The 143,276-nt window shown below is 52.1% G+C and overlaps 1 protein-coding gene across 1 annotated transcript; it reads left to right on the top strand.

Moving 5' to 3' along the window:
* Window positions 1-68,254: 68,254 nt before the first annotated feature.
* Window positions 68,255-132,012, top strand: CCDC60 (coiled-coil domain containing 60). Its single transcript, XM_045841050.1, has 14 exons — window positions 68,255-68,299; window positions 68,427-68,680; window positions 92,112-92,282; window positions 96,189-96,296; window positions 101,441-101,548; window positions 109,331-109,421; window positions 114,002-114,230; window positions 120,075-120,159; window positions 123,124-123,192; window positions 125,695-125,757; window positions 126,441-126,563; window positions 128,691-128,822; window positions 130,390-130,579; window positions 131,911-132,012. The coding sequence occupies exons 1-14, from the start codon at window positions 68,255-68,257 to the stop codon at window positions 132,010-132,012; spliced, it is 1,770 nt and encodes a 589-aa protein (XP_045697006.1).
* Window positions 132,013-143,276: the final 11,264 nt, after the last annotated feature.

Here is a 143,276-nt window from a genome sequence, read left to right as displayed (position 1 = left end):
TTGAGTCCTTTTTAGAAACAGGGGAAATTTGGACACTGACAGGCGTGCACACGGGGAGAACGCCATGGGAAGATAAGGCAACCATCGGGCGTGCGCATTTACAAGCCAAGGAACATCAAAGGTTGCCCGCAAACCAGCAGATGCTCGGAGAGAGGCATGAACGGATCCTCGCAGCCCTCAAAAGGAACACACGTTGCCAACACCTTGATCTTGGATGTCTAGCCTCCAGAACTGTGAAACAATAAACTTCTGTTGTTTAAGCTGCCCAATCCCTGCCACGTTGTTACTGTGGCCCTAGGAAATGAACACAAGTGTTAATTCCATTCAATCACTCACTCACTCGGGCAAATTCAACGCCTTTCACCTCAGGGCCCCTGCAGATCACCACTCCCTTCTCTTCCCCTCACTTTGTTTTCTGACGTTTACATTTTCTGTGAAGATGAAATAAATAATATACTCTAAATACGTCATAACTAGGAAATGCTGTTTGTCCTCTGTCGGTCGTTCCCGCGTGTCCCAGCAACCCTGTTCCGCGGGTTCGCCTCTCTCTCGGCAGGCCCTGCGTGGAGGCGTCCCCTCCAAACATCCGAGCTCCAGTCCCCTAAAGAGGCCAGAGCCCAGCTCCTCTCTCCCCAGGCCAGCTCCTTCCCCTGGCTTCCTGCGAGCCCCAGGCAGCCCCAAGGACTGGGGAGGGGCTCCCAGTGGCACTGGCTGTGGGAAGGCTGGGGGCAGGGCCTGGCAGAACAAGCCTTTGGGACCTTTCTGGGCTTGAAGGAAGCAGCAGAGGGAGCCATGTGGAGGGAGCACTGTTGAGCCACGGCGGGGGATTGTGCTCGGTCCAGGCTCTCATGCAAACGAGCTGTGTGACTTCAGGCAGGTCTCGGAACCTCTCTGGGCCTCAGTTGCCTCACTTATGCAACTCACATCTGCGGGGATCCTCTTTCCTTTGAAGTCCAGACGAGGCGGATTCAGGCACCTTTTGTACAAATTGTATAAGGCCTGGTGTCCCCACCCAAGATTTGCTCCCAGAGGGGCTTTCCTTTCGCCCTTAGTTCTGTTTACGGCTAGATGAATGTACAGCATAGTAACACAAGTAACATAGATTCCATATTAGGTATGCTTGCCTCTCAAAGTTATCTGTTTTGTTACCTCAGGCTCCACCTCCCTCGGCCACGTGGCTTACTGCTCCCCTCCAAATTCCTGTGTATTCCCTGGCTAGAGTGGTTCAGCTGCCCCCCACTGCAGCACCCCAACCCCCAACAAGTGGTTATAAAGATAGTTCCCCAAAGAAAATACTCCTCCTGCAGGGAGTGCTACCAGCTCTTGAGAAAATACAATTTTCACTCCTTTGCAGAGACAACGAAGAGGCCGGACAAGACCTCCTTCCTCCGTGACTCCTGCCACACGAAGGCTCCGGAGCTCACAACACAACGATAAAGCCATCAAAACTGTGGCCTCGGAGAATGTTTTTCAAAATGCAAGTCACAACCCATTAGTGGGCCTGGAAATCAATTTACTGAGTCATAACCAGCGTTTTTTAAAAAATGAAAGAGAACGAAACAGAAAATAACAGAGTCGATTATACATAATAGAAGTGAGCAGCGGTTCATGAAACTTTTATTTCAATTATAAATATAGAGGTACCCAACACATACTACCCTGGGTCACAGTTTAAAGCATATCTCTCACGGCGGTGCCAGGAGTGTGAAAGCTAAGGGCGCAAACCGCTACTTGCTGACAGGGCGAGGTGTCAATAAGTTACAAATCAGTATACTTACTGTGACCTAATTTTTGTAAAATCACAGAAGGGATAAGACAGAGCTGTGTTTGGAAAAATAGGAAATTGTGTATACCAAAAGGCTAAATTATTATCCTTGGGTGGAGAGATTACGGTGTTTTATTATTTTTTTTATTTTTGTGTGTATACGTTTTGCGTTATCTAATTTTAAAAAATAGATGTGTCACTTCTACAATCAAAATTTTCTTCTGGCTTACTTGGAAAGGTAAGTATGCCTCTACAAATACAGCTAAAAGAAATACATTCACTGGGCTGTTTTGGCTTGTTTTCATTTCCCAGTTCTTCAGGGAGAGAAAGAAGTTTGCAGACAAAACTTGGGGCATCAGAAAACATAGTCAGGAGCGAGGGGAGGTCAGGGCCTGGGCTAGGAGGGTATGCCCATTCTCCAAGTGAAGCTTCCACCCCGCTGAGTTCCCTTTCTTCTCTTAGCTGCTATCTTCCCGCAGTCTGAGCTCGTATCCAGCCATTATATATTCCACATGTCATACATCTCAACACCTTGTTTGAAAGAGCCTATGTGATGGAGAAAGAAGTGTCACCGAAGCTAAGAGAAAGGCCGTTTCTACCATCGTGGCAGGAGCCAGGGGACTGACAGACAAGCATCCGACGTGCGTTTCTGCAGCGGCCCTTGAAGAGCAGGCAGGCAGCTGCAGAGGACAAAGCCAAAGAGAGGAGGCAGAGAGAGTGTCTCCGAGGAAGATATTGTCAGGAAATTGAAAAATTGGGCCACCCCGTCCAGACTGTCTAAACCACGATGCCTGAAAGAAAGCAAGAGTGGGAAAATTGCCTTCCGAATGGTTCGTTGACTCGTGAGTTCAAAATTATCAGTTATACGGAGAAATTATAGGGGGAAAGAAGGGTGGGAGGGTTGGTAAGAGAGAAAGCGGGGAGAGAAAGAGGAAACTACAGCGGTAAATGCAATTCTTTGCTGTCATTTTTTCAGAAGAGCAGGGAGGAAGCGGGAGCGGGGAAGAGCCGTGTTTGGGGTCAGATAAACACAAATCGATGGGCATTTCAGCCTTGTCTAGGCAGTGACCACTGTGGCAGCCCCATCGAGAATGCCCGAGCTTTGAGCCAAGAAGATGATGCCATTTGTCCTGTTCTTTTCAGAAGATAACACTTTTCTCTCTGCTTCTGTGTGTACCATGGGGGGAAGCTGCCCCTTACTAGTATTTGTATATTTTTCAAGTAATACACACGCATGGGTTAGAAAATAATTGAAAGAGGGTGAAAGGCTATCCAGGGTGGAGGAAGTTGCACTTTATGCTGGATGCCCAGTTCCTTTTCTTCTCTTAGTTGCTGTCTTCTGCTCGCCCAGCCCCGCCCCCAACAACACTGTCTACCTCTATGGCACCCACGGGCTCCCAGGCCCTCGGGCTTGTAGGGGGTTGAGCCAATGGGAGGCACTGAGATCAGAGAAGAGAGTCTGTGTGTGTTAAGGCATCCTTCCTGCAAGGTCGCCTGGGACCGGCTGTGTCCCTCAACTACAAGTCACCGCTCCTCTGTCCTTTAAGGGCTGGTAACCGCTGCCTCCTCTTCCCCCCTTAGAAATGGTCGCAGCGTCATTGATTCTAGTCGCTGGTCACTGCACTTTCTCCTCTGTCCCACTGTGTCCACACCTGTGGTGTCGGTGGCCCCTTTGTCAATAAACCCTCCTCATAGGACCCTAATGTGAGTCCTGCTGGGCCCTGATTCACACCCCTTCCTGTTCCTAACTCCTCCCCAGGGCTACTGCTCCCCGCTCCAAGGTACCCACTGGTCTGTCTGTCTCTCTCTCTCTCTCCCCCTCCTTCCCTTTCTCTCTCTCTCTCTTTCCCTCCTTCTCTCTAATACAAAGTTAGCCCATGGTATACCTTGCTTTCCTCTTTTGGTTTTAAACCGAATACATCTTGAAGAGTGTGCTGGATGCTTGCTATGTGCACAATTTCTGTCCAGCCCATCCCCCACCCTCTTCCAGGTCCATGCTCAGTGCTCCTGGAGGGTGACCGGCAGGGACCGCACTGATGGGCTCCCTTGCCCGGGGCATCGGGTGGGGCCTTGCCCGTGGGATTGGAGGCACTCGTAGAAGAGAGGGCAGGAGGAAAGTGAGCCCTGGGCACTCATCCCTCAGCCCCCTCCAGGTCAGGTTGCTATGGTTGGTTGGTTGCTTGCTTGCTTGCTTGCTTTGTTCTCCGGCAGGGTACAGCTCAGTTGCTGGAAGAGCCCTCTTCACAGGCTCTTCTCATTCTGCTCACCACTCCCTCCCTTTGCCCCTGCAGGTCTACAGTTGGTAACAGCTCCCCCTGTTGCCGGCCTTGAAGCATCGCACAACCCCCTGCTAGACACTGCTAACTTTGCCTACACCTTTGTAAGCAACCCCTTAATTAAACGCCCCTCAATTACCCTCCTTTAACTGTGTCGCCGTGTTCTTCCCGGGACTCTGACATCTCACAGCAGTGCTTTTGAGTCACCTCATTCTTTTTTTTTAACAACTGAGAATGGAACATAGTTTATTTCCCTATTAATCAATATTTGAGTTGAAAAGAAGACTTATTTACAACCTGCCACGTGCCTGGCATGTTTTTATATGCATTGTCTCATCTGGCCCTCACATCTATCTGTTACATACATTTTTTGAGAAGAGGAAACTGGGATTTATAGAAGCAATGGTAAGACTCAAGGTTACATGTGTAATGAGTGTAGGCACAGGATTTAAACCTAGTATATTGGGTCCTGGTGTGAAGCTTAAGATCTGCCCTCCATCACAAATGTTGGAAATTTGTTTTATTGTTCTATTGTTAAATGAACTTATTTACTGAATATTGCATACATGGAGAAAAATATACAAATCATAATATACAGGATTCAATGTTTCCAAAGGGAACATGCTCACAGAATCACCACCCTGATCAAGAGGTAGAACAGCCCTGGCTGGTACAGCTCAGTGGACTGAGCACCGGCCTGTGAACTGAAAGGTCGCCAGTTCGATTCCCGGTCAGGGCACATGCCTGGGCTGCGGGCCAGACCCCCAGCTGAGACCGTGTGAGAGGCAACTGATCAGTGTATGTCTCATACATTGATGTTTCTCTCCCTCTCTTTCTCCCTCCCTCACCCTCTCTCTAAAAGTAAAATCTTTTTTTAAAAAAGAGCTAAAATATTACCACTAGCATTCCAGTTACCATTCCTCCCTCATCTACAAAGATGCTTTCTATTCTCTCTTCTTGGTCTGAAATGATGTTATTATATTTGTAGCCTACTTAACTGTAGCTGTTTCACTACGCAGTTATAGACTCCCTGGGCAGGGTGGAGTGGTAGGAACTGAGTACACCCTTCTGCCCCCAAACACAAATAATCAGACAATACATACAAAACAAGAGTTTTTAAAGACACTAGACATGAGGCAACAAAGAACAGTCATCCCTAAGAGACGGGAAACAAACAAAGTAGGCGAGTCCTGTGACTTCCTTGGCTGACTGGTGGAAAGTGTCCAGATGTCAGACAGCCCGGGGAAAGAAAGGACACGGCGGTCCCAGCACCGAGGAGATAAAGCTGGGAGTCCGGGGAGGGGAGGGCATTGGAAAGTCACAGGGAAGGGTCCTGCAGAGGAGGAGGTTGCCCTTGAGTGTCCAGCTGAGTACGGACCCACGTCTGCATGAGAGGAAACTCCCTGAGCCCATGAGAGAGCCATCCACAAGGACTCAAGGGGGCAACATCCACACCTCACGTGGGGCCGGGAGTCAGGCCTGCTCCCACGAGCCGGGCCGGAAAAGCTCATAACACACGGGGGGCATCCACCTGAGTACTCGGAAGGGGTTTCCTCAGTAAAAGGGCAAGGACGGCCCTAGGTTCAATCTGGGTAACGAGGTGTAAGCAAACACACATCTCGAAAGGATCAAACCCAACTGTGTTCCAGAACAAAGTTTTTCAGCATATATAGGAATAATACAAAAATAACCGGCACCCAGCAAGGTAAAATTCACAATGTCTCGCATGCAATTGAAAATCATCGGGCATACAAAAAAGTAGAACAATGTAATGCATAATCACATGAAAGTCAATCGGTTGAAACCAATTCAGATATAACACTTATTAGTAGTAGACAAGGACCTTAAAACAGACATTAAGTAGCTAGGGGAAAGACCGAGCATGTTAAGTAGAGACGTGGAAGAATTTTTAAAAGACCTCACTGAATCTCTCGAGACGAAACCTACAATGTCTGAGACGAAAAATACACGGCGTGGGATTAGTGAACACTGAAGAGGGAAAGATTAGCAAATGTAATGACACAGTAACATCTGTGCTTTAAATGCATTAGTCCTAGTGATTGTAAAGCGAGTGCCTGATAACTTGTAGCTGGATAACCTTTGGGTTTGCTTCTGTGGCTTCCTGTTTCTCCTGGTCTTTTGTTGTCTGAGCCTGTTTCCTAGCGGCGGGCAATTTTGTATTGATTGCCAATGGGCGTAACAAAGAACGCCAATATTTTGAGGCTCCGAGTAATATTACCATCCTTCAGAGAGGAATACTTTTGATTTCTGGCAGTTAGAAGAGGGAAGATCACCTTGATGTTGTCAGAGATTGAGTTAAGTTCAAACTGGTTTTTTCGTCTTTGCAAAGGCCGGTCTATTTCCTGTCTACCATCATTCTTAGAGGATAGCCCATCAGTGGATTCTAACTAGAAGGAAGGAGGGGATGCGGGAGGGAGGGATAAAGGAACAGAGGGAGGAAGGAAGGAAGGAAGGAAGGAAGGAAGGAAGGCCTTCCAGGAGGATAAAGAACTTGAGAGCTGATAATAGCTAACATTTATTTTGTACACATTACATGTTATGTTTCTTATTTAGCTTATGTATTAACATGTTTTATCTAATATATTAGATGACAGGGATAAATAGACAAAGATATAGATAATCACGTCATTTTTAACCCCCTAATGGCCCTTATAACTTTCACGATTTTAGTTTTCTTCTTTGTCATAGGAAAATGGAAGCTTACATAAGTTAAGAAACTGGCCTAGGCTCACACAGCTAAAACACAGCATTAGAAATTGGGATTTAAACTCAGTTCTGTCCAGCTCAAATCCCAGGTTTCCCGCCCCCTATTCTACGTTGCCGCTCGGTGGAACTCGCCCCCAGGTCCGGGTCTCAGGATGCCGCAGCCAAGATGGCCCGCCCCCCGTGTGAGAGGACACTTGGGGAGGCTGGGGCAGGGAATAAACCTTCTCGCAGACACGAGTTAAACTGGTCCACGCTTTGCAGTGCGGGTGACAAAAGACCAACTCAAATCAACGTACAGACAGTAACAACCACCACAGCCACAGCAACACACGGTTACTCGTGGACTCACATAAATGGAATGTTTGGGTGGTGCCAGCCTCACGCCCACCTGGACCCAGACACACAGGTCTCACCAGAATCCAGTCTCTCTCTTCGATCTGCTCCCCTGGGTGGGCCTCGTTTTCTTCTCTTACAGAAAGGCCTTTCCTTGTGGCACAAAAACGTACCCTCAAACAGAGCTCACCTCACGCCCTTCTGGCTCCATGACCTGAGAGGAAGTCCCCTTTCCTCGGAACAATTCTGATTGGCCCCGTTTGGTTGACATCCTTACCTCCGGCCCAGGCACTGTGGCCAGACGGAAATGGGGATCTCTGCTGGCCAGGCATGACGATACGCTTGCTGCCGTGACCCTCACGAAAATCCCACGATCCAGGTAGGGTAGGACTCATTCCCCGTTGGAAGTGCAGATTCTGGAGGGGCAACAGCAGCCACTGTCCACCACGTGACGTCTTGGCTGTGTCCTGGCACTAGGTCCCCCCAGTGAGGGGTGGGATAACCGGCTAAACGTGATCTCAGGTCACTGCAACCAACAGAAACAGCGCCCCACCCGCATGAAACTGCCTGGTTATGGATCTGAGATTAGAATAGACTGGTTCCTGCTTAAAACTAAGGAACTGTTTGGACAAACTGCCAGACAGCCACAACCTTGGGACTCCACCTCAGCAAGCGCTCACTTAAACACCATGTTTAAACACATGCATCCCTAGAAATGGAGGCTGTTTATACCTTGTTATGTGAACAAGGAGCTTGCGACCAGGATGTGTGGTGGGGGTTCCTTACCTGTGTGTTAGATTCACCTGGGAACTTTATTTAATTGAAAATTCACTGATGCCTAATGTTTAATTTTAAGCTGCCGATTCTGCAAAATTGTACCACGGTCTGCTCCTATTATCCCAGCCGGGGCGGAGAAGCAAATGAAGCTGGAGCAAGATGGGTGGTGTGTTTCTTTCCTGGGGCCGCTGTAACAAATTACCACCAACGGGGGAGATTAAAACAACAGGAATTTATTTCCTTACGGGTCTGGAGCTCGAAGTCCAAACTCACAGCACAGGCAAGGACACGCTCTCTCTGGAGAGCCTAGGGGAGGATCCCTCCCTGCCTCTCCCTGAGCTTCCAGTTGTCGCTGGCAACCCCTGGCATTCCTTGGCCTGTGGATGCGTCACCCCAGTCCCTGCCTCTGCCGTCCCGTGGCGTTCCCTTTGTGTGTCTTCCGTCTCTGTGTCCCAACTTTCAATCTTCTTTTAAGGACAGCAGCCATGGGATTAGGACACACCTCAATCCAGCATGACTTCATCCTAGCTTGGTTATATCATCTGCAAAGACTCTCCTCCCAAATAAGGTCATGTTCACAGGCACCAGGGTTTGGGACTTGAACGTGATCTTTTGCGGGATACGATTCTCCCTGGACCGGTGGGAAGCAGGCTACAGCAGGGCCTGAACAGGACATGACGAGCTACTTGAAAGTCCATGGCAGGGAAATTTCTTCCTACCTGAGATGGGGGTTTGAGATGTCTTATGTGGGTGTTAAAGGAAAGGCTCCTCCCAGAAGTCTAGAGGAGCTGAAGTCTTCCAGGTGGCCCGGAAATCTTCGTGGGGTTTGCAGAGACCACCCTGGGGCCATTCTGCTTAACTGAACACACACACACACACACACACACACACACACACACACACACATACCCCTTTGAGAGAGAGACCATCAAGGCAGTGTGACATAAGTCACTCACTTTGGAATCATGAAACCTGGGTTCTCAGGCAACCTCCACCACTATCAAAAGGCTATATCCCAAGGGCTGCAATGTCCACCTTTCTGAAAATGGGATTAATGATTCCACGATTCCAGTCTGTCCTGCACCCCGGCACTCTGGGAGATAAAGAGTGTGAAAACGGGAAACATCATCCATCAAAACCACTCGGGCCACACCCTAGGTTTCGGGTGGGGGACACGTACTCGGAATGTTCCTGGAAGCCCCCGTCCTTCCTGTGCCAAAGTAAAGAGAGGAAGAGGAGGGGCGGGAGGGTGATGTAACATTGTCGTCTTTGTGTTTACAAAGACCCAGCTTCACCTCCCCTTCTTGGGCTGTGGTTTGGAGGATGGGGTGGGAATGTGATACGGAACCACAGCGCCCCCAAGAGGCAAGGAGGCCAGGAGTGACCGTTCCATCTGGGGAGGTACGGAAGGTCTGTGGGGTGGTGCGAACGCAGGCTGCCCAGTGTGATTCATCCGGGCATTAATTCATCGACAGGCTGCCAGCCACCGGGTGTCGGGGGAACCCCAAGATTTCCTGTTGCCCTGGGCTCCACAATTTGTAAATCTGATGCTGACATTTCAGGGGAAATACCCAGAAGGCATTCTCTGGGTGCTAGATGCAACACAGAAAAGTATTTTAAAGATACTTTTAAAAATAATGACTTTTCCAATAGGTTTTTAATGCCAAGCATATGTATTATTGACTAAAACTCGTGTGTTGAGCAGATTTTGAGATTTCACTTAGCTACCCCAGCTGGTGTCCGACACATTCCAAAAATGTTCTTCTGCTTGATACATACATTTCTAATGCGTTCGGATGCCTCTCCTTTTGGCAAACAGGGAGGACAGAATGCCTGTCACTTCATGTCTTTCAGCCTACATTTTGCATACATCAACCGGGAATTAGGAATTAAACAATCACTTCCCGTCTCAGTTGTCAAATATTTCGCTGTTGGGGGAGTGTTTGCATATCTGAAAACACGTTGTCCTTTCAGGGTTTAAGGAATGTGGAGAGTGTCAAGAAACTCCTGGAGATATCCGAGACAGCAACGGGAAGGCAGCGAGGATGGGGCGGGGCAGTCGAAGATGGGAGGTGGCAAGTTCATGTAAGCAGGTGAGGGACGGGAAACGTCACAGCCTGCCTCCCGTCTGACCTCCCGAGTTACTCCAGTCGACACTGACCTAGCTTGGGCTCCCCAGAAGCAGGAAGAAGGGAGAAGATTCTGGAGTTAAGTGGTTTATTCGGGAGGCCATCCGGTCAGTACCAGAAGGGAGGTGGGGATGCAATAGGAAGAAGCCAGTACCGGGTCACTGATGAGCAGGCAACAGTGTTGCTTCGGAGTCGGTCCCGAAGGGGTCTCTGGGAAGTACAGAGCATGCTCCACAAGTGTCTTCCCTGAGGGGTGAAGGGGTGAGAAATCTGCCCACATGCTCCCATGAGTCTTTGCTCTCTGCCTACTCCCGTGGGCTTTAACTTCGTGCATGACCAGGCTGCTCAGCTCAAAGACAGAAAACATGCTTACAGCTCCATGGCCCCCAAACCATGCACCAAGGTACGCCACGATGCCACGGAAAATTCACGGGAGAAGGTAGGGATATTTTAAATCTGGGTACTGTGCCCTATACATTCATCATTTCACCAGTCCTCCCAGCTGCATACGGTGGGCATGACCATCATGGTTTACGCACATGGCGAAATTGAGGCTCGGAGAGGTGAGGTGACTCGACCAAGATCTCATTCCCAGTAAACGGCAGAGGCAGGATTCGTACACAGGTCTTTTTGATTCCAGAGCCCTTTCTACTCCCAGTTCTCACATGGCTCTGACAGGTGGGTATAAAATAAATGAATTGACATATACGGAGCACTTCCCTGCTCAATATATGAGATGGTATAACCCAACACCAACAGATTATCCATTCGGTTCTCATCACAGTCCTCTGGGATGATTGCTGAGGCTGCCCAGTGGTCAAGTGCGTCTGACTCCAGAGCTCGGGCCTTTGAAAAGAACGCTCTGCTGCGGGTTTCCTCATCCTGAGCCAAACCCTCTTCCTGTGCCCTGGGCTCACACAGAACTGGCTGAGTCCTTCTTCCCCAAGCCTGTCCCTCAAAGCCACGTGAATGCAGCTCGTTGGTCTGCTTGGGGCCAACCATGTCCCATTCTGTCTTGTTTTCCTGTCCCTTCGTCCCCCCAGCCCCATCTTCTGAACACAATCCAGTGCATCTGCATCCCTCTGAAAGCTCTTGCTGACCGCTAGTGCTGCCCACAAAGGAAGCAGGAAGGAGCAGAACTTCCTGTGAACGGGAAGGTCAGACTCGGCCTTCAGACGAAGGCAAGGAAATAATGACTTCCAAGCATCAGCGTCTGGAGCTGTGTCGGTAGGCATTTTGTATTCTGCGGAGGGTCATCTTGCCCCGGGGGCCTTCTAAAGAGAAGGTGAGCTCACCATGCAGCCATGATGACATCATAACCCTCAGCAGTTCGAGGTTTCGAGATAAAACATGAGTCAGATTGATCCGGCGTGAAATAACACCAAGGATAAAGCATGCAAATCAGAGCATGTGTAATAAATCTTCCGCAAGCTGGCGATCTACCCCCTCGGGGTTATTGGAAGGATTAAATTAATTAATGTGTGTAAAGTGCTTCGGCGAGCCCCTGGCACAGAGCGAGTGATCAATAAATATGAGTATTAATATCTGCTGTGAAATAAACACCGCGCTGTGAAAATGACGAATTCTTTCTGGGGACGGGATGTCAGGAAATCATGACAGTGGCCACTGAATTAGGACTCCTCGCGCACTCGGATTGTACACGCATGGTCTTTCTGAATCCGCGACGACCTAGGGTAACATTGTTCTCCCCGTTTGAAAGCTACGGCCGAGGCTCCGAGAAGTTAGTCATCTTGTTCGGAGTTGTGCAGCTAGGCGGTTAAGAGCTTGGGTTTTAGAAATCAGACAGGGCCGGCTTTGAACCCCCGCTCAGGCACTGTGTGTGTGACCTTAAGTATGTGACTCAATCTCTCCGCACCTCGGTTTCCTAGTCTGTAAAGTCGAGTGGTAAAATACCTTCCTTGACGACGTTTTATGAGGATGGAATTAATATAGGTAACACAGAGCAGTGACTAGCACCTTCTAAATGCTCAATAAATGTCTTACACACACGTGTGCGTGTGTAGGCTTTGAAGGATGGGTAGGAGTTTGTCGGTGGAAAAAGAAGAGAAATAGGCACCTCAGGGGGAGGTAGTGGGTTCGCGGCAGAGCAGAACAGAGTTGGAAAGGAACCAGTCGCTTGTGGTTAGACAGACGGAATGGGTCGAGGTCCTCAGGCCTAAGAGCAGAAACCAGAGTTTGGAGAATGTGGCTCCCTGACCAAACAGCCATCTGCTCCCAGCCATCCATCATCCCAGCGCCCCTCAGAGTTCGTAACCCCGCCCCCACTAATCCCAGCCAATGAGAAAGCCCTCTACCGCGTCTCGTTGCCAGGCAACCCATTCGGCCCAGGCTTGCAGTTTGCAGCCGTTTTCTCTCCCCTGTAGGGAGAACCTGAGCTGCAAACTGGAGCCGCCTTAAAACGGGGCTCCGGGGCCCCTCTATCGGGCCCCCCTCGGACTTTATCAGTGGAGTTTTATTTTTTTAGTTCATATTTTATTTTTGTTTATGAGAGAGAAAGATACCTCTTTTCAAAGAGAGGGACAGCTCATGAAAGTCTGTAACTTTCTGAAAAGTGAATAACTTCCGGCGTTCCTCATCCAGTCGGTCTGGACTTCCTCACCCCGTTGGTGGGAAACTTAGATGTGTTGTTTCCCATCGCTCCTGGGTCAGAAACCTCTTTGGAGTCTCCACTTGGCACTCAGGAGTCGGGGTACAATTGCTGGAGCTTCTCGCACCAGTGGCTACCGAGGTAGAAGATTCTGGAAACACTCTTCCCCTGTGGGCACAGGCTAAGCCTGAAGGATTGCCAAGATGACCAAAGCACTAGCCACCAAGAAGACACAGAACGCCCTCAACGCGGGGGCCCTCTGTCCCTTTTACACCTCAGAGCTGCCATCGCAGGTGAGTCTCTTCCCCTCTGCCCCAACCAAACCTGTCTTCGAGACCCAGTGAGAGAGGCAGGAGCCTCCAGACCCACCGGGGGTGGGGCGAGAGAGAAGAGCTGTGGGGCAACTAAAGTGCCCAGACACCTCCCTGTTGCCGCCAACGGCCGGTTTCCCATAAAGGATGGGAACGGCAGCCAGAATGGTCAGCCCGACCATCCTCTTAGCCAGCAATTCCAAAATGATGGGGTTAACCACCAGCGACACCACAGAACGTCAGAAAAAAATTAAGACGAATTGCAGGTTTGCTGTTGCGGAAATTGTTTTCAGAGATCCACGGGGCTCGAGGTAGCGGCACATCCTCCCTCTTGCGGAGGGAGTGCGGCGTGCCAGCCTTCGCGGGGTGAAGCCTGAGGTTGCCACTCAGCAGCGATCGACACTAGACGTGTTGCTGAGCATCCGCGAGCCTTTATGTCCGTGTTTGTGGGGCACAGCAACCGTGTGAGGACCGAGTGAGGAAAGATACGGAGATGGTTTAGCGTGATACCAACACTTGATACTGTGTGGAAGTGACGTGAGATACTGTTGTGGATTTAAGGACCGGAGTCAAGTGTTTCTATTTTTAGCACTTGAAAAAATGTTTATTGGTTTTAGAGAAAGAGGGAGAGAGGGAAGAAGAGGGAGGGAGGAAGGGAGAGAGAGGAACATCAATTGGTTGCTTCCCAATTGTGCCCTAACCAGGGATTGAACCCACAAGCTACGTATGTGCCCCAACTGGGAATTGAACCCCCACCATTTCCGTGTACGGGACGATGCTCCAACACTGACCAGGGCCAAGGGTTGTTGTTTTCAAATGATTATAACTGGGTAGGCCAGTTTTGTCTTTGTTAAGTGTGTCTGGTGTTGCACCCACAAACCCTGACGTCACCGCTGACCGACCAAGGTAGGTGATCGGTGGGGAAGAGGCCCCAAGGCCACGCTGGCCCACAGAGGTTCAGGAAGGGGCACCCGGGCAGAAGTCAGGGGCACAAACAAGAGCCTAAAATTCAGCCACGCTCGTGTGGAGTATACAGTGTTCCTGAGCTTCCGGTCTCTAAGGGTTAACACACCTTTATGCGCCACTCCCGGTGAGCTCACTCTGCGAGATGGCGTCTTCATGTGTCTCCTTTCGTCTCCAAATGCCACACAGAAGGAGTTCCATCCTGAGCAGCCCCCTCTGGGACTGACCTTTCTCTGCACAGCGGCGGCGGGAGGGGAGTGAGGGAGAGGATGAGGCGCAGGGCGGCCGCCTCAGAAGCAGGGGTGAGTGGGAGAGCAGGGGCAGGGGGCTCGGAGAACCCGAGTCTGAGCCTTGCATCTGCTTCTCAGCGGCCTGGGGGGCTTGGGTGGGCGGCGGCACTCCTCTATTTCACAGCCACCCTCCCTAAAACGGAGGTAGCCTAGCGCCTCCCGTGGGATTGCCGTGAGCACGCGGTGATGCGCCCAAAGCTCCTGGAACAGCTCCTGTCACGTCATAAGCACGCAGGGGTGTCCGACCTTTTGGCGTCTCTGGGCCACACGGGAAGAAGAGTTGTCTTGGGCCACACGTTAAGTACACTGTGATATGTAACCACCCAAAAATCTCATAATGTTTTTAAGTAAATTTACAATTTTGTGTTGGGTCGCCTTCATAGCCATCCTGAGCTGCATGCAGCCCACGGGCCGCTGCTTGGACGCCCCTGCTAGATGTTAGTTAAGTTGTGTTTTCATTCATTTGGCAAACATTGATTGAACCCTTGCCATGTGTTCTTGTACCAAGTGTGTTCTTGCCTTTCAGGATTTCATAATCTGTCGTGTGTGTGTCTGGGATGGGGAGTGAAAGAGGTAATGAGCAAATAATCACATGCAGGTTGATTAATGGTGTGCCAGGGACGTATCATTGGGTGTTGTGGGGACTCAGGGAAGGCCAGCTAGCTCAGGCTCGTGCGTGCGTGTGTGTGTCTGTGTGTGTGTGTGTCTGTGTGTGTGTACATGAGAGAGAGAGAGAGAATCTGAGGACGGAAGAAGCCATGTATTCACGTAAACGCGATAGAGTTTTCCACCTTGAGAAGGAGAGAGTAGAGGAAGACCCAGAGGTTGGAATGACATCCGTTTCTTGAGACGAGGGTAGGTGGGACTCAGGGACGTCAGGAGAAGGGGAGAAGGATCTGGGGAACTGTCAGATAAACTAACACCTCAGACACGAAAGGCTCATTGAAATCCCACTGCCCCGCACCACTTTCTGGGGAAATAATAAAGATCCTCCCAGGAGCCCTGGTGCAAGTCTGAAGGACCATGCCTTTAGAAATTTCAACTTTTTGAGCTATTATAAAGCATGGATCAACCAAAACCAGGCTAACTAGAAACTGACAGGCCACAGGAAAGGACGTGGAGATCAGGACTGACTTCCGGTGCGAATCAGACCAACCGCAGCTGCAGTGCTGGTAGGGACCGTGATGATGTTGGCATGTACTGAGTATGTACCACGTACCAGGTTCTGAGCCAAAGTCTTCAACTATGATACTGCAGGACCATCCACAGTACTTCACCGAGTCAACTGTCACCTCCTCACGAGAGAGACGGCAACACCAAGGCTCAGGGAGGACAGGCCCCTTACCCAAGGACACCCTGCCAGCAAGGAACACGCAGGGATTTGAACTCCACTCTGTCTGGCTCCAGAACTGGAGCCCTCCCTGCCTCTCATGCTAGTCATGCCGGTGATTGACAGCACACACCACCGGGGATACAAAAAGAAGGGATGAGGCACAATCGCTGGCTTCAAATGGTTTTTATGTTTGTTTATGGGGGTGACATATAAAAAGAGAATAACAAATGCCAGGCAGCTGGGTAACTGTCCAATGAGAATTGATCTGGGGAAAGATCTGGCTTCTCGGGGGAGGAACTGAGGCCACACCGGGCTGCGTGATAATGCCACTTACTAGAAGTCCACCATGAGTTAGCACGATAAATGAAAGCCCCCCGAAAGGGACCAGAAGCCCTCTGAAGCTAGTTACTTTCTTTTTCCAGAGATGGAAGCTGCGATATCATAACTAATGTTACAGTGGCACCCTGCCTGGGATAACACCTTTATGTCGTTTTTTCCAGTGGCAGGGATATGAGTAATTTATTCAAATGCTCTGCTGGAATGTCTTCTCCTGATGACACCTTCTGTGGGGCTCTGGCTCCCTAACCTGCTACACAGTCCCCTCTCCCTCTGTTTCCCAAAGAGGCAAAAACGGAGTCTGACCGGTCAGCACGGGGAGCGGGGGCACCGGGCTTGTGTAGATGCCATGAACCCACATTTTCTTCCTTGGAAAAGTAAAAGTAAAGGAAGGGCACTAAGAACATCCTATCCGTATTCTAGAATGAAAATGCAGACATGAGGTTTTGCAAAAACTGTACAAAAGGGCAGAATCCTTTATGCAAGCTCTGTCTCTTGCGTCTCTTGGTGCCCGAGGTTTCTACCTCACTGTCATTGAAAATCCAGATGGAAAAGGGGCCCCTCTGATTCGGGGCAGACCCTAAGGCAGCCAGGAGCCCTGCCGCCTGCTCTGCTCGTGTCCCGGCACAGTGGTTGGAAGGGCAGTCCTCGGCACTCTGCATGGGCCCCAACCCCAGCTCCGCCTTTTAACCGCACTCTGCGTGCGGCCTTGAAGGACTCAGCTCCTCCCGGTGCCTCAGTTTCCTCGTCTGTGAAATCGGCACGCCATCGTTTATCTAATCCGATACCATCTTCCATTGCAGGGTACATCACCACTGCTTTGTACCACTAAAAAAAAATATGCTAAAAATGTGCCCCAGGTTTAGAGATGTTAAAGTGTGGGAAGAAAGTGAGCGTCTTAGAATAGATGAAATACAGCTGAAAATCCTCCTCGCTCACAGGGTGTTGTGGGATCCGATGGGTTCATATGGGCAGAGCTCTCAGAACAGAGCCTGGCACAGAGCAAGTATATTATGATGTCGTATTTGAGCTTCTCATCCACCCTATGACAGAGATGTATTATTAACCCCCTTTTTCCCCTGGGCAGACTGAGGCTTAAAGAGCCCCCAGGGCTTGGTTCTCTGCTAAGAGGGGAGTTGGCAGGCTGGGGGAGATGGGAAGGAATCAGGCAGAATTCTAGGTACGGAGAAGACCTGGGTCTGAGCCTGTCTGGCCCCCACCCTGCAGTAGAAACGGCGATGCCCAGAGAAGCTCTCAGAAGGCCAGCCCGCTGTGCCCCCGGCAGGCTGCGGAGCATCAGAAAAGAACCTTCTGTGGCCTTAGAAAGACTTCCCCCAGAAGAACCTTCGACTCCCAGTACAGTGTGTTAGCGCAGCAAACGTGAAGTGACGTTTCTCCTTTTCCAGACGGGAGAAACTGTGGCCCACAGCGGCAAGTGGTGCCGGGTAATCTCTCTGGCCTCTCCTCACTGAGACCACGCCCCCTGCACTGAAGCACTGATCACCCTAAAAAAAAAAAAAAAAACAAAATCTAACCACCACGTGAAATTCAGTTCCAAAGAATGCCAGCCAGGTGCACTTTCAATTTTGTTTCACTCGTGACGTAGGCCATGACAATCGCAGCGAGTCCTTCTCTCTGTCCCAGGAGCTTTTCTGGCTCCGTCATTGCAGCGGGACACGACTGCAGGAGTGGATCTGAGGTTTCATCTCCTTCTCTAGCCCTGGTGCTCTGCACAGGTGAGGCTCACCTGGGCAGGTCTTGCTGTGTCCAACTGCAGGCCTGTTCCACAGCCAGGGCTCTCCACCGCAAGACATCAGGATGCAGACAGGCTCATGTTCATTACCTCCCGAGACAGAAGAGCGATGGGCACTTTCTTTATACTGGACAGAAGGAAGCAAGCTCTTTCTCTGCAAAGAGGCCACTGGTCCACCTGGGCACGTGAGGGTGGAGGAGGGGGGCGGAAGAAGAAACACACCCGAGTCCAGTTGATGTGATGTAAGGTGAGTGACTGAGCAGGAGCTCTGCCTTTGAACTCAGACAGAGTAGGGTTCAAAGACCCTCTTCGACACTCTCTAACGGTGGTTCTGTGAAGTCGGCTGAACGATACTAGGATCTCCTACTCAGATGTTTTGGAAGGATGGAATAAGATCATGCATGGGAAACACTGAGTGTGACCCTTGGCTCACTGCTGACCCACAACAAGGACTGATAGTGGTTATGATTATTACCTGTGCTCCTCTCTCCTCTCTGATTGGACGTCGGCGCCACCGTTCCCATCTCGAAGACATGGTCGTGCCCAGGTGTGAAGTCTGCCAGAAGCTGGCATGAACTGTCAAGTCACATAAGAGCGGGGTCCGGCATCACAGAGACCAATGCCATTTCAGCTGTTCCTGAAAGGCTGAAGGGAAGGCGCGGAAGCGGGTCTAGGGATGCTTTCTAGAACTAGTAGGAGAGCCCATTTGCAGGAAGGACGAGGTACCTTGCGGAAGAGGGTTCATCCTGATGGCAGAAACGCTTGACTCAGTTAAAAATCTTAGTTGTTGAAAGGGGGCTGCCCCTGAGCATGATTTGAGTCCTCTGGATTTAATTCTCAGTCCGGTTCCATTACTCCTGTTTGAATCCCATGGAGAACCAGAGGGAAGTGAAAAAAAAGGAACACCCTGTATATCCGTTAAGATCATTTTTGGCTGCAAGAGAAAAACTGAAAAGCAGTGACATAAACGAAATGAACTTCTTTTTCTCATATAAGAAGTCTGGAGACGGACATTGGCATTGGCTCAGGAGCTGGCTAAGACCAGGATTGGCAGGTCCTTGTCCCTCATGGTCACGGAATGGCTGCCCCATCTCCCGCCATCACAATCTCATTCCAGCAGAAAGAGGAAAAAGTGAAAAGTAAAAGCTGTGTTTGTTCCTTTTACGAAGCAAACAAAGGCTTTTGAGAAACCTTTGCAGCATGTTTTCTACTATGTCTCAAATGCCAGAGCAGTGTCACCTGCCTTTGCGAACTGTAAGAATGGCCAGGAAAGTGTATATCTCACATGACTGTGGAAAGCAGTGACAAAGGGGAGAAATGAACGCATGCAGGATGAGTGTCAGATTGACTCATCAGCAGTGGCTGGCACAAATGATTTCACCAAAATCCAGACACGGGGGGCCCCAAGCAATACACGGACAGAGAGTAACCTATAAAAGGGAGACATTCCCTACTCTACACAGCTTTTTAGGAATCTCAACAGTACTTATCCACCGCAGTAAGTTTAAAAAAAAACAGCACAATACCCATGAGAGGGCTGTGGGGGTCCGGGGAAGAATATCGAGGCCCCCAGTGGGAACAGCCATTCATTCAACTAATAGAGGGTGGAGCAAAAAGTAGGTTTCCAGTTGTTCCTATGGAAAACAACACAATAAGTAATGAATAACGATACAAGAATAAACTCCTTCACGACTCACAACCATAAACCTACTTTTGCACCGCCCCGTGTTCACCAAACTCCAAGGATGTGTCGAGTGTGATTCCAGGTGTTGGAGATCCTGAAGTGGACACAGACAATCACATGGAAACCCCGCTTCTGGGAAGTCTGAGAGATACATGAGTACATTTACAGGAAGTAACATGAAGAAAGAGCTGAGACCATGGGACGTGTACCGTCTTTATTCCTCTGACCTCCCTCTGTTTCCACTGCTTGAGGGGGTGGGGCTTGAAGAAACGCTGGTTAGACACGCTTTTGCTCAACTTATAGGAAGAGACCTGTTCTTGACCCCTTTCCGCATTTCCACAGGCTCCAAAGACTCAGCCGGCAGCTGTTATTGTAAATTCACGAGCTGCGGGATGCACGTGGGGTTCCGTGGCAAACAGCGCTTCCATAAAATCTGACGGGAGCCAATTAAACCCTTCTTGCACCGAATAAGCCGACATATTTTTCTCGGGGATCTTTCTGACAGCTAAATTCAAAACCATCATCGCTGGTAATGGGATACCTTCTATCACGAGATGGTGTCATTTTCCCTTCTAAATTCCTGTGGTTGTTTGTTGTTTTTTTTTTAAGACTCTGCTGAGGAAATTTCTTACGGGGCTCAGTTTTGATCGAATGTATGCCTGCCTAAATCGGAATGTATCCAGTCGGTAGTTTTATTGAATACCTTGAAAATTAGCCACGTCTCGTGGTCTGCAGGCCTGAAAGTGCCTGGGGGGTTCCTGGATTTTACAAAGTGGGAAGATCATGTAGCGGTGGTGGTCTCTGGAATGGGTTTGGGGTGGTCAGGGGGCTCGAGGGGTCCCTGGTGGATGGTAGCTCAGTGGTAGAAGTGACAGAAAATAATGCCCATTGCAGCATGATGTACATGGTCCGGGTCACCTTCTGAGGTCTATAACGGCCCTGCATCATAATCGCCCCGTTCTTTGTCTGACCCCACCACTAGGCTTGGGGCTTCCTGAGGGAGAGGACCATCATGGCGCGTTCGTGATTCTGCCCCCCAGAGCCCAGCACAGTGCCTGGCACTAGGTGGCAGTTCGATGTTCTCTGGTGGTTATTCTCAGGGCCAAGGACATGACAGATGTTGGGGGCACTGAGATGAACCAGACCCCGGGTCTTCTCCCGAGGAATGCACAAATCCGTTGGGAGAAAATTCATAAATAACCACGAATCGAGATGGCAAATAGGAAGTGGCACAAAGGAAGGCAAAGAATATGCAGGAGTTATAGAAGTTGTATTGTGTGTGTGTGTGTGTGTGTGTGTGTGTGTGTGTGTGTGTTAGAAAATACATGTTAGGTAAGTTCTACCACGGGAAGAAGCGTGCAGGAAAGCCGTCTGGCCTGAATCTTCAACGTTGGCTGCATGCAGGCTTGTCTCCCGTCCACTTCTAAACCGCAGTGGAAACGCATTTTCTAATACACCAGGGATGGGGGCTTATTACCATTCTCCCGCAAGAACCAGGTTCTTTCTTGGTTCCCTGACTGACAAAAGGCTCCCCCACGGAGCTCCAGCTCAATCCTTTAATACTCGTTCTCTCCGAGCACAAAGTCGGCTAAGCTCTTCTGTCCCACGGGGCTGTCACGTTAGGGAGGACTTTGCTCCGTGAATTCCCTCTAAAGTGTTCAATACCCAGAAGGGTCTGACGTGTCCCTTCCTCCAGAGCTTTGCATGTCAGCAGATAGGGCCTCTCTGCCTTAGCACTGTCGGCATTTGGGGCCAACAGACTGCCCCGTGCACTGCAGGGAGTGGAGCAGCAGCCCTGGCCTCTACCCACTAGATGCCAGTAGCATCTCCAGCTGGGACAAACTAAAACCGTGTCCCGGTGTGGCCAAGTGTCCCCTGGGGGCAAGATCCTCCCTGGAGGAGAGCCACAGCAGCAGGGGACCGCTGAAGTCCCAAATGCCTTCCCCTGGTTGAGTGCTCGTCTGACGGTGAAACGTTCCCCATGTAAATAAATAACGCTACCGTGGACCCACATGTTCATGCAGAAACCTGAACTCCCTCTTGACCTTGCCTTCTCCGTCACCCCCGATGTCCAATCAGCTGCCCCAGGGTAGCTGTTCTGTGGGCGCGGCCTCCTTCCCCCGGGGCCCCGTCATCTCTAGCCTGGACTATTCCACCTGCCCCCCAAATGCCCACTTCACCTTCAGTCTGACCTTCTTCCCACCCATTCTCTCTCAGTGCAAGTGTGGCACTGTCATTCCTCCGGTTAAAACGGTTAAATGACCCTGCGCTGCCCTCAAAATGAAGATTAATGCCTTTCACAAGGTTCAAAGGCCCTGCATGGTCGGGTCTCTGCCAACTCGCAAGCCTTGTCTCCCATTGCTCGGTCTACTCAGAAGCCAAACTGGTTTCTGAACATGCCGTGCCCTTCACCTGCTTTCTCCCAGAATGTCCTCATTCTCTCTGTCTGTCTCTCTGTCTGTCTGTCTGTCCCTTTCTCTCCCCTACCCCCATCTCCGTCTCCATCCCTCCTTTTCCATGACACGAAGTTCCCAGAGCTCCAAACGGTGGGGCAGGCACAGCCCTCGTCTGCCTAACCCCACGTCTCCCACTACCCATCTCTATGGCTCCGGACAAGCCACTTAACTTCTCAGGTTTCTCCATGTTCGTCTGCAGAGCCGGGGAGTCTAACCCGGCAACTGCGAGGCTCCCGCCTCACTCTGCGACGCTGGACACCCAATAACGGCTACCACTTACCAAGTGTCTATTGGGCCTCAGGTTTCACATATATTATCAAAGCCACCTCCTCGATCCTGTGGGGTGGGTGCTGTCATTACCCCTACTTACAGGGATGAGGAGGCGGAGTCTTGGGAGGGGTTCTTTACGTTGCCCAGAGAAACCCAGATGAGAAGCGGATGGAGAAGGGATTTGAATCCAGGCCCGACTAATCAGTCTGAGCCTTTCCAGGGGTGTCCAGACTTTTGGCGTCTCTGCACCATGCTGGAAGACAAAGGGTTATCTTGGGCCACACACGAAATACATCGTGACACATAGTTTACCCCCCAAAAAAATCTCATAATGCTTTCCATCAAGGTATGATTTTGTGTTGGGCCGCACTCACGGCCATCGGGGCTGCATGTGGGCCATGGGCCTCGCGTGGGACACCCTGCAAGCTCAGGGGCAGCCCAGTCACCTCCTGTGAGAAGGGGCAACACACCAGCCCGTGGGAGCGATTTTAAGGCGCCGATCTGAAAGTCTCTGGCAGAAAAGGGAAACTGGACGGTTTTAGCTGTCGGCGATGCGAATGGGGATGTGACTGTGCCCGTGACCTCAGACAAGGACGTCTGGATCTTCTTAAGCTCTCGGTAAAATATGCCCGTGAGCTCCTCTGGAAGAGAAATACAGCGAAGGATGGGGTGGGGGCGGGGAAACTCTGTGCGAGGCTCGGACTCATCTTTCTCCATTACGCTCATTTCAATGAAGATTTATAAGCCATTTCTAATCAAAGTCGCATTTCTGAGAAAGGCCCGTTTTGATGCTGGGTCAGTACGCTGCCGAGACCTGCTGGATAAAACAGAGAGGAAGACAGGCCCCGCTAATGAGGAATGAGCTTCTGGCTGAGATGTTGATAATTGTGAACAGCTTAATTGGGTTCAGTAATTTGGACAAATAGCTAGGTAAATGGGTTTCGTCTGAGTCCAGGCTCTGACCCACTGTACTTTTCATTTTCTTCAAAAAACAAAAATCCCTGCATCATAATTGTCCCATTCTTTGTCTGACCCCACCACTAGGCTTGGGGCTCCCTGAGGGAGAGGACCATCATGCCTCGCTCACGAGTCTGCCCCCAGAGCCTAGCACAGTGCCTGGCACTAGGTAGCAGTTCAGTGTTCCCTGGTGGTTATTCTCAGGGCCAAGGACAGCTCTGCACACAGAATGGGGCAACAGCGCACCCCTCCATTAACTGTAAATTCCATCTGGACAAGAGCCACACATGCTTTAATCGCAGATATATCCCCAGCACATGGTGGGCACTCCCTGGAAATGGACGCCACCCCCAAACCTACTAGGTATGTGACCTTGGGCAAGTTACTCTCTGCGCCTCAGTTTCCTCGGCTCCCACAGGGAAATAACGAGTTCCCCTTCCGAAGGGCTCTTGGGAGGATCATTGAGATAATGCCAGGAACAGCCCCTGGCACATAGCAAGTGCTCATTAAATGTTATCTCTTCCTATTTCCACTTAGGGAGGGAAGCCATTGGCGCCCAAATATCAAGATTACAACATTTACATGCTGACATTTCCAGAGATGATAACTCACATGCTGATCATTTTTATGCATTCAGGAGAAGGCAGCCAAAAGGGTAACATGATGAAAATGTTGCATTTCCAAGAGCCCTTGAAGAAAATGCCCATGAGGCAATTAGCACACGACTGTCGCCTCTGTTGCTGCTGCTTGCTAGCTGATCTTATCCTCTGCTAATCAGACTGCTTCTCTGGTATTTCCAGACCTTTTAAAAGAGGTCTTTCCACATGCAGGAAGCGATGTTTACGGACAGGTAGCAAAGGATTTGAGAGGATGTGAATCTGGGGTCCTCCCAGGGGAAGGAATAGGGCCGGGGTGGGGGCCGGGGGGCATGCTGCGTGGTGCACGGGAACCAGGGTGCACAGCCTGGATGGTTCTGTAACCCCAAAGAGCACCCCCACCCGCCTTTTCCCTTTTTGCCCTAAACCCGTAAGTATCCCTTTTCCTGCAACTCCAGGGCTTGGGATTTAAATTGTCTCAAGAAAAGAGAAGTCATTGAGTTTTCTGGGCTGACCAGACAAACTCATATCAGGGCTGACTCAGCACCTGGGCTGTGGGTCCCTCCAGGGTCCGGCTGCTGCTTCTCAGCCTCTCTGCCTTGCATTTTGGAGGCCGTTTTCTAGCCTGCAAATGAAGAAATCAAGATGATATCCAGAAAGACGAGGCTCAGAACAATCACTGAGGCTGATTTATGATGAGCGCGTTTCCGCCTTTTGGTATTTTAGGTGTATCCCCCATGTTCTGTCATGGGTAATGCCAACATTTTTTTTTGCTAAAAAAAAAAAGATGGTGTAATGTTGAGAAACATATCTATTTCCTTGTGAATCGTCATTCTTTCAAAGTCATCCTGGGGACAGCAAAGTGAAGGATGCTTTTGTGTCCTCCATGAGGTCAAAAAAGACGTGGCTGTTTTAAAGTTAACTAGATGGCACATTATACCTATACAAACGGCCCGTGATGATAATAAAATAACTGGTATTATTGGCTGAGTCCTTAGTGTATGCTGTGTGCCCTTATGGAAATCATCCAAAACCATTCACTCTACAATGCCAGGAGACAGGCACTATTAGCCCCATTTTGCAGGTGAGAAAACTGAGGCTGAGAGAGGTTGAATAACCTGATTGGAGTCCCACAGCTAGTTGCGGACCATCTGGCTTTGAATCCAAGCAGGGTCAACCTGTGAGGTCCCCATTTTCAAGCATGATGTATTACTTAGCAAAGCAAGCCCGACTCTCTCTGGGGCTGGCTGGCCTGAGGGACAATATACGCCCTGCTCCCAAAAGAAGAGCATGAGGAAGAACAACCACCGACTTTAAGGGGCTGTGGGGAGGAAAAGAAAAATCCTGACTCCATCCCAACGTCCACTCACTTCTGGCTTGTCCTCGCTCCCCAAGGTCAAAGTCCAAGGGGTGTTTCAAGGACACTCCACTCAGCCCGGAAGTCCCTGAGGTCAGAAACTGACAGACACTCCACTGGACCGTCGGTCCTCTGCAGCCCGCTGCCCAAGACCTCACGCAGCCTCCGTCCTATGGCCCGCAGTGTGCGCAGCCACAGAAGTAACCTGTCCAACGAACGAAGCCTGGGATCTGGCCAACATAAGAATTTACCTTGGCCTCTCACTGCTCCGTTCAAGTGTGTGCAGTGGGGGAACCTCTGCTCCGGCCCCTGCTGAGAAAAGCGGTGCCCAGTGCCTCTCCATGGGCGGCAGCTAGACTCACAGTCCAAGTCACAAGGCGGAGTCGTGACGCAGAAATGGGAAGCATTGATCCCAGATATTGTAATAGATGAAGCAACCCTTTGACCTTCCTCAAGGAGAAGGGTGTGCTCCCCCTCCTGCCTCTTAAGGATGGCTTCACGCTGGCCGCCTGCCCCAGGGGTGGGGCTGGGGGTGGGGCGTGTCCCCCTCCCCTCGGCTTCCTCACTGTTTGCCAGAAGGGACAATAAGGGGCACCGGCAGGCCCCTACCGGTACCGTCACACAACGCCTCTCTTCTCCCAGGACCGGCAGGTGTCTGAAGCCGGTTCTTTCTCCTGTCAGCCGTTTCCTTCTCTGTGAGGTCACCAGCCCTCCTTAAACACTGGTTTTATTCCTATCTTTAAGCATTTTCCAGTTGCACTGAGACGTAAGCGACAGGTGTCACCGTATGTGTTTAAGGTATGCAGCACCACGGTGTGACTCGTGAAGTGGTTGTGAACGTGGACCCCTCGGTCTGTACTGTCCCACCTGTTTGTCTATCTCCTTCTGAGCCGATTACTGAGGGTTCAGTGTACCAGGTGATGTACAGACACTACCTGGAGGCCTTACAACAACCCTGTGAGGAAGGTGTGGTCACCTTCACTTTGCAGATAAGAAAACCGAGGCTCAGAGACACAAAGTCTATTGCGATAAAGAAGCCGAGACTCAAGAGCAGGCCGGTCTGGCCCCAGAGACCCATTTTTCCCCTTCTGCGAGATCCCTCCCGCCGCTAACACTCGCCGGACGGAGACCTCTCGGCTTCACTCTCACGCACCCAAGTCCAGTGCCGGACCACGCTCTTACGGCTGGGTCCTCAGAAGCCTCAGGAGCATTCCGGGGGCGGATGTCACGCACCACCCGCAGAAATGGCACCAAATCAGCCACTTCACGGTTCCCGACAAGACAGAGTGGCCCTTTTCTTCCTCTTTGACATTGAACGTGGTCCCACTGCAAATCCACTTGAGAGGAAGCCAGACCCCTTTGTCCCTTGTCCACCCGTGAGGGAAGATGGCCCCTTAAAGGACCTGCATTTAATCCACGGGAGGGGCCTTAGTGAAGGGGCAGGGAGGGGGTCAGAGGTCAGGCACCCCGAGCAGCCAGCCCCGAGGCAGGAAAAATTAGAAACTCTTTCATTCTTCCCCTCTGCCTTCCTCTCTCTCCCCGCTCCTCCCCTCCTTCCCCTCCTGCCTCTTACTGTCCCTTCTCCTTCCTCCTCCTCCCTGTCTCTCTCCACCTCTTCCCCTTTGTATTATGGCACTGAATATTTGCTACCTCTTCCAACACTTCCTTTTAGCTTCTTTAACTATTGTAACAATTTCGTCTGTTTCAAAAGACAAAGCAAACCCTCTAGTCAGCCTTTCAGACCGACTGCTCGGCCAGCCGATCCCGAAGACTCATGGTATCGTCTATGTTCTTCCGTCTGCCCTGGATTATAACAGAGGCTGTTCTGTAATTTTGTACTTTGGGCAAACAGGTCGTTAGACAGGATTGGTAATGGAGTGGCCCGGGTCATGTTTTACACCCAAAGCAGACGAGCATGAGGGTGTCTCCACATGTAAATGACAGGACAGCAATTCACTCGGTTTCCTTTAAGGATGTGTCGGGGTTTTCCAGCATAAATTGCCATTTTTCTGAAGGCTTGCTTTTCTGCTCTAACAAAGAAAAGGGAGGCTTTCTTTCTAGCTATCCACACAGAATAAGGCTTCAGGCAAATGGGGGGGTTTGTCTTGATAATGAACTTGACATTGAGTTACAATTCAGTAATAGGGAGCAGGCAATGGCATTGCAGCGAACGACTTCATTTTGCAGAGCCTGGTTCTCAACAAAGCACAGTAGTGGCTTCAGATGAATAAAAAGTGAAACAGTAGATGCCACAAAGGCCCAGCGGGTTCAAGGCAGAGACGGCACAGCCGTGTGGGAAGCGTGGGTCTACCGGCGTGCTGTTGCTGCTGACTCAGCCGCGTCACGAGGCACCCAGACGTTGCCTCTGTTTTCACGCACGGGGAGACTCCAGGCCAAAGACTTCCTCTCCAGGGTTCAGGAGGCAGAACAATCCACACCAAGAGGTCCCCCAGTTCTGAGAAACTCTGGAGACGAGGGCCCGTCCCTTAGAGTCACGGAGACACCTGTGAATGGAATCCCACAGGATGAACTCTTCCTGTGCCTCTGGCTCCTCCCATTCAGCAGGCTTTTGCGGCGCATCCGTGGCGCTGGGCACACCGGCACTTGGGCCCCTGTTCTGCTGCATCGCGTTCCGCCGTGTGACTATGTCAGTGCTGATCCATTCACCCGTCGACGGACCCTTTGGGTTGGCTCCAGTTTTTCCGCTCTTTTTAATACTGGAACTGCTCTGAGACACCTGCTGGCGCGTCTTCCTGTTGAAATGCATCCCGGCGCACAGAGCAGGGTGTCCGCCCTCATGGAAGCCCTGGCGCGGGAGATCCGTGTCGGACGAGCGATTCCAAGCCGACGGGTGTTGCAGAAAGGCGAGCGCAGGCTGTCAGGGGAGCGAACAGCAGGCCCGTCTAGTTCAGTCCTGGGCTTCGGGGAACGCGCCCTGGAGGAGCTTTCGAGATGAGAATCAGGGACGCCCCAGGGGGAGCAAAGTGAGGATTGAGCCTGGGTCTCGGGTGCAGCAGAAAACTCGGTGGACGCGGAAGGCAGACACAAATTAGTACATGGTTGAAAACCGACACGGTGAGAGAGACGCGATAGGTGCTTTTAAAGACATATTATTTCACTTAATCCTCAGAACAGCTATGAGGAGTATGACACCTGCCATTTACCAATGCGGAGGCCGAGCTGCAGGGGGCTGAGGTTACTTGTCCCAGGTGACACCAGCAGGGGGTCCGTGCAGACCTGGACCCCGGGCTGCCTGCTCCCAAGCTCGTGCTTCCTCCCGACCCGAGGCCACCCTGGCTCGACTGATTTTGGGGGACACGGAGAGGAAGAGACAGACGAGAGAAGCATCGAACGACCCGTCTCTGGCACATAACGAACATGTTAAAATGCACACCTACTCATTCATGAATGAGACACTTTAGCACCTTGTTTGTGTCTCCTCAGTGGCTTAAAAATGTCCGTGAAGAGACTCCGCTTCCAGATCGATCAGATCCCACCCACTCTGCCCTCGCAACACCACATCGTACGAATGCAATGCGGACTGCGTGTGTGTGTGTTTTGCGGTTGGAGGCAAGAGCCAGAAGAAAGTGGGATGGGAGACGCACCAAGAGCTGTTTACACGGCGCAGGGCAAGGGGTCCATCCGTTCACCGACGCGAGGTAAACAGAAGGGCCAATTACCTCCCCGTCCTCCGACGCGGCGAGCAGAGCACGCTGCCCGAACCACGAGCGCGTCGCGGGGAGCTTTCATATCTGATGTTGTCTGCATGTAATTGGCTCCCCTTTACACGGAAATACATGGTGTTAACTGGGGGGATGTGATGAGAATGCCGGCGGAGCCTCGCTTTGATGGGAAACCCAGGCAGGCGCCGAGCCGCCGGCGGAGATCAGAGACCGTCGCTCTCCGGCAGACTCACGGATTGCAGGCACCCTCGTCTGCTTGCTGAGTGAAGGGCGCTGGGGCTGAGGTCACAATGTTTAAGAGACGCAGGCCTCCCACCGGGGGTCCTGGTCTGGCAGTAACAGTGACAGCTAAGAGGCGGATACTATGGGCCGATTACATTGAGGTCCGTCACAGAAGCTCACTCATTTCGTCCTCCAGCACACCCAGAAGGGAGGTGATCTCATTATCCCCATTGCAGGGATGGGAAAACCGAGGATAAAAAGGTTCAGTGACTTGGTCAAGGAAGCCCTTGATGTTGGCCTTTGCTCTGTCCTGCGTCCACACCTCGCAGGGCAGAGGGATCAGGGCAGTGACAAGGTGGGGCATATATATAGGACAAGCTCTCCCAGGCGGGGGGTCCTGAGAAACCCCACTCCCATGCAGACAGAGAAATGTGCTCTGGGGAGCGGGGATGTGGGGTGGGCATTCCACAAGGAACTGAGTCGTCGGAGAGAACCTAACATCCCCATAAAAGGGAATCACATCCAAATAGGAGCGCTCCCAGTGACGCTTTCACTGCCCAGGCAGCGTTCTCTGCTCTCCGCTTTGGAGAACAGGAGGTCAACGGCAGAGACTGTGGTCCGGAGCAAAGATGTGGGGCGGGAGGGTCTGCCTCTTAGACAAACAGAGTCTCCAGGGACCCACCTCCATGCACCTGTGGATCAAGGTAGGCCACCCCAGGAGACGGCCCCTCGGGAATAATAGAAGTGACAGCAAACTCTCCTGCCGTCCTCACTATGGGCCAGGTACCACTAGTCCACCCTCTTGTACGAAACATGAACTCATCTAGCCTCCAGACAACCCTCAAGGGTTAAAGACTCTTGCCATCTCTCTATTATACACGAGGAAACAGACACAGAGCAGTCAAGAAGCCTGAAGTAAGTCCGCCCCTCACCTTCTGCACAAGAGCCTCCTCCTCTCCAGAAAGAGCCCTCAAGTCTTTGTCTTCCTCTGGCTCCGCCGTGGTCACGCGTAGCTCTCTTTTCCTACACAATAATCCCACAGGTGCTACCCCTGGAGTCACCAACACTCTGTGTTTGCGGTATAGGAGCTGCACAGGTTTCCTCTGCAACACAGAACGAGAGATCCACTTTGGTATTTGTGAGCTAAGGAAGCAGACCTGGAGGTCTGAGTCCCAAGTTTGCCCTTAACTGTGACCTTCAGTAGAGGTCAACTGATGTAGGGGTCGACGCGTGGGCTCTGCCCAAGTGTCCCTCAGCTGACTGATGGATAAACAAGATGTGGCATATCCATGGGATGGAATATTACTTGACCGTGAAAAGAAATGAGGTCCCGATACACGCTACAACATGGATGAACTTTGAAAACAATCTGCTCACTGAAAGAAGCCAGACACAAAAGGACACATTTTGTAGCATTCTGCTTATAGGAGATGTCCAGAATCGGCAAATCTATAGAGACAGAAAGATTGGTGGATGCCAAAGGCTGGGAGACTATAGGATAATGGGCTGATATCTAAGGAGTTTCTTTCTGAGCTAGTGAAAATGCCCTAAAATTGACTATGGTGATGGGTGCACGTATCTGTGAATATACTAAAAACCACCGAATTGTACACTGTAATGGATGCATCATGGTACGTGAATCGTACGGCATATCACAATAAAGATGCTGAAGAGGGAGGAGGAAGTGGAGGAGTGGGGGGAGAGGGAGGGAGGAAGAGAAGAAAGAGCTCAGCAGGACTGCCTGGGTTCAAACCCCAAACCTGCCACTTCATTTATTTTTTTAAAAGACTTTATTTATTTATTTTAGGGAGAAGGGAAGGGAGGGAGAAGGACAGCGATCTCTCATTTGTACCTGACCTGAGGCAAAGCCACAACCCAAGCATATGCCCTGGCTGGGAATCGAACTGGTCGACCTTTTGCTTTGCAGGACAATGCCCAACCGAGCCACCAGTCAGGGCATCAGAACTGCCACTTTATGAAGCTGTACAGCCTGGAGCTAATTACCTGAGCCTCCCTTTTCCATTCTAGTAATAGCTGAGGGTGAGTGAAGGATAGTAAGATGTTTGGCAATCACTAGGCAGGGACTCCGGACTAGCTGTTAACTCTCTTGCTGCTGGATCATGTGGAGGTCCAGGGGGCTGCTGGGACGGACTGGGTGGGGGAGAGGGTGATGCACAGCGCCTAACTCTCTGCCAACCAATAAAGAATTATGCCTTCAGACTCCTGCACTTCGGAGCTGGCACCCATGAGAGAAGCCACCGGAAATTCGGTTTGTCATCAGCGGTGGCTGAAGCCTTGACGTGCGGGAGTCCATCGGGGCAGCGCAAGCCCGGTTTTCCGGTGCGGAGATTTCCATGTCATGAACACAAGTTCATACGTGTGCCCACCTTGGGTCTCCATGGAGACTGCCTGTGCTTAACTAACCTGGCCGGGGCTCCACCTGTTCCTCCGTCCTGGCTAACCCGACTTCCTTGCCTTTTTCTCTTTCATATCCCAAATCTGACCTGCGCTAATTCTTCCTCCCCCTCTACCGCTGTTACCCTGATCGCTGGGCCACTTTTTTTCCTCTTTCTTCTTCTTTCTTGCTTTTCGTAATTAATAGCTGAGAGGAGAAAGAAAAAAAGAAGATGGAGAAAATGACAAAACCTGTTCTCTTTGGGGAGAGAGAAAGAGCCAGGGAAGGATGAATTGGCAGCTCCCAGCACACCCCGACTTCTCGGCCGACAGAACTGGCCACGGCTGCAGGATTAGGGAATCGGGAGGTACAGCCAGGCCGGCAGGCTCGTACAAGGGTATGAAAACCACACAGCCGTGACCTTATATGGGTCCTTTCTTGCCTCTGCTGGAGGAGCAGACGCTCAATCCAGGCCTGAGAAGTCGCCATATTTGGAGAGATACCGGGGAAAGCGTGAAAAAGATTTACAGTGCACAGCCGAGAATGCTCTTTAAGTCCAGAAAGGGGTGAACGCGACAAACAGAGGGCTGACAAAGGGCATTCCTCGGTGGGCGGGAGGGGCGGTCCATGTCTCCTGGGTTAACACGCCCGTGCATCACACTGAGTTTCTCAGAGCTGCAGAGCAGGTGAGAGTCAGAGGACAGCAGGAGTTGAGAGCCAGACGGATCCTTGGAAGCTTATGTAAGCTCCCCGCAAATCAGTCTAGCCCGAGAAAAGTGACGTGGGCTGGGTAAGGACACGGCCTCATGGGCTGTGCCGCTACAGGCAAGTTACCTCGCTTCTCTGAGCCTCGGCATCGCCAACCATGGAAGGGGGACCATGCTAGTGCTTAACTTGAGGGCCTCGTTATGAGGATAAATGGGTCAGCATTGAAGCGAGTAGTCACCGCCGCTGAGTGTTAATCACTATGGTCCTATCTCTCACTGGCACCCAGCACCAGGGCACAGAGGAAGGGCCAGTAAATGGTTGTTGAGTGAATGACTGTGAGGAAATGGGCATCCGGAGGCCAGCCAAGGGCATCGGTAAGTGCCTCCGCTGTGCAGACGCTGGTCTCCTAATCCACTTCCTGAAAACGGGGATTTCAGATTTAAATGCCCTCAAGGTCCAGGCAGGAAATACAAAAGAGTCGAGTCCACTTGGGGATGAGGACACAGCCCTCCCTACCAGGCAAGCCCAGGCCAGACCCAGCCCTGGGACCGGGTCGGAAGCCGTGGCCACTCACCCTGTCCGAAACCACCTGAAGCCGCTGAAACGTGCCCGACGTCTGCCTCCGTCCCACGCCCCAACCCTGCACTTAGATCGTTTCAGACAACGCAGTCTCCGCTTTTAAAGTTCAGTTTCTCTCCAACCCACACCATCCGTAGTGCATTAAGGAAAGCATATCGAGTATAAGTGTGCGTTGTTGTCAAGTTCTCGGTCAAGTTGCCAAACATCAGGCAGCCGTCACACCCATGGTGCGCCCCACGTCCGGGACCACGGCCTACGTTGTCACAGTAATGAATGGCCATGGCCACTTAGGCTTGGGCATGGAGCCAGGTATCACACTTGGTTGAGAAAACAAGTCTGTCACACAGGTGACACCTTGTGCCTCATTTACAGGGCAACGAACCCGAACACACTCACGGTTGGATGGGTGACAGAGGGTTCACTCGGACACAGCTCTTTAAAACTGCACTGGAGGGTTCTGAAATCTAGGTGAAGGGGTCTTGTGGGCGGAGCATTCTGCTCCTCTCTGCCCATCTCGGCGACGTCTAGCTCTGACGTCCCACTGCCAGCCTGGGACGTGAAGGGTCGGGGGCAGTAGGTCATGATAACGTGAGCCTGGACGTGGTGAGGGCATTGGCCCAAACACTCGCTGTCCAGGTGGCTTCAAGTATGTGGGCAGCTTTTAACCAGCCGGAGCCCTAGCACCTAGAGGTTGGGCGCTTTGACCCTCCCTACCCGATTCCATGTCTTGAAACTTCCTCATATTTCTTCATTCAGAAGAAATGTCACTGGGGAATTGATTCCCTCTCTAGGAAAGCAAGATTGTGAGGTTGTGTCTACATCAGCAAAATAAATACTTGTGATCATTAACAAACAAATGCAGGACTGCCCCCCCCCCCCACTCTGCCACCAAGGGATGTCTGTGTTCGGTAGGAGCAGGGGGTGGAGAGGCTTACGTCAAGAAGGCCCAGACAGAGCAGTGGCTCAATAAACAGTCGTGGAGTGAAGGAAGGAAGGGCCTACGTGTCAGGAAAACAACTGCCTTTGTGGTCAGACCTGCGTTAGAATCCCAGGTCTGCTACTTACAAGCTATAACATCTTGGTCAAGGTACTTGACTTCATGGAGCCTCGGTTTGCCCACTGTCAGGCCTCAGCAGCTCTCTTAAGCTGCCACTTTAATTTTCTAAAACAAACTCCAGCATCCCCCAAGGTCATTCATCCATCTCTTCAGGAGTGCATTTGCCTCTAGACCTCTGGAAAGAGACTGCCTTGGGGTTCTTCCTATCCCTCCTGCAGCACCTGCCAGGCCTGCCTTCCTGCCTCTGGGAAGACCCCAAAAGCCACAGCCTACATCCACTGTTGAAATGTGCTTGTGTTCCTGTGATGGTCCCCCACAGCAATCCTCCCAGGTCTGATGATCCAAGGTGGGAGATGACGTCAGGACAGGGGCCAGGATGCTGGCTGAGTGTAATATTTAAGAGTCTAGTTCTGACGTTGAGCTAACCTGGCTGGCAGCTGGGCTCCCCACCTTGCTAGCTGTGCCACTGTGCCTCTCTGAGTTCTCATCGGTGAAGCCGGGGTACAATGCCAATCTTTCAAGAGGCTGTGCAGTTTAGAGCTCATGCATAAGGAGTGTGGCGACCAGGAGACACCCTCGCATTGCCATGACCTCCAGGGATTGAACATACATCAAGAGACCATTGTCTGAGAAAATCTTAGAAACCTAACTGACACATGAAGAGCCCTCCACACCATGGAAGTCAGGCAGTGCCTTGATCCTAACCTCCTTCTTGAAAGCCTTCAGCATCCTTCCTGGAATCCCCACTCTAAGGGACACCTCGGTCCTTGTACCCTTCCACCTTGTCAGCAGGCACGACGCAGATTTCACACAACACCCAGGCCATGCTGTCTGAAGTTTGCGATACAAGCCACCAGGGGTAAACAGGATGATCTTACATGTTAATAATTACATGGTAATTTTGATGGTGCATTAGGAACACTCTAATGAGAACTTCAAAGGCACAGCATCACAGCTACTCGTGCTTAGGAAGAAGCTAAAGTAGGTATAGTTTTTGGTTTAGCCATAGAGAAAAATATTAAAGTAAAAGAGGTGGTGCGTGGATACCACCACAGATTGTGATGATTGCACACGAATGTTGGGAAACTTGGAATCAGGCAAAGGGGAAAACGTCAGATTTAAGTAGCAGAGCAAAGTACTGACAAGGACGCAAGGTGATTGATCTTGTCCCTGCCCCAGAGCAATTTTAACTCCCCAACTCGAAGTGGGGTGATCAGACTACACCTGATTCCTGTCTAGTCATAAAAGGTCTAGCACATAATCTACACTCAATAAACAATTGTGGTTCTTATCCTGGTGCTTAAGAGGAGGTTGTTGGTTGTGGCCAATCGATCTAACGCAAAGCTGGGCTCCAATCTCGTTCAGCCTCACCAGCAGGTTTGTGATCCCGAGCAAGTCACTCAATCTCTTTGAGCCCCAGTCCCCTCATCGGCAGATGGGGGCGTTCATCAGGCCAGCCCTGCTTGTCAGAGTGAAGGCACTTTCACAAGAAGCTTGCTCCCAAACCACTCACGATATGCATATTCATGAGGCACCACATGCGTGGCACCACAGCAAGCAATTTCTGCCCAAGTCGAGCAGTGTGGTGGGATTGAAACCACACTGATGAGAGTTTATTGACTGTCAGTCGATAGTCATTGGCATCAGTTCAAGGCCAACAAGAATCCCCAATTTGGGGTGTGATGCAGAAGGAAACTTGATTCGGTGCAAAAGAGCTCAGTTGAGATGCAGCATGGCTGTGGGACAGCACAGCTGTAGAACGGCTCTGGGGCCAGGCGGCCCTGGGGCCAGGCTCCTCCCAGGCTAGAAGGTCTGCTCTGCTTTGTGCCAGCCTGCTTGGCACGGCACTGGTCTGCTCCTCTCCGCCACGGTCTGCTGCACTCTGCTCTGGTGAGACATGTGCAGTGTTTCAGCTCAGCCAGGGAGACACAGTCTTTATTCTTCGGTGGAAAGGGAAATTGAGCTCCCTGAGCCAGAGGGGAGCTGGCTTATATGGACATAAGGCCCTGCCTTGGTCCCCAACTGGTCCATCTTCATGCAAATCAGGACTCTGTGTTGTCACAGTTTGATTGGTCCAAAGGCATTCGCCAAAAATAGCACTGCTCTAATTGGTCAGAGATGCACAGTTCTGATTGGGTGGGGAAAGTCTCAGTCCTATTGGTTGAAACAGGATTCCAGGAACTCCTTTATAAGGCCTGGCTCAGATGGTGGGAACACAGTGCAGGCAGGCAGGCAGTTTAGCACAGAGGCAGGCAGTGTAGTGCAGAGGCTTCTCGGTGCAGTGCAGTGTGCGTGAAGGGCCCTGTGCAGAAATGGCTGCTAGGCTCTGCTTTGCTTTGTTATCTGAGCCCGGTTCACCACTAACAGCTCTCCTTAGAATGTGTCTTTTTTCCCTTTTTCCTCAATGTTTACAAGACCCCAGCTCTGCCACCAAAAATCCGTGTAACCTTAGACAAAGTATTCTCCTTCTGGAGGTCTCAGTTTGCTCATCTGTAAAACAAAGGGGTTCCCCTTCGTTTTCACAAGTCCTCATTCAGAAAAGCTTGGCTTGGCCCCTTTTCAGGCCATTCAGATGCCTCTGAAACACACCAGTCCTGACATCGCAGAGACCAAACATACTACAGTTTTCACATTACATTTGTCATCTAGACAGGCTTTAAGGACGTGGGTAATGAACTTGGAATTCCAAATGAACTTAAACCAGTTTCTTTCTCACTCTCTCGCTGAGGCAAGAAAGGTTTCTCTGAGAGAAATGAGGAAATAACCTTCTTTGAAGGAAATGAGGAAAACTTCATCTTTTGTCTGCTCCCGGCAGAACACCTGTGCTTGCCCATGGCTGAATGATGGAAAGCTCACTTGCCAGAGGGAGAAGACAGACGCTGCAGACGCTGCGATGGTTAGACACAGGGCTTAGAGTCCCCAAAAGCCCCGAGTTCTAGTCCCATCTCTGCCCCTTACCGGCTGTGACACTTTCATCCAGTTCCTTAAACTCTTGGGGGCTCACTCACCTCCCTCATGTGGATCATAATACCTGTGTCCCTGGGTTCTTAGGAGGACCAGCTACCTTAGAGCACTAACTACCATGCATTATACCATTCCTGCATGGCAACCATGACGAAACTACCCTATAAGCTTCGAGGCTCTTATAATCCCCATTTTATAGATGAGAAAACTGAGCAACAGAAAGGTTAACGAACTTTCCCATCCTCAGAGGTGGTAGGTGGCAGAGCTAGGAAAGGAAACATCATAGAAAGAATAAATACAGGGTGGGACAAAAATAGGTTTAAAGTCGTCCATATGGAAAATGACACAGTAATTAGTAAATAATAATGCAAGAATAAGCTCGGCGTTTCGCGTACTCACAACTATAAACCTGTTTCGCCCCACCCGGTACACAGACGGTTCCAGTCTGGGAGGGAAAGGGTGTGATGAGAAGTGCTGTGAAGGGATGGCGGGGTTTAGGAGGAAGGCAGCTCAGGAACGGGTTTACACGGACAGAAGCCTGTGCCCCAATGACGTGCTGGTAGATGTTGGCCAGCTCTCTGGGAAACACAAAAAACCCCAGTTTGCAGTGCTCGCCAATGTCTGTGGTGTAAACACTCCCGCCCGCCGTGACCAGCTTCGAGTGGCCGACGTGACGTCACTGAGCACCGAGTTGGGGAGGGGGCGGGCACAGCCACTCTCAGGAGCGGGTTCGCCGTGCTTCGCTCCCACCTGCCTCCTGGCCATTTCCCTCGAAAGAGTCGTCCCAGCACGCGCTGATGCAGGGGAAGCGCGTCCATGAGGCCCCACATGAGCTCTCTGTGGGCAGCTCGCTGAGGGCTGGGTTTGATTTCCAACAGTCCAAATAATGGCATGTGGGCTCACGGAGCTGGAAGGGGGAGCAGTGTCCTTCCTTGACCTGAACAGCCAGCTCCCTGCACGGGACAAAGGCATTTTTCAGCACCAGGCACAGCCGTGGGGCCGTGCAGGGAAGTAAGTGGCTTTGCTGTCATTTGAATTTCATGCACTCCTGGTGCATGCAGAATGCAGTGAGGGGCGAGGGTGGGGGGCGCTGCCCGAAAAGCCCAGGGGCCAGTGTTCAAAATGAATCAAGTCTGCAGCCCCTTCCTGCGACAGCCACCGCCTCCCTCAGAGTTCTTAATGTAAAGCCTGACGCATGGAGAGCCGCCTAATTAACTCGCCTATTGTCTCCTAAAAATACCTCTGCTCCTGGCTTTCCTTTGGCGAAAAGAGCAAAGTGGTAATCGCATGGAAAGGTCGAATTACACCACGAACACGGCCTGAACACCTCACTCCTCCACCCAGAGCTGCGTGTTGGACACAGGTCCTCTCTGTGTTCCGTTAATAATTAAGAAAGCACGGCTGCCTGGGTGGAAACCCACTTGCTGCTACCCCAGCCACACTTCCTGGAGAGAGCCCTCTCCGAGCGGAAGACTGGGGTTTCCCAAGCTGCCTTATACCGTGGGGCGGGGGAGGGGCGCCTTCCTCAGCCACCCTGCCTGTCCAGGAATACCTGCAGGTATCCGATAAACCAGGATGAAGAGGAACGCAGGGGGCCATGTTCATTCGGGTAACCTTGGGAAGCAGCAGCGACCCCCATCGTTGCGACAGTAATGAGGACAAGAGGTGTGGTGGGGTTAATGCGTGTGATGGTTGCAAAGGCCGTGGGGATTGAGCTGGGAAGCCTTCAGAGCCTCCGTGATCAGGCCCGGCACCTGGGACAGAGGGACAGATGGAGGGGTTACTGAGCCGAATCCGTGAAGAGGTCAGACCGCAGTGGGGTCTCAGCCAGATGGACGGAGAGCTCCAGGGCAAAGGCTGCCCTTTGCAGGAGCCCCGCGCCGGGCAGAGACGGCCAGGCCCTGGGACCCTCTCTGCACTCCGTCACTGGCTGGGGCTGTCCAGGCTGCGGGTGGCCTCAGCTCCCATGCTTTGTTCTTAAATAACTCAGGGGACTCACCTAAGTACAAGGCAGAAGTCATCTCGGGAGGCTGGCTCCGTTGGGTCCGTTCTCAACCCTCCCTAGGTTCCTATCCCTCCAGCGATTTTCCCCGTGTATTCCCAACGGTAGAGGGGCCACTCCATAGGCAGTGGGGTTCCACTCGCTGGGGGTGGGGCCGACTGTCCCGTTTCAAAATGTGGGGGAGGTGCTCTGTAGCTGCAAGGATTGGGGCTGGAGAAAGACCTTGCCAGGCTCTGGGCCAGGGAGTGTCTGCAGGCCGCCACCAGACCAGCCAGACGGAGATCACCCCTAAATATTCAACCCAAGTCACGAGAGACAGAGAAGTAGCATCTGAATGACTTCCCAAATATCAGTAGGCCTCGTCTATGGGGCCCATGAAAATCTGGGGAACGCTAACCAGTTCTGTTTTCTTTTTACTCCCAGCATTTTACACGCACACATGATAACATAAGCACGTGGACCTTGAATGTTGCCAATAAGGTTGAGATGTCTTTGACCGTCAGCCCAAACCAGTTCTCAGCCCAGAAGCAGGAGTCGTTCACTATGTACTGTGATTCCTTCATAGCCCGCCTTTTACGCACAACTAGTAAATGCAAAGACTTGCAATCAAACCCAGGCCATTTGCTTCCAAAGTATTTCCACTTTACCCCTACGCATTTTCTCCTACACCAACTGTAGCTAGCTGTGAACGCAGGCTCTCAAGCGCTTTGCCAAGGGACATAAAGAAGTGCCTACCGCCTGCCAGGCACTGTGCTGAGTATCTCAACTGATCTTGAGGTGTGGTGTTGTTGGTCTCCTTTTATAGACGCATCAACTGAGGCTCAGAAAGGTTAAGTAAGTAAGTAACTGGTCATAGAGCTACTAAGTGTCAGAGATGGGATTTGAACCAAGATCTGTCCATGCTCTCAACAAACACTGCCCCTGCCTCCCAACACATGGCTGCAATTTGATCTCCCTCCAACAAGCGACAATGAGCTGTTGAAGTCGACTTCTTTTTCCGGACTCCCAGGGCACAAGCCTAGATAACATCACGGCCAAAACAGCAGGCAGCAGGCTTGCTGGACGCGCACACGGAGCCTGGCCCCGTGACGAAATCTGTGCCCGATGGCAAGCCGCTAATCTAAGATGTGGGTAGCAATCCAAGCTCAGCCCAGAGCCAACAGTGGGTCTGGGACCCACGGCGGGGGGGGGGGGGTGCCCAGTCATCAGACAGCCTGCTTTACCCAGCAGTTCTCCATTCATTCTGGAAACCCCCAGCTGGGCCTGGTGAGGTCATACCGGACAGTGGCCAATTCCAGAACTGAATGGGGGAAGAAAAAAAAAAACCCACAGTAACAGGAGCTGGTCCAAACCTTTGCTAGGGAGCTAAAAATAGCCGTGTCTGCGGATGGCCGCAGATCACGAGACGCATATGCCAGCATAATAGGCCTGTGTCAAATCGCCCCATGCGGGGTGTCCTCCAAGCCGCTCACAATTAAGCTTAAGTGACGATGCAGCGAACATCATTTTCCAGGTGGAGGACGCCCAAATGCTCTGTGGCCCAGGTACCCAGGGAGGTGGCGGGTGGACAGGACTGGACCGAGAACAGCCAGGGCTTGCGCCCGGAGCCATGGGCAGCCCCACTGCCGTCCGGGAGTGTTGTGTGGGGGCCCACAGGACCCACAGCACGGCTCTGGGCTTTGTGTATTACAGCATTAAAGAGAAAGCACAGGACAGCTCGGCAGAGGTGGGTCGGCATCATATTTCATCCCCGTCGCAAATCCGTGAAACAGACACTGATGATAATCATGTCATGCCTGGCGCTTAGTGTGCCCTCAATGAGATGTTCTTTAGACCGGATCTTCCTTGGAAGTGTTTGCAGTGAAATGTGCAAACGGATCAGACGAAGGTTTAATTACCGCAGTAATGCACAGTGATTCACCTGCATCCAGATGCAGATGGTAACTGACATGTGGGAGATGCTAGACCTTGAGAGGTGATGGCTGGTGTGAACTGACCCAGGGAAGCTACTAGAGGGGATAATAACTTAAAAGTTAAGCAGGCGGGAGCCCGAACACCTTGCATGAATACAAAGCACAGCTACGGTGGAGAATGCACAGGAGGTGAAATGCAGGTGTGAGTTAAACACAGATGTGCATCAAGTGGACAGACAGAAAGTCAAGTCCAACGCGGGCGGTCACCCGAAGGTCTGCAGGGGGAGGCAGGCAGGAAGGTACCTCTGGAATGGGCATGAATGGACTCAGAGTGTGGAATGGGACAACAGGAAGTCCCCTACTCTACCTCTCTCACACGCATGCTCTAAGAGATGGCCACATATCTCAGAGGCATTTTGGGAATTTCCAAGTATTGAGTCTAAATCTCTCGGATGCTTACCACTGGGAGGGTTGTGACAGAGGAGGGGGACTGAGCGTATCGAGAGCTGTGGGAGCACCTCACTGGCGAGGGGGTGGAGGGAAAAGTGTATCTGGTGGGGGGGTGGGATCTGTGAAGGCCCCGAGGCTGGAGAAAGCAGGAGGAGCTTGAAGAGGTCCAGGATGGCTCGCACTCCAGGCCTGGCCCACAGCAGGCACCCAGTAACGCGTGAGTGAGAGAAAGAGAGAGAGAGAGAGAGAGAGAGAGAGAGAGAGAGAGAGAGAGAGAGAGAGAGGAGGAAAACAGAAAGAAAGGAGGAAAGGAGGGAAGGAAGGATATAAGGAAGGAAGGAAGGGAGGGAGGAAGGGAGGGAGGGAGGGAGGGAGGGAGGGAGGAAAGAAGGACGCAGAGAGTATAAGGCAGAGCGGGAGATGACGCGGAAGGAGATGTATACGTGGGCTAGCCATGAGGTCTTTGAAGTCTGCTACAAAGAAGTTTGACCTTGATCATGACTTCAAAGACAGGCCATCTACTTGCAGAGAGGGTGGCTTTTCTAACTTGCACAAAGGTGCTGCTGGCATTGGTCAAGGTCCTGGTGACATATTTTAGAGCTAACGGCTTGTTCGTCTGTCTCTGACAAGGAGAACAGAGACTTCATGAGGGCGGGGACTGTGGTGGGGATATTCCCCTTGCCTCTCTGAGTCCGAGTGCCACTGTCCCCTCCGCCCTGCTCTGTGCCCTGGGGCGGGGGTGGTGGGGTGGGGAGGACCTGTATTAATGAACTCCCTAGCTCCGTGGCTTCTCGTGTCTGCCGTGTTGGCACGATGGGCCGTGACTCTCTACCCAGGGCCACGGCGCCTGCGCCCTGGAGCTACCCTCATGGGTTCTGGGCTCGGCTTCCCCGCTTTGCCCTTCTCCAGTGTGAAGGTGGGAAAGGCTCCCGACTGTCGCTAGCGCGGGTGCTGCGGTCTTCATTTCTCTGAGGTTTCGTCACAGCCCACCCCTGCCTTTCTAAACAGTGCCTGTACTCAGCTGCCCTCACACTCCCAATGTAAATATGCCATCTCTTTCCTACTGAAAGAGACGCTTTGCTTAATCCCCTGCTATATCCCCAGCAGCCAGAACAGCGCCCGGCACAGAGCAGCCCCTGCATTTGTTAAATGAGTGCATTCTGATCCCTGAGGTGGGGACAGACCCTCAGCATCCTCCCTGCAGCCACGGCCGGCCATCGGACACCGGTCAGCGGGGCCATCCCTCCCACCCCTTCTCTCTGTGTTCAGCAGCCCCCAAACCTCCCCGCTCTCATCCTTGTATTTCAGGCAACAATTAGATCCTGCCTGGAAGACTTCTGCTTCTCTCTCCCTCTCTCGCTGGAGGGTAAAAAGAATAAGTGACATTCTTAGAGAAACATCCTTTCTGGTTTTCACAAAAATATTTCATCCGACATGCTTCAACACCCGTTCGCCAGGCCTCTCCTCCCAACTGAGCACCCGCCGGGGCCACCCACCAGGGTAACCTCACTCCGAAGAAATGTGGGGCTGCACCGCACCACGGAGCTGCTTCATCTGGGGGGACATTCACTGTGCCGTCGCGACAAAGGCGCGCGTCTTCCCAGGCAGCCCGTTGGAGGGCTGTCGGGCTTAATGACCAGGCGGCGGCAGTCCAGTCCCCGGGACTACGCTGTTCTCCCTCCAGGGTCTGGTGGAAACGACACTGTCAGAGAAAACGGTGATTGAAAGGCCGCATGACAGGGGCCTTGAGATGCGCGGTACCCAACCAAGAACGCGGGCCCGGCAAACGTGGGCGACAACAGGGAGGCAATTACGACACAGCCCGTGCCTGCCGCGCCGTCATTACTGTCCATCTGAGTGTTGCGGGAGCCTCCCCCTCTGCAAGGTCAAACCTGCGTGGCGCCGAACAGTGTGGGGAAAGAGCTGGTGCTGGGACACGCCAGGCAGATCCTTCTACACAGATTTCTCCAGAATCAGCCCATCCACCTGCTGTCTCTCTCCCTCTCTCTCTCTCTCTCTCTCATTCAAGTGACACAGCCCTTCCACTTTGCACACCCAGTTCCTTTGTTTAGGCAGGCGAGGAGATGACTTCGCCTACCAGACAAGTAGCTTTCGATGACAAACACGGAACTCTGCCCGAGTCCTTGGGCCACACGCAAGACAAACACGGGAGGGCTTGGGAGGGAGTCTGTCCTTGTTTCCAGGAAGCCTGAAATAGCGGTGGAAATACATAAATAAAAGACCTGTAGCTTGCAGAGTTTGAAACGTCCATCTGTACCTTCCAGCATTTGCTAGACTTTTCTGTAACAAACACGTGAGATGTTTTCTGTCCATTGCTTTTGATGACGGAAGTCATCCACGGAATCCATCCGTGCTGCCAAAGGGCAACGGCTACACATACATTAAAGCATAAAAGAGCAGCCTCCTTCGGCTCTCACTTCCTGCCCGTCTTCCACCTTTGCGGGTAGTTCTTGTACGTGGCTCCTCCCACACGCTTTCTGTATACACATCAGTGTAGATGGATCTTTGCTTTGAGGATTATTTTGCTTGTTGTAAACGGAGCTCTACCGCATGCGCTATTTCACAACTTTCTTAAACTTAAGAATACGCCTTGGAGATCTTCGCCTGGTGGAATCAGTGTGTAAAAACTTACTGTTTGCTGCCGAGAATTCAGTAGTGTTAGCACACCATTGTTTGTGCCACCAGGTCGCTGCCAACGCACATCCTCACATGGAGACATCCAGGTGACTCCTAACATCCCGTGCAATAAAACACATTCTACGTTGTCTTCTTGGACACGTGAGCCCCTATTTCTATATGGGGGAGACCATTGGGGTACTTTGCACTCCAAGTAAAGGAAGACTCAATGGTCAAGCAACCAGAGCTTGTTTTCTTCATGTGGATGGGAGGTTGCATGTAGGTCAAGTCCAAAGGTGAATCATTCAGGGGCTCAGTGCCGTCACCACGGGCCAGGTGCTTGCTTTCCGTGTGTATGCGCCGCCGTCCTCAGTGAGTTGGGAAGACCTCGCCCAGGGGCCACGTTGTGACAGCTGGAGACGTTCTAGGTGACACGTGCAGCTTCCTCCTGTCCCATTGGCTTGGACTGGGCTGCCAGTCGCTTGTGAGGGGAGTGGGACCACCTGATAGACACTGACCATCATCACTCCTTCTCTGGGTCTTGGAAGATGAAGGGAAGAAATCATGGATGTCACTAACCAAAGTGACCCCCGGAAATGTACACCAATTTGTAGCCTCCTGATAGTGCCTGAGTACGAGTTTCTGACCATATTCATGTACTCTTAGTAAGGTGTGTCAGCTCTTACCAATGTGACAGGAAAAGAAGGCACCTCGTTGCTGTCTTCATGCACTCACCTGCTTTCTGACCAGGCTGCCAGTCCTCCATCTATTGTCCAATTACATTTCTCTTCTGAGAAACACTTATTTGTATCCCACTTGCCTTGTTTTCCATTGTGTATGGTTTGCTATGTTTTCATCGATTTTAAAGGTTGTTAAGAATACAGAGCTCTTAGATCATCTATCTCTGTCCTTCCTTGGAATCTCAAGGGCCCCTGTACCCGTTCCGGGGACAAAGGAAGAAGTTCCATTTCATAGCAAAGGTGGCAGGCACGTGCTTTCCGAGCTGCGTGCTTCAGAATGAAAGCTCCCGGCCAGAGGGGAAAACTCGATTTGGAAACACCCCGTAAGACCTCGGTCTTTCAGAGCCTCGCGGTGCACAGACAGCATGGGGGCCAGCTCCGCCCCGGCGCGCCCACTGGCTGACTGTGTGAGCCCAGGCCCTTTGACTCACCTCTCTGAGCCTTGCCCGACTCGCTGTAAAACAGCACTCACAGGGCTGATGGGGGCTGCGGCAGACGCATCCCAGTTCTTCCTGTATCCCCTCGGCTCTTCCCACGCCTGTGCACACCTACGGCTTCCTGCAGCGGCACCTGTGGCTCTCCGCCTGGGGCCCAGGCCGTCCAGAGGGGCGGGAAGGTCACGCCCTTGGGAGCAGCCCTCCTCCAAGGGCAGATAAATGTCGGTGGGTAAGCACCTCAGTTGCATTGCTTGCATGTGCAACTCTGAGTCACGTTCCACAGCCGGAGTCAACAACCTGGAGCTCGCCAGCCCACGCCAGCCCTGCACCTGCTGGTAGAAGTAAAGTTTCACTGAAGAACAGCCACACCTGTTTGTTCACATGAGTCCGTGGTGGCTTTCACACTACGAGGGCGGTGCTGTGCAATGAACTGTTTGCCCTGCAAAGCCCAGGATATTGGCTGTGTGCGTCCCTCTCCAGACTCGGGCTCACTGCTTCAGGCACGGAAATCCGTGTCAGAGCTCGGACCCTAGTCTCAGACTGGGCTGGACAGGAATACCAGCTCCCACGCTGCACGGCTGTATGTCTTTGGGCAAGTTACTTCAGCATCCTGAGCCTCAGTTTCTGCCTCTGCACAGTAACAGCGATAATAATTGCTCCCGAAAGGGCTGTCGTGAATGTCACATAGAAAAGTGTGTGTGAAGTGCGTGGTGGGGGGTCCGGCACACGGCATATGTCAGCGAAGGAGAGCTGCTGCTACTGTTACTGTTGGTGTCGCTGCTGCTGCCCCTGGGAAAAGCTCAGGGCATTATTATGTGCAGGTTGAGGCAGCCCTTCTGCATGAGGATAAGTGAAGGGCTGGTGTCTTTTTCTTCCTTCTGAGCCTTGGAAAATTGGTTGACCTGGGGTTGCCACCGCTGGAAGCCTTCTGCGGTGGGTCCTGCAGCGTGCCGGTGGTTTGCCTGATGTGACTAAGCGCACAAGACACCTACCTGTGTGCTCCGCTGCTTTGCTCCACTGCAGGGCACGGAATTGCAAAGGGTAGAGGCCAAAACTCCAGACAGGGCCCTGGACATACTCAGAGATCTGCGATTTCAAGATCAGCCAACCCAAGCCCTCTCGGTGACAAGCAACATAAAGCGTTTCAGAGAAGCTGGATCAAAAGAGGGGAATTGATCCTGAGAACAGGGCTGCCCTGTGGAGTTCAGGGGCTCAAGGTGCAGGGGAGGCTGCTAAGAGTGGTCCCGGACCTGGCGGGCCCTCGGCCTCCTCCCAGCCCGACATCCCTGCCCGCGTGCACTCTCTGCAGACCAGCGTATGTGGAAGGAGGGGACTGCTCCCCAAGACCTTGCTTTTGTTGAGAACTGCCTTCTCTCCTGGGCTGCAGCCAGCTTCGAACTAGGGGGGCACAGTTCCTCCCTCTTCACCCCCATCAGTGCTTCCCTAGGAGTTTGGAGTTGAGCATGTGTGGCTGGTTTTCTCTTCTGCAAAACGGTGATGACAATAGTAATGTTTACCTTGCAGGACTGTGGTGAAACTGGATGAGAGAATTCATGCCAAGATCTTAGCCCGACACAGGGTACTCAGCACACGCTCAGCAGAGCATTGCTGATATTATACTGGGTTGACTGAAAGGTCAAGGTGTTTTTTTCCCTAAAATAAAAGACACAGTTTTTTTCATTTTCACCAATAACTTGATTGATTTGGATATTTTGAGTACATCAGCTTTCTCCCACGTGGTATAACATTGATTGTTCTCAATTAATATCTTGATTTGATTGCTGTCGACTTCAACTGGTCTACTGACCGTGGAGCATGGTCCAGAGAGAAATCTCCAGTATAAAACCTCACAAACCACTTTTGACACATTCAATCAGTCACAGCACCTTTTCCACACACTGCACAAACCTTCCTATGCATTTCAGTTCAGTTTTAACCTTTCTTGAAATAACAAAACATAACATGCCCAAAATGTTGCATATTTTCTTACATCTTCAATATTAAAATGGCTACACAAAAATTCACCAGTTTTGATAAATTTTTTAAAAAATGCATGCTGATACATCACAGCTGCCACAGTACAATCTAACAAAATTATTTTGAATGAAGTTAAAGACAACTAAGCGCTACTAGAGCCATCTTCCAGGAAAAAAAATGAACTTTCTGGCCAGCCCAACGATTGTTGTCCCTAATACCAAGCACCCCAGCATAGGGCCTAGCACATAGTGATGTTCAATAAATATTTATTGAATGGATGAATGAATGAATGAAGGAATGAGTCAATCAGTCAATCAATCAATAAACCAACTAACCAATAAAAGAATGCCATAATCTGCAGCCACCCAAGTTCTTTGATGATGCTCAGTTATAAGCAATACACTCACTGAAAATTTGTGCAAAATTTCTCCCTTCCAAACACTAGATGTTGCCTCCCAAATACAGCCAAGGTGAACATCCCCAACCCGGGACCTTGCGTCACGAGGTGCAGGCGCTGTGTAAAAGTGTCGAGTGTTGCCAGGAGTTCACGATAATGTCCTGAGGTCATTAAACCTCTAGTGAGACAAACTCAGTCACCTGCGTCCGCTAACATTAGATGCAAGCCATGTCAAAGGTGAGGCCCACAGTGCAGGAAGTGCAGTTCACGTCCTCCTCCGACAGGGGGAGGGAGAGAACGCGTTCCACCAGAGCAGCGGGGAGCCCCGCAGCGCCTTTCTCGCTGCATATAGCTCCCGCGGTCCTTCCCGGTCTTCCGCACGGTTCCTTGTCCTGTCTTCACTATCCCTGAACGGTATTTACTTTGTCTGAGTCTCCACCAGCGCCGCAAGTTCAAAAACGCACATCCTGGAGATTTGTACCGGCATTCGATGGGAGAATGTTTATATTTTTGAAATGTGGTTGCAACAAATGACTTTTGAAATCTTCCTTGAACGAATACTGAACCAACAGGATTAATCAGCTCGCTCTTGGACAGCCAGTCTCAGGAAAGCTTTGCAAGTGGAATTTTCTCACAGGTGTTCAGAAAACAGCCTTCGACAGGGTAAATACCTGTGCCCACACCTGGGCAGGTTTTCAGAGGACAGAAAGGTCAGTCTGTAGCTTCCTGCTTCTGTGTGACATTTTCGGCGAACGGATCCAGCAAGGAACACAGGACTCATGTAAAGGAACTCCCCTCCAAGGGGCCGGCAGCATGGAAAAGGTCAGAGGGCCTTTTCTGGTCCAGCCGGGGCACAAGGAAGCCATCGGGTGCTAACACGTGCTCTGAGGAAGAGAGCGTCCTCACACACCTTCCTCGGTCTTGCAAACAGTATCTGAACAGCCCTAAGCACCTTGGGCTAAAACATTTTTGATCCCCAAGACTCCAGAACAATAGCACGTCCTTAATAGACCCCCAGAAAATATTCGTTGAATTATAATATTCTTATCACGCAGACACACAGAGGTAACGTTTACGGACCGCTCGCTACCTGCCAGGCACTTTATGTACAGCGTCTGATGGTTACACGATGCTGCAAGGCAGGTGATCAGTGCGTCTTCGTCACCTTTTTACAGGTGAGAACACAGAGCCTCACAGAGGATGAAGGGCTCACCCAAAGTGACCTCAAAGTTCTAATCATCCCCTTTTCCTCTGTTTACTGAGAAAAGCAGTCCCAGATACTCCTGAGCGTGGGGACCAGTACTTAACCAACAGGTAGATGATCAGTCTTGAGGATCCCTTTGCAGTCTTAAAGTTGTCCCAGCGCATCCTGTCTCCTTCTGGCAAGGGCTGGTTTAGACGAGGCCTCCAGGGGCTGAGGAGCATGTTGGAAGAGCTCACGGCTGCCCTGAGCACCCACGGAAGGCCAGGTGCTGTGTGAGGCACCCTGCACTCACTTGCTGTGGTCCTCTCCGCATCCCCGAAGAGGAAAAGCCACGTTATGCATGTCCTCACTTTCCAGGGGAGGAATCTGGTGCTCTGTGAGGCTGCAGCTTGCCCACAGCCTCAAGGTGGTGAAGCTAAACTGGAATCCAGGGCCACGGGATGCGAAAGGCAGTTTTTAAAATCATCATCATCATCCTACATTAATAAAAATACACAGGGGGATGGGTTATGAAAATTGGATTCATTCAAGTGGGTCCAGTTCATCTGGATGGCAAAGAAGTCCCTGGCTTGGGATTAAGAACCAGTTCTAGGATCGTGAATGGCAAAGTAGGGTCACCCCCGCCCCCAGGTCTGTGGGCGACTCAAGCGGAGACGCACACGGGAGCCCTGCACACAGGACCCCTGCTGTCGAGCAAGAGGCCAGGGCTCTGACTTGATTAACCCCCACCTCCCCGCCCGCATCTCCCTCGCCCTCCCGGCATTCGTCTGCGCGAAAGAAGCCTTTTCCTTCTCCCGGGATTCAGGGACCTTTCCAGTTCTAGCTTGCTCAGAGCAACGTTCCTGCCAATGAGTGGCCAGTGTCTGTTTTTTTCCCTTCGAGCCCGATGTGTGTGGAGCCAGCTGTTGAGTCAGGAGACTCTGCCAGCGGAGCCGGCTGTGCCCAGAGCCCATGTGATGATGTCTGCTTGAGTCGGTTTTTTTCTCGTTTAATACTGTACTGACATGGGGTTTTTTTTCCTTCTTAATTATTATTATTCTTCAAAGGGAATCTGGGACTTTGATCGAAAGATCAAAATCCCAAGAGGCACTGGGTCCCTCCCAAAGGGCTCAACAAGACTCTGCAGACATGGGGAGAGGGCAGGGGGCACAGTGACGCCGCCAGCCCTAGTGACCTCGGCCCTGCCCGTCCCCCAGCTTCCAGGGCCCCGACACTGCGCCTGCTGCGCACCCCAGCCAGCCTTCTGGCCCCCTCGGCATGGCCAGAGTGGGAGGTCACCTTTGGGGTGTACTCTGAGGATAGAGCCAGCATGGGCTCACCCTAAAACAGTCCCCAGCACACTAAACCTGGTGCACACCTGAAATCACCCCGTGCACCAAGCAGCCCACTCACCGCGTTAGCGTTGCCTATGCCCTGCACGCCCATGTTCGGGGTGAAAATGCTGCTAGCCTGAGTGGTACCTGATGTCACCCCCACCTTAGTATAAATCAGTCTATAGGTTGGTTCCCATAGGTCAGAGCAGCATGAAGATATTTGGCACCTTGGGGAGATGGGGAAGGAACAATTAATGTGGGAGAGTAAGTATTTAGACATCACTAGAGAAGGAAAGAAGGACAGGGGCGTTCCCGCTCTTGTCTGTGACCCCGGAACTTGCAGGTACTATAAGCTCCTAAGTGATGCCGATGGGCCACGGTTTGAGAAGCGCGGGTCTAGTCACGGCAATGTATTCACCCGGCTGACGATTGGTTCGAGGGTGGGCCAGCCCAGGCCTGTTCGGACCAATGAGACACAAAAGGAGACTCGCCAAGGGATTCTGGGAAAGATGCCTGGACCCGGACTGCTACCAGAAGCCGTTTCACAGACAGGAGAGAAAGAGGTCCAAGATCGAAGCTGGCCGCACGGACGGCTGACTCGGGGGGCAGCTCGGTGCCGTGACACCGCCTCTGGGCCACCCCCCGAATCCCACTCTGACTCCCCCTTACAGGACGTAATGAACCTCCTCCATGTTTAAGCGAGGGTGGGTAGAGTTTCATGTTACTTTTAGCTCCAAGCATCCAGACATTAGTACCATTTTCAAGTAGAAGAAAGGTTCAGCCCCAGTCCTGGGAACGCAGGTCTGTCCGATGCCAAATATGTGTCCAATTTGTCACACTGCCTGAGTGGCTTTTCCTCTGATACCTGAGGTGACTCCCCTCATCTACTCTGGCCCACGTATTTGGGGCCACAGCCATCTAACCTTCTATCAAGAAGAGGTTAACAATTCCATCCACCCATCCGTTCATCCACCCGTCCATCCATCTGCCCCCTCATCTATCCATCGGTCCATCCATCCTTCCCTTCATCAAGCATTTGTCCTGAGCCTGCCGCACTTCCAGCTCTGTGTTCCGTGCTGGGGGTCCGCTGGAGGACGAGATTCACCCTCAACCCTGAAGGAGCTCAAACCTGAAGGCAGAGACGGCCCCACAGCCTCAGCACCCCTCATGCATTCCCGAGATGCTGGTGTCGTATTAGCCCGCTGATGCCCAGGGGTCCCGTCCTCTTGGGCTGGCAGTAAACAAAAGCGCAATCTTCTCTTCCTCAGCTCGAATTTATACACCTTTGCAAAGCTGGGTTTTTTGTTTTTTTTAACATCAGTGGAGCAATTCAAGATCTTCAGTAACGGGGATTATATAAATATTCAACCATCACATTTCCATGTTTATAGAGCATCAAAGTGCACCGCACATTATACAACTTCTAATTAATCCTCGTAATGCTCTGGTGTCGAGAGTAAAGGGCGGATAATAACCCTACTTTACTGAGGGGACCAACGGCCACTGTAACTCAGCGACTGGGCTGCGGTCCTGTGGCAGATCACCTGCATTTTACACCTTCGTTAACAGCACAGCTTATTAATTATAACAATTACATCAACAACCAGCGTTTATTGGGAGACCCTGTAAACCAGTGCAGGCCTGAGACCTGACACTCATTAGCGCGCTGGATCTTCGTAACAACCCTCTGAAGTCGGCTTTAGCGCGGAGACCGGAGCTCTGAGAGGTGCCGTGTTTGCCAGAGACCCTGGCCAGTGACCTCGGGTCTGTGTGGCTCCAGATGTCATACGCTGGCCTCTGGTTTGCTGTACGTGCTGGTGGCATGCTGGGAAGTGAGGACCTTATTCTCGTCCTAAGCCTTCTGCGGCTTTACTGTGTGACCTCAAGGAAATGCACAGCCTCTCTGGTGTTAGGGTGGCTTGTCCTTGTGGAGCTCGGAGACCACAGACTTTGGAGCCAAACTGCAGTTTGGATCTGAACTCCACCTCTGTCCCTTGCTTGTCATGTAACTGGGGACCTGTACTTAACCCCCTGTGACTCCGTTTTCTTCCTGTGCGATGACATTACGAACAATCCTGTCCTGCAGGATGTGTTGCAAGGGTGAGAGAGGCTGATGCATGTAGAACACCTACAACAGCCCCTGGCACTCAGGAAGCACTCAGTGAACGTCGGCCCTTTGTGTGGACCTATCATGTGATGGAGGGGTTGTGTTGGGTAATCAGTCACTCAGCTGTGATGGTCTCTGATGACTCTAACATCACCCTGGCTGGTGTGGCTCAGTGGATTGAGCATGGGCCTGCCAACCAAAGGGTCACGGTTCAATTCCCAGTCAGGGCACATGCCTGGGTTGCAGGCCAGGTCCCCAGCAGAGGTTGTGTAAGAGGCAATCACACATTGATGTTTCTCTCCCTCTCTCTCATCTCTCTAAAAATAAATAAATAAACTCTTTAAAAAAGTAAATTAAATTAATGACCTCCCACGGATTTTGGGTTAGCCACAAGGCAATAGTATAACTCTCCTGGGCTATAGTTTGAGGTCTTCTCGACAAAATACTTGCAATGCACCAACAAAATCACGGCCAGGACCCTTTTCATTGCAAAGGATAGAAAAACCCAACTCAGCGTGGCCTCGGCGAAAGAGAAAATGGTCTCAGGTAAACAAGAGCCCACAGGTGAATCTAGCTGCAGCTGACGATGCCTGCCTCTCCTTTCCCGCCACTCCCCACCCTTGCCCCATCTGTGTGCTCCACTCGGACTGAACCATCTTCAGGATCAAGTTCACGGTCACCCCCAGCTCTTTGCACACACCGTTGCTTATGCCTGGAACACCATCTTCCTGTTAGACCCCTCCTAGTCCTTCAAGACTCTGCTTGGACAGAGAAGTCACTCCCTTCACCCCTGACGGCCCCGTTGCCCTTGCTCGGTGAGACGTGTCCACAGCCCCCAGCCCACTGCCCCCACAGCCTATGTGCCACGTACGGTAATTTGCCTGATCCTCTGACTGCCGCCGTGAGACTCCGAGAGGGAGCTCTGAGAAAGTGTGTGCATCCTCGCACAGGGCTGGCACCCCCTGATGGGCTCAGGACGCCTTTTTTTGCATGAAAGAATATCCAATACGCCCTGGGGAGTGGGGATGAGTCGGTGACAAGTCCAAGGGACAAGTGCAAGGGCAAGGCACAGAGTGTGAGAGGGACATAAAAAGACCCTCATGATTGTCAAGAGACTCCAACGCTGATGGAGACAGGCAGGCAGGTTTGCATGAGGTCGTGCAGAGAGGGTGCCCTTGAACCCCAGCTCTAGACAGGATCTTAGCCCAGCCCAAACACCACGTCCCGGGAAGATCTAGAAGGTGAGCCCGGCAGGGACCCTTCGGAACAACGGTCCTCCCCACCTGCCCACCGAAGGCATTCCCACAGGGTTTTACAGAAATCTTTGCAGTTCCCGCATAGGACTGTGTGCTCTGAAAATACAAATGCCCCGCACCCACCCCTGCGGAGTTGGGCCCACCCCCTTCTCATTCTCTGGCTCCTCCCACGCTTGGCCCCAGGAAACCCTGAGGATGAGCCTCTGACACCAGCCAGGGGGCGCGTGCATCCTCCGAGGAAGGGCTCTCGGTTGGGGCTGTCGCGTTTAGAAACCTTGAGCAGGTTTTGCTTATCACTTTCTCCACCCCGCGCCCAGAGCCAGCCTTCTCCCGTCTCTCCTCACCCCGGGGGCCGCGTTTACTGACTGCGGGAAGGAAGGTGTTTCGCGTCGGCCAACAAGCCTGAACCCCAATTAGTTTCTCAGCGACTTGATACTCATTGGTGGTGACCGCGGTTTCTCATCTAGCGTTGTTTATTGATTTGGTCAGAAGTAATTAAAGAGATAATTCTCACTCAATTACATTTCCCTGCGTTTCCTGAGGTTGCTAACTCTGCCTCCCTGGCTGTACGCCCTTCTCCAAATTAATTTTGTCCCGACTCCGAAATGAGAATGGATATTTATGTTTGTTAATTTTCACAGGGCGAGAACGGGGGGGGCGGGGCGGGGAGGGGCTCTGTATTTTAATTCCAACCAGAGCTCTCACATGCCTGTCATTTTTTTTTTAAAAAAAAAAAAGGTCACGTAACACAGACGCAGGTTACCAAGAAAAACTAGCCGGGAGAGCCTTTTGCCAAAGAGAAGGGTCCCTCTTCCTCGCCCACTTCTTACCCATAATGCTCTTCCCCGGGCAGCCCCTTCTAGTACTTTCCATTATTTCTTCCAATGATCTGTGTCTCCAAATTAGTTAAGTTTCACCTCCGTTGCTCTGTTTACACACTTCCAGCTTTAACAACTGCCTGCCCTGAAGGCGGAGGATCTGGATTCTTTGTGCCCTAATGCCCGCCCCACCCCCAGCTGCCCTCCCCACCAACAACGGAAGTCCCTCTACCGGTGAGTTATGCAACTTTGTGAAATTCGTCATCGGGGCAGTGACACAGTTCTGCGTGATGCTGTCACGACGGACACGCGTCCTCACTCCTTTGCTCAGACCCACAGCACGGACACCGGGAGCGAGCCCTTCACGCCGTAAGCCACGGACTCCGTGCGACAAAGACGTCTCCGCGGAGGTCCCTCAGTTGTAACAAGCGGACCGCTCTGGTAGGGGGTGTTGATAACAACGGGGGAGTCTGTGCGTGCACGGGGTCCGGGGGCAGACCCGAAATCTCGGTACCCCTGCCCGATTTTGCCTGTGAACCTAAGAGTGCTCTAAAAACAAGTCTCAGAAGAAAAACAACGATGTTGCACTTGCATTTCTGGCCCCGCTCACCGCAGAGTACCTTGGACCCCTTACTTGGCAGAACAGCTTAGCTGCTCGTCAGCTCTGTGTTGACGAGCCACTTTCTGCCACTTTCGCGTCGTGGAGGCTGAGGACACCCACATTCAGCCCTGCGCCCGTCACTCGCCCTCCTGGGCTTTGTCTGGGAGCTGAGTCGAAAAGTTGAGAATCAACGGGTGCTACCGTTTCGTTCTCGCCCGTCAACCACTCACTCAACAAATAACTTGCAAGGAGCCACCTGTGTTCGGCAGCGTGCCAGAGACCAAAGACACACAGTGACAAGGTCACACTCCCTGCGCGCCTCGCGAGGCTGGCATTTAGAGAAGAGAGAAAACACACAATTATAACGTAAGCATAATCGCTGCTTAAATCAGTGGCTTTGAAACCTTATGTTAAAAACACAAATGTGAAGCATCAGACGGAGGCCGGCGGAACATGACAGCAACAACATTGTTTCATGGGAGCTGCTGGATCTCCTCTCGACCTTGTGAACACGAGCGGGGCCCGTCTGCTCGAGCCGAGGCCCGGGCTCCTGCTCCAGGGACCCTCTGGCTGGAGCCAGGGCACGAGAGGTGTCTGCACACTGGAGAATGTGTCCTTCCTCCAGGGACGGGGCCATGGCGAGCGCTGTGCCGGTGGCAGTTTTGGCTTCTCGTTCGCAGAGCTCCTCCGTCCAGGGGAAGCCTTCGTGGCACCAGATGCGTCTGTCCAGGACATGGTGACTGGAAACGCCACTCTGAGGACAGCGGGGCACAAGTGTCAGCTTATCCAGGAGAGGGACCGGACCAGTCACCACGATGCCCGTGGGGCCAACACAGGACACCGAGGGGCGCTCCGGAGCCGTGCAGGGGAGTCGTGTGATGGCCCTTGGCAGGCATGTCCGACCCCAGTTGGGGGTGGGGGGGCATGTGAGTGTTTGCTTATTGTACAAACCCCCTCTGGGAGGACACACAAGAACCTGGTGACTCCGGCCACCTCCAGGGAGGGGGACAAACAGCTGGAGGACAAGTGGGAGAAGTCACGCTTTTAAAAACTACATCCCCTTTTGCGTGTTTTTAAACCATATGGAAACACTACCTACTCAGAAAATACAATTTTTTAAAAATGAAATAAAACTTGATGCTTCATCATGGTCCTCAGCTGGGAGCCTCGTCAATGACGCTATTTTGTGGACGCAGCTTCTGGTGGCTTCCGGTGGCTTCTCAGCAGCACGGCCAGCCTTAGGACGTTCTCTCCTCCGTCAGATGGTCCAAGGAGCTTCGTCACCGCCCCCTCCTCATCACCCTCTGCGTGCCACGTCCCCGAGGTCCCCTCTGTTTGAAAGCCTTCTCCCTCCACTTCCCTGTTACTCTTCTCAGTCTGAACCTCCGAACCTTCGGCTCCAAGCTGACTCCGCCGCTGGGACTCAAGCACACTGTCGTTCATGCTCTGTTCCACGCCTGTCTCCCCACCCCCGCCCAGCCTGTGAGCCCCCTGAGGACAGGAATGGTGTCTCGTTCAATGTCATATCCCAGTCAGTTTCTCACTCACAGCAGGTCGTTAAGAAATAGCTGAGCTGGTCTTGCCCGCCACCCGGGCTCACGACATGGTCTGTGTGACTGGGCGCCAAATGGCAGCCCGAGGTCAGCCTCCTGGAACTCACGTCTCAGCCTCCTCGGGGTCTCGGGGAGGCTCCTGCCACAGGGAACTCGAGCCCCAACTAGACCGTCCGCATCTTGGCTCAAACTGGGCTCTGCTCCCGTGTCTCAGGCAATAAACAGAGTTAACTGCTATGAGAGGCTGGGTTTCTTTGGGCCTTCACTTGATTTCTGCAAAAAAGCCAACTTTATCTGTTTCCAGGGAGAGAGGTGCCGAAGCCACATGGGGAGCTAACCCCCGACCCACACACGCTCCCCAGCAGGATACTGACACTGCGCGGGGGGGACCGGCGTTCTCTGGTCACTGCTCACTTCGCTTCTCCGGGATGAACTGCCAAATCGCGTGTCTCACTTTCAAGAAGGGAAGTAAACTGTGATAAGTAGCACAGGCAGCCCCCCAGCGCCCTAGACCGGCAGGCGAACTTCGCATCCTCCCTCTTACCAGCCGGGTGCCCTCAGGCAAGTTACTGAACTAATCTGGACCTCAGGTTCCTCGATCATTTAAAAAAAATGGGGATGATAATAACGACAACACTGAACTTTTGGGGTGGTCACGAGGATTCAGGGAGAAAAGGCGGGTAAAGTGCCCGGCGCTGGAATGGCAGTTGTGTGTCAAGACGCTGATTTTCCCTCCCGGGACCGTGGCAGGCATTGCTAATCGATCACAGAACACTTTTCCGAGGAGACTGCACCGCAGGGAGCTCCAGCCAGCCACTGCTACGAATGGGTAGATTGGCGCCCCTCTGCCGTCTCTACCCTAACACGTTTCTAGACACGTGGAAGGTGCTGAGAAGTTAGGCACGTTATGGTCCTCACAAACAGAAGTACTGCTGGCGAGGTGGTTGTTACGTCCTGGCGCCGGCGTCCCGATTTCCTCCGGGACTTTGAACAGCCAGCGGCCCACGTGGATTCCCGTGTGCTGGACTCCCGGCCTCTCATGTATTTGATTAACACGTGTGTGTGTGTGTGTGTGTGTGTGTGTGTGTGTGTGTGTGTCTTTGTCTTTAACTGGGTGGATAGCACATTGGCTGCTGCTCAGTCCTAGAGCTAACGGGGGCTCCTTGATGCTGGTAGCCAATCTTCATTTCAATCAAGCGAGAGGTGGGAAACGCAGACTTGATTGAAAGCCATGGCATCTAGCGCCACCTACTGTTATGTTGCTGCGTTGCTACCACTGCTGACTATCTCCGGGATGTTGATGGCCTTTATGTCTGCCCGTAGTTTATTTGGTAATATTTTCATAACTCAACGTTATACTTTTCTATTATAATTTACGATTTCATTTTGTAAAAACTCCAGAGTCTCATGATATAGTGACAGTGATAGTAACGTTTCCTTGGCATCTTCACAAAGCCCTGTGTGTCCGGCCCTCCTCCTGGTACCCTCTCAGCGTTGGGCGAAGGCTGGCCAGGTGCCAGGCGGAAGCCCTGAGGTAAAGGCAAAGTGACTGGCCTGATGCCACATGGCTGCGGCTGCGGGGCCAGGGGCTGGGACTCTGAGTCCACACCCTATTCTCCCCCTGCCCCTGCCACTCCTCCACCTCGGGCTCACACCTTGTCTAGCCCTTCAGAGCACATCCCCCCATACAACAATGCCGGTGCATCATGTAGACTTTACAGAGATAGAGGGGAGGGTTGCATTGCCTCTCATGGAAGAAAGACCAATAAAATGGTCCTTTAAAACTGGCACTTTATTTTCTCCCCTGGATGTCAGTTCCTCCCTCCCCCGGCCCCGGGGCTCCCTGCCCACCCTCCACCATATATACGGCTCTGCCTTTATCAGCCGGACCCCATGCATCCCCACTCTGTGCTGCTTCTCACCCATACTCCACACTCATCTTCCTCCCCGGCAAACCGATCGCCCACCTTAGAAAACAGGGAGTATTTAAGAAACAAATAATGGCATAATGTCTCTCCCGGGGACATGAAGGATTAGAAAAGACTGTATTTCCAGGGAGGCTGAATAGTTGAGGACCCAAGTTTTAAATACACGGAGACTGGATGTGTTAGTCAGAGTTCTTCAGAGAAACAGAACCAACAGGATGCATAGAGATGACAGATACAGCTACAGGCACAGAGAGGTTTATCGTAAAGAATGGGTTCACACAATATGTAGGCTCATGAGTCCCAAGATCTGCAGAAGGCAAATGGGAGACCCAGGAAGAGTCCATGTTTTGGGTCATGTCTGAAGGCAGAAAAAAAAAAAACCCTGATGCCCTAGCTCGAAGACAGTCAGGCGGGAGAAGTTCCCTCTGATTGGGGGCAGCCGTTTGCGCTAGTCAGCCCTTCCACTGATTAGACAAGGCCCACCCTGTAGGGAGGACCATCTGCTCTGCTCAGTCTATTGATTTAAATGTTGCATTCATCCAAAAAACACCCTCAGAAAAACACCCAGAATAATGTGTGACAAAATACCTGAGTGCTCTGTGTCCCAGTCATGTTGAAACACTAAATATACCATCACACCAGGATCCTAGTCTTGGCTCTGACAGCTGACCAGCTCTGTGGCCTTGAATAACATCCTCAGTGCTTCCATTTCTCCTTCCGAAAAATGGGTTTACTAGTCAGTGTCTCACTGGGTTGTTCAAAGAAGTGAATGAGGTTGATGGCATAAAATGCTTAGCACAGTGCTGATGTGTCGCCATTCCACAATACCCTGTCAGTTTAGGAGACTTGGAGACTTCCTCCTGCCCCAGCCCACCCAACTCACAACGAGGCCTGCACTCTCCGTATTTCCTGCAACTGTTTTATGCTGCACAGCTGGAAATCTGGGTGTGTGAAAGACCATGGTTTCTAAAGGTAGAAATGAAATTCAAATAATTATAAAGACTGCATAAGGCTCTGGCTGGTGTAGCTCAGTGGATCGAGCATGGGACTGCTAACCAAAGGGTCACCAGTTCGATTCCTAGTCAGTGCACATGCCTGGGTTGCAGGCCTGGTTCCCAGTAGGGGGCGCATGAGAGACAACCACACAATGTTTGTTTCCCTCTCTTCCTCTCTCTAAAAATAAATAAATATTTTTAAAAAAGATTGCATAGACCAAACAGATCATGCAGGCCCCCAGACTGACTGACATCTGTCTCTGGTCCACTACCCTCACTAACAGGTGGGAAACGGAATCTCCTCAGTTTACAATAGTGGATGAATGGGTGCAGCTGTGCTCCACCAAAAGTCCAATGCACAAAACCAGCAGCAGGCCACAGTTAGCTGACCCCTGCATTAGGTGAGGGTGGAGGAGGGTGTCAAGGAGTACCAGATGATGAGCTCCACCACTTACTACCTGTGTGACCTTGAATAAGTGGCTTAACCTCTTGGATCCTGGATCTCCTTTTCCATAAAATAGGAATAAGGACAGCTCATCAAGGTTGACATGAAGATTAAATAGAACAATGTAAAAAAAATGCCCCACCCCCAGTCTCCACCCCCCCACCCCCAAGTCCAAGGCGAGCCGCTCACGTGGTTGGGTGTTCTCCGTCAGAGAGATGTTGCTAGTAACAGACATGGGAAGGGTTTTATGAGATTTAAAGGGCCCTTTGATGGCGGGATACAACACTGACACTCACAGAGATGAAAGGCTCGAGTCTTTGTTAGTTACAGCTCCAAAGAGAGGAGGCCTCCAGGCGGGGCCACGCAGGGAACTGCGCCAGGGGACAGGGTAACAGCAAGCTGTGCTGCTGGTGGGAACTCACGCATGGTGAGCAGGCTGAGGCTAATGGCTTTGCAGGTGCCCTGTGGTGTGGCTGACCGCAATCATTTCATAGGCTCCCAGGCACAGGGGCTGGCCCCAGCTGTCCAGTACCTGGCCCTGGGGCAAGTCGAATTTGTGCATGGTGCTGCCCACTCCCTCATAAAGGAACTGGCTGAGGTATACAAGCTCAGTTTCTCAAGAAGGGGGAACTGATCAGCCTCTAGCCAGGGCTTCAAAACTTGACCAAGACAGCACTGAATGAATGAATGAATGAATGAGTGAGTGAAAGTACATGACAGGTAGTGACTTGTATGCCCTGACAGCCCCCAATTTCTCCAGCTTCAGGAGCCTGGGCACTTCCTTTATTTCCCACCTCCATCCAGGCTCCCACTCTGAGTGTCAGCAAGAAGCCCAGACCCCACCCTTATTCCCAAAGGCCCCTCCCCCCGTGAGGTGCCCCTGCTTGGCTGACACCGAAGGTGACCCGAGGGAACTCACTGCAGCGGCGGGAAGCTGGAGAGTGAGGCTGCAATCACTTATCTTTTCTCCCCCAACTTTATGTCAGAAAAGATCCCCAATCTGCAGATACGTCATGGGAACAGTCAATGGGCAATCACATCACTTTAACCGAAATTCACTGTGATCATCTTGCCGTGTGTTGCTTTCACATTTTGCCACGGCATTTCACACATGTATGTATGCATGCATGTATGGTGTATGCATGTGTGTGTGTATACTGTATGTGTGTGTGTGTGATTTTTTAACTGAGGCGTTTAAGAGTCAGTTGCAGGCACTTCGCACCTAAATATGTCAGCACACATTAGCTACAGCCCTCTCCTTTACAACCACAATACAATTAACACGGAAATTACACATAATCTGACACTATTCTCTAATACTCAGGTCATACTCGAATTTCCCCACCTGTCCCGGGAATGCCCTCTCTAGCTTCCTCTTCAGTCCAGCATCCACTCAAGGGCTCCTGCATTGCATCTCCTCCTCACGTCCCCTTGTTTCCTAAAGGGACAGGTCCTCCGCCTTTATTCCTCATTCATAACACCACGGAGGCAAGAGTGCTGTGTCTCCTGGATCTCTGTCCAAGAAAGCCCTTGACATTCAGCCACAGGAGTGCGGGGAGCTGAGAGCCTCCAGCTGTGGGAGATTGCAGGACCCCCTGAGGCTTTGATGCTGAGGCCAGGATGCGCCTTGCAATCCCTGGTCACCCAGCTCTGGCCATCTCAGCCCTAGGCTTGGACGCCCCCAGCGGGGGATCTTTGGCTGAGATTCTGTCAGATCCCCATCGTGGTCTGAGTCTCTCCCCCTTCTCTCCCTCACAGGCTTACCACCAATTAGCCCCTTGTGCTCCTGGCTCAGTGCCTGCTTCCCAGAGGCCCCAGCTGACACAGGAGTTGACATTTTTTAGGAGTCCAGGTCATCCATTTTGCAGGATGACGCTCACTTTCATTTTTCGGATTGCTCCCTCGTGATCAGACCCAGACCGGGCGTTTGGGGCAGGAAGACAGGGCAGGTGTTGCTGTGTCCTCCCGCCTGCCTCCCTGGAGGGGCACACGCGACACCCGTCCCAGTCACGGGCGACACTCAGTGTGCTCACGCTAGTTTGGGTGGTGTCGCCAGACCTGGCCATTATTGTGCACACAATTCATTCCATTTGTAATTAATAATTAACCTGCAGACTGGGATGCCGTCTCCTCTCCGTTCCTTCAGCAGTGACCAGCTGAACTCGGGGGCAGACCCTGTGCGAGGAGCAAGAGAAAAGCGGCTTTCTCCCGGGGATCGTGCCCTCCTTCTCTCCCCCAGAGGGCGTTTGCTGCTTATTCTGCCCCTGGGTTCTCCGCAGGGGACTCACCACCGCCCCCTCAAGATGAGTCTGCCCTCCCACCACCCCTCCCCACCCATCCCCAACCTCCTTTCTCCCGGGTCCACAGGAGGAACATGAGGGTTGAATCAAAGTACTTCCTAAAGGACGCGCCCTGCCTTCAACGAAGATGTTCTTTAAAGAGTTCAGCAGCACACGTCCTCACATTTCATTCAGCGTGAAGGGTCTGCACGGGAAAGGGGCCCCCGGTTCCAGGTTACCTGTCCATAGGCAGGGGCCTGCCTTACATCCTATGACAAAACCACCTGTCACTCTCCCCAAAGGAAAACGCCCATCACACCATACAACCAACAAAAGCTTCAACAGCGAGCGGTGTGCGAGCTGAGATCCATGGGCTCGTGTGTGGATTCCTGCCGTGGATGCTACCCACACTCTCTCTCCATCTTTGCGGCTACTCCAGAAGGAGCCTGGGATTTGTGAATCCTCCCGCTTGCTCCTCCGTTTTCTCTTCCCAACGTTGCCCCTCCCCCCCACCACTAGACAGAACCTCCCAGCTGTCCCCCTGATGTCTGCATCCGCCCAAGTGCATTTAGCAGGAATTCATTTCCATCTTAATCTGATTCTGTGGAAGTCGATCATATTATGAGAAATAGCGAAGATGGGTTTGGAACATTCTTTCATAAAAGACACGAGAACAACAGATATTTAAAAGATCGGCTTCCCGGCCGTGACCTTCGACAAATCATTCTGATTTTCTGTCGTATAAAAATGTTTATGACAGAATCTAACAAAATTCAGCAGGCAAGCTTTGGAGGTAATATCTTCAAATTGATAGCTAGCAACAGCAATCCCTTATGTGCAAGAAGGGGGGAGTGGAGAATGAGGTAGAATCAAGAACACATGCTTTCGTGTCACTTGAACTTGAGTTCAGATCCAGACTAAGCCTCTTAATTGCATGCCATTTTAACCTTCTGAAGTTTGAGATTGCTCCTCTGTAAAACAGGAAGAATAATACAGCAAGGCCTAAATGCAATTGTGCATTTCAAATAAGAACACGCTTAGGATCGGGTGTGGCCCACAGATGAACCATAAATAATGTCATTGGTCCGCAGCCTTAGCTCCGTTTCACAGGCCGGGAACCAGACTCAGGGAAGGCAGGCAACTTGCCCACGATCACTCCACACCTCAGTGACAGAGCCAGAACTCCCACCTGAGTCTTTCAGACAACAAAGCCCTTCCCATTATTCCTGCCACCTCCCACTGCTCAGCTGCCACGTTAAACCAAATCGCTCCCAGATGCTACTATTTAAACAGTCCCAGCAGCACGTGCATATGAGAAGTGAGCATATCTGCCCCCAAACCTCATCCCCGCCCCGCCCCCACACACACATATATGGCTGGCACCAGCTTCTTCCCTGACACATCCCAGAACGTCACGAGGCACTTCTCAGAGCCCTGCTCTCAAAGACCCACTTACAGATCAGCTGGAGGAAGAACACACGCTGGAGGAAAAGGGGAGACTGGGCAGGGATTTGACTTTATTTCCCAGGAGATAAACAAACAAACAAAAATGGAGGCATACCCCCCTCACTCTGCAAAGCATTGGAAAAACAGAAGGCCCTCAGGGCCCATGGCCTGCCCAGGGGAAGCAAGGACGGAAAACTGCGGTCAAGTGTACTACGGCGGCGTTGGTGGAACCCGGCTGGGAGCAGTCCCAGAAAGCAAGACAACGCATATCCAAAGAGATGGTGACGGGGTTATACTCGCCTTTTATTTTCTCCTAATTATTTCTCTTTTCCTGGTTTTCTGCCATGTCCATCAGTTCATTTCATAGCCGCAATACAATCTTACATGTAGAGTTGAATCGCAAATGTGTTACCTGGGCAGGGAGACCCATTCATCAGTGCCAGGAGGAAGGAAATGTTTAGCACCGTGCTGATGTACCAGGAACAGGGACCCAAAGGCTGTGAGCCCCGGGACACATGTTCCGACACAGGAGGAGGCGGCCCGCAGAGACCTGCAGCACGCAGTTCTTCCCGGGGAAAGACGCCGGCGGAAGGGGGAGGGCTCTGGGTTCCCCAGACACGCGGGTCTCATTAATGAATTGGACTCGGGGCAGGAGTGGGGAGGAGGGAGAAAGAATTCTGGATATGCCTCTAAACCATGGAAAATTCTGGGCATCTCAGGCTTAGGATCCAAAGGTCAGGAGGGTACAAAGTTCCCATCTGCAAAACTGTCAGCCTGCTTGGCAATGCAAAAGTAGCTGGTCAGCACCCGGACCCAAGGTATCTGCATGAGCTGTAACCACAGTCATTTGTTCTTGACCTTTATTTCCATTTCCTGCACCTCACAGCAGGGGGCTGGTCCTAGTAAACTGCATTTCCCAGGCACCCTTGCCAGCTGGCTTGTAGGGAGGTGGTAGAGCCTTCCTTTGCCCATTTCTGGTTTGTCTTGCCATCGTTTACGGGGCTTTTCAGTCCTTCCAACACCTCTGGAGCTGCGCCCCTACGGTAAATTCTTGTACTGAACTACCCACAGGAGCTCTGGTTTCCTGCCTAGACCCCGTGTGAGCCAGTGCATTAAAATAAACTATTAACTCACTTCATTCCAGACATTTACGTTACTCAATTTAAAATGGCAATGAAAAATTACACGTCGCTTGTATTGGTAGAATTAGTCAGAATTGCTTTATAAACATGAAAGACGCTATTCTTTTATTACAGGAGTAATATATGCAAATCATTTAAAATTAGGAAGAAAGATAACCCAAATTAAAAATTATTTATGTGTAATTCTAACACCCTGAGATAATATCGGTATTGGCAGTTTGCTTTCTTTACTTCTCGCTTGTTTTGTAACTATACACACACCTTGCCATTTGTCACTATTTTAAAACATAATTTGGCCCTGGCCTATAGCTCAGTTGGTTAGAGCATCGTCCCCATACGCCAACGTTGCGGGTTTGATGCCGGACAGGGCACGTACAAGAATCAACCCATGAATGCAAATGCATAAATAAACAGAACAACAAACCGATGTCCCCTCACCTCTCTCTTTCTCTCTCCCTTCCTCTCTTTCTCCAGTCAATTTAAAAAACACAATTTGTATCAGGTTACATAAAGTTTTAGAAGTTCCTATAGATTTTCATAAGGATAAATCTTAAAACTCTCTATGATCTAAGTTCTTTATATTTTGTAACATTTTCACTTGAAATTGTATTCCTCTTCCACATTGGTAAGTATACATCGACAGTGACATTAAACAGCAGCACCAAGTTCAAATGCATCGTGTACCGTTGTCTGGCTAGACCGTGGTTCACAGCCCCCCCACCCCACCCCCAGTGCCTGCTGCTGAACATTCAGATGTTTCTCGCTATTATCCACATTCTGTTACAGACAGCCTCGTGGATGTCCCTTCATCCTCACTGTATAATTTCCTTGGATAGGAGTGGAATTGCTGGGGTAGAAGGAAATGTGTTTTTAAGGCCTGTCATCCACACGTTGAAATTGCCATCCAGCAAGGTTGTAGAAAACGTGCTTCTCGGGCGCTCCGTAAACTTCTAAAACGCGTTACTAGCAAGTGCCGTCCGCCCGCGTCCTGACCAGCAGAGCTCCCTCGCTCAAGGCCAGTGATTACTGCAGCTCACTGTAATTGTCATTAGACAATGGCCGTGATGAAAATGGTTTCCCCGAGAATCCACTGAAATGCCGGCATAATTGCAGGGCTTGTGGGGAGGCTCTTGTCCTGCTGAAGTTCAGTGTCGAGGCGAGGAGACAATTTGGCTTTGCCGCCACACATTGTTCAGCGCCGATTCCGATCAATGCAAATTCACCCTCCTCCCATGGCGTGAATTCCTGGTGCGCAGGCCACTAACATGAGGTGGGATTTGAGGGGGAAATGCTTGAAATTGGGACAGCGTCGCAGTTGCTTGGGGGAGCGGGTGAAACTTGAGACATATTTCAGAGTGGTGGGTACGCGACCACGACATCAAGCAGGGTTCCGATCACGTGTTTTCAGATTACCTGGCGGGGAGATTTGAGCGCGCTCGTTTTTCCTTTGTTCATAAATATGTTTAATTCACAGTATCTTTTCAGAAAGCCACTTTGGTCCTGAAGGAAAGAGTTGACGGGGTGCTTTTTAAAAAGAGAGCGGGAAGAGAAAGAGAGGCAAGCTGACTTCCTGTGTTTGATCTCAACACAGCCGGTCTCTTGGCTTTCACTACAGAATGCGCCGGAAGAGGGTCATGTGATCCTGACGTCCCAAGAGGGGGAGTGCAGGGGAACGAGGAACTGGTTAAAGTAATTCTTGATCTGTCCGCTGCCTTGGCACACCGGGGGGAGATATTTCAAAGCGAGATCTTGTGGTTGCAGGAGACAGAAAAACCAAGTCCAACTGGTTTAAACACTAAAGGAAACCTCATGAAAAGTCCAGGTGCTAGGGAAGCTTGACCAGTTTGACAAGGCTCCAGGGACAGCGTTTTCTTCGATTCCCCTGTTTCCCCATGGCTTTTTCAGCTGCAGGATGGCTCCCCTCATGGTCACAAACAGGCTGCCAGAGCTCCCATGGATGCCTGCTCCTCTGATCACAGTCAGTGAGGTTCCTGAACAGATTCTAGGGATCCTGCTTCCTCGAAGCCCGTGGCAATGCCTGCTTGCATCTCATTAACTCAAACAGGGTCACATGACCACCCTCAGACCAATCACTGTGATGAAGGATGGACTCTGTTGTTTGGTTTCAGCCATTCAGGGCCCCGTGGTACCCCTGGTGCTGGCACCACCTAACCAGGGAACTGGTATCAAGACAGAAGGTGAAGGGGGGGAGGGGTGGGGAGAAAATACAGATAACTGTAATTGAACAACAACAAAATAATTTAAATTAAAAAGAGAGAGAGAGAGAGGGTTAAGGGATAATGGGGATGAGAAAAGCAAATGGCTATTACACAGAACTTTGTAAAAGTCCTCCTGGAGATCCTTGCGTGCCTCCTTGGAGGTCTTTCTCCCCACCCATTTCATCCATCCCTCAAGATGAAAACCGATAGGTCTGCCATCTGTTTTCAGCCCAGGGTTCAAGTTGAAACACTTCGGTGTATTGAGATGAGCAAGATGTATTACCTATGTCATTTCTAATAATAGGTGAAGAGATGAAGTTTACAAATGATTTCATTGTTTCATATCTCGTTGAGCTTATTCAAGACTACCCCAGACACTTCCCTTGTGCCCTTACACACTTCATTCAGTGGGTGAGAAGGAGCTGCAATCACAAGTGCTCTGGGGGCCATGCACTCTCGGCCCTTCATCTGAGCTGCCGTGCCCAGCCCTGGGTGAACCAGGAGGAAAATGGGCGAGAATCAGACAGTCTGTTCCCTCCACTGAGGACTCCAAGCTCCAGCCCACCACCCTGGTGCAAATACCATTCAACTTCCCTACAGTGACACTCCTTACCTTTCACCTCAAAGGCCCAGAGAAGCAAGCGCCACGGCCCACTTTCGTTGTCAGAGACAGTGAGTGACGGTGCTGCGGGAAGACGCCACGCCCCCCCCCATGTGGCCCCATTATGACCTCTGTCAGTGAGTGCCTGGCCCGTCCTCCCCCTCTGATCATTAGAGTTAACTTGACACCGACACCCGCCATGGCGTACTTGACCTTCACCTGGCCACTTATTTTAAGAAATCTTTTCTCTTTGTTATTTAGTTGATTCCTACTCATTGCACAGTAATAGGAAATTCACATAAGCAAGGAAAAAAATAAATTTTGCCCAAAATCCCAGCCCCAGAGAGAATCACTGCATTGGTGGGGGAGCGTGGGGGGAGGGGGGGGACTTGGCCTCCCATATCTTTTGATATGCGTACATCCACACCGATCATTTTCCAAAAAACCACAAACAGAATCACGTGATACCTACCCCTCCGTGACAGGCCTTCCCTCTCAAAGACGCAAACATCTCCGTGTGTAACGATGAGCGCACTCACATGATTATCTTTAATTGCTGCACGGCGTTCTCTTGCTTTGATGCAGCACGATTGTTTAAGACGCATCCGCGGCTTCCCAAGAGTTGGCGCTTACGAGCAGCGGCGTCCCGGGGAACAGTCTGCGGGCGAACCTTGGGGCCCACGCAGGGCTGTCCCCTCAGGGCGCCCGAGGGCGGGCACACCTCGGCTGCATCCGCTGGGCACTGAGGGGACCGCCCTTCAGAACAGCCGACAGGCAGCATCCCCCCATAAGGTCTCAGCATTTCCTTTCAGGTGTTATTTTTTTAAAACCTTAATGTTGCAGAAATTAATTTCAGGACAGGGTCGTTCAGATAATAGTTTTGCTATTGTTTTGCCGAACTGGTGGCTGAGAAAATGATTTTTATGTTAAAATCCGGTTAATTTAACTCTCTTCTTCACGGTGGCCTGTTATCAACTTCTGGGTAATGAGTTTACATCTTGGGAGGTTTCCCCCGATGGTCAGTCGAGGCAAATGAGTAGAGGAAAAACCCATAAACAATTACCTGGAAAATTCACTCATAAAACCCTGCCCGAGGGGTGGGGGCAGCAAGGGGGAGGAAAGCACATTTGCATCTTTACACTGAGGAGCTCGGGGCCTCCGAGTCAGCCACCTGTGCCGCCAACACGGATGATTAATGTTTAATGCTTTGCTCTACTTTGAATATAATACTAGCAATAGGAGCCTCTATTTTATAAGCGCTTGCTATGAGTCAGGAATCTGACGACAGTTCGTTTAACTGTCACAACAAGGTAAGAATTAGGCCCCAGTTCTGCCGCTGAAACGGAGGCCCAGAGACATCGAGTAATTTGTCCAAGGTCACACAGCTGGTCACCGGACAGAACCAGGATCAGACCTCAGGTCTTTCCGTCTCCAAAGCCCTTGCTGTTTCTCACACGGCCCCTCACTGAGGTAGAAAAGGACCCTGTGCAGCCCAAGACCCCTCCGACCTGCTCAGACATCTCAGAGGAACAGGTGCGCCTCCTGCGGCGGGGCCGCGCTGGTGGCAGTCGTACTGACACTTCTTTCTTTCACTTCTTGGCTTCCCAACAGGTCCTGGAGAAGCCAATGAGGAGCATCAAGTACATGGAGAAGGAAATAATAAACCTCAAAAAAGACCTTAGACGAAGCCGGTGGGTGAGCCCAGCACAGAATGACCCATAGAGAGCCTGGTGGGGCGGTGAGGCTGTGGGGTGGTGCCTACAAGTCCTTGCCAGGTTCCCGTGCCCCCCTCCAACCCCGAACATTAACCAGAAGACATACCACAGGGCAGCCCTGCAATGATAATTCACACCTTGTACCTGTACGAGACTCACAGCCCCACTCCTGCACATGCCAGTCCCTTCCGAGAATCCCCTCTGCCCTCCTTCCTGGCCGTGAGTCCAACTCTACAGAGTCCCCAAATGCTCCAGAAATATCTTCTCTTTTCACTCCAGGCCTACAGCATGGCAGCCAAGGGTCGGATAGGCTTGGTCTCAAATACTGGCCCTGCAACCTGCCGGCCGCTGCCCCTGGAGGGGTTACTGAACCTCCTTGAGTCCCTGTCCCCTCACCTGTGCAGTGAATGTGGTACGAGGTTGTTAGACGTCCTCGGTGAAATGATGCATATAAAGTGGCCCTGGTGCGGCCTTGAATACGGTGCTGTTCACATCCCTCGCCGGCCCGCCAATTCCTTCCCACGCGATAGTGTGAGCACATTCAGGTTGGGGACCATGGCTGACTCATCCCTATGGGGTAAGATGGGATTGGGTTTCCTCCCCGCAACTCCTTCCCGGGAGCTGGAGTGATCCAAGGTGGGATTATAAATGATGCCTCGGGCAAAGTAACTCAAGGGAGAGGAAGAAATACAGACTCTCCTAAGCACAAAACGCACAAGGACGTGCTCTCATGGGGGTGTTCCCTGCAGCACGGAAGGTCTGTTGACCTTTGGCGTCTCCCCGTCGGAGCCAGACCACAGTGACCATCACAGTGATGCACTTCACCCACATCCCCCCTCCCCGTGACCTGTCCAGCAGTACGACATAACGGAAGCCCGAGAGGAGGCAGGAAGGTGTGGGCAAAGCAGGTGGGGAGAAGGAAAGGGGTGAAAGAGATGAGGGGAGGGGTCAGGGCAGGGCCCCAGAGAATAGCATCTCCCACTGACCACAGCAGGAATGGCCGCATCAGCCCTTGGCGGGCGTTTGGACATCCACTGTCCAGCAGAAACAGTGCAAACCATGACGGCGTTTAAAATGTTCGAGTCGCCACACTAAAAAAAGTAAGAGAAGCTGGTGAAAGTAATTCTAACAATACATTTTACTTAGCCCAATATACCCAAGGCATTACCATTCAACGTGTAATCAACATTTAAAAAGCAACCGTGAGAGACTTTATATCCTGTTTTGGATACACAATGAAAAGTGCCGAAAAACGATGGTGAAAAATCCAGAGTATATTTTGACCCTTGGAGCACATACCCATTTGGGCCGAACGTATTTCAAGTGCTCAAGAGTCATTATGAATTGGATCGTGTCCCTGTTAGAATTCATGTATTGAAGACCGAACCCCCAATGTGACTGCACATGAAGGCAGGACCATTAAAGTGGTAATTCAAGTTCAAGTGAGGTCATAACACTAGGGCCCTAATCCGAGAGGACTGGTGTCCTTATAAGAGGAAGAGACACCAGGAATATAAATACGCTGTGAAAAGGCCACATGAGGACACACACAGCGAGAAGGTGCCCTTTGCAAGTCAAGGCGAGAAGCCTCAAGAGAAATCGACCCTACTGACACCTTGACCTTGGGCTTCCAGCCTGCGGAACTGCGCGAACAATGCCTATTGCTGAAGCCACTCGGTCTGCGGTATTCTGCGACAGCCCGAACGCACTAGTACTCAAGGATGAAACAAGACCGCAGACAATGTTTCCAGCTCGAGAGGGGCCAACGGGCCTGAGTCTCAGAGTCTCACACGAAGCCACGCTCGGGGAGGACATGTCAGCTGCGTGGCTGTCAGAACTGAGAGCTGGGACCCGGCTTGGACTCTTCTGTTCGTGGTGGACAGACTGTCCCTTCCCTGTTCGAGAGCAGGCTGGAGGGCTTTGGAGGCTGACGCTGCGGGAACGCCCCCAGGGTGGGCAGAAGCAGGGTCGGGAAGCCAGGAGGCCTGTGAGTGGGGGCCGCACCCGTGCTGGGCAGCAAACACGGAGGAGCGCGTGGCTGACGGCGAGCCTCCCGGCAGGATTTGTGCTTGGCTCTGCCGCTGTGCCTGGAGGAGCACAGCCCAGGCTCGGAGAACGTGGTGCAGAGGGGAACTGGATCGGAGTGAGGGTCCAAATACAGAACCACCTGCACGTCCCGGGCGTCGGTCAGTCAGAACAGACACCGTGCACAACCGTCACGACCAGGTCGGTTCTAAACAGCCGGATATCATCACCCTTGCGGTAGGGGATTCTAGCCCAGGTTCCTGGCTACAAACACATCCCAGACTCTCCAAAGCCTGGGAACTGAGTGCCCGCAATACTCTTTACAGTAGATGAGAGCTGACAAGAGGGGTAGCAATAGATGCTTTCATCTGTGTTAAGTCCCAGATACCACGTCACACTCAACCCCGGCCGAGGTGAGCCAGCTTGTAACAAGAGCCTAGTGCTCAATTTTCAGGAAACTTGCAAGCCAATCATGAAACAAAGCTATTGTTAAAAAGTAAATTATATAAACTTGCAATGAAATAGATGATATTAAAACAAAAGTAATAAAAACTCAAAACTCATCGCTTCCTGATGATTTCATACATTTTACTGTTGTGACCTTCGCCCTTGAGGTTACTGCTGGTCAAAGTACCTGCCTGGTGGGAACAGTATCAGCGGGGTCGCAGCAAATCTCTTCCCACCTCCGCATTCATTGGCATTGTATCGGCAACTCAAAATCAGCCACGGAGGGAATATTTACGTCACGGAAACCAGCTAATGCTACAAAGCAAGGCTTACCTGTCTCCCTCCCCACCCCAGACGTGGCTGCTGAACATCCCAGGGGACATGCCCCCCCACCCCCCGAAAATGACCAACGCTGAACTTCCAGCTAACCCAGTGGGAGAGGGGCTCTTGGTTAAATGGTGATAAAGACAGGGTTTTTTCTGCCCTCCTCGAGCTGACGGGCGGAATCTGTCTGTCTGGACAGACGCATTGACCCCGGCTCTGGAACTAGCTCACCTTGAACACCCTGCTTGAACAGGTTAGTCTGTCCAAGGCCTGGACATGACGGACAGAGAATGTGTGGGAAAGGCCAGACCTAAAAGCCACAAGCAGGAAAACAAGAAACGACAATAAAACGTTCCACCTGTCCACCCTGCTGGGTCCCGCCGACATAGGACCTGTCGCTTCCCCTTCAAAAAGAAACACCCTGTTTTCCCGGGCATGGGGGCGCAGGAAATCACCTGTTGATAGAGATGTGAACACCAGGGCCCCGTCTCCCAGTTTTAAATGAGCCAAATCCTTGGCAAAGAAGATGTCTTTTCCACTTAATGTTTTTCTAATCCGCTTTGCCTCGCCTTCTATTAGAACTTGGCCAAACACCTTGACTCCCTACTAGACTTTTATTTAATATTTCAGCCCTCTTATAACTCAATCGCACCATCCCTGGCTTCATGGCCAATTTAACACGATGCTAAAAAGAATAAAATTCTAACTGCTTTCCCCCACGCCTGTTTCACCAGATGTTTGGCGGCGCTAAGCCGCAAGCTGGGCCCTTACTCCCCGAACTCCTCCCGCCACCGCAGTTGACGGCGGGGCGTCTGCGCATGCCCAGTTCTTTGACACCCCCCCCCACCCCCCGTGACCGTCAGAAGCCAACAACGTACCTTCATCCACAATTGCTGGTGTTTTTTATTGGGAATGTTTTAAGGAAAAAAAAAAAAACACCTCTGCAGCTAAAACAACAACTGAAAACTTGAACCTGAAGCCATAATTTACTCATGATAATGTTTACTTAGGGACGCGCAATTGCAAATGAACGGTGAGGAGCAATGCCCCCTCCCCCAGCGGACCCGGGCAGGGTACAGGTTATGTGTGTGTGTGTGAGGTCTGAGACTTTGCTTTCTGGCCACATTTGATAGACAGTTCGAGGCAAGGCAATTAGAAATAGCAAAGGTGGGTTTTGGCAAAGGAAGAAGTTATTTCCTCTGTGTGAAGTTAGGCGCTTTTTGGTTCCTCCTTGGTTTTCTGTGCTCATTCATTTTTTTCAACAAATAGTTCTGGAGTCTCGGGGCTCGCCAGGGTACACCAGGCATCGTTGTGTATACTGAAAACACAGCAGAGAACAAAACAGACAAGGTTCCTGCGAATGGGAGGCAATGATGTGTTAAAATCGGGCAAAGACAACACGCACTCCGGCAGGAAACAGAGGATTTGGCCGGGAGGGTGTTGGCTATAGACCACGAAGAGTATAACACAAGGTGATGCTATAGCCTGCGACGGGGAGATCTCTGCTGCATTAGTCACAGCGGGTGGAGGAGGCCATTCGGTAAGGGGTACCTGGGACCCGACACCTGAATGGTGAGAAGGAACCAAAGGTGCCGGCGGGGGTGGTGTGGGTGCAGAGGATAGTTCAGAGGACAACAGGTGGGCAGGCGCCAAAGTAGAAACAAGACGGAAATGGGGAAACAGAGGGAAGGCCGGCGTGGCTGGAGCAGAGTGGGAGAGGGTGAGAGGACCGACGTGTGAAATGAGAGAGAGGGGCGAGGGCCAGGTCACACAGCGCCTGGGGCCGTGGGGGTGCGGTGGGACGTGTGGGGTTCGGCGTGAGTGCAATGAGAGCCCGTTGGCGGGAGCTGAACAAGGCAAGGATAGAATGTGGTTTTTAAAAAAGAACATTCCACCTGCTGGGTGGAAACCAGCTGGGAGGGTATGGAAAGAGCTGACAATGGCTTGGATCGGGCAAACAGCAGTGAACCGGGCAGAAGTGGACAGATTCGGGACTAGCTAATGGGCCGGATGTGGGAGATGAGGGAGGAGGTGGGATCAGCGTGCTGCAATGAGGTGCTTTCATCTCTGCCTCCCTCCCTGGGATGTAAAATCTGTCACAGCCTAGATTATGCCATGTCTACTGTCATGCCTTGAGACGAATTAATTCTTCTGTCCATCCCAAGAACACAGCAGTTAACAATAGGGGGGAAAGCCTGTATATTAACGTGCAGGGGAAGTGAGTAAGGGAGATGGTTTCTATAGAAACCTGTTGATGAGACGGTTGGTCCATTGCTCTCTCCATCAGGCCCTTGAGGTAAGCCTCCCGATCTCTCCCTTCTACACTGCCAGTCCAGCAGGACTGTCCACTCTGGTTCGTTGCTGAATGGCCAGTGGCTGGCAGGACAAGGTTGCCCTACGACAGAGTCAGTCTGTCCTGTGAATCCTGAGAGTCATAAAGTAGGCACTCAATAAATATTTGCTGATGCTTCTATTTGCATAACATTTTAAAAAATCTTCCCTGAGGAAGGCAGGAAAGATCTTGTTGACCCATTTCACGGAAGAGAAAACTGAGACTCGGAGAAGTTCAGAGATTTGAAGTCATTGTATCAGTTAGCTATTGCCTCATAACAAATGACCTCAAAAACTCAGTGACTTAAAATAAGCTTGTATTACTGATGATGAGTCTATAGTTCAGTTGGGAGGTTCTCTGGTCTCAGGTGGGCTCCCTTGAGCTTTTGTCATCAGCTGAGAGTTGGGTAGGTGACTTTGTTGATCTTGGTCAGGCCCCCTCATGTGTTTGGAGGTCAGGCGGCCAAAGGCAGGTCTAGGGCAGCCTTCGCCAAAACAACATGGTCTCTCGTTCTGAAGCAGTTTAGCCAGGGCTTGTTCTCAGGGCGGCAGGACTCTGAGAGTGGACGTGTGTGCGATCTCTTCAGTGCTAGGCGAGGAACCAACACCTCACTTCCACCGTAGTCTCTCGGCCAAAATGAGTCCTAGATCCAGGCACAGGGTAGAGATTTGGGGTCACTTTTCCCTCTCCCACAGTCAGAGAGCCAATCTGGGCAAGCCTTTGAGACATGAGCCAGTATCACAAAGATAACCTGTAGAAGTCACCCTTGGGAATGTAAAGTAAGAACGACGTCGAGAGTCAGGCAGATAGCAGTGAGAGCAGAAGCTGCAAGGCTGTGAGGGAGGGAGGGCTGTGTGGAAGCCGAAGGTGTCGGGGTAAAAGGACTATGGGTGACCAATCAGATGCTATAAATAGAGGAAAGAGGGGGAAGAAGCCCAAGGGGAAGTTCGGGGAGGGGGAGCAAGCACAGGAGAAGACAGTCCTTGAGTAATACCCAACTTAAAGACTTTCGAACTCCTGCCACTGATGGTTCCTGAAGCTATCTTCTGGAGAAAAATCTCCAGTTCCTCTTTATGAGGTTCTTGATCTTGGATACCTGTGAGACTTTTCGTAACCTCTATCCCCCTCACATGTCCTCTTACAGCAAACCCCTCTCAACTGAACCGGTTTGCCAGCTAAGGAGCCAACTAAAATGATTTCTTAGCCCATGAAGGTATAGAAATCAGAGGAAACACGGCACTTTTACCCTCTCACCCTACTCCTTGGGGTGCTTTCTGAGGTAACAGGGTTTTATAAGGAACATTCACTTTGAGATATGGCTTGTGTCTGAGCTCATTGGTAGACTGAGATTCTCCCAACTTTTTTGAAACGAGACGCGATGAAACTAGTAATTCATTAAAAGTCAGGTCCAGAATGATAGGTGACCATGCAGCCACGCTCCTCTATCCTGTGCCCAAAACAGACATCACTAATGGGTCACAGCACTCTCCATTTGGACCCAGACTTGATCTCAACATTTCTGTAACCCCGGCACTCCAGGCAGCCACTATCGATTAGAGTTGTTACATGGGGTGAAATTTGCTTGTCATCTCTAAATTAAAAGACTCAAAAGAAGACTTTGGTATCTATAATAACACATTACTGTATTTTGCTGTATATCATGTGCACTCACGTTTTGGTGCACATTATACACAGGATAATTAGACCCATGGTGTGAAATCATTATAACCATGTATATAATATGCATCCTTGTTTGTCCCTCAAAGATTTGGGCAAAAACATGCACATTATACATGGCAAAATACGGTAATTCAAATTGAAGATTGAGGTGTAAGAGACCAGCAAGAGAAACAGACCTGACCCAAATCCCCTTATGAATGAGGCTGATTTTAATTAGTGAATCTAAATAGCTAGAAAAATGGTTCTTGGCCTCAGACATTTATTGACTGTTCTCAGTAGCTTCTACATTCCACCATTCAACACCCAGCACCTCCGCACCTGTAGCCTGTAACACAGAACTTCCTCATTTAGAAGTTCAAGCCTGATTCTCCCCACTGCCCCTCCCCTAGACGTAAGACTTGCCTCAAAGCCCCAGAATGATTTAAGATCGTGGATTTATATGCCAGTCAATACCTTGGATGCAGGCGAAGTGAAGGCTTCGGAATTGCACTTTATAAATCATTCAGAGAAGACTAAGGTCACCCCCCGTGTCCCATCACCCCCATACCCCGTAGCCAGCAGGACAACATTAATAAAGGCAAATGCCTGACCAAGTGTCCTTAGCCCGGAGCTGGTAAACACAGCCACACACCCAAAGGGCAGGTCACCACTGAGGGCTGGAGGAACTTGGCTCAAGCTAATTGCATTTTTATCATCTTGAATGTGACCTGGGCGCCCTGCCTATTTTTTTCTCTGTTTTCTGGTGCCTTCCTGTGTCATTGACACCACCACTTAACCGTAGTTCCAGGGCAAGCGTTCTTGTCTCTGCTTTTCTCGCTTCACTCTCCACCGAAGGCAAATATCACTTTAATCCCTTTCCTGGTGGCTAGGGCTGCCTCAGAGGACCCCACATAAATAAAGGATTTAACTGATAGAAGATCATGTACTCAAATTTAAGCATCAAAATATCTTGAGTCCTTGAACCTTTGGCCACCTAAGGGTTTACACAAAACTTTGCTTTCTGAAATTCTTTCCCAGGTGACAGGCAGCATGCTCAGTCTTACAGTCAGGCTTGGAGGACGCATGTAGTACAGTGGAAAACTCACAGGCTTTGGAGTCAGCTGTGGGTTCAAGTCCCAACTCTACCAGTTACTAGCTGGCTGGCCATGGAGCAAATCCATTCGCTTCTGTAGACCTCCATTTCTTCATCTGTGGTATGGGATATAACATACTGGGTGACCAATAAGTATTCGTTGAATGAATTAATACATGCTCCTTTCAGAATCCCCCTGGCATATTCTAGGCCCCAGGCTGAGGGAAGGAGAGGGAGGGTGACTAGATGCGTCCTTGAAAAGATCAGCAGGCTGGGCCAGGAAGGAACCCAGCTCAGAGCAGCAAGCACAGGCCTGGCTTCTGTCCCATGAGCCCACACAGGCCTTGGGCCAGGCTGCTCGGGTTCAAATCCCAGCCCCGCCATTTACAAGCCACAGAGTGATGAATGACCTACCTACTTTCTCTGGTCCCCAAAGTGGAGATGACAAAAACACTTTCTCCCTCTCCCAGGGCTGGTGTGGGGATTGAGTTAATACCCATAAAGCACTCAGAACAGTGCCCGGCCCGTGGTGAGTGCTCAGCAAACAGGAGCTGTGTATATTACATCATTCATGTGCCCCAAGGGACTGTAACAATTTTACTAATATGATGATGAGCTCATGGATTTCTCCCTGCCCCCAATCATGGGGCTACATAGCCAGCATGTCACACCCGACCCCAGATTCTGAAACTTGGAAGGCTATGGCTTAGGCACAGCTGGAGCAAACATGATTGGGGGATGGGGGTCAAGTTCATAAGTGGAGGCTGTGCAAATGCAGCTGTGAGTACTGGATTTCCATATTAATTTTAAATCTCTTCCTATTAGGATTGTTCAACAAGCCATTACTCTAATGGATGCAACCACAGGCTGGACGATAAAGCACTAATCCGCCACTTAGCGTGGATGCTGCATGCATTAAGCCCTGTAATTTTTTTAACTTTTTATTGAAATATAACATACCACAGGAAAGCACAGAAATCTTCAAACACTCAGCTCAACAGACTTTCACAAAATGAACATATCCACGTAACCCACACCCACGTCAAGAAAGGGAACATGACTGAGCCCCCAGAAAATCCCCTCAAGTCCCCTTCCGGTCACTACCCCACCCCAGAAAACGTCACTGCCCTGATCTCTGGGACTCAGGTGAGTTTGTCCTGTTCTGACCTCGACATACACGAAACTGTGCAGTTAGCACAGTATATTGGATCTACCCATAATCACAGTCAGGACAGGACCTGGGAGGCTGGGTGATGATGGACACTTTGTACTGAGTTCCTGCTCTGTGGCAGGCACTGGGCTGGGGACTGATGTAAGGGTGTCTCAGACAGGAGGGGAAGATGAGAGGTGACTGCCCAGTCTGGGGGACCAGAGAGTTCAGAGCCTGGTTTCGGGCTGAGACACAGTTCAGCGGACCCTGGAGGAACAGGGAGGGAGCTGGCCCGCAGTCCTGGGCAGAGGTTCTGTATCTTCTAGGATTCTCTGAAGGTACCTTGCCATTCTCTGAATGGCAAGGACAAACAGTAGCAGATGACCACCCGATGTTCAGGGGGCCATCGGAAGCTTCTTCTCATGGTGACAGGCAAGCCCCAAGTTGTGAATTCAGACAGGAAGCCTTTGACCACACCCCTTTCCAACTGCACCCCGTCTCAGGCTCTCCAATCTCCCCGGGGCCGACCCTCAGTGAAAACGCCAGTGCAGACCCCTGAGGGTTCTGGGTCTCCCCCGACTCCTCCCCGCCATCAGTCGAGCAGGAGAACGTGGGTGGAAAGACCACGGGCTGGTGGTCTCGCGCCTCGTTCCACTGTCTGCCGTCTGTCTCGGAGTCACAAGCCAGGAGTGCTCTGCAAATTGCTGGTGAGCTCCAGCAAAAGCCTCTCTTCCCACTAATGCATTTTTTATGCCCACACTGGCAGGTCCTCGAAGAATAATCCTCCCATTCATTCCATTTAGCCATTAAGCACAATAGGTAATGATGGGTATTGCGGGGCAGCGGGGTTTGCATTCTTTAAAACAACACAAAACAAAACAATCGGTTTATCTCGGAACTGAAAACGGACTGCTGAACTGCCTCCAACTGCTACGCCGCGCCTGTCTTCTCAGGTGGCGTGACTGTCTGCGTGCTGACAGGTGGCAGGAGGGGGCGTGGCTAAGGTGATGGCCCCTAGAATCAGAAACACCAGAGCGCAGGTGCTTGCCTCTTCCCAGTCTCATCTGGTGACTTTGGGCAAGCGACTGCAATCGCATGAGCCTCAGTTTCCTCACCTTTGACACGGCCATACCTGCCTTGTCGGTCTATCGTAGGGTTTCAGTGAAGTAACGCTCATGGGGCACTAGGGCCTGAGCACACAGAGAAAGTGCTCTGTAAGAGGTGGCTTCCATCAGGATGAGTTCATAAGCCTGCGTTCTCCCCAGAGCTCTGCCCTCAAGGAAGTTGAGCTTCTTGTGCACCCCCTCCAAGCCATAATTTGCTGCTGAGTAAGATGGGGTGAGTAGACCAGAAGAGGGGCGGGGAAGTGAGGGGAGCAGGAAGCGGCACATCAGGCTCCTGCACGAGGCAGGCTCACCAGTAATCCCTTTCCAGCGAGGTTCAGAGCCCCTGATAGCCGTTGCCTAGAAACCAGAGCCGCGGTGGGCTTCTGCTGCCTTCCAGAAACCAGCCTAATTGGGAGGCATGCAGAACTGTTTTGTTGACACTTGGCAGGTTTTTCTTCTTCTTCTTCTTCTTCCAGGAGAGGCGCAGTCCTCCCTCAGAACGCTGCCGACTCACGTTAATTAAAGAGCAGCCCTGGGCTAAGGCACCTTGTAACCACCCAGAAGCCAGCAAGGGCGGCAGCCTCGGTCAGCACCCTCTGACAGAGTGGCCCCTTCGGTCACTATGTTTGCATTTCAGGATGTTGATGAGGTCTGAGGGGACTTGCAGGGGGCAGCGTGGGGCGTGAATGCGGGGGCGGGGGGGTGTGTGCAAACAGTGAGGACACAGAAAGCAGGCAAAGTCCGGGAGATCGTACCATGCGTCGGAGCCCAGCACACACCTCCCGGGCAATCTGGTGCTGAACGCTGCGTCTGCGTTCCCTTCTGGGGTGTGAACGCCGCTCGTAGTCACTTGGGATGCGGGAGGCCAGAGACCACGTTGTGAGCTAAAGAAATGATTTTCCTGAGAGGCCCGTGGCGGGGGGGGGGGCTGTTTCCTCTGGTCCCTTCTTCCAGAACACAGCTATTCTAGGACCTATTCTAGGTCCCGGCTGATATACATTTCAAAGGCATCCGTTTATCCCTATCCTGTTTGGGTGATTCGTCTTCTGTGTAGACAGCGCTGTACACCCGCTCCATCCAAAGAGAACTGAAGGCGCCACAGCAAAGAGGGCGGCAGCGTCATGGTTCCATGCCCCAACGTAGCACACATTTAATTAGGGCTTCGGATGGGAGAATTTGTAATGGTTCCGTTATTCCCATAATAAATATTTTCATGTGAGGACTCCCCACGTGCCCGTTCTGGGGATGCAGAAAAGATTTAGAAATCGTTCCTGTCCTCAAGGAGCTCCGTCTGGGGGTGAGGGCTGGAGGGCGGAGTTCACACGCGGACAAGTCCACCAGTAAGTAGTTCGGGGCCGCACGGACCGGGAGGGAGTGCCGAGTGCAGCCCGGGGAAAGCAGAGGTAGCTTCCAGCCCACAGTGGGGTTCAGGCCCGAGCAAGTTCTGAAGGATGAACAGAAGTTAGAAGAAGAGAACATTCCAGGCAGGCGCATTACGAGCAAAGGCACTGGGCTGAGGAAGAGCGCGGTGACGCAGCAGAATCTTTGGCTTTGCCAGGGCGTCACGTGGTAAGGAAAAGGCTAAGGAGATGGGCCAAGTCCAGCTCACGCAGAACCCTGCGGGCCGTACTGGGAGGCTGGACGCGATGTGCCCAACGTCGGGAAAGCATGGGAAGGGGAGAAAGAGGTCGGAGGCAGCGAGGCCAGAGAAGAGGGAGTGGAGGTTATCCGGGGGAGAGACCACGGCAGCCTGACTTTCCAGCACAGCAGCGGGATGGGAAACTTTGCTACCTCCCCACCCCACAGAGGGGTGGAGCGCCGAGACGCAGCAGGGCGGAGCCCGCGTGGACGGAGGGGAGACTCCGGAGGACTCCCGTGAGCGCGTGGTGCACGTTTCGTAAGATGTGCATCTTCACACGTAGACGAAGATGACTCCAGTGCACCACGGGGGGCCAAAAAGTCAGGGGGATGAGCTAAGACGCAAAAGCGTTTGGGTCATTCCATTGTCAAGACTTTTGAACCCCAAACCCCCTTGCGTCCTAAGGTGGCAGAGGGTTTAGAAGAGAGAGCCTTGGACTGGGAACCCAGAGACCCCATTATTGTCTTGGGTCTGCCTCTGACTTGCCACGTGACACCTCTCCTCTCTGGGCCTCAGTTTCCTCCTTTGCAAAACGGGGACTCGGGGCACTCCCCACGGATCTCCTGGCCTCCAAAATGCTCAGTCTCAGGTCAGATCCATGGGTCCCAATGCCCAGCTGCGGAGGGGAGGGCTCTGGCCTTCAGGCGCCAACCATAATGCAAATTCTTTGAAGGCAAAGGCCCAATCTTTTAAATTTTTGCATTTTTTCTCGGCCTCCCATAGGACGTGCATGTAGTCAATGCCCAATAGGGATGCCAGTGAAGAAGGAACTAAAGGAGGTGCATTCCAGGTCGGGCAGGATGCTTGGGAACTGGACTGGCGAGCAGTGAGGAGGTTTACATTAAACCCTTCCCGACAGTACGTTTGTGCCTGGTGAGGAATGTTGCCTGAAGGTGTGGCCTCTCATTTTACAGATAGACAAGCATAGAATTGACCTTCCACGGGAGACCAAATAATCGGCATGATCCTCCTTCTTGGTTTCCCCCTCGACCCCCATCATTCAATCAACTCTCCATCTTCTTAAATTGATGAACGAAAATATAATGTTAGGTCCCCACCATATAGCCCCAAATGGGGAGGGGACAGAAGCAATGAGTATAATATGGTGTCTGCCTTCAAGGAATTTAATTTCTGGAGGTTTGTTCAGCCGAAACCCTAAAGCTGCTCTACAGGGAGAGACAGCTCTTTTGCGTGTTGGGTTCCCTCGTGACCTACTCACCTCTGCGTGCACCCTGCGTGGATGGGAGGGCTTCCTTTTCTAACTGTGACCCTGGCAATTAGCAGCAACTGGTCAGGAGGTAAGGACCCACCCTTCCTCTTTATAAGGCAGTTTTGAATATCCAGTTTGGAAATGTGCTTTGTGCTGGCGTGACATTTTTTTTACATGCGTTCATGTCTACTTCCTCATGTCTCACCTTTCACGCCAAGTCCGATAAGGCGGTATTGTCTCAAAGCACCGAGGAGGAGGACAGGCCCAGGCCTGGGTACCAGTCCAGGCTCCACCTCAACCAGGCAGCCTTGCACAAGTCACTGAACCTCTCTGAACTTCAGTCCCCTCACGGTGACATGGGACCAACAGTACTGCTGCCAGCTGCCTTGGAGGATTGCTTAGAGAAGTCAAGGAGACCAGTAGCTTTTCTCACAGTCGCCGCCACATGTTAATTCTCACCTTCTAGTTGTGATGGGGGTGGGGTGGGGGGGTGACGGTGGCAGTCATTCCTACTTACTAGGACAGAGTGGTTCATTATTCTGCCGGAGTCACACACACAGCCAGTCGCTGGTAGAGTTAGACTTAGAACCTGGGTAACGGACATCAATGTACGTCCCACTTCTGCCTGGACCCGTATAATTCACTGTTATCAGCAGTGCCTCCCTCGGAACACTCACCGGACTGTGATGCGTGTGCTTACGATTCCTTTCCTCTTCCCTCTCCCCCTCCTCCTTTTCCCCTTTCTTCGTTTTCTTTAGTGAAAATCTGAGACGGAGATTCAATAAAGGGGGAAAAAAAACAGGAAAGAAAACCACTTCTAATTAGAAGTTTCCTGCATGTCATTTCCTATTCAGCAGAACAGAGGTTAATTCCCTGGCCCTTTAGCTTAATAAATTTCATTACTTACATGATAACCAAGCATTCATCCTACTGCCACCATGGACGGTAGATTCACAAACCTTTATGAATTACTGAGTAATGCGATTTACCAAATCCCAAAATAACTGCGGTCTAATTAGACTGTTTTGGCCGCCACCCTCAGAGAAGAGAACCTCCTAAGCTCACCACTTGAACCAAGTGCCACTTCCCAGAAGCCTGCGGGGCTTAGAGCCAAACCACCATCCCGGCTGTGTGCAGAGCGAGAGAGGCTAACAGGCGTCACTTGTGGCTGCGCTGGTGGCGGTGATGAGGATGACTATGATGGTCATTGTTACCAGGGACTGGATACCTCCAACGAGCCCGGCACCATGCTAAATGTCTCTCATATATGACTTCCACAACATCCTGGGACAGCCCTTGAAGTATCCCAGTTTTACAGGTGAGGACAATGTATCTCAGACAGGTGACAATGACTCACCTGAAGTCACAGGCATGGAGTGACAAGGAAATGATGACCATTTAAAACTAGAACAGACCTTTTCCAAATCCAGTGCTTTTTTTTCTCATGCAACACTTTAGAATCAGGCTACCCGGGCTGCAATTCCCATTGCACCACTATTAACCCTATGGCCGGACCCCTTGCCCTCTCTGAGTCCTAGTTTGCTCATCAGCCAAATGGGGAGAACAGCACCTAACTCACAGGGGTGCTGTGAGGATTCATGGAGATAAGGCACAGAGAATGCCTAGCTCAGCGGGTCACCAAAGTCATTACCAAGCACGCACCTGCTCCCACCGTCCCAGACAGCACCGGTCTTCCCCAGGGCGCCCATGCCTCTGCTCTCCCAGCCCTCCCTCCTGACGGCAGGCTCAGATCCGCCTGTTCCCCATGTCCCAGCTGCCCTAGCACCCTCGGTGGAGGCCCCACCAGACCTACTTCTCTCGGCAGAGCTTCGTGCTTCTAAGTTTCCTTGCCCCTTCCCCATCATCCAGACCAACATCTCCCTCCCACTGCATTCCCCTCGTCCACGGCCATGGATTGAGCTGAGGAAGATGGCATTTTAAATGGGATAATCATGACGGATTGGTCAAGGGAAAAGAGACAGCGGGAGACAGACAAACAGAGAGAACAGAGAGATTGCCAGCTGGGACTACGTTCTGCCACAGAATAAACAGAGCTCTGCAAATACCATGGCTTAAAAAATAAAGGCTTTCTGCCCTGGCTGGCGTAGCTCAGTGGATTGAGCTCGGGCTGAAAACCAAAGTGTCACAGGTTCGATTCCCAGTCAGGGCACATGCCTGGGATGCAGGCCACGGCCCCCAGCAACTGCACATTGATGTTTCTCTCTCTCTCTCTTTTTCCCTCCCTTCCCTCTCTAAAAAAATAAATAAATAAAATCTTTAAAAAAATAAAGGTTTTCCTTCCTCACATAAAAGGATTTTACCTTCTGGAGGAAGTATAAGTACGGTGGCTTTATCCAGGGCCCAGGTTCCTTTTATTTTTTTTTAATCCATTGCTTTAGTATTTGCTTCCATCTGCAAGTTTTCCTCATGCCCACACAGGCACTGCTGGTGCTACAACCATCACAGCTAAGTTCTAGGCAGTAGAAAGGAAGAAGAAGGAAAAAGGGTGGGTAAAGGGAATACACCACCCAGCGGTGCTAACTCCCCTTACAGAGCTTTCCCAGCAGCCCCTCCCAATGACTTCCACTGAAACCTCCTTAGCCTGTCCAATCTGCCAGGGCAGCTTGAAAATGTAGTTTTGTTGTCGTTTTTTTGTTTTGTTGACTTTTTTTGTCTAATAATGCCCACAATAATGTGATCTGTTCCTAAGAAAGCTGGGGAAGTGGACATTTGGTAGCAAATGGCACTTTCGGCCACTGGGAAGAAGGGAGAGAGGGAAGATCAGCAAATTCCGGTCACCTGCTTTCCACACCTGTCCTCAAGGCATCCCCAGTCTGCCAATAAAAGCAGACGCTGAAACAGGCATTCGCCATACAGTGTGATGCGCGTACTATGGGGAACACAGGCAGAGGGAGCTGTAGGGACACAGAGGAGGCGCGGGACCTAGCCTGGAGTTTGCGGGGGGAGGAGGAAGGACAAGATTGAATGGTCAGCCGTGGACAGTTTTTCCCCCAAGCTTTGAAGGACAAACAGAAATCAGCCAAGTGAAGAAGTGAAAGAAGGCACCAGCGGAAAAAGCAAAATCATGGGTAATTTTGAGGAATAGAGAGACTGAAGCAAACGTCTGGGTGGGTGGCTTGAGATAAAGCTCAGGCCTTCAGAAGGAGTGTGGACTTACTTCATCCTGAGAACAGCGGCAGTCACTGAAGGGTGTGGAGCCCCCTGGGAAATGATGAGGTCTGAATTTGGGGAGGAGCCCTGGGGCAGCCAGGTGGATGATGGATCGATGGATTGACGGATCGATGGATCAGGAACAAGAAAGACCAGCTAGGAAGCCACTTAGAGCAACAGAAGCAACAATGGCGGTTTCGGGCTCGGGCAGCAGCCTCGGGAAGATACATCAGGTGATATTTAGGGAGCAGAGCTGACGTTACTCATGATCAATGAACAAATATGAAGGGAGTAAAGGGAACAAAAGTCACCTCTCCATTTTACAGGTGGAACCAATTTTTTTGGCCACCCTAGAGTGACATCCTCGTCCCAGGAAACCCTCCAGGTTGTGCCTTCTTCCAACTGGAGCAGCGTCTCCTAGGCGCACACTTGCCCAGACCTCAGAAATGCCACGTAGGTGTTGCAGAGGAGCCAGGAAGAACACAGCGGAGCAGCCCAAGCGACTTCTCCAATGAGAGTCAAGCTCCCTGAGCCTTCGTCACAGTCCCCAGGGAATCCTCCTTCCACCTGACTTGTGATGGAAAGAAATCCGTGACCAGACCCTTTTCTCTCTGGCCTGAGCCCCTCAGAAAGGAGGGAAACCCATCCGGAACTTTTGATCAGAGAGGTGAGATCCTGACTCCACTCGGCAAAGCTCCCATTGTTGAGCAGTACAATTAGCAAATGACCTGGGGATGGGAAAGAGATGTTCCGATGTGATTTAATAAGAGTGCGGCTGCCATAAGCACTCAGAATATGTTTGCAGTCAATTTGCTGTACACACAATATGCTACCAGAGCAATCTTTTGTGTGCGGTGTTGACCTTTATCTCTGGCAATCTTGTCCTATAAAGAAGAGTGAAATCTCCATTGCAAATCATTAGCACTCCGGAAATGACTAATTTGCATGCTGACAAAGATATTACCTCGTGGGGTGGGGGGGGGGAGCGGACAACACAACCCGTCCTTTTGTCTGAAAGGCAGTTCAAAATCGGTGTTGTGACTACAGTTGACTGAAGTTCAATTACTGTAATAAATGTATTCCAAATTTCATCTCAATTGCATTTGCATTTTAATGAATGATTCTCACCTTCTTGTCAATTTGGCAGCCGGGCTAGATTTATTAAGTTATTGTATAAACAGGACATTCTAATGCGCGAATTTAAATGCAAAATATTTGCTTGGTGCGCGTTTGAACTGGGGCTGCGTTGTGAACTCGCCTGTTGTGTGGGTTGCCTGAACGTTCAAGAATCTAAGGGCGGAGGTTCGGATCCCCTCGGCCCGTCCTGGTTGCCAGCCCCTCTGCTGAAATCAGCGTGTCCGGGTGGGCCGACAAAGCAAGGTGAGAGGCAGACAGCCGGGTGAAGGGGGCTCTCCAGGCCTCCCACCTCCACACACGGAGGAGACACTGAATTATTTGTGGCTATGTGAAAACAATAAAATTTGTTAAGCGAAAATTTCCCGTGTAGGCAATTCCCTTCCGCGAGAGCAGGACATCCCCGAAGTCGGATTGCTGGGAGTGTTGGTTCATAAATGTCAGTCTGCCTTCTCCGAGGAAGCACTCCTGGCTTTATAGCCCCATATTTCTTGCAGGCAGAGGCAGAAAATGGGAGTGGAAATCAGCTGGATGCAGAGTCGTAATGCCATGGAAAGTTCTTTCCTTGTTGGTATTTGTGTGTTTGTGTGTGTGTTAGTACATTTGGGCTCTTGCTTTCTTTTCTTTTTTTTTTAAGATCTTATTTATTTATTTTTAGAGAGAGAAAGGAGGGAGATAGAGAGAGAGAGGAACATCAATATGCGGCTGCTGGGGGTTATGGCCTGCAACCCAGGCATGTACCCTAGCTGGGAATCGAACCTGCAACACTTTGGTTTGCAGCCTGTGCTCAATCCACTGAGCTACGCCAGCCAGGGCGGGCTCTTGCTTTCTAATGAGGTGATTTGCAGTGGTTAATCCCATGCCCCTCACAATAGAAAGGTTGAATGCAAGTTCCCCGGCGGTCTCCAAAGTCCCCAGTACTCAGCGGCTTCTTGCAAGGCTTCTTGCAAGGCCCCTTGGAGACAGCCGGGACTGTGTTTTAGGTGACAGGCAGTCCTCGCTTCCCGCAGGGCCCTGAGGATGGAGGTGGATTCAGGCAGTGAGACACTCGTGGTGAAATCTGCCCCACTGGCTTCCAGCCCCTGCTTTGCCCCTTCCCGGCAGCAGTGGGACCCTCCTCATGTACTCGACCCTTCCCCTGTTTTCTCCTCTGTAAATCACACCACATTCCCAGGACCGTCAGGTAGACTGGCGATACGATAGTTCCCAATCACAGAATCCTTTGCATGGATGCCAGGCACCCCACTTAATCATCTCACTTGATCCTCCCCACAGCCCCCTGCAGCAAGAACTAGTGTTTTCCCCATTGGAAGGTGAAGAGGCCGTGGTTCTGAGAGGGTTTAAAGCCTGCCGAAGGGAGCGGTGGAGGAGAGAGCCCGCCCAGAGGCCATCCCCTCAAGCCTCATGGCTGCATCCACCCGCCCTCAAGGCTGACGGTGCTTGGGAGTGAACCCTGGCCGCCTCACTCCCGTCCCGTTGGCCTGTCTCGGCGGAGCCCCGCGGAGAGCATCCCTACAGCCCGAGTTCGATCATCTTCATTCATCAGCTCGTACACAGGCTCCCGCTCTGGGCATGCAGGTCCCTCGAAAATAAAAACCCAACCCCACGCCCTGGGTAAGAGGAAGTCGCAGTGGATGGAGGGAACTTTTCAGTTTACAACCTGCTCCTTCCTCCGCTTGCCTGACGCGGTTAATTATTTCACTCCCCACCGTGCCTCCCGAGATGTCAGCCAGGGGAGTTTTCCATCGCGAGGAGCAGCGAGCAGGCGGCCCTGCGTGAGCGGATTTAAAGGCGAAAACCGCTCTTGCCTGCAAATAGCTCCCCTCGCACAAATAGTCTGGCAATCAGCAATAATGATGAGGAAAATGTAGGGAGCATACAAGGGAATTAAATGGGGATTTGCTAAAATATTAAGCATTTTTAAATGGGCCTTGGTGGTGCCGGGGGAGCATTTGGAGCTCGCCGAATGAACACCCTGCAGCCTGAAGTTCCCGGCGTTCTGACTGGTGCATCTGACGCGGGGGCTCAGACACCCCCCAGTTCCGGTTACCTCTCACCCAGGTCTTCCCAGAAATTCTGGCCGCTGGAAAGTTGGGCTGCCTTGGTTGAAGAGGGGCTGCGACTGCACCCTAAAACTTGCTTACTAGATTTCCACGAACTGGTCCACACCCACTCCCCGATCTCTTTCCGGGAGTCAATTGACAAGATGCCTTTGTCACTCTGTCTGCAGACTTGGCTTGTCATGGTGTCCCTCCCGTACAGGTCCTTGAAAGAAGTCTCTTCCTACGTTCAGCCCCAGGAATAGCGGGCCATCCTCTGAATGGCTTTTTAAAAAAATCTCACGGTCATCGGGATTGTGTTTCCCTCTCCGCATTAGCCACTCAGGTGATCCGGGCCGAATGTGCGCACCAGACCGTGTGGCCTGGGTTTGGAGACTTGTCTTACCCGATTTTGTTTTCTTGGTTCTCCCTGCCTTTGTGACTTTCTTTTTCTGCATTTAATTTTTTTTGGGAATAAGGGCATAAGTAGAGAAATATCTTACCAACCTCCTAATTAATACAAAGAAAGCTGAGATACAGAGGCGAAGATTGCAGATTCTTGCAGGATAAGTTCACCTTCGCAATGCCAGTGCCTTAAACAGAACTCGAAACTTAAGAAGTTCCTAACACAGAATCTGACACAAAACAGGGACCCAGCCCAGGGCCTAGAACATAATGCTGAAGCCCCTTTGACTTACTGTGACATGGATCACCAGCCTGTCACTTACTATAAAATGAATAAGGACATTATTAACGTCAAAGAAAAATCAAATGCGTTAGGCTGTTCCGTGACTCGAGGCCGAGATACTGGATCAGGCCATGCTCTTGTCCTGAGGCTGCCAGAGCAGGGTCCTGCCAGTCGGGCGGCTCACACGACAAGAGTTTACTGACGCACACTTTTGGATGCTGGAAGTCCAAGATCAAGGGCTACTTGAGAGAGAAGTTGTTCCATGCTTCTCCCCCAGCATCCGGCGGTTCGCTAGCCATCTCTGGTGCTCGTTGGCCGGTGGAAGCCTCACTCCATCTCTGTCTTCATCTTCAGGTGGCATTCCTTTTGCATGCGTGTCTGTGTCCAAACTGTCCCTTTTCATAAAGATACCTGTCACACGGAACTAGGGGTCAACCCCACTCCATATGACCTCATCTTAACTAATTATGTCTGCAATGACCCTATTTCCAAATAAGATCACATTCTGACATACTGGGGGTTAAGACTTCAACCTAAGTATTTGGTGGGGGGATGACACAATTCGACATTTCAAGATCTAACTGCTTCCGAGTTCTGCAAGGGAAGATGGAGGCTTCTGTCCAGTCTCACTCTGGAATCAGAGCCCAAAGCCCACAGAGCTGGCTGGGCCCGCGGAGCGTCCCTGGAGCCCCTGCCCCTGCCACGCGCCAGCGTCACGCACACGGGGAGCACTCTGCTCTCTGCTTCCGAAGACCGTGGTCATCGCGGGACCTGACAGGTCTCCCTGACAGCCCGTCACTCCCTGACAGAATCTAAATGACAGCACGGAGGGCTTCACAAGACACCGAATTACCCAAGAACCTAGTGGCCCACCGACCCTCTGAAGTCGATGAAAGGGGTTTCCAGGACAAGCTGGGGAGACTTCCCGTCTAGAAACACCCCGACAGTCAACCCACCAGCCCCGTGTGCGGCCGGGCTTCCCAATGAACCCCCGCTCTGCTCCATTTCAGCCTTCTGAGCCTCCGCCTCCCCGTCAGTAAATGAAATGCTAACAACAGCACCGACGGCCTACAGCGGTTATGAGGATAAATCAGTTAACTCATGTGCCCTGAAGTGGGGGGTTGGGAGGGCGTGGCACAGAGACGGGGGCGCAGGGCCAAGTCCTGCCGCAGGTGTGAAATCACAGCATGGCCGGCCGAGTCCGCCACTAAAGCCTCGTCTGGGGAAGACATTTGAGGAGCGGCGTCTCGAGGGCATGCTGGACACAGCTGGCAGGTGTCGCTGCAGTCCGCTGGCGGAAAGGGACCTCCCTCTGTAACGGGGGTCCTGCACGTGACGATGTTAGACTGAGGCATTAGCATGAGCTTCTTCGTTAAAGTGGTAAAATCTACTGCCCCCCAGACTAGCACCCCAGGACGGGGGGAAGGGGAGCAGGTGCCCAGAGCAGCAATGTCACCTCGCACACAGTAGGTACTCAATAAATTTTTGATGAAGGTTGGATAGTGACGCAGCTATTCAGGCAAACACTCGAGTCTGAAATCAGGCACAAGAGTCTTGTAATAACTGAGCGTGGTGCCAGGTGGGCACGAAAACATGAGGGGGGGCACTTTGCAAAGTATGATTGTCTAACTACTATGCTGTACACCCGAAACGAATACAAAATAAAATTGAACGTAAACTGCAATTGAACATATTTTTAATTTAAAAAAAAAGTCTGGCTCCATTTTTTACGTGACTCGGCAACTTTCGAGCTCTCCCCACCTCTTCTCCCCACCCTGCCCCGCGCCTGGGCGAGAGGACAGAAAGCCCCGCTGCCCCTTCTCTCTCCTTCTCTGCGAGCTTGGCGGTGGGGCAGCAGGGCGGGGACGGGGTTCAGACCATGAACAAGGTAACCCTCACCCCACTCCCTGAAACCCTCGGCCAGTCTCCCTCCCTGCTCTCGCCAGCGGACTTCAGAACGGTGGGTTCTGCCTGTTCCACCCAGAAAGCCTCCCTCTGTGAGTCACTGCACACCCTCTGGGCGCATGTGGTGTCAGCCTCAACCTCTGAGACAAATTTTGAGCAAAGGGTCTCTAGGAAGGAACGGAGCTGCCGCCACGTCAGCCCCAGCTCCCAGGTGAGCTCTGCCTTTGCTTTGTTTGCGCCACACCTCGAACCCTCAGTTGTGAAATTAAGGGGTTGCAAATAGGAACAGTTTTCTTCCTGTCTCGGGTGACCCTGGAACCTCAGGACACTCTTTGATGATTGGTGGGTTCAGAAACTTGAGAGCCAAACAGAGCCCTCGGGCGAATCCCAGAGAAGGCAGCCTTGGCCGGGCACCCAGGCCCGAGAGCACCAACCTGCTACTGGGGACCAGGGGTGAGCCCCTCTTCCATACCAGGCACCTCGCCGACCCCTTTCCCGGCACGAAGGCCTGTGGGGTGCGAATTGTTATGCTCACTTCACAGCAACTAGCAGATGCCTGGCATGGAGTAGGCACTCGATAAATACTTGCTGAGTGATGGAGCGAGGAAGGGACTGACACCTGCAGAGGTGAAGTCATTTGCGGGTCCAGAATTCAAGGTCAGGTCTGACTCTGGAATTTTCAAGGTGGAAAGTTCCTGCCCCACAGGCGCGAGCGCGCCCTTAGCGATTACCAGTCCCGAGAAGTTCAGAGAGTGTCTTTTTTTTCTTGAGGTAGCAAATTCATTTGAATAAATTTTCATTAATGCTTTTTGATCGAGCAAAGAAAAAATTCTATTCATTTAACTGTTCTCACTCTTACAAAAATAAACTGTATTTTATACACACAGCACATAATTCTATTCACTTATACACTATGTATGGCATGCATAACTGGAACCATCATAAATTGAAATATATTAATATTAACCAGATATCACAACTAAGGTGCACTTAGGACTAGGCTAAAATTGGTATTTATAATAGTAAAAGCCATTGTACAGTTACATAGGTAGTTAAAAGAGGTAGATGATAGTCCTTGTGGGTAATCCCACCTGAGGGCGAGGCGTGAGAATAGTCGAGCAAAGCTATTAGCTCAGATTTAACCCTCCATGGGTATAGTGGGCTAAACAGTTTGCCTTGGAGACAGACATCTGAGTCCCCACCCCCTACGGTGTCTCTAAGCTCACTCAGAAACGGGGCTGCAGGACAGGTGCACTTGACGTCAGTACGAGGTCTTCCTGCTTTTGGGTCAAGTCCTCCAGCCAGTGGCGGGCGCACTTGCAAGAGATAGGAACAGGGGACTTCCCAGACTGCAGGGAAAGGGCCCTGTGGAAATGGAGGCCAAGGTCGGAGCATGCTGCCACAGGCCAAGGAATGACTGAGGCCGCGTCTTTCTTCCCAGTCAGCTCGTCTCTCTGTCCCCTCTCTGTCCCCCCCTCTGTCCAGCTTCCTGATCCAGTCCGTGAAGATAGGCCGCGGGTACTTCACCATGCTGCAGGAGGAGAGCGCCTGGAAGAAGAGGCAGCAGCAGCTCCAGAAACAGAGAGAGGAAGAAAGACATAAGTTCCAACCTGCCAAAAGGGTCTCAGACCTCCATTACAGGGATATTCTTTGGGCGTAAGTGGAGGAAGGGCGGCGGGCGGCGGATGCGCCTGGCTGGGTTGGGGCGGGGGGTGGGCAGCTGCCTCACAGTGGGAGCCCCTTCTTGTGCGGGCGAGTGTCTGCGCACCCCACGTCGTCTGGTCCAGCCTACCTTGTGGGCCTCGCCTTCTGGCAGTCGGTGGAATATTTCCTACTACCTGTGTCTGTCCTCCTTATCCAACACCAGGAACTCCACGGGCAGTCTTGCCGTTCCTTAAATGTGCCTCCTTCCCTCTCCTTCCCCGACTTGCCCCTACCTCTAGGCCTGTTCCCACGCTTGGGCCCCAAACGCTCTTCCCCACGTCCTCTTCCAACGAAAGTTCTGCTTATCACTTTAAAGCCCAGCGTAAATGCTGCACCTGTGATGGGAGGTTGGCACTCCCATGGTGCATACCATGTCAGTATGTCCCCAAAGCCCATACTTTTGAAATTTTCACAAAGGCTCCAGGGTGTAGGCACGACCTGTCCTTAAGTCTGAAAGTTCCAGGCTCCTAATCTGGCTCCGTCTTTGGGAAGCCACCACAGCCCACCCAGAGCGGGCCCATCAGAACAACAGGCAACCCTGTCAGCCAGGAAACGCCGAGGCGTTTAGGAGCCGCCCGTCAGGAGCCAGGATCTCAGACCACAGAGGGGGACACAAGATGTTCCCAGTGCGGCCATCGCCCGGGACATGGCAAGGGTTTAAGGAGCTCTGTGCCAAGCGCCAGAGGAAGAAACGGACGTGTGTCCGTTGTCTATCACTTCACAAAGCTCCTTTAGGGAACCGGGAAAGAACCCCCAGGGGTGTGGCTCTGGAGCGGGATCTTGAATGCTGAACCGGAGGCCATCAGATGACAAAAAAGACGGCAGGGCTAGACAGACGCCTGTCAGCCCAGCAGCGGTCCCCGTAGCCGGCATTTCCCGATAGGAAGGCCAGGGCTGACGAGGGAGGGTCTGTTGTCCCCCACCAGAAGTCAGAAACAGTGTTTCCCGAGGGGGAGAAAAAGCAGGCAAGTCTTGACCTGAGCCTCCTCCCTCCAGCCACTCAATGGACCACCTCCGAAGTGTCCCCATGGGACCTGGGAGGGGCATGTGATACAGAGAAGGCAGTTCAGTGAACAGGGGCGCTCTTGCCCTCTCCAGGAGCACCCCACGAGCTCAGGGCAAAGCCCACCTTCCCTGCGCCCCACGGAGCTCTGCTGCTCCCAGCGACACCAGCCAGCTGGCAGCCTTTCCTGATTAACGGCAGGGAAGGAACTGGGCTCTTTTTTGCAGGAGCTGTGCTCAGATTAATGGGCGAGGGAACGGGCGCTGCAAGGGGGCGGGGGAGGGGAGCGTCTGTTTAAGAACCCCCCTGCCCCCATTCCGCAACTGCTTAAATGGTTCATGGTAACGACTCCCTTGTTTGGATGGGGTTTTTAGTCCGTGGTCACAAAACCCAGCTCTCCCCTCTCCAGATCCGTGTTTCCGTGTGAGAGACATGGTTTATTTAAAGTTTAATAAGTTTAAATATGCATGAGGTCGCTCCTCTTGTAGACATTGGTCTGGTTATGTCTTATCTGGTGAATTCTATGAGCTGTACAAGGCTGGTTATTAAAATGTAACTGGAGGCAATTACTGTGATGTCGCTGCAAATGCAGGTCTGGAGGCAGGGGTCATAAAATAGCATTGATAGATTATCCTGACCAACCCAGCACGGGACTGGGTTCAAATCCTGACTTCCCCCACAAGCTGTGGAACTTTGGGCAAGTCCTTGCGGCTCTCTGAACCTCCTTTTTTTTCGCCCAGATGAACGATACCAGACTCCGAGGTTTATTACGAGGATGAAATGAAATAATGCTCAGCACAGAGCCTGGCCAATGAGACGTGCTCAGTGACTTGTTAGCTGCTATTATGCAATAAAGAGAATTTGATCTCTCTGGGCCCACATGACCTAAAATCCTCAGCTTTATGGCTAAAAACTGTAATTTCCAGGCATGCTTGAAAGCGTCTCTAGAAGTCTAATTCCAACCGCGGAAGTATCAAAAACACAAGGGCGCATTTTCTGAATACTTTCTTAAGCAAGGTGTTTGATCTCGTGCTTTGTGAACGCAGAGGGGATTATTTCCCTCCCCTCCGAGTCTAAGACCACAGGATAAATTCTTCCAGACGGAAGTTTTAAGTCTCACAGACTATGCGGGGGTGGGCGGGGGGTGGAAAAAGAAAGTCGAGCTTGTCCCCAAAGATTGCCGCCTGCAAGCAGCCTTACCCACTGTGCTCAGTGACCTGGTTTTCCGGCTGCAAATTAAGCTGAAAAGGTGAGAAAAACAAGGAGTAGAATCCGTGTTATTACTGCGGTGGAGGGAAGACATGAAACCAGAGATTAAGGCGTGTAGACGCTGGGTTAACAGCACGTGTTCTAAGCCTTTGGGGGTAAGCGTGGAGGCCATGAGACTGGGCACTGCCATGGTGGGGGGTTGGGGAGGGGGGACCGTGACGGAGGGAGACTCTGGCTGGCGAACACACAATACAGTGATGCAGCCCGTGTGTTATGGAATTGTGCACCCGAAACCTATGTCATCTTATTAACCAGTGTCACCCCAATAACTTCCATTTAAAAAGTATAGGGCTTGTACACTGAAAGCTACAAAATATCATGGAAGGAAATCAATATTAAAAATAAATAAATAAATACCGAGCACTGCCAAGGCGTTTGCTTGAAACTTCCTCAGCTCTAGGGTTGAGCATGACAGTCGGGCCACCTAGATTCTGGGCCCATGTTTCGGTTAACTCTGTGACCCCAGGGCTGCCCCCAAGTTCCCAGGAGGAAGGCAAATCCCTAACATGTGCCCCCACTTCGCCTCCTGCGTCCCTGCCACAGGCCGTTCTCAAAACAACAGCCGGAGGGGTCCAGCTCGATGCAAGTCGGACCCCGTATCCTCTCGGCCCCAAACCCTTCACGCACATCAGAGAAGAAGCCGGAGCCCTTGCCTCGGTCCCCAAAGCCCCTGTTCTCTCCCCACCCTCCCCACCCCTCTCTCGCCGCTGCTCACCCCACTCCGGCCACACCCACCCCCTTCCTGTCCCTGCAGCACAGTGGCACCTCCTCAGGAAAGGTGCACCTGTCCTTCCCTCTGCCCGCAGTCCTCCGCCCCAGCCATCCGAAAGGCTCACTCCTTTACGCTCTGCAGATTTTCTCAAGTGCCACCTTCTCGGTGACACCTTCCCAATCATCCTACTGAAAATTGCAACTCCCAGCGCTCCCAGTCCTCCCAACCCCCTTTGTCTGCTTTGTTCACTATCTCATAAGGGGGAGGGAGGCCGTGGTGACCAAATCCAGCCCCCATGTTGATTTTTATAAATAAAGTTTTATTCAAACACAGCCATGACATACTGTTTACACACCGTCCATGGCTGCTCTCACGCCACTAAGTAGTTGTGACACACACCCTATGTCCTACCAAGTCAGAAAGGTTTGTCTGGCCCTTTAAGAAAATACATCCAACCATACACCAGTACACCACACAATTTACGTATCTATCCTGTTTATTCTTTTGGCTCCTCCCCTGGAGTATGCACTCCACGAGAGAAGAGGTTGGTTGTTGTTGTTGGTGTGTTGGTGTTCCACTTACCTGTGCCTTCATGGACTGCTTCTTGTATGTGCCCTGACTGGGGATCAAACCTGCAACCCTGACGGATTAAGACGATGCCCTCCCCAGCAGAGCTCCCTGGCCAGGGCAGAGAGCAGAGGTTTTCATACACTCTGTCTCCCTGGCTGTATCTAGAACCTTCCTCTTTCAAGTGGTATTATTGCCCAGAACCTATAGCTGATGCCCAGTCACATCTGCCAGACCATCCCTGGAGAGATGCGTGACGGCGACGCTCACGGCCCGCTCTGCCTCTCTCCCCCTGCCCGCCCTCCAGCACGCACGACGGCGAGAAGATCAAGAAGCTGGGGGCCAGCACCCTGTTCCGCCCGTTCACCCCCAGGCACAGCTGCATCATCGCGCCCTTGCTGCCTAAGGCCCACGTGTAAGTACAGCCTGCCCTCTGGCTCGTCCACCTCGCCGGCTTCTCGAGCGAAGCCGCGCCGAAACGGCTCAACCAGCCACTGCATCTTCAGGAGCCGCTGAGCTTTTCCCTTGTCCTCTTGAAAGGGACATGGGGCCTGGAGCCAACAACGCTGGTTGGCGTATAAAAAATAACAGAAAGCAGACACGGTGGTGGTTTAGAGCTAAGTGGCAGATCCTCCGGGACTGACGCATTCCATTCCTCACCGAGCCAGGCGCTCTAAATGTCAAACAGCGTGCAGAGCCTGATCAAATCTGTCCGCAGCGCTCACGGAGCCTGTGTGACAACGTCTCAGCCATGGCTCAGGGGACAGGGTTTCCCCAAGACTCATGGAGCTGTTTCCCAGGGCAGCCGTCTCCCACCCAAGGCGTGAACTCATCCTTGCGTGGTGTACTGGGCTGCCCAGCCCTCCAAAGAACACTCTGGCTTTCTAAAACCTCGGCATCTCACTCCCCTCGGGTCCATGCCAAAGAATTGCAAGCCAAGCTTTGTCTGTATCTCTGGGTAGCGCTTTTCAACGGGAAGATGTCAGGCGCAGAGATGGACGCTTTTGACTTCATGGCAGGGTTTCTCGACCTTGGCACAGCTGATATGTTGGGACAAGTAATCCTTCATTGTGAAGGGTGGTCCTGGGTATTGTGGGGTGTTTGGCAGCCTCCTGGGCCTCGACCCACTACATGTCAATAGCACCACCCCCACTTGTGACAACCAAAAATGTCTCGAGACAATAACAAATGTCCCCTGGAGGCAAAATCACACCCACCCCACCATCCCCACGTTGAGAATTGCTTTTAAGGCAATGAACAGGCTGCAATGAACCCTAGACTTCTCTGTCCACTGTCCACTCATTTGTCAAATATGACTAGGCCCCTGCGGTATGCACAGTAATAATGGGGCTCTGAGTGCTCTGTAGCTTCATCTCATGCAGTCCTCTTGGGTAGGTGCACTGCTGTCCCCTCTCGCAGATGAGAGAGCAGAAGCTCAGAGAGGGGTAGAGGGCAGCGGCCTGCCCAAGGTCACAGAGGTTAGTGTGCTGCTGTGCTGAGGTTTTAAGGCAAGTCTGACTCCAGAGCCTAGCCTCTCACCACTCATATGGCACAGAAAGTATGATATGTGTAGTTGAAGGGTAAAACAATGCAAAGTGGAATTAGAGGATGAGATGGCAGATAAAAGATCATTCATAAGAGCACTTAGTCCATGGGTGGAAGGTGACAACATCATTAGCCAATCACTTCCATCATCACCACCACCACTGTCATCATCATCATCATCACCTCCACCATCACCACCATCATCATCACCATCACCACCATTACCATCCTCATCATCATCTTCATCCTCATCATCACCATCATCATTACCACCACCCTCATCATCCTCATCACCATCATCACCACCATCATCACCACCACCATCACCACCATCACCATCATCATCACCATCATCATCACCATCATCACCACCATCATCACCACCATCATCACCATCATCACCACCATCATCACCGCCACCATTACCACCATCACCATCCTCATCACCATCATCACCACCATCATCACCACCACCATCACCACCACCATCACCACCATCACCATCATCATCATCACCATCACCACCACCATCACCACCACCACCATGTATTTGGACACATCCCTGTCCCTCCCTAATGCTCCAGCTTTTGAAGCTTCACTCTCCACTTTCCTCCTACCTCCCTCTCCTCCTGCCTCCCTCTGATGAATATTTGGATTGGCTTCTTGACAGACTTATTTGTTCAACGACATTCCAATGGGCAGCCAAAGCTTGATGTTCTTAAAACATCACTATGCCTTGCAATTTCTCCTAGTGTCTCTTGGAAGCCCTTGTGTTTCTGCCTGTCTCTGAAACCAAACAGTGTAGATCGGTGGTTCTCAGGTTTTCACTTGCATCCTAATCACAGGGAGATGTAGGGTGGGGGTAGGGGTGGAGGTAGAGAGCTTGGGAAAACGTATATTCATGTGCCCCACCCTTGATTCGTTTGACCTGAGCGAACTGAAGCTCAAATCAACTGTGGAAGCAACTGGAGAGTTTCTTGCTCACCTTCCTCCAAGGCCAGATGGAGAAACTGAAGCCCAGAGAGGGGCAGGAACTGCCAACGTTCTTCCAACAGGAATGCAGATCTAGAATCTAGGTCAGATCTCTGTATCAGGTTTATGAGATAGGCTACTATCATTGTTATTATCTGTTATGCCCTGGACCAGGGATCAGCAAACTTTTTCTTAAAGGTCAGAAGTAAATATTTTAGCTTTTGTAGACCAGATGGTCTTTCCTGCAACTACTTAACTTTGCCATGGAAGCATGAGAGCTACGATGAATGGTTGTGACCATGTTCCAAAAAAGCTTCATTCACCAACACAGGCAGGAGATCCATTGGCAGTAATCTGCCAACTCCTGCTCCATATCGAAGGTTGCACTTTCTTCTCCTTGGCTGTGAAGAGGTTCAGCTGGATGTGATGACCGTATCAGTACCTCATTGCTATGTCACAGACCACCTCAAAGTGGGGTGGCTTGAAACAGCAACCACTTGTTACTGTTCACAAGTCTACCTACGGGTTAGCTGGGTGGCTCTGCTGGTCCCGGCCGGCTGGGCTGATCCTGGCTAGGCTTGTGTGTGTGTGTGTGTGTGTGTGTGTGTGTGCACCCAGCTGACGGGTGAGCTGGAGGCTGGCCATCTAGCACAACCTCATTCACAAGCTGTTGGTGATGAGTTGTTGGCTAGGGTGACAGGAGTGACTGAGCCACACATCTGTCATCATCCGAACCTGGGCTTGTTCACACGGTGGACACAAAGGTTCTAAGGACAAGAGGCTAAACATCTAGTCTCTTGAGGCTTAGGCTCAGAATGGACCCAGTGACCCTTCCACTGGCCAAAGCAAGATATCACTCCAGGCCAAATACAAGGAATACAGAAAAAGACCATCTCTTGAAGGGGAAGAGGCGAAGTCACATTGCAAAGTATGTGGATACAGAGAGGGGTGATGCTTTGGGGCATTTTGTAACCAATCCACCAAATGGCAGGGCATGCCTGGTCAGTTCTCAAATTCTCAGTCATTTTCACGTCAGCCAGTGTGGCCTGAGCTGGTCAGTCCCTTCAATCCCAATGCAGTTGATCCCAAAACCAGCTGATGATTCTGAATCAACTTTGTGGGGATCAATTCACTCATGTCAAGGGAGACTTGACCTTGATCTTTAAAGAGAGAGAATGCATGGTCTCCAAGAATGAGAAACGGCCCCTCCTTCCCTCTCTGAGCTGACCGGCCTGTCCCTCGCAGCCTGCATCCAGGTTTGCCCTTGGCAGTCCGCATGGAGCACCTGGAAGGCCTCTGTATGCATTTTCCGATTCCTCTTAGTAAATGGAAAGAAAACACTGTTTCCTTTTCGGGGATGTTTAAGCCCACCGTGTTCCGGTTGGCATGGCAGTTTCAACAGAGTGGGCTGTTCAGGCATGCTGACCACGGGGTGCTCTGCCGGAGTTCTGTGCACAGGGGTTTTGGATGCAGGCTGCGTGCACCCTGGTCAGCATTCTTATCTATTATACCCTGCGTGTAACAGGGAGGGAGAAGGTCAGGTTGGCACCTGTCCTTGCTACCTGCAGACATGAATCGGATGCTCCCATGCCCACGTGCCCCTGTAACCAATCAGGCCCCACATCAACTGTGAACTCCCTTTACTCGCCCCTCCTGCCTCGTACCCACCTCACACAACCCAAAGCTCAGGTCTGCAGGGGCTCTAAGCTGTGAGCAGAGAAGGGGGGTCTCCCCAGATTTCTGGGGATACTGTGAGGGTGGCATGTGGCGTCAGGCACAGGGCCAGGCACACAACACAGCTAGCTGCTGCTCTCGGTGCAATGCTGGGCACGGCCCAGCACCCAGAGCTGCCGAAAGGTGGTTACCTGTAGGGCCCAACGTGGTGTTAAGGGGGAAGAGACAAAAACGAGAAAGGCTGTGGGCCTGCAGGTCCTTTCAATTAAAAGTAAGGTGCTCATGAAACAGAGTGGTATCTTGGTAGTGGTCGTTAATTTGTTCTAGAACTCATGACAAGTGCTGAAACCGACAACTAACCAAGCAAGCAACGAGTGATGAGGCATTTTCTCTTACTGGGCGGTTTCTCCTACTGGGTTCATACAAGTTCTAGCACGTACAACGAGTCCCGAGCAAGTGCTGAGTGCCGGAATATCTTTTTCTCATTCAAATGTGACAAGTAGAGGGTTGGACGAGTTCTGACACTGACGAGTCCCAAGGTATGGCTGTAATTTGTAGAAGGAAGGAAAGGAGGAGGGAGGGGGCTCCAGAGGAGGAAAAAGCATGGCTGACTCCAGTTTTCTCCCTCAGACCTGGTGGACATGGCCACCCCAGTACCTAGGGACAGGGCTATGGGGTCTTGGCGGAGGTGGGGGGTAAGCAGCTCCCCTGCAATCTGAGTGAAATCACCTTCTCCCAAGAGCTTTGCAGGACAGCGCTGGTCAGCCCCACACTGAAGCCCCAGGGTCTGGGCCTCAGCTTCTGAGGTGGTGCCTGCCTAGAAGCAGGGAGGGTGGACTCCTTCCTGCCCCTCTGAGCACTGGGCCCAGGGGCCCTGGGGAGTACTGATCAGGACTGGGCGCAGTTTCAGAGAAGAGCAATTACCCGGGCTAATAATGGAGGCATCGGCGCCCATTAGTGTAAGAGGAGAAATCCTGCAGGGAGCGGGGGCTGGTGAGGACTCCGTCTCATTTCCAGGAAAAAGTGCAGCAAGTTAACCCCCTCCTGACCCCACTGTCTGGTGACCAGTACGTTGGCTTTCTCAGTACCACGACCAGTCAGAGCTTGGGCCCAGGAAAGTACAGTCTCTGGGGTACACAGACCCAGGTTCAAATCCTCACTCATCCCCGAGGTCCACTCACTTACCTCTCATCTGTAAAATGGGGCCCTTGTGAAGGTTTAATGCGCTGATGCATGGGAAATATGGCTGCCTGGGGTGGGGCCACATCACTAACTGGGCGCCAGCACAGCTTCCGTCTCTGTGGCCATCATTGCGAAGGGTGCTATTCCGACGGGACCCCACTGTGCTCCCTCTCTCTGTCTTTGCAGGGAACCCCTCTTCCGCCAGCTCTGTGCCCTCCACTGGCTTCTGGAGGCCCTGACCATCGACCACACCCACCACACCATGAAGCCCTTGATCACCTGCTGGAACCCAAAGTACGTGTCGGCCCTTCCGCCTGCTGTGGCCAGCCATCGACTGGGCCGTGGGGGAGGGAACGCCTACTTGTCCTTCCCCTGCCTTTGCTGGTTTGGGTGGGTGGGTGAAAGCTTTAAGAGTGTTTCTGTGTGCTCCGGGAGATCCGAACGGGGGCCAGCTGCAGCCCCAGGGGGTAAGGCTGTGGGAGCCAACTGTGTGCGTGTCCTCCCAGCCCCTCTTCCCCACTCCACACTCGGTGCTGTCACCCTGGGAGCTCAAATCAATGAGCCACGCGGGAGAGTTTACACCACAGGAATCGGCCAGCTGCACCGGCACAGCGCCGGACGCAGAGCGGGGCTGCCCTCCGTTCCTCCTCGCGGGTCCTGTCTCCCCAGCAATACATCTTATTTGCTCCTCTTCCTTTTCCTCCTCTTCCCTCCCCTTTACTCTTTCCTTTCCCTTTGTCCTCGTTTTTCTCCTTTCTCTCAAGGTATTTTGGACTCATGTACGTACATTACTTACGTAACATACATTCAGTAGTTCATATGTGTGTATATATGGCTGCTCCTCCACTGGGACCCCAGGGCAGAGTCCGAGTCTGGCCCCGGCAGCAGCCGGGTTTGCTCAGGCACAGGCTCCAGCACGTGTGGTCTAGGCCAAGGAAAGGGCCAGGGGCGTCCCCCCCACCCGCGGGGAGCACTCACGGGGAAGCCCCGAGGCCACCGTTGCAGGAACCGCGTGCGGTGCACACACGAGGCAGAACAAGGCACAGGCAGGCATGTAAAGGCGCTGGCTCTTTAAGGAGTCACGATGCCTGCGAGAATGGAGCACGAAGGGTCAGGAGCGCTGACCTGAGGAGTAGGATGTGCTGTGGGGACACCCCGGGCCGAGTGAAATGAAACAGCTCCCCTACGCGCGCGGGCACTCCCCACTCCCGCTCCCGCCCCCCGTGAGCTGACTTCCACGCCCTCTCACAGCCCGGCCTCGGCCTCGGAGGTGGACTCAGTCTTCTGTCTCCTCCAAAATCCCGAAGCTTAATTAACCCCTTCTCCGTGAGGATGTGTAGGGCCCATCCCCCAAATCCCCACCCCGCCCCACACCCCGTTGCCCCAGAGTCCAGATAAACTGACCTCAGACGCGCCCAGAAATAGCCCCGACAGGCCAGTGACTCTAATTGAGTCCAAGTTCTTGGTTGGGATAAATTGAAAACTCTCATTTCCTTCTATGCAGTGCTTTATGGCTTTAAAAAAAAAAAAACAAAACAGCAGCAATCCTTTTAAAAAGGAAATGGAGACCCCAATAATGTAAAACAAAAGTTTCAAAATGGAGCTTCTACACGAAACAGGAGGCTGGGGGTCTGGGAGACCTGGGACCCCCTCCCACTCCCACGAGGGCACCCTCGTTGTTTCCAAAATATTGTGTTTTCGTGGCTCACAGAACCTGTCTGAGAACCACAGCCTTCAAACAATTCTGACAATGTATTTTTTTAAACAAAACTGCTCAAGGAATACATGAATACAACTTATTCTTACTAAAAGATTTCCAAAAATGCAGTACTCTATAAAATTCAAAAGCCTTTATTCCCCACCCCCACCCCCAATTCCTTCTCCTCCCTAGGGGAATTTCCTTCTGAAGGTCTGAGGTGAGCCCTTGTAATGCCTTCCCCTTATAAATATATACGGATGTGCCATTTTTTTTTGCAGAAGTGGGATCCTATCACACATGTTGTGTTCTGCGTGATTTCCCCTGGTGGCACATACAAAGTTTTCTCATTTTTAACAGTTTCCACACTCCTCTAAGAGAACACTTGTATTCTCTACGGTACGGAAGGACCGTAATTTAGACAGCCTTTTCTCTCTCGGTGGCTCTCAGACTCTTGCATTTCAAGGAGGACTCTCAGAGCACCCTCGTGTGCACATTGTAAACCCAGTTGGGAATATTCCTATTGGCTAGAAATTTGGCTTCTGAGAAATCAGATTTCCAGGTCAAAGCAACTTCTAATTTTTTTCACAGCTGACTGCCTGATTCTCAGAAAAAGGGCCCTCAACCAACGGCCCCCTAATAGCATTTCATCTCCCCACGCGAGCCAGCGGCGGCTACACTTTGCCTCTGACACTGGAGCACCTGTTCTGCCAGACTGGGGCGAGAACGTCGTGTAGCATTTGGATTGAGAAGATAGGAAAGACCGCCTTTATTTCCTTGGACTGGTTTTAGAAATGTGCCCAGGCTGGAAGGCGACCCAAAAACCTGCAGTAAAAATGACAGTGGTCGCCTTGAGAGTTTGACGCAGGTTCTCCCATGACCTCTCAGGGCTGGAACCCGACCCAGAACCTCGGCTAGACCTGACGGAAGCCCGCAGCCCAGGAAGGATTCCCAGGGGCAGTCAAGGGTGCTTGCTGGGGTCTGTTTTTTCTAGTGAACCCCTTGCTCCCGGTGGTGGTTTTAGTTTGGGGTCAGCTGTGTGCGGGTAAACGTCTAATCACCAGCTCTCCCGGCGGGAGAAGCCCTGATTTATAGTCACACCAACATCCGTGGTGGACAGGCTCATGCCGTGGCCGGTTCCAGGCTTAGCGACGTGACGTCCCTGAATTGGGAAGAGATGCCCAAGTTCAGTTCTTGTGAGCCAGGGTGGGCCAGCTCTAGAACTCCGCTGCTTGAGACTGATCTGTAAAAACTGCATGAATCTGTGGGTGGGGGTGGGGCAGGGGGTTAAGTTCCCTAGAAGTCCCAGAAAGGATCTTTTTAGCTATAGCAAGAAAGGAGAACGGTATCTTTCTTCTCTTTAACCCTGAATCCCTATTTGAGACATTGCATCCTTCTGCCATAAGGAGAATTTCCCCAGTTCTTCATTTGTATTTGTTAGAGGCCAGAGTGGTTACGGGGATTACGATCGAGGGCTTTGGCATCAGATGGACCTGGCGGAGTCTGGACTCTGCCATTTGGTGTGACCTTTGGCAACTCACTTAACATCTCTGGGCCTCTCTGCTTCTTCACCTATCAGACAGGTCCCTGTCCTGGCAGAGCTGTGGGGAGGACTGAGAGAGAGAAAGCACGCTGAGGACCCTGCCCGGTGTCTGAGAACACAGGGAGCGTTCGCTGTGCAATAGCTACTCAGGGTCGAAACCCCCGTTGTAAAGAGCAGTCAGCTCTATGCTCATCAGAGACCTAAGGCTAGTCAGGAAATAAACTTCTGAGCTAAATTCTAGCAGCAGATCAATAGATCCACCACGTTCACTGGGCAAATTAGCAAACATACAAAGAGGCAGGGGAAAAAAAAAACTACACATGGTCAACCAAAATCTAGTCACAAAAATAAACGTCCCAGCCCTGGCTGGTGGGCTCGGTGGGTTAAGTGTCGGCCTGCAACCTGAAAGGTTGCCGGTTCGATCCCTGGTCAGGGCACGTGGCTGGGTTACGGGCCAGGTCCCCAGTTGGGGGCATGGGAGAGGCAACCAATCCCCCTCTCTTTCTCCCTCTTTTCCCCAATCTCTAAAAATAAATAAACAAAATCTTTTAAAAAATAATGGAATAATAAAATAAACATTCCAGAGAATGATCCCAAGAGGGAACTACCAAGCCTTCCATTCTCCTGACTGTGCTTTTCCGAGTTCCCGCCATCAGGCAGCCGGCACCCCGCCACCCCCATTACTAACACGTCCGGGACACAAACCTGGGTGCTGACCCCCACCCTGCGTTTTCTGAAAGGAAACATCCACCCCCAGGGACCTACAGGCTCCTGAGGCCTCACTTCTCTCAGACACAACGATGGCTGCAGACCCAGGCCCCACCTGCTATGGACTGGACAGCAAGGGAGTAGAATGGTTCAACACCTTGACGTGGGCCTTTCACAGGCAGAAGAACTTGACTAAATGGCAGCCGGTGTGTCGCAAACAGAAGATGGTCTTTGTGAGGTGCAGGAAGACCCCATATTTGGATGGCTGGGTGAATGGATGGACGACAGATTTTAGAATGTCCTTATGAGTTGCATCTGAATTTTTGCTTTATTTGCAAAAAAAAAAAAAGAGAGAGAGAGAGAGTAGGGGAAGAAACAAAAGGAAGAGGAGGAAGAGGGGAGGAAGATGACCTTCCCAGTTTCATCACGTGGCAGGTCAAACAGGTTATCATGTCCCGGCATCCCCACTAGTCCTACTGCTGGCAGGAACATTTATGTCCACTAACAAGGCGCCCGGGTCCACTGCAGAGCAGACGCTGAGCCTTCGATAACAAACATGCTCATTACGCAGAGTGAGAGACACAGGCCTCTGATGAGGCGAGGTAAGACTCGCTTTGTCTACGGAGACCCACCGGTCCTCCTTCATCTCAGCCGAGGACACGTGAACCCCGCCTAAGCCAGACAAGAGGTCTTCCACTCTGAGAAGCAGGCGTTTTACCCCGAACGTGGGATCAGGAAGAGAGTGAAGTATTTGAGAAAAATTACTCTGATTGCCACTGAGAAGAGACACCTTGGAGTGACTGCTAGGAACAATATGTGACTGAAAGAGATGGGACAGATGGGACAGCGCTCAAGGCCCTCGTCCCTGGATTTCTGGCGTTAGGATCTCCCAGGAAGCTTCAGCAGGTGGAAATCATGGTCCAGAAATCACAGGCACTTCTCTTCCATGGATCCGCCTTGGGGTCTCCGTCCACCCTCTGCCCTGCCTCCAAGCCACACTAAGATCTCTGTTGAAAAAGGCACGTTGATGTTAGCAGTGTAATTGTTTTCAGTCCTCTCTACAAGGAACCTCACCAAATTCTTAGCAAACCTCATTCCATTGCATCTTCACAAAATAGCTAAAATCGCCCCCATCTATTTTACAGATGAGGAAACTGAGGCTCAGGGGGTCTCAGTAACTTCTACAAACACACATCTAGGAAGCAGTGGGAGCAGGCGGTGACTTGAACGGCCAGTCCGCCGGATTCTTAAACCACCACGTACACCGCTTCCCGGGTTCTGATGTTCAGAGACGCTTGCCTGAGGCCACAGACAGTAAATTAGGGGCATTGGTTAGGTAAACCGGGTTATGCGGCCGTAATGAACAATCCCCGAATCTCGGTGGCTTCACACAGCACAAGCTTATTTCCTGGTCACCCTACAAGTCATCAACACGGGGCTGTCTGCTCACCGGAGCCACTCGGGTCTGGTGGGAGCTGCACCTGAGTGCACACGTCCACCATCCACACAGCAGACAAGGGACTCTGCATCAAGGATGGGCACCCGAAGCGCCACACGCCACCTGCACTCACGCGTCCGTGAGCAAAGCACACAGTGCTGCACCTGACTTCAGGGAACCGGGAGACCCCGGGCTGTCATTCACCATGCACTGAGGACCTTCCCCCCGCGCTGTGAGGAGGGGCCCCGACTTGCTTCGCCCTTCCCCGAAAGGTGTGCAGTCAGCCCAGCACGCTCGGCGTTCGGGTTGTTTATTTCTTTTCCTACCCCTATTGATCTTCCCTTTTGGTTTACTCGCCACTGAAAATGAAACAGAGAGATTGATTCTGTCTAACCAGGCCCTTTCTTCATCAATGGCTCTGCAGAGCACGGGGCTTTTAAAGATCTCTGGGAAGCTTGCCGAGTTCTCTATCATTCAGCCCGCCGCCTGAGGTTGCAATAGATTTCGGGTCATCTCGGAAGTCGGTGTCAACAGAAAACCTCCCTCTTCCCGATTGGACCTGAATATTTAAGATGTAGGAAGCTTGGCTTGGACCAGATTCAATTTTAAAAGGAGAAGGGGGTCGCCTTTGAACTTCAAGAAGGAGGCTGCAGGCACAGCAGGCGCTGCGCTAGCACAGGGGAAACGCGAAAAGCCCTGTGGTCTTGAGAAACGGTCCAAAACGGAAACGCTAAAGCTTCCCGTTGGTGAGCCTTAAATCAGACTTCAAAAGGGCCGCTCGTTTAAATATTGTTTATGGGACTGAAGCCTGGCTGCTCCTTCCTCTGGCTGGGTTTTAAATATTCCCTAATTTGATTACTCGGGGGAGAGGCTGGCGGAACCAACGCTAAATGAGCTTCGGTGTTAATTATTCAGAGGGCTTTTTATTGTGTAATCAAACATAGAGTCGGAACAAAAAGCTCGGAGGCCCATTCTCACCCCGCCCGCCCGAGGCCCACTTCCACCTCGGTGTTTGGGTGCGTTTCTTGCGCCGCAGCCGGGAGCCGGGAGGTGGCGCTCAGCAAGGCCCTGCCGGCGAACAGCGCACACGCCCCCGCCCTCTGGTCCGGCCAGGGCCTCTGAGTCTGCTCCCCAGACCCCCACGCCAGGAGAAACCAGTCTGAGGTGAGGGGGATCTCGATCGCTTTTGCTTCCTCTATCCGAGCACCGCCCCCACCACTGGCACTCCGCAGCCCCTGACAACTCCAGACCCCTGTCAGAGCCTCCCCCCGCCCGCCCCCCCGCGCCGTCAAACCGGTCTGGCCATCTCAGTCCCTCCAGTCCCTCGTCTACGCTAGGTGACAGCCAGCCACATGATCAAAAGGACCTCAGCCATCCGAAGCCGGCAGAGAAAAGGGGAATAACGAAAGAGGTGGGTGGGTGGATGGACAGATGCAGGGAGGAAGGAGATGCATCAGGCCACAGGCAGGTAGGGGCCGCCGAGAAAGCCCAGGCTGAGTCCTCCCGCTTGCTCATCCGAGATCCGCCGCCGCGCAGCCACAGGCGCAAAACCCAAAAGGCTCCGAAAACTCAGTTTCTCCAACTCGTTCGGCAGCAAAATCGGAGATGAACCCAGTGGATTTGACTAGAAGCAATTTATAGCCTTTATTTATCGTGTGAACATTCATTCACACGGACCCCTGCAGAAACACTGACGCATCAGATCGCGGCATGCCGCCGCAGGCCACCCCCCCTCCACCCAGAGCAATGACGTCAGCACGTCGTGACAAGGGCAGCACAGTTCCCGCCCGAGATGCCAACACTCTGGTTACGCCTCTGGTCCCTCGGGTTGCAGACAAGGGAGTGTGGGCACGTCACCAACAAGGCCAACTGGGCCTTCGGTCTCATACCCAGGAAACTCGCAACCCAGGAGGGGAGGACCCAGGTTTTGTCGGAGGAGCCCTTTAAGAAACAGAATACAAAGTTACAATACAAAGTTAGGGACAGGGCCCTGGAGAGCCCCCTGCAGGCCAGGGTCATTTGACTCACTGTAAACAGGCGTCATGGTGAGAGTGATGACATAAGCCCCGCCCCCTCGAGTTTGTTTTCTCATCTGTAAAAAGGGTGATAGTGACTCCATCACCAGGCTCTGTTGCGAAGATGTAGTGAGAAGGTGCAAAAGCGTCCTGCACGTGGCATCGTATGGAGCTGTTGCTCAGTCAGCTCCCAACCAGTGTGTTTCAGTGTGCAGCCCACCCACCAGCTCCTCCCAGCCCCACCCAGTAATTCTCTCTCTGTGTCACATAGACCTGTCCCTGGGGGGCCAAGGCGGGGGGGGGGGGGGGACCCTTAGTCCTTACAGCAGGCAGAGATGTGGAAATGAGCAGGCTTTCCAATTCACGACCAGGAGCAAGCTCAGACCTGCCCTGGCCGGAACCCGAAATGCACACGGCTGCAGAACGCGCACAGATATATTGCACCTCCTCCGCCCCACCCAGCAGGCGGCGGTCTCTCCTAACCTCGGTTTTCACTTCCAAGACCCAGCCAGAGAACTGTCCCTCTCACTCACTCCTTCATGAGTATACAATGGGAGAAAACATTGTAACAGAGCCCAGCCACCATCCATCCTCTATTTATTGCATTTCTTAAAAGACCTTTGTAATAAACCGAGACTCTGGCAACAGAAAACTCATTAAGCTGTTTCTCACTCAGGGACCCAGGTGGAAGCAAGAGCACGATTAAAAAAATCAACAAAGACAAGACCACCGGCCAGAGGTGGGAGCAGTTCATCACGGTGCCGAAGGTAATGCGGCCAGCCTGCCACCCTGGCCGCCCCAGCCTGCACTGGAGGCGGGGCTGCCGGTCTTTCCTCGCAAGGGATCTTTGTGTCTTCTAGTTGGTTCCCTGGGTGAGGAAAGTCAGAGCCACATGCTCTCGGATGGTTATCTGGGGATTGTAGGACACCTGGCATTTGGCGGGACACTGCTTCACAGAGAAGGGGAGGGGTGCCTGAGGTGCTGCCTAGGAGGATGCCACCAGAAGGAAAGGGACTCACCTCACTCTATTTTTTATCAATAACAGTCATTCCCTCCCCCTTTCTCTGTCCCTCTGTCTCTCCTTCCTCTCCCCACCCCGCTCGCTCTCTCTCTCCCTCTCTCTCAAACTCAGCCAGAAAATAAGTGTGAGTAGTTCAACACACAGGGCTTTCTACAAACTAGAACACGTGTTTATTAAGAGAATATCAACAGGTCTATTCACTTCATCCAGAACTATGCCTAAACCCCAAGCCCCCCAAATGCATCTACTCAACAAAGCAGCACAATGATAATAAGGGCAGGTGGTGATACTGATACGGAAAGGTAGTTGAGAGACATACAACTGGAGTATGTGCTGAACTTTCATCTCCTTCTCCACAAAATGGGTGCAATGCTCATCCCTGCTCACCTCCCATTAGTAAAAGTTCCCAGGAAACGATATGCAGGCTCCCCCTGAAACTGTTCAAGTGCTGAGCATTATTGTGGTCATGTAATTTTTAGAGCCACTTTCTAACATAATTGCAGTGGACCTGTTTCTGTGCTAAGCAAGCTAGTCTGTCCTCTTAAGAATCCCACGAGGCACTGTTCTCATCCCCAGATGGGAGAGGAGAGGAGGAAACTGGGGCTCGGAGAGGTTAAGTGACTTGCACGAGGTCACGCAGAGGGTCACGGCAGAGCCAAGAGTTAGTCCTGGCCTGTTTATTAAACACTGTTTACGAAACACTGAGTCTTCAAATGCATGTTCTCCGCGGCGGCACGATTATAATTGCCCCTCGTAAAGAGTTTCAGTGTTTTCTGGCTCTTTCATCAGGCTGCTAGCAGCTCTGAGAAGCGAGAGCACAGGTTTTTATCACAGAAAGTTGCTATGGAGATAGCGTGTGCCTCCGTCTCCAGAGATGCACAGGAAAAAAGCAGCAGGAGCCACAATCCTCTGAAGAAATGTCCTTCGGGAGTACACACAACAAAAATTGGAAGAGGGCAGCGTGAGTCACTGTGCTTGAACTCTCACAAAATTGAATTCCCCGGGGCAAGTTTATGGGCCAAACTCTGGGCTGCTGCCTGGTCCGCTCTGAGGGTGGAGGAGCACTAAGTTCAGAGCCGGGAGACCGAGCTCAGCCACCGTGACTCAGCGCACTGTGTGGCATCAGACAAATCCTTTCCTCTCTCCTGACCCTTCATCTCCTGAGTTTCCCCAGGTGTACAATGAGCCCTGTGAAAGGCAGGCTCTAATCAGCTCACACAGCAAGGGATAATCTGTATGTGTAGAGCTTGATGGTGATGCCTGGGCAATGTTCATTAGAGCCTAGCAAACTGAATACATTTAAAAAATCAGGCTGAGTAAGGCAGTGGGGCTTAGTGAGGTCTGTGGCAAACAGGAGTACTCCTACGCAGCTAAAGGGAAGAACCTCTGCTCAGCACGAGCTCACTTTGCTGTGTGAGAACGGGAGCCCAGGGCTTATCATTTCCTTCTTGTTTTTTACTCCTCACTGAGGACATTTTTTTTTTCATTGCTTTGAGAGAAAAAGAAACATCAATGTGAGAGAGAAACAGCAACTGGTTACTTCCTGTGTGCACCCAGACCAGAGATCATACGTGCCTGGACCTGAGATCAAACCCACAACCCAAACATGTGCCAGGCCCAGGAATTGAACCCACGACCCTTTGGTTACAGGACGATGCTCCAACCAACCAAGCCACGCCAGCCAGGGTTTATTGTTTTCAAGAAAGAGAACAATAGCCTCAGTTTTCATATAAAAATCTCCTCAATTTGTAAAGCCCTAGGCAGCTAACCATGTTTGCCCATGGCCAGCAGGTTGGGACCCCCACTTCTCAGGTAGTGTAAGGAAATGCTGCAGGCCCTACTGAGGTGGGACACAGCAGCTAGTGAACGCCTCCCTCAACAAAAATGCCAAAAAAATAGAGAAGCAGCATTGGGGATTGAAGTCAATTCAGAGTCAGTTCAATAAAGGGCAGGGGTGATGCAGAACTGCCTGTCACGTGCTCACCCCACCTTTTACTTTGCTGCCACTCTCAATTAATCAGAACTGTCCACCCTTTGCTTTGGATTTCCTGGCGGAGGTGGTTAATTGAATTTTAATTAGCCCAACTTCAGAAGCACAAAATGAAGTCCTAGCCCAAGGCAGACGCACGCTGGGCTCTGGATGTGAAAGGCTCTTCTCAGATCATCCCACTGCTTCTGTCTTTGTTTTATGGATGAGGCAACTGAGGCAAGGCTGAGTGACTTGCCCAAGGGCCCCCTGAGGTCCCCTGGCTCTGAGTCCACAGCTCAGGGCAAGACCCCAGGCTGCCCACATGACACAATCCGTCTAGACGTCAAAAATGGTGCTGATCTAAAGGGCCTGGTTTCTGGAGTCAGGATCTCACAGTGTGCGGGACGCAGGAAGAGGCAACTTCCAGGTGCATTATCCTTGAACTTGGACGTCATCGCTCCCCAGGGCTGTAGGGAGTGGAGGGGCTTCCCATCAACCTAACAAGCTCTTGACCTATATCAGGACAAAAGGGACCCTGTATCAAGCTCCCAATTTATCTAAGGAGAGAACATGCCCATTTTTGGCATTGGCTTTTCATTACAGCCATTTTGAAACCCACACGCCCCCTTGAAGATCTGGTTAAACCCACTTCAAACTCCAGTCCCCGTCTGTCCCATTCTGAAACCTTCCTTCACTGGCGCAGTTTCCCTAACAGTTGTGCAGGGTGGGGAGGGAGCCCAGGAGAGATCACGCCTTAAGCCTGACTGCCTTCCCCCTCCCTCTTCCTTCCCTTTCCCCTTCCCCTGTGCAGCCAAGCAATCCCTCCCCTCTTCTCATGCTGGGAAGTTCCGCCCACACTCAGGGCCTCGCAAGGCAGCCAATCAAAAACATGATTCCTGATCCATGCAGTGGATTCCCCCAAATGACTCCTGCTGGAAACGGTTCTCCCCACCATGGTAGATGTTTATTCAGTGTTGGCGTGGCTACAACATCTCCCTGTCTTCTTCCCCAGGGTAGCGAACACTACGCATTCCATGAAAAGAAGACCCCAGTCTGCCCTGCAAGGGCCCTTCTTTCAACTGTTCTCAGATAAAGTCATCTCTATTAATCGAGGGTAGAGTGTAGCCCAGGCCCACGCTGAGCGCTTCCTCCGGAGAGCCGAGGGCCCACTCTCGCCCACTGCGAAGTCAGCATTCTAAGGGCCGTAAAGAATCACCAGCATGGGAACAGGGACATTTTTAATGCCACCTAAAAGAGGCCTTTAAAGTATTTTTAAGCCAGGAATAACGGTTAGCTTTGGCATTAGACTGACCTGGGTTTGAACCCTGGCTGTGCTGCTCGCCAGCTGTGTGATCTTAGGCAAGTGAGGAAGCCTCTCTGAGACTTGGACCGCGAGTTAAATGAGCACAGCATGCTCTGAAGTGACACCCAGAGAGCGTGCATACACACACACACACAAAAACACACACACACACACACACACAAATGCATGCAAAGGCACAGAAGCATACACAAATACCAACGCACACATAAATGTGCACACAGACACAACAGAAACACAGATGTGCACACACACGTTGCACACACATGGAACCAGCCCTCTCTGACTCCTTTCCTTCCGCAAACCCACATCCGAAAGACCCTCACGGGACTTTCCCTGCCACCTAGAGCTTCTAGGACTTGTCATCTAGACCTTCCTGCCCATCACAACCACCGGTTTGTCCCCCAAGAGTGCCACCACACCAGGAAAATCTGTACCCCCCTCCAGCTCATAAATGTCAGGCTTAGAATTTTTCTCCATCTTGTGTCCTTTGGAAAAACTAAATCAATACAAACCTTCATTCCTGAGGCCCATGCATCAACTTGGTGAATGAGACGCTGACCCACGCAATTTGGGGTCAAAGCCAACAGGTGGAAATTAGACCCATCCTCTTCCATGGGTTAAAATCGATTCTGATGATTATTACAAAAGAGAAGTCAAAAACTGCTCAAAAACCGTGGCAATGTCCCTGGAGTACACATCAGCTTCCTGTGGTGACTGCTGTGGTGACTGCTGGGGCCACCACGGAGCTCAGTGAACAGAATACGTCTCATCACCCATTTTTAAATTTTCTCAATTTGCAATAGAAGGTCACTCCAGACTGATAATAACTCACACAGTGTTTGGAAAGAGCCAAAAAGAATTCACCTTCAGAGCCAGGTTTTCACTGTTTCCTTCCTTCCTCCCTCCCTTCCTTCCTTTTCCTCTCTGTCTCCCTCCCTTCTCTCCAACCCCCTCTCTCTTTCTCTCCCGCCTCATTCCTTCTGTCCTTCCTTCCTTCTGTCTAAAATCCCTCTTTCTTCTCTCCTTCCTTCAGACCAAGAAATTTAAACTCCCTCCGCTCCGCATAAGCCGCAAACCCAGCCGGCGAGGCTCCACGCTCAGTCTGTCCCGGGCCAGTGGGGCGTCATCTCCCCAGAGCAGCGTGATCTCCGTGAACGCCGGCTCAGAGGAGCCCGCTAACATGGCCGTCCAGGGCACGGGCAGCAAGGACGAGGACAACGAATCGTCTTCCACCAAGCCAGAAGAAGAACAACTCCATATCAGTAAGTCCTGCCTGAGATGACACCCGCCTGTCCTGTCCTGACACTCTGCCTTGAAGCCAGATATCAAGAATGCCCCCTGCTCCATACCTGCCCCCACTCAATGAAAGGAGACACGGGGGTCCCCTTACCCTGTTCTATCTCCTCGGACCCTCTGCTCTACTCCGGGGGAGATCAGAAATACACCGCGTAACCTGGGCTCCTTGGAGCCATTTCTCCTTGGGAGACGGCCAATGACCATCAGCTTCTGTTTCAAATGTTAATAATATATTTCATTTAGCCTAACTTATATAAAACATTATCATCTCAACCTGTAATCAGGATGTAAGAATGTTAATGAGATATTTTATATTTTGTCATAATAAGTGTTGAAGTTCATTGTCTACTATAACAAATTTGAGGTATAATTTATATGCCATAAATTCACTCATCTGAGCACACAATTCAATGACTTTGAGTAAATTTACAGAGTTGGGGAACCGTAATCTAATTTTGGGACACTTCCACCACCCCTAAAAAAGGCTCCTATCTATTGGCAGCCCCTCTGCTTTCCCACCCCCAGCCCAGCAATCACAGATCTGTCTCTCTCTAAGGATTTGCCTCTTCTGAACATTTTATATATGGGATTCATGATTCCCATTCTGGAACACATCTTTTTTTTTTTTTTTTGGTGGTTCACAAATTTGGAGACACAGCTTCTTTAGAAACATCTGTTGAAAGCAATAGGCTTTCTCTCCAGAAAAGAAATGAAAACATACACACATACACAGTTTCACATACTCCTTCGGGGGGAGCCGGTGGCCCCCCACCAGGTGGAGCTGTGAGTGGGCTCCCTAAGTTGTGAGAAAAGTTGTTTCTCAGAACTTTCTGGCCCGAGCTTCAAGGAGACAGGAAAGTGCCGAGAAGGGCTGACACAGAACGAGGAAGAAGGAAGGAGGAAAACAGGCTGAGCTGACAGGGACTGGGTGTAGCGCAGGTGCAGGGAGGTGGGGCAGGAGGCCGAGGTAGACCAGAAAGCCTGATTGGGGCCATCGAAGCCAGAAATGGATGAAAGTGTAAAATTCTGATAAGTGCTCAGGACTCAGAGAAATGACTGCCAGGGAGTAAAAAATCCCAACCTCTCCCCTGCTGACAGGGGAGTAAGAAAGTCCCAAGCCCTGAAAAGCTGTTTATGGAACAGGAGTGTTATCTGAAATGGAGAGGAACTAAGATAAGCTGTCAGCAGGTGTGTGACTCTGAAGGGTGTCTTGAACCTTCCTCCATCCCACAGGTATCTGTTGACCAGCTACCGAGTGCCTGGAACTGAGAGACAATAGCTGCCCTCCCTAAGCTTACATTCTAGGAGGAAAAAGCAGACAATAAATATGAAAAACATACATAGTCAGATAATTGCCTATAATACATGATCAAAAATAACAATAAAACAAGACGTTGGGCTAGAGAGAGACTGTTGGTGGGGATGGGGCTACTTCAGCCACGGTGGCCAGCGAGGGCCTCCCTCAACCTTGACATTTGAGCTGCGACCTGAAGAGACGAAGCCGGGGAGGGAGGCAGGGGCCAGAGCCTTCACAGCCTTTGCAGGGCAAGGTAAGGGTTTCAGAATTGTTCCCAGGGCAACAGGAAGTCTCTGGAAGGTTTCAGTACAGGAGTAACGAGACCTGATCTTCTTGTCAAAAATGTCTGTGTGGTTATTAATGTTATATTCATGCTGTGTGTCTTTTAACTCTAGAAGCCTTGCTCTCAAATAAGAACAGAGGAGTGCCTCCAGCTTCCAGACTCAGCCTCTGTCCCAGGAATTGCATGTGGTTCTCCCAGGGGCAGCCAGTGCGCTGCAGGAGGGAGGGGGCAGCGGGGGACGGCGCCTTTGCAGTGAGGGGAGGGGTGGCTGGTGCCACCTCGCCAGGCACCTGAGACAGGGCAGACCCTTTCCCGATGGCCTCTCTCCCCCGCCCCGCCCCCCACACATAACAACCGCCTGCTCCAATCGGCGTCAGCCCCTAGATGTGAAGTCCTCACAGTACTCACTTGGTCCTCACTTTCAGTCCTCCGTAAATCCTCAACAACTTTTTATGCTATTTTGCAGATGAAGAAATTGGGGCACAGAGCCAGAATTTGAAACCAGTCCATCTGACCTCGAGTCACATTTCATCTCTATGCTTTCCCCAAGGGTCTAAAAAAAAGCCGGGGGAGAAGCCTGATTTCTCTTAAAACAGCCCACGCCACTCACTTCCACTGCCTGACCCACGGGACCCTGGTCCGGATTTTCATCACTTCTCACCTGGATGAGAGCAGTAGCCTCCCAATTACTCTCCTCGCTCCTGTCTTGCCCTCGTTTTCTCACCAATTCTTCTCCGTGTTGAGCCAGAGGAGACTTTTCTGAATTAAACATCTGACCCAGTGCTCCCCAGCTGCACGTCCGTCAACGGCTCCCCATCGCCTCTGAGATGCTGCATCTGATTTCGTCCCCAATTGGCTCCACTCTTGCTACTTCGTACCTTTTCCCAGGCATTCTAACCTCACCAAAACACTTTCTTCTTCTTCTTAAGTCATGTGCCTTCTCTTGTGCCCTGCTCTGTCTGCAATGCCCTTCTCTCTCCGACCCTTCAGTGTGGTGGATTCCTACTCGACCTTCAAGACCCAGCTCAAATATTCCCTCCACTGTGAAGTCTTCCCTGCCTCTCCTGGGTTCCCTCCTCTCAAATCTCTTAGTATGATGTGGTTGCTCTATTGCATACCTAATGTTAATTTATAACTCCATCACACTGTATTGGGTAGGAGTTTCTTTTGGCTGAGTATAGAGATCTGATAAATAATGGTGTAAATAGGATACGAGCTTATTTTTCTTATAGATTAAAGAAGACCAGTCCATGGCTGGTAGAGTAACTCCAAAAGAGTGTCAGGGATCCTACTGCCTTCTGTCTAGCTTCTCCACCATGCTCAGCATCACTTCGTGATACCAAATGGCTGCTGGCATACCAGTCATCACAGCCACATTCCAGCCTGGAAGCAGAAGGAAATAGGAAAAGTACAAAAAAGCTCCCACTCCAAGCTGAGTTAGTTTGAGCAGCCTTTTCAGAAGCTCCACGCAGCAGCACTTCTACTAAAATCCCATTGCCCAGAATTTAGTCACAGAGCCATGCCCAGCCACAAAGGATGCTGGGAAACTGGGCTAGGCAATGCTTCCCGTCCACCACACACGAGAAAGTGCATGCATGTGTGGAGACAGACAGGCAGACACACTGTTTGTTCATTCTCTTCACTAAGGAAGAGAGGGAAAAGGAAGGTGAGCTCTCCCCAGGCGGGGAACAAGGCCTCACTCACCACCAGCCTGGCACACAGCAGAGGCACAACAGTGACCAGGAGATGTGTCTCCACCAGAGAGAAAGTCTCCCTACACCCGCCTCCCCGCCCTCCTCCTCTGTCTATACTTTAACCTCCACCCCGTGTCACAGCTTTGACAAAAGTAGATTAATTTCTCAGACTCTCATTGCCTTCTAAAATCTCCTCAGATTAATTCTGAATTCATGAATCCTATTCTGAGAAACACACTGTTTGACCAAGGTTTAATTTCCCGGGCTGGGTGCATAATGAAGTCTTTGCAGATGCAAATCAGTGGACTGATCCCCTCCCCAAATCAATGAGGGGGGGGGTGGATTCCCAAGAAACCAATGCTCAGGTAAATCCTTCTGCAAACCTGGAGGCCCCCAGTCTTGGAACCATCAGAGGAGAAACTCACTTGAAAAGCAACTCAAAAACAGGGGCCCAGCCCTGGCCCCGTGGTTCCATGGTTGAAGCATCGTCCAGTGCACCAAAGGGTTGTGGGTTTGGTCCTCGGCCCGAGCACATGCAAGAGGCAACCAATCAGTGTCTCTCTCACATCAGTGTCTCTCACTCTCCCACTTTGTCTCTGTGTAAAATGAATAAATAAACCCTCCGGTGAGGATTAAAAGAAAGAGGGGCCCTCTGCTATCTACGGTTCCCCCCTCAAACCAACCTCATACAATGAAAAGGTCTCCTTTATTTCCCCCCGGAGAGAGGAAGAAATGGGGTTAGCCACTTAGGACTGAGACTCCTAGACAGGCTGGAGATGGAAGCCGGAGGGAGGAAATCAGACTTTTTTCTTCGGAGACAGAGTTTGGTATTTGAAAACAACGGATGCCCCCGTTGCCGAGAAACAGGTCACGGCATCCCGCAGCCCTGGGGACCAGGGACTGAGCAGGCTCCTGTGATGCGGGCGTCCGCCACGGGCCCATCTTCCTTGGGGCACCTCTGTGCCGTGGTGGCATCGACACTCCTTCAAACGAACCTCTTCTCCCAGGAGGCCTCGAGGGGCGAACACGCCTCACAGCCTCAAGACTTTGTCCCACTGCACACCCAGGCAACCTCAGCCACAGGATGGATGGAGGTTAATACTGGGGGCACCCTTCCTGCCAGAGGCATTACTGGTCGGCAGAGAAAAAACTTCAGTGCATTAAGTGACGTGTGCAGCCCTAGACATGATTTCCTCAGAGAGCTGCCCAGTGTGCCAGGTCATCGGGCTCATTTGCTGGGACCCACGCAGCCCTAGGCTGGTGGGGAGAAGTCGGGTGCTGCCGCGTGGTGTCCGGGAGACGGGAAGAGAAGGGAGTCACCAGCCACAGCTCTCTCACTCACAGGCCTCTGGACACACCCACCGTTCTGGGATGTGCGGCAGTAGGAGAGGTGGGCATGACAAACCACAGTGAAGGTCAGGTTCAGGTCACGTGGAATCGTGACCACAAATGCCTAGGCAAATAAACTACTTGAGAATAAGGACGGTGGAGTGGAAATGGCCCCGTGTTGGTGGTTCTCACAGCCCAGAAGGCTGCAAGCTCACCAAGGGGAACGTCCTTCCCCCAGCACCCCGTGACTGCACCCACACTGGGCCAGGCACGGAAGGCCAGGGGGAGCACTGGGCTTCACTCATGGCATTGAGACCTGAGCTGGAGCTGACCACAGGCACCTACGAGACCGTGAAGGTGTCTCCACGGGCACTGTCCTCCTCGGCCGGTATCCCAGCCCTAACTCACAGTCGGCCGAGTCCTCCCCTCGATCTCCTCCCAAATCACCCTTGCATGTGTCCGGCGAACACCGAGGCTCCCACCCTGAGAGCACGGGGCCAGAAACTCGCCTGTCTCTCTCAAATCAAACACGTGCAATGCCCACTCTCCCACCTTGGCCGGCCCAGAACAGAAACATTTCTAAAAGCAATAATATTAAGCGTGAAATAAAAGTCAACGAATGCCATGAGGAGTGAGGGGCACCACCAACCTGGGGACCTGGCTGAAGGCCACCGCCAGCATGAGGCAGGGACCAGACCCATCGCAGGTCCTTTTCCGGGGAAACTGCAGGTCTGGATTTTTACGGGAAGCCTTCCAGTTTTAAAAGGTTGGCTTCTACATCAAATCGAACCAAACCTATCTGTGAGTGAGATTCGTCCTGGAGGAGACGGGCTTGGAACGTCCGGTCCACGGGATCAGAGACGGTTTCCTGGACAAGCTGATTTCTTCTTAGCACTGGAAACAGTTTTCCCTGGCTAGAGCAGACTGCGAGGTCGGTGGGTGGATGTGAGATGAGACCGGAGTGAAGAAGAGCAGCCAGACCCTGCTACGAGGCTCAGGGGCCACGCGGAGGGATTTAGAGGTCGCCCGGCGGGAAAAAGGAGCGTCACTGAGGGTTTTAAGCGGGGTTAGATGCACACCCTGCGCCGCCTCTCCCGGCCGCAGCACTCGGAGGCAGGGGCGCTCTTAGGCGGGGGGCTGGGCCCCGCGCCGCGCCATCCTGTCTCAAGAGAGCCCTCCGGACCGTGACCTTCTGTGTTCCCGTCAGATCTGCAGAAGCTCCTGGAGATGGTTGGGGAGGACGCCCGGAGGACGGTCACGATGGAGAACGAGATGCGAAAAGTAGCGCCCAGGTACGTGCCCTTGAGTCCGGGGGCAAAGGAAGGGCGTCAGCGGGATAACAGGAGCGTCGGCCACAGCGGGTCCCAGTTATTGAGCGTTTTCTCTGCCAGGAGCGCTGGCCACGTGCCCTCTTTCACAGGTACCATCTCCCCGGGGTCCTGCCACCACCCTAGGAGGCGGGTACTGTCATCTTTATTTGACACATAAGGAAATAAGGCTCAGAGAGGCGGAGTAACTGGTTGGAGGTCACCCAGCTAAAGAACGAAACGCTACAACTCGAATCCCGGTCTTTCTAACTCCGGAAACCGTTCTCCATCGGGCTGTTCATTCTGCTAGAGCATGCTGATGGGTACGTGCGGGCTAGGTACTCCCCGCAGAGGACAGCGTGCTGCAGGGCAGCTCACCCTGTGAGGGGAAACGACACGGGCATCCGATCTCATCTGGGAGGGGCGTGGGGGTCAGAGAAGGCTCCTGCAAGGAAGAAACGTTAGGCTGAGATGTTGAATGAGGCACGAAAAGGAGCCAGCCAGCCAAAGCTGCGGCTGGGGAGGGAAAGGGAGAGCATTACAGGCAGCACACACGCACACGAAAACCCTGTTCAAAGGGAGCGTGGCCCCTTCGAAGAGCTGAACTGCAGCCAAAGTGGATGGGAAGAGGCGAGAGTCGGTCTGGGACCTTGGAGGCCACCTCAAGGATTCTTGTGTCTGTCCTAAGAGCAACAAGCACGCTTTGAAGTTTCAAGCCAGCAATCAGTGCAATTGGCTCAGAGTGTAAGACTCGAACATGAAGTGCCTTCCTTTGGGTAGGAAGCCCACGGAGCTTCTAAAGACCACGGACAGCACCTGGGCAAGGGCCACAGTCCCCTTCCCGAGTGCGGACCCCTCTGAAGAGGTAGATTGCTTCCCGGAAATAAATGAGGCACTAGAAGAGGTTTGTCATTGCCTTCAGCCTACCGAGATGCCGGCTGTAACGTATTGGTTATTGTCATTACCGTAAATTACAGTTCACCGAGCACTCTCACCTCTGCTTGTGACGATGAATTTGTCTGCTGCTGCCTCCACTCGCACTGGGGCCACAGAGGGCGGCCGTGGCAGGCACTGGGAGACAGTGCCGGCTCCCCCACCCCGTGAGGCCCTGACTGCTGTGCTGGTTCGCCAGCATCAGAGACAGGCCGTAATGATGAAGAGAGCTCTCCAAGTCCCTCCCTTTTTAAGAACTCACGGCGTGAACACTGGGTTCAACAGCTGGTGCTCGTGGGCAAGTCCCTCAGCCTTCTCTAAAACTCAGTTTCCTCATCTACAGAACGAGACTGGGTGGCATCAAAGCCTTGGCCCTGGAACCAAATAGACGAGGGTTCACCTCCATCCTCATTGCCTCATTGCTGTGCGATGTTGGGCAAGTGGCCACACCTCTCTGAGCCTGGCTCCGATTCTGTAAAATGAGGCTCGTTAACCAGCAAGCCCAAAGGGTTGCGGTGAGAATTAAATGACGCCGTCCTAGCAAAGTATTATCGTTACTGTTAGGAAAATGATGTCTCCTCCAGTGAGCTGTCCGAAGCATGTGGCGAGAGGCAGTGCATTCAGAATGTCCCTGACATCTCGGAAGCACTGGGCGGTGGCCGTGGCGGCGGTGACGGCCGCTGCTCCCGTGTCCCGCAGTATCCCACCGAGTCTTCGCAGCACCTTGACGAGACAGGTGTCCTGCCCACCCCCACCACCCCGCCTCACCAGCGTAGAAGAGCATGACGAGTGACTTGCATGAGGTCGTGCAAGACCAGACCACGCGAGGGCCTGGTCCTCGCAAAACTCACCACTTGCGTGGCCCCTACATTCCCTCGCATGAGAAAATAACCATGGTTACCGAGCAAGAGGAACCTGTTGGAGTTTCCCATCCTCCCGGTTGCCTCGGGGAGGAAAGTCTCCCTAATCCCTCGCTAAGGCAGCAGGCATCAAAGGCTTCTCTGCGGAGCTGCAGGGAGACAGGCAAGGCTGCAGATGTCTCCTGCCCTCCTCACTTCAGAATCTGGCTCCCTCCCCATTTCGGACGTCAGACCTGCTCCTGTCGAGCCTGGCAGGGAGTTCCGAGGTTCTAGCGACCCCTAAAAGCCAGCCTACCCAGCCCCCAGCCTCTATCACCTTAGTCCGTGTGGGCCGCTGGAACAGAATACCGTCCACGGGGTGGTGTGTACAGAACAGACACTCCTCCCTCGCAGCCCTGGAGGCGGGACATCCAGGATCCAGGTGCTGGTAGGTGTGGTGTCCGGTGCAGACCCGCTGCCTTCTCGCAGTGACGTCACACGGTGGAGAGGACAAGCTAGCTCCTGGGGTCTCTTCGGAAGGACACTGATCCCACTCATGAAGGCTCCAGCCTCTTGATCTGATCACCCCCAGAGGCCCCCTGCACCTGACCATCACCTGGGGGGTCAGGATTTCCATGCACAGATTTGGAGGGACACAAACGTTCAGACCTTAACGTGGTCTAGGGAGATGGCCTCTTCCCAAAGTCCTCCAGCAGTGTTTGCCAAAGGTCCCCGCCCGTCAGGGTCAGCTGGGGCGCTGGTGGAAAATGCAGACTCCTGGTCTTCATCCCGGACTCACCCAATCAGAATCTCCAGAGGAAATCGTATTTGCCAACAAGCTCTTCCAGGGGCCAGCACTTCGCAACATGCTGAGCAGTGCTACGGTGTCAACGTGTGCTCTCTGCACACACGCTTCAGAAGTGTGTGTGTGCATGTGTGCACACTCACATTTGTGTGGCTTTAAATGCAGCTTCGGGGGCGGGGCTCCACTCCAGACCTCTGGGAGCGTGGCCCAGGAATCTGCATTCTGAGCAGTCGCCCCGGGCGATTCCTACCCCGGCAGAGGCTAAGGAGCCCTGCTCTAGAAAGAGAAGTCTTTGTCCTCCCCCAGATAATACCCGCCTCAGGAGCACCGCAGGTTCGGTGCCTTGTTAAGAGACTCATCTTGTTTTTGCAGTTCCTTGTCTACGATGAGACAAAAGAGCGATTCTGCCTATAAAGACATGCAGACCACCCGCAAGTCAAGGTAGGAGGGCCTGGGGCCCGCAGCAGGTGGGGCAGGAGGCACCCCACAGTTCCAGGGGTCCACCATAGAGACGCTCCTCACCAGACCGTGGAAAGTGGGGCGTGGAGGGGCAACTTTTTTCTTCTTCAATAGAAATAAGCCCCTTCACTCTCAAGGCTGGGGGGTGAATGCCCAGGCATCTCTCCCCAGCAGCGGTGTGCCAGCCACAGACCTGGAGCCCTCCAGCAGTGCAGGGGCGAAGCAGGGAGGACATGGTGCCGAACCAGGAGGGGAGGTCTGCCCCCACTCCATTTATTCACCTTGAGGGTACTCATTGAACCCCCCAGGTGCCAGGAACTGAGCTAGGTTTGGGGGGGATTCTGCGGCACATAAGACAATCATCGTCTGCCCTCATGAAGCTCACTGTCTGGACTGGGGTCCCCACTTCTCTGGCACCATAAATCCCGTGACAGCCTGAGGACGCCCATAGGAACTCCTTCGGGAGGAAAAAAATAAAGCTTTTAAATGAATACCGTAAATTACCAAGGTTCACGAAGAAATCTATAGTAAGATAAACTGCGATATCACAACCACATTTGGGATGCGGTCACCGGTGAGCTTCTTCAACAAGCGCACGTGTGACGAGACTGGGCAGCAGCTCCAGAAGCGACTGAGAGTCTGGGTTAGTGTCGAGGGTAAATGAGTTTCCAAACTGGCTCCCACAATTGTAATGCGATGTGCAAATACCTGTGATTTCCACTTCTGCTAACGGCTAGTGCAAATAAAGGTGTGACTTTCTTCCCACCTGCATTCGTGGGCCCCTGGAATCCTGCCCATGGTTAAGAATCGCTGGTTGAATGGGGCTGTCACGCCTTTATCGAAGAACCCCACAGAATCGGCCCTGTGACCACGGGGGTCCCAGCCAAGACTGAGTTTGACACTTAGACTGAGACCAGAAATAAAAAAAGAATGGCCAGGCCGGTGACTGGGGAAGGTGGGAAGAGCGTTCCAAGCAGAGGAGACAGCACGTGCAAAGGGCCGGAGGCAGGACGCAGCTCGGAGGCACTGAGCAAAGCCCAGTGTGGCTGAGACTCAGTGAGAGGCAAGGGAAGGGAGACAGAGACAGGCAAAAGGACCTTTTCCTCACTGGTCCTGGGAGGAGGTTGGTGCAGCTTCCACTTACTCCTCCGCCACAGAAGAGGATCTTGGAGAAAGGATCTTTTGTTGTTTATATTTCTGTTTGTTTATCACACCTAATAACAGCTACTTCCCTCACCTCCCACCTCCTCCCTGAGTCACGCTGTCAGCTCTAGAAAAGAAGAAAGCCATTACAAGAGGAAGGTCAAAGCCAACACCCACCCCCTGCAATAACTCATCTGTAGGGGTTGAGGCAGCTGGCTGGAATCCAACACAAGGCCTTCTGGGTGTTAGTTCTGGGGCTCTTCCCCACTGCTGAGTGGGATAAGCATTTGCTAGATCACCTGCCAGGCCTAAGACTCTAGCTCCAGTCCCATGAGCCTCTGGGAAATGCAGAAAAAGCCAGGACCTTTCCCATGGGGTGGGGTCTAGGCAAGGGGTCAGGCGTGACTCCTCAAAGAAGCCCAGATGTCACGAGGCCAAAAGGAAAGGGCAAGCCACCCATCACAGAGACACAAAAAAGTCTCACCCTCTAGAACCGCACAGATGAAGCCGTCAAGTCCAGTTTGGAGGCATTTGGAAGAAACCAGGGGCACAGGGACAGAGGCGGCGCTGACCTGGGGAGGACCTGGGGGAGGCACAGAGCAGGGCAGGCTGGTGCGGGGGAGCTGCCCTCACTCGCCCAGAAACCCCGGCCCAGCCGAGTCACAGGAAGCAGCAGCCACGCAGGGAATTCCATCAGCACCCACGTCAGAAAGGGTCATGTGGTGTGAGGAGCTGACCGTCCACAGCAGAGTTCCTTGTCTACAGGCCAGCTCTGTCTGCCTCCAAAGTCCAGTGAAATGCGTGTTCGGCTCAAGGGTCCAATACGGAGGAGAAGAGAATCCCTGGGTGTTCCTGGCCCCAGGAGCACCCAAGACAACACGCCTTGGAGGAACTGACCAGCCCTTCGATAAAGCTGCCCTCGGCGGCATAGACAGGAGGGCGGGAGGGTCCACAGAGAACCTATCCTCCGGGCAGAGAGACCCTTTTCATCCAAATGAAAGTGCGATCCAGGAAATACATCATTCCGCCAATATGCAGAGACAGAAGGTCAAGACCGGACCAGAAGAGCCAGAGCAAGCAGAACCTGCTGCAGACCCCGACACACGGCAGGCTCTGAGTAAGGGGAGAAGAGACAAGGGCTCTCCGGGCACGGAGCAGGGGAGGAGCAAAGGTGGGGAAGAGGCGGGAAAAATGCCCACGGAATTCTCCAGCCAGCACCTGGGCTAGAACCGCCCCTCTCACCTGCCTCCTGGAGGCTGCCAGGTGTCGGGGGGACTCTGGAGGTGCTGTTTGTGTGGCAAGCAGGCCCTAGGCAACTGGAAGCCACCCTGTGTGTTTCAGTGACAGATCCAGCAGTAAAAGCGCAGAAAGCCACAGCCAGCCCACTCAGAAGAAGTCTAAAGGGTAAGCCAGGCAGGCAGTGGAGGGAGGCGGGCGAGAGTGCCGGTGGCGACCAGAGCCTGCATCCCCCCCCGGGGCGTGGAAACCACCCCGTGTGCACAGACTCCCTAAGGCCACAGACCCTGCTGCAGGGCGAGGGACTCCCGGGGCCGGGGTTCATGGTCCAGGTGCCGACCTACACCACAGACGACGGCAAGGACTTCTTCTTCTGTGCCACTCCCTGGGCAAAGCATTTCCTATTCTCACTGCCTGCCTTATTCCTCAAAGCGATCCTGGGAGGCAGCGGTATTGCCCCCTTCTACACAGAAGCAGGCTGGAACTTGGCCTGTGACCATCTTGCCCAACCCATGCAGCTAGGAAGTGCGGCCTTGGAGTTTGACCCCGAATCCCCCAGCTTCCAATTCCACCTTTATCTCATGGGCCTAACACTGGCTGGGCTCAAGTGGCCAGACGTCTCACCGTGGGCTCGTGGAATAAGGCCTGCACAGCCAGCCTGATATGGTTGGGAAGATCTGTCCTTCCTCCATCCAGGGGGTTGCTGCGGGGGGAGGCTCCAGGGGAGGGCGGGGAGCCCAGGTGGGACCAGGGAACCCCCGCTGCCAAGCACCTTGGAGCCCAGAGAGGCCAGCCTCGTGGGCCCGTCTCTCGGGCCTGATGCCCCGAGCCCTTCCTGGTCTCGTCTGCAGCCGCACCAACCGCGACCTCATCCACTACAAGAGCAGCGTGTGCAGCACCATGAAGGCCAAGTTCTACAGCGTGGCCCAGGAGGCCGGCTTCTGTCTACAGGACAAGATGGAAATCCTCATGAAGTAAGGGCACACGTAGATGAGTTCATTCAAGGGGCCATTCACCGGGCGCCGACTGGGTGCCCCTCCCCAGGACAGGAGCTGAGGCTAGAGCAGGGGACATTAAGGACCTAGTCTCTGCCTTTGGAAGGCTTCTAGTCCCTCCTGGAAAACGTGGGCAGCGAGAAAGTAATCAAATGAATAGAGGCATAGGTACGAATTACGACCGTTGCCACGCAGGAAAGGAACAGGGTGCAGTGAGAGAGGGAGAAAGTGTGGGGTGACACCCATTTAGGTTGGGTGACTCTGTGGCTGAGCCCTGAGGGGTGAAGAGGAGCGGGTGGGGTGGACGGAGGGCGGACGGACACTCCAGGCAGCGGGACACGTGCGCACAAAGTCCCAAGGCCCAGAGGGACGGGGGAAGTTGAAGGGGACGGAGAAGCGGTAGATGGTGGCTGCACCACTGGGAGCTGGATGTTGGGAACGCGAGGAGGCCGTCGGAAACTTTCTCACTCTGTTCTGACAGCCCCGTGGCTGCCTCCCGCCGCAGCCTGCCCCTTGGCTGCACGGACCCCAATGAACGCGTCCGCCCAGCAAAGGCTGCGGGTAGCCCTTTGCCCTCTCACCCTGTCAGCGTGAAGGGACTGGCTGCTCTGGGCCACGGAGTCAGGGGTGATTTGTCCCCACCTTCTGGGAGCCCCCAGTCTGGCCAGGGAGACAGACACACACACAGGCTGTGACCACACAAGGTGATGAGGGCCGACAGGGAAGTGAGCAGGGAACCGAGGGGACAGGGGGACAGGATGCCCTGCGCAGCCTGCCACTGCGAGCAGCAAGGTCTTCCTGGAGGAAACCACACTTTTGGTTTAATAAAAACAGGTGATGCTTCCAGGGCCCTTGCTGTGCGCCGGTCGCGGGTGTAAGCGCCTTGTGTCCATCTACCATTGAGTCTGCACAACAGTCCCACGGGGCCGGCACTATTGTTAGACCCATTCCAGAGATGGTAAAAGTGGGCTCAGAGATGCCTCTTGCTGAAGGTCACCCAGGAGTTAAGCAGTAAAGGGGGAATTCAAACCCAGAAAGTCACACAGACAAAGTAGGAGGGCAGGGAGTTCTAGGGAAAAGAACGGCAAAACCCTAAAGCCAGGAGGGAGCGCTGTGGGCCAGGAATTTCCAGGGGCCAGGGGTGGCTGGGGCTTAAGCTGCTTACGAGGTTCTTAGAGACAGACAGAGGCCACATCATAAAAGGCCTTACTAGTCTGGCTGTGGAGGTTGAACCTTGCCGCAAAGACATTGATCATGAGCCAAAGCATCAAATTCTGGGAGAGGAGAGATGGGCAGGACAGGGGTGAAGCTGGAAAATGTAGGGGCTGAATAATCCAGGGCCTTGAAGGGCACGTCACGCAGAGGGACTCATCCTGAGTAAAAGGAGAAGCCGTTGAAATGTGCATGTCAGTGAACGGCATGGTTAGGTCTATAACACAGTCTCTCTCTGCAGAGACTGGGCATATGCACAAAATGATAAGGGGGCGGTGGAGAAGAGAGGAACCAACCTGAGTTAAGTGCCTATCCTGTGGCTGTCATTAAATACATTATATTGTTTCATTCTCACCTCTGAGAACTAGGAACCATTACTATCCTTCACTTCATAGACGAGAACGCTGTGTAAATACCATCAAAATTAGAGAGACGATGAGGGCTGATTTTTTAAAAAAGAGTCTATTTTCGAGGGAGGGGAAGGAGAAAAAGAGGGAGAGCACATCAGTGTTCCTGGCAGGCCCCCAGTGGGGGACCTGGCCCACGAGTCAGGCCCGTGCCGTGACCAGGGGTCGAGCCTGGTGACCTTTCAGGTCACAGGCCTGTGCTCAGTCCATTGAGCCACACCGGTCAGGGTGAGAGCTGACTTAAAAAATAAACAAATAAAAATAAAAAGTTACTGGATCTAGCAAGAGAAAAGCATTTCAGGACTTTGGAGACCGTTGTATCATCTCATAGCCACGCCGGAGAGTAAATTCAACAGTGGCTAGCCGGGTGAAGGAGGACCTCGCAATGGAAAAAGCGTTCGTGCCCGATCTCAAAGGGCAGCCGGTGTGCTTGAAGGAGACAGGAGTCTGACCCTTCCTCCTCTTTCTCAAACAACCCGTGACGCAGGCGCCAAGAAGAGAGAGGTCTCCAGAAGTTCCACGCTTTTGTCCTCGTCTCGAATTTCCAGAAGGACGTAGCAAAAATGAGACATAAAGTCTCCGTGGTAAAAGGACGCGTAGAAGAGGTTGCCGACCACTGGTAAGGATCCCGAGACCCAGATGAGACGGTCCTGGAAGGGGTGGAGGGGAGGGCTGCTGTCACAAAGCCCCCTTTGGTCCCGTTTGCATTCAGGATGTCCTTGGCCAGCAGGACGGCCCCCCACACGGGCTATCCCCAGAGCACAGTCAGGCAAGACTCCTTCCAGTGCTGAAGCGCGGAGGACCCGGCTGGCTCTGTTCCCTGTATCTGCCTTCTGTTTGATTCAGACTTTCGCAGATAAGGACTAACTCGCCAGCCCCTATGGGAGCGGCGGATGAGGCAAACCAACCTGAAAGCTTCTACAGAGTCAGAGGCCAGAGTCACTGTGTTCCCCAAATAACTGAACCCCTGAAGGATACAAAAGCAGGCAGGCGTATCCTAGGAACGCGGTGCCCAGGGGCGATCGTAAGTGCATCCCACAGCCACACGAGCTGAGCAATTATGGAATGGCAGACACCCCCGTCAGCAATGTTCATCAGCAATCTGTTTTATTCCCCTCGAAAACCTTGGCGGGTCCGTGTTAATCCCTACTTTGCAAATGAGGAAACGTCAGGATTTAAACCCCCCGTCTGACCCCAGTCCCTCTGCTCGTCTGCAGCCGGAGCTGGAGCCAGATGAACTGTGGTTTTACGAACCTAATCCTGGTGGGGCGAGTACACCAAGCTCTCAGAGTGAGATGAGAAAGTCTAAAAACGTACCCAGAATTCCTTCCGTGATTTAGTGATGTGGAACGGGAGCTTCCAAAGAGACAAGGATAAATATATATAAATATAGACCATAAAGTATAAAAGAGTACGAGGAGCCCAAAATGTATGGTGGGTGGTCAATTTCTTCACATTTTCCCACAGTCGGTGCATATATTGGGGGGGGGGTCCTTTTATCTTAAGAGATGCCAACCCCCTCTTTTACACGGATGCCTTAAACTTGGACCACCCACCTCAACCACCTCCAGGTTAGAATCCACCTTGCTCCCACCAGGAATTACTAGGCGACCCTCACACTCAGTCACAGCATTCGGAGAGGCTCTCGAAGCCCTCGAAACACACGGAGCCGTGGCCCCAGCATATTCACTACAGAGCGTGGCAAATGCACACACACTTCCTCCCCCCTTCGCCCCAGGCCCCCTCCCCCCTCCTCCGCCTCCTCCATCGTCTCCTGCGGGAGAGCCTCCTGCATCCCGGAACGTTTCCCACAGGTGTGTCCATGTCCTCCCTGGCCTGAGCCACTCACGAAAGGGAAGCTTCACAATCTCAGTGTCCCTTCCCGTCCTGTAAGCTTTTCACGTTGTCTGCTTGATAGGAAAATCGTAAATGCATCTCTTTAAAGTACGTCCCTAATCTGTTTGGTTAATGAAATGCCCCGGCTTCTCCTACCCCCACACATGAAAGACTCGTGGGGTCCGTGGGCCCCTTGCAGCTGGGATGCAGGGGAGTCCCCCAGACGAAGCCTGATGCCGCCCCGCAGACATCCCACGAGGGGCAGGAAGAGAGTGGGGGTGCAGGGCGGGAGGGGCCCAGGCCCACCTCCCAGCAGCTTCCCGACTGGCCCTCTCTTCTCCGCATCGCAGGTACTTTGATCTTCTGTCCAAACTCCCAGAAGACCTGAAGAATTTCCGCCCCGCCAAGAAGATCCTGGCAAAACTGCAGAAGTTTGGGGAAAACCTGGACCTGAGGATCAGGCCGCACGTCCTCCTGAAGGTTCTACAGGACCTGAGAATCTGGGAACTGTGCTCTCCCGACATCGCCGTGGCCATCGAGGTAACTGCCCCCGGCCCTCCCCGACACCGCCTCCGGCGCCCTCATTCCGTCCATCATCTCTCAGTGCAGGCACCAGTTGAGGGCTGGGAGCACCATTAGAAAGACAAAGATCTCCGCCTTCACAGAGCCTCGATCATCACCTGACCTCATTTGTTCAGCTCCAGGAGACATCATATTTGCTTTGTAAATGGTGCCCCCTGGAAACCTGGAGGCTTTGGAGAGGCAGAAGTAAATGGGCCAGTGGATAAAACAAATGGAGGTCATCACCAGCAGCCCTCTAAATCTGGCCACTCCAACTGTGACCCACGAACCCACGGCATGGATCTTACCCGGGTGCTTGTTGGAAATGCAGGGTCTCAGGCTCCCAGCCAAACCTACCAACTGGGCATCTGCTTGTAGAGGGGACCCCCAGCGATCTGTAAGCACAACAGAGTTTGAGGAGCGCTAGTTCAAGGCCAAGGTAGAGGGGGCCTGTTTGAACCAGGGCGCCTGGGGAAGGTGAGCGACTTTTAAGCTGAGACCTGAACAAGGAAAGGACAGCCAGGGAGCGAAGGGGAAAGGCAGGTCCGGCAGAGGGGAGAGCACGTGCAAAGGCCCCGAGGCAGAACAGAACCGCAGTTGTTGGAGGAGCTCACCGGGCCAGGAGAGACTCCAGCCGGCTAGCCCAAAACTGACCACAGCGACTGCCCCGCCTTCACTTGCCAGTTAAGGGTTCCGCCTTTAACCTGCCAGTTAGGGGGCAATCTCTGAATGGGTAACAGGTGGGGGGTGTGGAGATACCCCCAGTTCTCTGAGGGGAGGTCACAGCCCCAGCTGGTAAAGCTCAGCATGTTCCTCTCCGAGGAGGGACATCACAGACTTCTGATAACCTGGGTGTGGGGTGTCCTGACCTACGGCTACCCGGAACCATGTTCTGTGTCTTAACCCTTCCCTGGGAGCAAGCCCACGGTTGTCATCCATTCTCGAAGGGGCCTGTGAACCAGGAAGTTCATGGACAAAAGATTTTTAAAAAGATATTAGAAAAGTAAGAAATATGCAGTCAGCTGGGTTTTCCTGATCTCACCAAACTTGTTTGGGTCAATAGGAAAGGCTTAAAATCAGCCTCCTGAACCAGGATACTAGAAAGGGATCTCTTTCTTGAAAGAACCCGCCCCACCCCCCACCCCGGGGCACGATGCTCCCCGCATTAGGAATGCCCGAGTGGTTGGAGGCGTCCTGAGACCACCAGCCCCGACCACAAACAGTCCAGGATCTTTGGGGGTCAGAGGGGAAGGCAAAGAGTCTCGCTTCAGACTCACCCTGAGGCCCCGCTGTGTGTGTTCGCCCCGCAGTTTGTGCGAGAGCACATCATCCACATGCCCCAGGCGGATTACATCACCTGGCTGCAGAACCGGATCAGCAACCCCATCCGGCCCCACAGCGTCCAGATATAGCCGGGGCCTGAGTCGCCCAGCCGTCCCCGGGGAGGAGGTCTCCACTGTGCTCCTGCTCCCTGCCTCCCCTCCTGGGTGCCCACGAGGGAGCAGCAGGGTCACCTGGAGACTGTGCAATGATGTTTCTGAAGGGACGGACTCCCAAGCGGCGGCTCCCCTCACCCCGCACGGCCCAGTCTCAACCTTCCAGCCGCTCCCAGCTCCCCATCGGTGCAGCCAGACTCTGCCTGCGCCCTCTCCAGACTCCCACGCTGTATTTCTCTTCCTCAAATCCCGGATAATAAAATTGAGCTGAATGTTGGATGTCTGGCTGGAAAAGAGTTGGAGCGGTGGGATTTGGGTGTGGCACTCAGATACTAACAGGAACAGCAGTTACACTTAGCGAGCGTCTGTCACGCAGTGAGTGGGCCCAGGGCTGGGTGATATTACTGTGGCAGAGCCAAGTCCAGAACACGTCTGTCCCGGTCTTGGGCAGGGGAGATGCTGAAACCTCAAGACTTACTCCACCCTCCGGCTCGCCACTATCTGAGACTATTTCTCAGAGCTGTAGCACCACCCAGTGGTTCATATTAGTATTACGTGCCCCTTGTCCTTGCCAGCAAAACAGACCCTTCTACAAAAAAGGCAGCAACGAGACCTACTCTGCTTAGGCCAGGGATATTTATTCAAACAAAAATCTTTTACAACTAAAACAGATTAGGGACTAGAAGGAGGCAATATATAACTGCGCCCCACAGCTTCTGAGCCCAAAGAAGAGCCACAGGGAGAAATATTTGGAGGGTTTTGTCTCGGGATTTAAGCTGGTCATCTTTTAGTCGGGAGGCAGAGCCAGAGATTCAGTAAGGACATGTTTCTGAAACCATTTAAATCCTCCAAATGGCAAAATTCACTCTGCCCAAACCTTCCCAAAGATGTGAAGCTCTCACTAACAGTGTGAAATCCTTCTCATTAAAGAATTGGAGGTGGGAGGGCATGGCAAAGGCCCAAGAGCCAGGAGCAGAGGTGGAAGAGAAAAGCCAGCCAGTGGAGCAAAGGTTCAACTTCCCGTGGACTTGGAGGTGTTTGTGGGAACAGGTGTGTGAAGGCGAAGAATGACTCCTACTGACTAGAAAACAAGTTCTGGAGGGGCGGCTGGTGGCAGGGGTGCTGTTTGGTGGGTGGGCAGCTCACAGATGTTTATGGAGTGTTTGGGCCAGGTGAGACCTTGTCATCTCCTCGAGCTTGAGTATTTATTGAGCAACTACTATGTCCCAGGCCCTGTTGAGAGATGCCGGAGGTACAAAAATAGACACCTACACCCTCTCCTCCAGGGTGGTACAGAAGGGTTAAACAGTGGTCCTGTAGCATGATGGGTAAAAGAGAAGGTTCTGGCATCCAATTGAGAACATTCCTAACTGCTCTCTCTAGCTGTGTGAGTTTGGAAGGTGTCTTCATGTCCACATACCACATCTGTAAAATGGGTATAACACTAAGGAATCAATGAGAGAGCATGTAACTCCCAGGGAGACCCAATACACGTGAGCTATCACAGTGGAGGTGGGGACAGACCACAGGGTGCAGGTGGAGCATCCAGAAAGCCACCTGGCCAATCTGGCAAGTCAAGGAAGGTGTATTGGACAATGTCTTCAGACAAGGAAATCTGATTCTGTCTGGTTTCACCCTGAGTCTTTTATTTTCCCCCAAACTATAAGAGAAAGCTTATTTAGAATGTCACAGAGGTAGAAATCAGCCATAGAAGAAATGGGTGCGGAAGGGAGTTACAGAGGCAAAAGAAGAGCCCTTGGAGCTCAGGAGAAAGAGAGGCAAGGAAACCGCACCAGGGGTGAGGGAGTGGGGGAAGGCACGCAGGCTCCATGGAGACAGCCGCCAACCCCGAGTCTCCACATCGCCACCTCCGACAAAGCAAAGGTCTGACTGCCAAAGCCTAGGCCATGTGATCACATCCGAGCTGCATGAAAGGCCGAGAAAGCAAGTTCTGGCCCTTTTGACTTTTATAATAGGAGAAAGAGTCATCTCATAAAGTGCAGGATTCCCCTCCTCCCCAAAAAAGGAAAAGAATTCAGATGCTAGCACAAGAAACTAAGCAAAAGTGTCCTCTAGAGAAAGCTTCCTGGGATAAGAACCATCTTCATCGAGTCAAAACTGATCTATTGGGTTGGCGTCTAGTTTTTTCCATAAAATAAAAGACACCTTTTCCATTTTCACCAATAGGTTTATTGATCTGGGTATCTTGAGTATATTGGCTATCTCCTGCTACTGGCTTCTAGTGGGTAGAGGCCAGGGGTGCTGCTAAACATCTTCCAGTGCATAAGGCAGCCCCACAGGGAAGAATTACTTGACCAAAATGTCAGTAGTACCAAGAAACCTCACAAACCACTTTTGATATGTTCAATCAGTCACAGCACCTTCTCTACACACTGCACAAACCTTTTTTTGCATTTCAGTTGCATTTTTACCTTTCCTGAAATAATAAAGCATAATATGCCCAAAGTGTTGCATATTTTCTCCCATCTTCAATATTGAAATGGCTACACAAAAATTCACCAATTTCAACAAGTTTTTTAAAGCGCACGCTGACATGACAGCTGTCACAATACAATCTAATGAAATTGTTTTAAATGAAGTTAAAGACAACTCAGCACGACTAGAGCTGTTGTATGAAAAAAACTAAAAACTTTTTGGCCAACCCAATACATCCCGTATGTTACCAATGAAGAGACGGGGCCACACAGAGGTGGACTTTTCTAGGCCACAGCTTTGGGAGGAAGAGAGAGTGGGGCTGGAAATGGGGACCCCGGGGGACTGGGAGGAGACCCAGGAGGGACCTCTGCTGAGGCTGTGGGGGGAAGGTGCCGAAAGTCGCAGCCAGATGCTGGTGCTGGGCCTGCAGGTGACCGCAGCAAAGACCCCTGCGGTGGACGGCGGTGGCCGGCGGTGGACGGCGGTGGCCGGCGGTGGACGGCGGTGGCCGGCGGTGGCCAGCCAGCCCGAGAAGGAGCTGCGACCCAGCCTGGGAGACGGCTGGGTGGTAAGGAGGACGTCCGGTGTTTAACCCCCAGCTCCTGGGACTCGGCCTCTGTTAAACCCCTGGAAGCTCCCACATGACAGAAGTGCCCTTGTCACTGCTGGTGGGGCCCTCAGACCACACCCGAGTCTGTGTTAATGAGGTGACCGCAGTGGCCCCTGCGGGGTTGGGAGGGGCCCGCACTGGCCTTACTCGAATGACCAGCCATGTGAATAGAGGGTGAGGCCTTCAGGTCATGGGATGTCAGTCTGTCCCTCCCGAGGTCAGGGAAGGCAGGGAGCTATAGTTCAGTCACAGGGTTAAAGGTTCGACCAGCCATGCCTGTGTAATGAAACCCTAGTGAAAACTCGGAGCGCGGGAAGCTCCAGTGAGTTCCCGGGTTGCCAGCCATACCCTGACGTGCCATGCGGGAAGGGTAATGATCTTGGGGACGCGGGAGCTCCGCAGCCGCAGCCCTCCCAGAGCCCCGCCCCCACCCCTCCCTTCGGGCGGTCTGGACTGGCGCCCTTCACAATAAAACTGGAATCACGGCGATGCACCGGCCTGAGTTCTGCAGGCGGTTCTACTGAATTATTGGGCCAGGAGGCTACTGGTAACCCCCAAACTGGAGCCCGCTGGTCGGATTCGATGTCTTTCTTAAATGTCCTGCCTGATTAGTTCCAGAACGTGGACGGAGTCCATCAGATTGGCGTTGCTCTCTGTACGCCGGTGATGCTCTCGGGCGCCGGGAGACGTGCTCCCTGAACCCGCGCTCCACGGCCCCAGAGAACCGCTTCCCTGAGCGGCACCCCCCGCCCTCCCCCGCGGCTCTCTGGCTTCTCTCCCAGCACGCCGGGGTTGCCAAGAGAAACTTGGACCACGCTTGTTCGATCAGAAAGCTTCCTTCTACGCTAAGGCCCAGGTTCAGGGGGACCCCATTTCCAAATGGCTGAGACTACGAGGAAGTCGGATGGCCAAGAACTTGAACTCCAGAGCAGGAAACAACACTCCGCGATGTCGCAGCGCCCCAAACCGGCCCTTCCGGGCACGTGATGATCGTCTCCCCCAGCCGTGGCCACACTCGGGGCTGACGCTCCAGGAGACCGAAGCAGCAGACGACCCACCCCAAACGGTTTTTCCTCACGGAGGCACAGGCGCACCGGCAGCCGGCTCTGCCCGCCCCCGCAGCGGGCTCTCACTCGTGGGAAGTGCCAACTGGGTTGGGGGCGGGTAAAAATTTACGAAAACCATCCGTTCGATCTCTTTTCTCTTTATACCAGGACTCGTAAGAGGATTCCATTACGCACCCAGCAACCCTAGGGCATTTGAAATGCGGTCTCCTTTACGCACGTTCTATTTGCACTGTATTATTTCATGAGCCGCGGATTACATAAAGCGGATTCACTTTCTCATCTCTTCTTCAGGCTAATGTCACCTTGCATTTTCCAGAACACGCACCGGTGAGCAGCAGGAAGCTGAGTGGAGCCAGCCAGGAAGTGGGCCGGAAGGCAGCAGGTTTAGTCTTCTCCCAGTCTGGGGCCTCAGTTCCCCCATCTGTGAAATGGGAGGGTTAGATCACGAGGCCCCAAACAAACACGTCTGCAAACCAGGCGAACAATAAAAATGAACGAGGGGAACTGGTGTGAGGTAGTGTGTCTGACCCCTCTTGGAGGGGCGTTTAGGGAGAAAGGCACTAGGAGCGGACAGACGGACAAGCTGTGGTCCCCGCCCTGGGGATGCCCTTGGTTTTGAGAGGGAAATGCCTACATGGACAGTTAGCAAGAAATACCGTACAAGCTACGTTCAAGTGCCATGTGAATCCCTAGGAGGGTGGGACTCCCTCTTCCTAGATAAAAGCTGGAAGATTGTCAGAGGAGAAGGCATTTCAGCTAGGATTCGGGGAAGAGGTCTTCTAGTGCAGAGCGGAAAGAGACGGCATGAAGGGAACCGCCTGTGCAAAGGCACGGAGACCTGGGTAACCAGGATGTGTTTGGGGGGAGGAAGGTGTGTGTTAAGGCCGGCGGCCCGCGCACGGAGAGGCTCTGAAAAGACAGCCTAGAAAGGTGAGTTGGGACCCAATCACGGGCGCCCTGGTGGACTTTGTTTTTTATTATTGTTGAGTTACAGTAGTCCCCATTTCCCCCATTACTCTCCGCCGCCCTACCCACCCCACCTCCCACATTTAATCCTCCCCCCACCTTGACTTTAGTTTGAAAGTGATGGGGAACCGGGGACATGTGTTGAAAAGCTGACTTTTCAGGAATTTCACTCTGGCTGCAGGGTGGAGAGGCTCACTGTCCAACAGGGTGGCCATCGCTCGAGTGTGATGTGAACTCGTGAAAAGTAACTAGTCCAGGCTGAGACATGCTGCAGCCGTAGGACACTTTGTGGCCACAGGACTTTGAACACTTCACGTGGAAGAAAAGGAATGCAGAATATCTCGTTAAAATTTTTAATATGGATTACATGTCAAAAGGATAACATTGGGGGTATACTGGGTTAAATAAAACATATTGAGATTAAGTTCACTCTTTTTTTAAGAATTTATTTATTTATTTTTAGAGAGAGGGGAAGGGAGGGAGACAGGTAGAGAGAGAAATATCAATGTGTGGTTGCCTCTCAAGCGCCCCCTACTGGGAACCTGGCCTGCAACCCAGGCATGCGCCCTGACTGGGAATCAAACCGCGACCCTTTGGTTCACAGTCCATGCTCAATCCACTGAGCTACCCCAGCCAGGGCTAAGTTCCCTCTTTTACTCTTTAGATGTGACTCATAGAAACTTCCACCTCACACGTGCGGCATGCCTTATGCTTCTATTGGACACAGCTGAGGTCGGGCCTGGGTCGGAAGGCGAGAGGACCAGTGAGCAGACTCAGGAGATGCCCAGGAGAAGCCACGGGAGAGGAGGCATCCGCGGGCAGTGGGATGTGGGCGGAGGATCCGGGGCGGCGCTCAGGCCTCTGTTCAGGGGGTGGTGAAGTGTAGCAGTTGTAGCGTTGTAGGATGATGAGGAAGAACTCTGACATCTACCAGCCGTGTGACCTTGGGCAAGCCACTTAACCTGCCCACCGTGCCTCAGTTTCCACAACTGCACAATGCGGGCAGTCACGGCTCCCGCTCCAGAGGCTCGTTGTGAGGGTGGAATGAGTTCATGCACCAGCTCCCGCCCTCGACTGCACATTGGAACGCCTGGGGAGGTCTTACCATTCCGATGCCCAGCGATCCCGAACTCACAAACGCCAGGTGTGGCCCGAGTATCGGGACTTCCTAAAATTACCTAGGTGATTCTAATGTACAGCAGAGTCAGTGAGCCTTTGAGTGAGCACGTGCAGGGTGCTTAAAACAGCATCTGGCACAGTATAGCTCTGATTTACACATTTGCTGATATTATACTTTTGATGTCTTGAATAATTTATAAAATATTTGAAATAACAATTGAGATGCTGCCACTAAATGCCACTGCAAGAGCAAGACGCCTTCCCAGGTAACTCACAGAGTTCACAGTGAGTGTCTCAGCGTGCCCCCCCCCGCCCCCGGTGAGCACAGGGGTGCCCACTGAAGATCAAGGCCGGAGCTGGCAGCTCATTCGGCAGTTCTAGCTTTTCACAGCCTCAGCTGGTGACATAATACAGCCCATGTCCCCAACAACACGGTTTTAGCGTCTGGCAACAAACATACCAGCCAAACGCTTGGAGCTGCACGCCAAGTGTCTACCAACCAGGCCGAACGGGGGTGCGGTGAGGTGAGGCTCTGTGGAGGGTGTGGACCGAACCCCTCTGTGCCTTCGGCCCCCACGGGGGGAGACACCTCAGCGAGACCTGGCTGCAAAGGGTGAAGGACCTTCGGAACTCAGATTGTCATCAGAGAAGGAGGCATGGCCGGGGTTCACAAGGATGGACAGCACAGAGGCGCTAGCGTCTTGCAGAATGACCCTCTCGTGGGCAGAGCTGTGAGAAGAATCCACGTTATCTCTTCTTCTTCAGCCCACAGCCCACGCTGGGCATCGGGAGTGGTAAGAACTCCCCAGGCGTTCCAATGTGCAGTCGAGGGCGGGAGCTGGTGCATGAACTCATTCCACCCTCACAACGAGCCTCTGGAGCGGGAGCTGTGACTGCCCGCATTGTGCAGTTGTGGAAACTGAGGCACGGCGGGCAGGTTAAGTGGCTTGCCCAAGGTCACACGGCTGGTAGATGTCAGCACCATGGATGCTGACTCAGACAGCAATCATTGTTAAAATGTACCAGACCCGTATTATGGGCCAGGCGCTATCGTCAGCATTTCATATGCCTCATGTTTAATATGCAGAACAATCCTATTATCGTCACTTTATCACGAGAAATCTTGGGCTCCAGAGGTGCAGCGATTTGGTTGCAAGGGATGGAACCCCAGCTCAGGCTCACTTGGACCAGAGGGGAGTGTGTTGCCTCACAGAACACAGGGGAAGGTCGAGACAAGCAGCTACGGCACAGACAGGTACGTCTGGATCTCTGATGCACCTGGACCCGGGGGTCTTTCTTTCCACCTCCCCTCTTCTTTTTGTGCATCAGCCCTGCCCTAGCCTGTTGCCCGCCCGCTTCTTACACAGGTGGCGATACGCCTTCTGGCCTCCGCCAGGCTCTCCTCCTCGCTTCTGATCTCAGAAACCCCAGGGAAACGCTGGCGTGGGTCTGCTGCCCACCTTCAGCCAATCAGCAGTGGCCAAGAGAGAAAAAGGTAAGAAACGTGGCAAATCACTCAGATCACAAGGGTTGGAACTGGGAGAAGGGAAAAAAAAATTCTTCCCCAAAGATGGGTGATACGTGTTCCGAGAAGAAAGGAAAAACCATCTGTCAGAGTCCAGTGCTTCCAAGAACGAAAGCCCACAAGGCTTTTAAGCCGGGAGTCAGGTGGCCCCTCCTTAAGGTTACGCCCCTCGGAAACTCCTTGGAGAATCTGGGGTTCACACCACCTCTGGCATTTCAATTCTGTTTAGCATCAATTGGACCTTTATGGTATACTGGCACTCTATTTCAAGCTGACACTTAATGGGCTCAGTAAATATTTGTTGAATGAATAATGCAAAGACGAACAAGGTAAGTAAGGTCCCGGTGCCCAAAGAACTTACAACCTAGTAGGGGCTTCAGGCAGCAAAACAGTACAAGAGGAGCATATGCAAGTACTCCAGCAGTTCAAACAAGTTAAAGGCCACGTTGATCTGCGAGCAGATGGAGGGACAATGAGTCAGAAGAGCCCTCAGGGAAGGAGGGACCACCCGAGATGGGCCCGGAGGATGGGAAGGGATTTCGACGGCAGACACGGAAGGGAAGCAGTGAGAAGGGTGGACCATGTGAGCAAAGGTGCGGAGGCCGGATGGACAAGCATCCGCTTCTCTTTGGTTTCTGTTGTGGCAAAATATCCATAGCCTAAAACTCGCTATTGTAACCCTTTTTGGACTGCAATTCATTGGCGATGATATTCACACCGTTCTGCATCCATCACCACTCCAGAAACTGCTTGAAGACCCCAGACAGAAACTCTACCCACCAAGCAGTAACTCCCCACTCCCGTGTAGATGGTAACCTCTACTCTACTTTCTGTCTCTACGAACCTGCCTACGCTCTACATATCTCAGATAAATGGGACCATATGTTTCTCCTTTCATGCCTGGCTTATACCGCTTAACATAAGGTTTCCACAGTTCCTTCACGTGACAGCATTGATCAGAACTTCATTCGCCTGCACGAATGAATAATACTCCGTCATGTGACATTTTGTTGATTCATTTGTTGGTGGACGCTTGAGTTGCTTCCATCTTTTGGCTATTGTGAACAACGCTGCAATGAATCCTGGCATACAAGTGTCTGTTCAAGTCCCTGTTTTCAGTTGTTTTGGGTATGGACCTGGAAGTGGAATTGCTTAGTTGTGTAGTTATCCTAAGCTTAGCTTTTTGAGGAACTGCCAAACTGTCTTCCACAAAGACTGCACCTTTTTATTTTCCCACAGGCAATGTATGAGGGTTCTGATTTCTCTGCACCCTTGCCAACACTTATTATGCTCCGTTATAGATAAACTACAGCTATACATAGACTCAGATATATGTGTGTGTTTGTGTGTATATAAATTCCGTTTTATATATATCATCTATTCTACTATATGTATTTGACATGCATATCTCATATATACACACACATACATGATATATTTCTCCATCCTAGCACCCAGTAAGTAGTGCCTCATTACACCACTTGGTTTTGTACCAGTTGGTTTTGACTTGCATTTCCTTAGGGACTAAGAATGTTGGGTGTCTTTACACGTACGTACCAAGCCATGCGGTTTTACTCACGCCCAACCCAAAAGCGATAAAGCCACAGTGTTTAGGTTTTATTGTGCAGGCAACAGGGAACCAATGACGGTTCAGGGGGAAGAGCGACATGATCACGAATACACAATCTGGCCTGAAGAGTGCAAGATGGAGTCAGGGGACTCATTCGAAGCCGATGTCAACGGTCCAAGGGAGGGGCGGTGCCAGCCGGAGCCGGGGGTGGGGGGCCGTGCTGGTGGAAGGAAGAGGACAGAGGGACCCCAGGGCATCACCCCTTCAGTGCCCCGGAAGCAACCGGAGTGGCCCGTGCACCGTCCTGAGGGACACAGAAGTGCGGCCCAGCCTACATGCTACATTGCTCTGCCTCCATCAGATGAAGATGCAGGTGAATAAATCATGAAACAGAAAGATGTTCACAATACATTAAGTGGGCGAAATAAGACTGCAGCCCCAGAACGCTCATCGGGACCCCATTTTTAGAGAGATGGTACCGAACGAGGCCGGGAGGGAAGGGAAGGGGCAGCTACGAGGGGAAAGGCCTCGAAAGCACCCTCCCCCCGGAAATGTGAAGGAGAAATCACCTCTTGCTAAACTCACCTTGTACCACGTTACTCCGGGATCCATTTTATTCTCTTCACTGCCTTTGCCACTTTCTGAAAAAATCTTACTCGTTCGTTCAGCTATTTATAAACTCCAGGGCGGAGGAGGTCTGTGCCCTTGTCCCTCTGTTCCCGGAATCTGGAACCTCGCTTCAGGAGAAGCACCATGAATTTTTTTTTAATTAAATCGCTCAGGGGTTGGATTCCTTTCTTTTCCCTCTCATGTATATAGTTTTTAAATGTACACAGTGAACTTATGACTTTCATCACAAGAAAAAGACAGCAAAGAAGAGAGGCACGCACGGGCACGCTCTCACCACTGCCACTTCCGCCCCGGCACCCCGCCCGCGCCGCTGGCCCTTTGACCACGGCTGCTGTCCCCAGAAGGACCTCGCGGTCAGTGGCTAACCGGACACCACCGGCGCAGCATCGAAGTGCTTTGCTCAGCCCACGAACCCACCCCATGCCTCTCTGGCCTTCCTCCAGCTTCCGGGTGCCCATCTCATCCATCGGTGCCCACTCAGCACAGGCAATGTCGTCCACACCACAACACCCCCCTAGACTCGGGGGCCCAGAATCACCTGCCGCCGGTGGGCCATACACGTGCAAGAATGTTTCCTGGAAGACGATGTCACCAATCTGTGCCCCCAATTGTCCTACCCTCACCCCCTCACCCCCTCTGTCCCCCGTCCTGGGGCCAGCTGAGGCTGGAACGGGAAGCCAGACCGCGGGCTGGCACGGAGTGAAGCGCAGTCGCCCGCTGAGAGAGTCGTCCCACGTCTCTGGGCGTCAGCTCCTGCTTTCAGCTTCGCTTAGTTCTGAACCAGAGACTGGCCACCCCCGGGTCAGAACCCCTATGAGGTGACAGTCACGGGTAACTGACAACTAAGTCCCAAAGTTTTTAAACTAATTTAATGTTCATAGAAACTTAGTATGTAACTTATTACATACAGCAAATATATTTTACTATATGATGGGCTATAGAGAAGAGTGTATGTTATACACTATATATATTATATATGCTATATAAAATTATACAGATTCTATTTGGCCATATTCATCCATTCATTCGTTCATGCTATGAAGCTGAACCCTGATATGTGTACCATCTTGAAGGCTTAAGTGGAAGGCAAACCCCTCTTTTAAAGCCACCGGTGTTTTTTCAGTAGCCCCTCCGACAGAGGTGAGTCCACTGTGGGGAGAAGAGGAAGGGAGGCGTCTCTGTGATGTGGGGAGAATCACTCTTGGAGAGGCCGAGACACTTTGCTCTAAAGACACTTCTGCGTCAGCGGGGAAGGAAGGACTCTCCTCGTTCTGGGACAAAGTGGGAGTGGGGGGCTTTGACCTGATTTGCGGGGGA

This window comes from Phyllostomus hastatus, unplaced genomic scaffold (genome assembly GCF_019186645.2).
Source record: "Phyllostomus hastatus isolate PE091 unplaced genomic scaffold, TTU_PhHast_1.1 phas_contig_1162, whole genome shotgun sequence".
Lineage (NCBI taxonomy): Eukaryota > Metazoa > Chordata > Mammalia > Chiroptera > Phyllostomidae > Phyllostomus > Phyllostomus hastatus.
Note: the sequence above shows the minus strand (reverse complement) of the source record. Positions and strands in the feature narration are given on the sequence as shown.

What these genes read in the sequence shown, in the direction of transcription:
- CCDC60 (XM_045841050.1), top strand. Translation starts at nt 68,255, where the DNA reads ATGAGTCAGGAATCTGACGACAGTTCGTTTAACTGTCACAACAAG. An exon ending in ACTCAGAAGAAGTCTAAAGG is followed by an intron (nt 125,758 to 126,440) that starts GTAAGCCAGGCA and finishes TCTCGTCTGCAG; the next exon opens with CCGCACCAACCGCGACCTCA. An exon ending in ACATCGCCGTGGCCATCGAG is followed by an intron (nt 130,580 to 131,910) that starts GTAACTGCCCCC and finishes TTCGCCCCGCAG; the next exon opens with TTTGTGCGAGAGCACATCAT.